Source organism: Anopheles nili, chromosome 2, assembly GCF_943737925.1.
Source record: "Anopheles nili chromosome 2, idAnoNiliSN_F5_01, whole genome shotgun sequence".
NCBI lineage: Eukaryota > Metazoa > Arthropoda > Insecta > Diptera > Culicidae > Anopheles > Anopheles nili.
This window is the reverse complement of record NC_071291.1, coordinates 68,611,562-68,728,851: the sequence shown is the minus strand read 5'-3', so window position 1 is coordinate 68,728,851 and position 117,290 is coordinate 68,611,562. Positions and strand designations below refer to the sequence as shown.

The 117,290-nt window shown below is 47.8% G+C and overlaps 4 protein-coding genes across 4 annotated transcripts in view; 2 read left to right on the top strand and 2 right to left on the bottom strand.

The window, feature by feature from the left end:
• Nucleotides 1-21,659: 21,659 nt before the first annotated feature.
• Nucleotides 21,660-23,151, bottom strand: LOC128729102 (pickpocket protein 28-like). The gene is made up of 2 exons (XM_053822755.1): nt 22,631-23,151; nt 21,660-22,563 (listed from the first exon to the last, which is right to left on the bottom strand). The coding sequence occupies exons 1-2, from the start codon at nt 23,149-23,151 to the stop codon at nt 21,660-21,662; spliced, it is 1,425 nt and encodes a 474-aa protein (XP_053678730.1).
• Nucleotides 23,152-26,640: 3,489 nt separating this feature from the next.
• On the bottom strand, nt 26,641-30,882 carry LOC128729091 (uncharacterized). The gene is made up of 8 exons (XM_053822746.1): nt 30,114-30,882; nt 29,846-30,045; nt 29,683-29,767; nt 29,447-29,617; nt 27,341-28,132; nt 27,068-27,267; nt 26,908-26,992; nt 26,641-26,834 (listed from the first exon to the last, which is right to left on the bottom strand). Exons 1-8 carry the CDS (start codon nt 30,880-30,882, stop codon nt 26,641-26,643), a joined length of 2,496 nt encoding a protein of 831 aa, XP_053678721.1.
• A 14,316-nt stretch (nt 30,883-45,198) lies between these two features.
• On the top strand, nt 45,199-91,739 carry LOC128720391 (transcription factor collier). The gene is made up of 13 exons (XM_053814059.1): nt 45,199-45,320; nt 52,273-52,426; nt 52,544-52,607; nt 54,606-54,661; nt 62,774-62,847; nt 64,556-64,624; nt 87,407-87,488; nt 88,796-88,973; nt 90,454-90,608; nt 90,683-90,809; nt 90,877-91,107; nt 91,188-91,364; nt 91,440-91,739. Exons 1-13 carry the CDS (start codon nt 45,199-45,201, stop codon nt 91,550-91,552), a joined length of 1,602 nt encoding a protein of 533 aa, XP_053670034.1. The 3' UTR covers nt 91,553-91,739.
• Nucleotides 91,740-96,094: 4,355 nt separating this feature from the next.
• LOC128720383 (patronin) overlaps nt 96,095-117,290 on the top strand; it is a 45,625-nt gene continuing 24,429 nt past the window's right edge. Inside the window, exons 1-3 of the mRNA XM_053814052.1 lie at nt 96,095-96,163; nt 116,363-116,674; nt 116,756-116,844. Coding sequence (XP_053670027.1) covers nt 96,095-96,163; nt 116,363-116,674; nt 116,756-116,844 — 470 coding nt within the window. The remainder of the gene's footprint in view (nt 96,164-116,362; nt 116,675-116,755; nt 116,845-117,290) is intronic.

Genomic DNA, 117,290 nt, shown 5'->3' with positions numbered 1-117,290 from the left:
CTTCGAGGGGAATTCCAGCACATGGTAAGGCTAGGAAACTTGCCTCTCTACTATATTTCCATTGTGCGAGATGCTCTAAATTTGTGACCTTGCAGGTTGCTATAGGATGGACGCGTAGTGCTACTAAAATCGATTATCTTTGTGGAGGTAGCTTGATCAGCAAAACGTTCGTGCTTACCGCTGCGCACTGTAACGCTGACTCTGAAAGGTACGGTATTATACGCAGAATCGTTGTTGATCAATTGTCATGCTTCTCTAAAACATGATCGAATTCTCAGCATTCGCCCCGACACGGTGCGTGTAGGAGATACTGATCTAGCGAGTCCTGAAGATGATGAGTTTGCACAGCAAATCGCGATCGCACGCATGATCGTCCATCCAAGCTTCCGGGGATCTCGTCGGTATTTTGACATAGCGCTGATCGTGCTACAAAAAGACGTAGTATATACCAACGCCGTGTGTCCAGCCTGTCTGTGGCTAGAGAAGGAACTACCATCGGAGCTAATGGACGCCATCGGATTCGGGGCAACCGGTTTTGGTGAAGATCTCAGTCCGACGCTGCAGCGCGTGGTGCTGGGCTCAATTGATTTGAAGGAATGTTCAAAGAGAATTACTGTCAAACGGGCAGAGATGCCAGAAGGGTTTCGAAGTGATCAGTTCTGTGCGGCCAGTGAAAATATGGACACCTGCGAGGGTGACTCCGGTGGTCCGATCGGCGTGAAGCGGCTGTATACGACTGGGCGTGAAATACCACTCGTAACCGGTGTGGTGTCGTTCGGAACTCCTTGTACGATGGGATCAACGGGAGTATACACGAAAATAAGCTCATATATTGATTGGATCGAGCGGGAAACTAAGGAAAAATTCAATTACACAGGTACAGGTTTGATTTATACAAGATCAGCAGTTGCAGTGTCCTTGGTAACATTTACTTATGTGCTTGATTTTCCTATGATTTATCCGTTGTGAACAGTGTGCTCGACGTCTACATATTGTCCTGGACGACCTAGCAAAAGCATTCCAGTGAATTTCAAACAAATTTATTCGAAAAGTAGATTCGGTCTAGTGTGGGACGAAGATGGCAGTTCTGTGTACGAATGTGGAGCAACGCTGATCGATTATCAGTTCTTCATGACCACGGCTTCCTGCGTATCATCCAGCAGAGGACACCCAAAATACGTCACCTTCGACAATGAACAACGGATTCCCGTCACGGACGTGTACGTGTCGCCCCAATACGTCCCGGGTCGTCCTGAGAATGACATCGCGCTCGTAAAAATGGCAAAGTACGTCAATCACATGGTCTTTCGTCCGGCATGTCTGTGGAATCGCCGGCTCGATGGAAAATGGAAAATGCAGCCATCTTTTAGTGCGTATGGGCCGGTGCTTCGAAACGAAAATGTTGAAAACAAGCCCATTTTGGTTTATACATACACAAGCTCGGAATGTGAAAACGAAAGCACGCGTGGCACAAACCTGCTTTGCTATACCAATAAGATTAACTTCATGCCAGGAATTTGTTCGGTACGTTGATCGTAATACAGCGCAGATTGATTCGAATACAGAGCATACAGGGAATGATGAGCTTCTGTTGTTGTTTTTCCAGATGGATCACGGCGGTCCAGTCACTGATGATGCTTTATGGGGTAAACCAGTTTTTGTATATGGCGTCGTCTCACCGTTAAGCAAGGATTGCGGATCCAATTTGTTCATGGTCGATGTGACACCTCACATTGATTGGATCGAAGGGATTGTTGTGGCCAGGCGTGATCAGTATTTGGTCTTTTCAGATTAAACACGCGTTAGGTTCTATTCGCACCCTATTGTGGTAGAATATGGCTGATCAAAAGTGTGAACGATATTGTATGAAATTAAACTATATATGTATTTTGAGTATGAGAGTTCGAGTTCGAAATATATTTCTTTCTAAATTTTTACCTTTAGGATAGGAGGAAGATAGTGATTGAAATGAGTCCATAAAATAAACATATATTAGCATAAGCGATGCATCAAAGCAAAGCGTTGAGTATTTAAACGTAATTTGAAATGCACCGTTTTATGTGAGTTGCTGGTTGCAATCAACTTCCATACATCGGTTATGAAAAACAAAGAATTAATGAGATTCGTGCAAAACTCGTTCCTAAGCGTGTAATAAAAACCTGTCGCGAGTTTGACCTTACGAGTAGTATCGCATGGAACTTTGGATCAGTTGTTCATGCACCGTCGACAGTGCATCGCCTGGGAGAGATTCGTTCATCGACAGCGATTGTGGCGTGGGAATATTTTGAGAAAAATGAAATGTGTGTGGATTTTGTGCGTTGTGTTACTGAAAGCCGTTGGGGCGTTTGGGCAAATGCAAATGTTTCTAGACACTCCACCACCAGATTACAACAACCGAGTTTCTATGAGAGGTATTAGATAACGGGTTAACACTGTACTGAGTTGTAAATGATACGATCGATCATTCGCAGATTGTCCGGATAGATTCTATGGTCATTTAAGTAAATATCCTAGTGGTAAGGGAGGATTTGGTGGTAAGCGTGCATTTCGGGGCGAGTTTCAGCATATGGTATAGTTAACAAGACCCGTCAAAATGGGAAAATTGCAAAAAAGTAAAACCCACAACCTTACAGGTAGCCATCGGTTGGACGCGTTCTGTGGACAGAATAGAATATCTGTGCGGTGGTACACTACTTAGCGAAAAATATGTACTAACCGCAGCGCATTGTGAAAAAGACCACGATGAGTAAGTAGAATCAAAGATATATCAACCTGTTTCAATCTCAAGTCAAAAGGCCACTCTACTTCACAGCATTGGACCAGACACCGTACGCCTTGGTGATACGGACTTGGGAAGCCCCGAAGATGACGAGTACGCACAGCAGATCGCGATCGCTCGCCTGATGATCCATACAAGCTTTCACGAATCTCGCAAGTACTTTGACATAGCACTCGTCGAGATGCAAAAAGAGGTTATATTTACGGCCGCAGTATGTCCAGCCTGTCTGTGGCAAGAGAAAGAACTGCCTGTAGAGCCGATGGAAGCTGTGGGCTTTGGGGCAACCGGTTTCGGTGAGGACCTCAGTCCGACACTACAGCGAGTGATTTTAAGCTCAATTGATCTGGATAAGTGCCCACAAAGAATCAGTGTCAGTCATCGAAGCATGCCACAAGGATTTCGAAATGATCAGTTCTGTGCGGCCAGTGAAACCATGGATACCTGCGAAGGCGACTCTGGTGGTCCGATCGGCGTGAAACGGTTGGATATAACAGGCGATGAAGTTTCGTTGGTAGCAGGTGTGGTGTCGTTTGGAACACCTTGCACGAACGGATCTACCGGGGTGTATACGAAAGTGAGCGAGTACATCGATTGGATCGAGCGGGAAACAAACAGATCGTTTAATTACGCAGGTATGAATCCAATTTTGTTGATAGTATGGCTTGGCACTTAAATCGCGTGAGTGATGTAATTACTGTCCATCTTCTCATTGTGCGGTAGCAATCAATGGACTTGTTAATGAATATGATTATTGTTTTTCCCTAATGATATACCAGAACGGTTCGATACTAAAAAGTGGAAGTGGTAACATATGCGATGCAAGTCTAATTGTTATATGATAAATGGAAAACCTGTTCTTCAACTTTTATGTATATATACTCGATGTTCTGGATTGAGAGCGCTTATGTTATAACACTAGCGGTCTTGGAAATGTGACTGATACTATATTCGCCTTTTTTCAGTATGTGCAAGGACAACGGAGTGTCCTGGGCGCCTGCACAAAAGTCTTCCACTGGATTTCGATAAAATATATGCCGGAAGTCGCTTCGGTATGGTGTGGGACGAAGAAAGCGACTCGATTTTCGAATGTGCGGCAACGCTGATCGATTATCAGTTCTTCATGACCACGGCTTCCTGCGTATCGTCCAGCAGAGGACACCCAAAATACGTCACCTTGGACAATGAACAACGGATTCCTGTTACGGACGTGTACGTATCACCCCGTTACGTACCAGGACGTCTTGAGAATGACATCGCGCTCATAAAAATATCAAAGTACATCAATCACGACCGCATCCAGCCAATGTGCCTGTGGAATCGCAGACTCGATGGAGATTGGAAAATCAACGCCATGTTTAGTGCCTATGGACCGCAGATCCAGGGGCAGATTGTTAAAAATGAAACTATTTTCTTATTTACGTTCAACATGAAGAATTGTGGAACAAATGACACGCGTACTACAGATTTGCGTTGCTATAGCAATACGATAAACTTCATGCCAAGCGTCTGCTCGGTAAGTAACACGTTGCCGGTGTACAATAGAAGAAACTTCAGTATGATGTGTCTTTTTTTTCAGATGGACTATGGTGCTCCTGTTTTCAATCAGAATAGCTATGGATATCCCATTTTCGCTTACGGGATCGTTGCGTCAGCAAGCCAAGGTTGCGGTTCAAACCTTTACGCAACGGATGTGACTCCTCACATTACATGGATTGAATCGATCGTTGTAGCCATGCGAGATCAGTTCCTGCAGTTTACCGACTGAGCTTAGGATTTGTAGCGATCGAAACTACCAGAGGTACCAAATTCTATCACGTACCGATTGATTCCATCGTATCGCACCCTCAGTGTTCACCAAAGGCGCAGTGGTGATGGTATAAAAGGATAACATATCTGCTCGATTTGAATTTAGGAAATATGTGATTTTTATTCGCTCCCTATTTCCATCCCCTGCTCGAAACGTACGAACATCTACATCGATTTCCACTTTCCGGCGGCATTTCGACGAAGCGAAACGGCTACAGAAACCCTCGCATATATCGGCTTGGATCCCGGTCGCCTGTGAAGCGTCGTCGTTGTTGAGTCAAAAGCAATACCCGTCCTGCGGGAAAATTTTATTGACTACCAAAAGCAGCATTATCTTTCATTCTCGCACCTACGATTGGGAAAGTGAATAGGCACGCTGTAAAGCAAGACAGGTCGAAGAAGGCATAAAGAACAACCTCCTTTGAGCCACCGTCGAAGACGAGTTATGTCCTGCCACATGCACACGAGCAGGAAGATGTGTCCTGCTAACTGTGGCGTGCTGGCCGGCGGGCCCACATATAAGGGTTTCCTTATAAAATTCACTTAAAATGCAACACAAATTTTGAAACTCCTCCGGGACGAGACGGGGATGCGATCGGGACTCGACCAGACGACGTTACTGAAAGGACCGAGTTATGGTCGAAATAAAATTTAATATGGTTACAAATTTGGTTGTACGTTCATTCGTATTCATAACCATTTCAAGGCGGGAGTAAAAGCTAGGCTTCGTGAGAACAGAGCAGAGGCAGACAGCCGGGAGCCTGCTGGTTTGAAATCCGGATAATGGAGTATCGAAAAGTAAATAAATCAAATATCAAACAGTATAATTGATTTGTTTGTCGAGGGGGGCTTTTTTGTCTCGGAAATGTTGAGTGGTTTACATATTTAGGGGTTTGGTCGTTGTACTTTCGATCCAGTGTGGAAATATGGCTATTCAAAAAATGCTTTATCACTGTTTCTATTATTTCGCTACCTATTTTTTGTGTTTTTTTGAGTGAATCGCTTCTACTTTCAATACTTTCTGTTGTGCTTTAAAACACATTTCTGAAACCGTTCCGTTAGTAGTGAAGTAAATTCAAAACGCTTTTGCACTCCAATCTCCACAGTCTGTCGTCTGTCCAAGGGTGCTTGTGTGTGTTGATTTTTCACAGCTATCGTCGCTTGGATCTGAGTTCAGATGAGAAAAGTTCGTATCTCCGGAGAGCAGCATCCATCCTCGTGCTTTGGTGGAGGGGTTTGTGAACGAACACGTAACAAGATAAATGAATAAATAAGGATTCATCGGTGGGGTGGCTTCCGAAGGCTCCTCCCATTTTTAACACTACCTACGGATCGTGAAACGGCGCAAGGATGCTTCCTTTTCGAGCGGAGTAGGTCTGTCTAGTTAGTTTTTTAATTCTTCGCTTCGAGAAATTCGCGATGTGAGATTAGTGTGAAATAAAATCGAATACTAAAAACATATTGAAAACAAATCAACTACAATGTGAGAATTGGTATTGTAAGTATTTGATATTTCATCCCGAACGATATTCCAACAGCATGTAAAAATGAAAGAATGATCGAGTCACACAAGCAATACTTCAACGCGCTCATCACGAGGACGCCGTCGACGTGAACAGCTTGATGCGGCACCTCTCAAATCTAGGGAACGATCGTCAACCATCGGGTGCTCATTCATTTGCATAATTAATAGACATTTAATTACAATAATAACAAAATTTACGCTGAATTAAACCCCATTTTCACACCCTGCTAAATGGCCCGGGGGCCATCGGCGATAACGAACCGAGTATCGCGACTCCACCGAGGGCATCTAACCCTCAACCACATGACCTCACGCGTGCACTGTTCCACTGCAGTTTGTCACAGAGTTCGCTCCGCGGGTGGTAATTTATTACCGGAGTTGAGTGACAGGGCCGGGCTGGAGCGTGAAGGCTCGTTGAATTTATGCTTCTCACTCTCGGCGGTCGAGGTTCGTGTCCTCTAATCATTTTCCAACCGGCCAAGTCTCCCGCCAAGGCAGGACCACAGGCAGGACATTATTTACACCTATTGTTTTGGGGCCTAATTTATGCGCACTGTCAGCGCAGGGTGACAGGGTGTTTTATGGTGACCACGAGCGCCGGTTGGCCGGCAAAATCGAAGGATTCGACGGATTCGGATCAGATGGTCGGCACATCAAATGGTAGCCTCATTTGCATTCGGTATCGCCACCGCAACGCCCAGTGCGAGTGGGTTTAATGGGTCGCATCGGGATGTCGCCGTAGGTCGTGCCGTTCTGCGTGGAAGGTGTGAAGGACTTAATTTAACTGAAACAAAAGTGCATGTTGCTTCGCGTGTCATGCGTGCTATCGTTTGCTTGCGTAGGCACCCTTTTACAGGTTGTATAATATACGTCATTTGAGGGGGTTTTACAGTGATGGAATGGCAATGAAAACCGTGTTCCTGGATTAGAAAAAGCTTGCTGTTATTATGGAATTATGAATAGAGTTTGAGGCGATTTTTGTGTTGTTTGATTTGTGTTTTATTTTTATTTGTTTGATTTTGTAGGCCACCCGTATTTACTAAAGATCAATTATTTCACCAATTGCACATTTCGTTATAGGTTTTCCACACTGTCCAATGTCCATGGTTGACGCAAAACAAGATTGATCGTCATCCAGCACTCATAGGCGCACCTTCGTGGACACTAAATGGTGAGCTGATTTTATCTATGTATGTTAATTTTATTACTCCCTCATTATCGCGCTCGTACATGCGATCTATGGATTAGAAAAAAATCTACCCCTCTACACACGGTGGTTTTCGGAAGTGGAAAATACAATTTGAGGAGATGGCCTTTTTTCCGGTCAACAAAAAGAAACCACATTTCAATTGGGAAGCAGAAAAGTGACCTATAATTGACAGCTGACGTTCCGTTTGGCTTGAAAAGGAAGCCCATTCCATGGAGGGGTCCTTTGGATTTAGATTATTTTTTCCCTTCGACTTGTTCGATGTTCTCACGGAAAGGGATGATGGAATGCGTTTAAAAATTGTAACGCGTCTTTAAGGCATTCGAAGAATTTTTCTCCATTGACCAGATATCATGTTTCAGGATTTTTCGTGCCATGCTTAAAAATTCTCCCCCATTGCTAGACAATTCCTGTCATCGTGTTAAATACGGGAAACACTTGAGGCCTGCGTGGCAGCGTTGAAAAATGGCTCAATTTTGTTACCCAATTTCACGTGTGCGAGTTTGATAAGGTTACGCTTATAATCATGGCCCACGTCTCTGGGGGACGTTCCATGGCTCCTGCCGGACGGCAGGATTCAATTTCCCGCCCGCGTTTGCCCACGTCCGCACCGATTCGTTTACTTTTAATCAACCGCACGAGAAAAGCGAACTGTCAGAGTTTAGAGCCCACCCGGGCATCCGACCAAAGTGGACGTCAAATCATAATTCTTCCACCAAGATGATGTGTACCACCGGGCGAACTGCCCGGGAGATATTAGCACATACGTCACACGAAAACACACCCCACATACCGTACGCTCGTTTTCGTTTCCTGCTAAGGAATCGCGCTTCTTTTTTTTTTTCTTATGATAAGTGAGTCCCCAGGGTGGCTTTGGACAACGTTTTTCTTTTCACCGGTGCGGAAGTGCTCGCACATAAAATGTTTGGCATAATTTTCATTACCATTTTGCATCCACTCGTCAGGTCCGGGGTATTCTTGCGGGTCCTTCAAGGTCCAGTAGAGTTTACGGCAGGGTAAAAATGCCTAAAAGTTCACGTACTCGCAGCTCCTGACAGCCAACACGCAGACGAAGATGAATCGATTAATCTCCGGCCAAGTCAAGGCAATTAGAGTAGGCAAACATAGATCCATAGCCATTTGCAAAAGACCAAGGAACACATGAAACGGAACATCCCTGCAAGGATGAAAGCAGTCACACGAGACATTTTTCGGAGGAAAATAAGCGTGCAGTGTATTTGTCCACTGCTTCTTCATTTGATGCTCCAATGGGATCAATTATGCGGTGCAATCCCTCACAATACGGATTCTGAAAATTTGCATGAGCTACGAGGGATGTTCGAACAAAAAATCGCAATCTTCATGAAGTGTCCAGAAATTGAACGAAAAGCCAGCCAGTTAAAAAAAGACCAATTTATTTTCCATTAAATAAAACCAATCAAGGAGCAAGGAAACTATTCCGGATAGAGTTTCCCAACAGCCAATGTGCGGATAAAGAAGCCTGAAACTATGAAACTAATCCCATATCTAAACGACCGTAAAAATGGAGCCCTCACCGGGAACAAGACCCGCCAGGATCCAAGTCCTGGTGCCTTTTACCGCATTCCACATATGATGTGCGCTTCTTCCAGACTGGCTAGAAGATGGTTTTCCGGGATCGGCCCGGAAGTGCCCAGAAGGAACCACCCAGAAGAAACACGCTTATTCAATTAAATTCGGCCCAAGTCTTAGCCGGTTCGGCTAGCCGAGCTAGTGGCGTTGGCCCGGTGGAAGACCACTCTAAGTTAATTATAAGTTTTTCATACAAATTTATGATTCAGAAGCATCAGAACATACACACACACGCGCGCGCCTTCATACGACAGGTACGTGTGCCTCTATCCCCGGACGGGGCAAAACTCGGTGAACAAACAAGGACGTTGGTGCTCCAGCGACACCGAGCCGGGTCCGGGGAAAATGCCACCGAGCCGTTGCGGTTGGATCCGAATTTGGTTAACATGCGCCCGGAATTTTTGTCAAGCACGGGAAAAACTTTTCTTCCCATCCAAGCAGCCAGCGAGCGAGTGAGAGAGAACGAGTTTCGCGAGTCCTGTACGATAACGTGGCTTGTACGCTAGAGCGAGAAAGGAAGTGCGAGTGTGTATATGTACGGTGTATGTATAATTTATTTCATAATTTATCATTACTCCACGGCCTCTACGCTAGGACGCGGCACTGGACGAGGTGGACGATAATGCACGGAAAAGCCACTCGGAGGGTGTACACGGGAACATGCCGTACGAGATTAATGAAAATGCTTCCGCAGGCCGGAGTCCGGGTGAAGTTCGCTGGTGTGTGAGTTTTGCGAGCAACGGACAAAGTTATGATTATGATTATGCGGTTCCGTGCGCTGCTCAGAAGAATTGCCTACCCCTCGGCACGGAGCTGGCATCCTGCAAGAAGTGAGCGTCCCGGGGATTAACGTACGGTGCCGGTTTCCACGGGAAAGATAAACACCGAGGCACTCGAGGGCGAAGTTTTCCTAGCAGGTGGAGCGATCTCTCTCTCTCTCTTTCGTTTTCTCCTAGTGCTCCATCCCACGAGTGCACACAAATCAGCATTCACTTAATTTGGGATTCATATCACTCGATTAATTATTTACAAGTTAAATCTGACGTGGCATTGACGATGGTGAACTCTTGCCTCTGACCTCTCTGGGACGTCGGTGGTTGCGAATTTACAGCACCACCCACTCGGTCGGGAAAACCGGTCGATAATGGCCGGTGGAGGTCAGTGAACGATGACGCACCAGGGTTCGATGGTTTAAGGAAACCGAATCGGCAAATTGAATGATTGATGGGAGAAATTTTCAACCCGAGGAGATCACGCCACGCAAGGGTCGGCTGGCGGTGCAAAATGAAACGTTAAATCTGGCATAATTTGTGCGCTTATCCTCGCCCTTGGGCACGGAAATCTGAGTCATTTGGAGTCCGTTTTTTTCGCTTCCTTCCTGGGAAGTCACTCTAGTTGGTCCAGCACTTGTACCGGAGCGCGATAAAAATCTTACCGAGGCTTAAAGGGGTTGATTACAATTTTGATGCCCAATTAACACCTCTCGTCCCTACGGGAGGTTTTTTTTTTCTTGAGCCTCCTCAAACGACCATATAATGCTGGCCACGATTGCTGAATGTTTGATAAGAGAGGAGAAAAAAAATTAGGCAATCTCCAGCCACCGGTGAGCCCAATCAGCGCCTCGCTCAACGCGTGCCATAATTCGGTGCATTTGTTGGCAGCACTTTTTTTTTCTCAACCCGTTCCGTTCCCTTGAGGCCGACTGGGACGCGGGACCAGGACAAAGGAAAAATTAAGAAAACACCCCCGGTGGGACATAAGTCCGGGTGGAAAACTTTGCGCCTTGTGCCTTCTCCTAGCCACGGGGTCCGATTCGGGGGCTTTGCTGTCAGCTTCAATTAGCACCGGGAATGACTTTTTGACGAGTGGTTCGTCTAATTAAATCGAGATTTCTTTACCGGCCCTCGGGGCACGTTGGGCCCCGGTCAGTCGAGATGGAAGGAGCATTTTTTTCTGTCTTCCCTGGTTCGCTTTTCTTTTGCTTAACTCTTTTTCCGATGTAAAAGTTGTTTGGAACGCCCCGACCATGGACTTAAACGCTTGTATCTGGAATGAAAGCGAAGAGGTTGTTTCTTAAGCTACACCAAGTTTTATGTCTTTTTAAAAGTTGTTCCGGCGTGGATTTCTCCTCCTTTGTGTGGTGAAATGGGTTTTGTGGGTAGAAAGAATACCGGAACGTCCTGGACCAAGTGAAAGCAGCCCTTACCAGCAACCAACTGCAAGATCACAAAGGTTCGCTTCTGAGACGAGAAATACGGTCCACGGAAGGTCCACGCTGTCTCGCTTTCGCACGATGGACAAACTTTTCCTGGCCACTGAAACGCGGAAATGTCTAAACAATGGGCGAGCGGAGACTCAAATGACAGTTAAAAAGGGGTTTTCCCGAGAAAGCATCAAGTCGTTTGGTGCGCCCGTGATGTTCCTTGTGGGAAATCGCGGCATCTTACGCTTTTTAGTTCGCTTCGACCACTGCGAAAGGACAGGTTTTTATCTTTATATTTGATGTTCACATGAGGCGAAAGGATTTTTATCTCCATTTTTTGAGGCGAGTGTCGTTTTTTTGTCATAATACGTTAATTGGAAAAAGGCAAAGCGGCAGCAGAATCGCTGTATGTTTTCCCTGGTTGATTTGATATAGTAAAAAAGGGTTGCTACGACGAAGAAATGTCTTGGAACTTCTTGCCATTTTAAGAAGTTATATCATTCATAGATATATCATTACGTATGAAAGAATTCTTATAACCCTTGTGAATATTATAGACGGCTGCTGATTTCTTCTGCTCCAAGGCTACATCAAAACACCACGAAAGAAAACCGACATTTATATGGAAAGTAGATAATGTTTTCACTCACTGAAGCAAACGTTCTCTCCTTTAAGATTCGTTTCCAATGTAAGACATTTTTCGAACATTTTCATTTACCCGTATCCCACTGAATCGATGCACCAAACTTCGTCGATACTTTCAACATCCTTTCGCCACCTAATATATCGCAAGGGTTTTCCGAAACCAGCCACGCACACGTCCACACTTCGCACCCCGTTAAAACGGGCGCCCTCGAGTCACAACGACCGCCTTCAAGGTGGCATTTGAATATCATCATCGAAAACCGATGCGAGGCAAGGATAATAATTTACTACACGCGTGTCTCCGCCGAGTGGCGTGGCTCCTTTTCCATGCGACCACACGTCCTGCGGCGTGGCCCGGACAGGCTACCGACGGAGGAGCCGCCCGACGATGGGATCGTTGTGGGAATTTCAAATCTCAACAGGTTCCTTCACTTAGCAGGGCATTTGCGCATCCAAACCCATCCAACCCGTTGTCTTCGGCTGGCGGACCGGAAGTTGGAACACCGGGAACGGATGCCACCCGGGCGAAGATGCGTCCTGGGCGCGTGCTGGACGGGTTTTCCCGACCGCGGCGTAAGACGCTCATCCGGCCCATTCCAACCGGTGTCTTGTTTTTGCGATCCTCCTTGTCAGGGGGCTCGTTTTGCGTCCGTGAATTCCCCCGAGGACGTTGCGAATTTTCGCATACATTTTCGCAAACGTTCGCATCGCGTTTCGTTGCGTCATCGATCCGTGGTCACAGGTCGAATCCTTGTCGGTTGCGCTTCCGGGAGAAAGCCCCCGAAAACGGCCGAGTAAGATGGCATACAAATGGATTGTCGTGTTTTTTTTTGCTTTTGCTTACCCATAGATTGCTAAGGATTGCGTTGCTTTCCAGGCATGAAGGAATTCGGCTTGACGATTATGGTTATGGCTGCTTATCGATGGGAAAGCCCGGCATACCTTTGCTATTTCGGCCGAGATCGATGGGCACTTTGAGGCCTATAATCGGCAAACTATTCCGAGGTCAGCAAACTATCCATCTGAGACCAATTTCACCAGTCGACGAGTGTGCGCGTGGCACAATGGATAATTTTATTTTCGAGGCTATATTCTTCGGGGCCTCCAACAGGCACAGATTCGGTCACATCCAGTTGACCGTTTCGGTAGGTTTATAAATCGAGTAAAAGCGAAATAAAAGTGCTTTAATTTGAAATCAATAAATGAAGCAAAAAAAACGACCGTACTGTGCCCGATCGTGGCAAGCAACTTCCAATCGACTGTCTGCGACCCCTTTTGCAACAAAAACCCCGACAAGTGCCAGTTGTTAGTGCCCCTGAATGGGTTGCCTGATTGTCTTCGGCCAACGACACCATCAACAGTTGCGATACTGCGTGAATCCCCGAAACGGCCGTGTGCGCCATTTAGAGGCGATTCTTCGTGGCAATAAAATTTTGCACGCTTCCATCTGTTAGGGTTTTCCGGGCGTAAATTCGCTCGCTCGTGGAAAGTGCACGCTCAGGCGTTTTTCCGGGGGGTGAAATCACCCACCATTGGTCGCATGCAGCAGCGTTGCAGTTCCGATCCGGCCGATGTTCCAATGCAACCCCGATGTCGAAGCACCCTGGTTTTCCGCCGTCGATTTTCCACCACCAACCAGTGAATGGTGCGAAATTTATATCAATAAATATTATTTATTCATTTGTTTGCCGTTCCGGGGCGACCCCAGTGCGGGAGCGATAATGTAACACTATTGTTCGAGCACGGTATGGCCTCGAGTGCGACCGAACAAAACGGTTCGCATTTGAATATTTATTCAATTAGATCGCTTCACCCACTCGTTATCGGTTTGAGCCACTCCCCTTTCCAAGCGGCCTGCTGGGCTCGGGATCGCTCCTTGGGATCGTTGTTTCGAGGCGGAGAACGATCTCTTGATTGCCGCCTTGTGACACGCAGGACCTTGGGTCGGTGCCGGTGATTATTAATTTACACTCGCAGGGCACGCATTCGGGGTTTTGTGCTTTCGGCAGCGTACGAATGGGCACTTTGGTGGAAAAAATCTAACCGAATTTTAAGCCTGTTTCTATTCGTTTGCTTGCTTTTAGGACACGGCTCAATAAGCAAATGTAATTATGCCGTTTATGACATGGTTTCGTTATGCCGTCGTTTGTATGTTTAGGTGGGCAGAATATAGGACAGCGTGTCAGTGGCAGGTTTTGGAGAATCGACTAAATAATGCTCCATTAATAACGTGATATAATGAGATGCTTGTGCTCTTCTCAAATCATTCAGCCATGAATCAATGCTGAATCAAAGAAGGTGTGTCTGTACTATTCAAAGTAAGCTGTAGTCAAAGTATGCCATGATGTTGCGCTGCTTCTCGTATATGTCGAATATTCTTTTTCTAAATTAAAAAAACATTCGCACCCTGCGAAGAATTAATGCGATCAGGTCCATAAATACAAGAGCGTAATTTATATAGCCTCCGATTACACACGAGATTCGCTCGCATACTCCCGCCCGACAAATGACCGTCTCTTCGTTAGATTGTTGTATTTTTTACCGTACTTTTTGTTTTGTTGTTCGCGTATTTTTTTGCCTGTTTCCTGCTCCTAACATTCCCTGCTCCGAGGCACTTCACCGGATGCGAACTGTCGTAATTCAACCCCGCGGCCGTGTCCCGGTGCCGGTGGCAAATTTTTCAACTCCCTCCACACCATGTGTTATTATTATCCTTCCCGGCAGTGTTTCTATGTTCTTTTTTTCCCGCTCGTTTCCCTCTACAGCCTGAAAGAGGGTGAGGAAAAAAATGCCCCGCGAGCCTTGCGGGAACCGTATCATTTCTGATCCTTCCGGAACGCGGTCCAGTGAGGAAGAGAAAGAGAAAGAGGACAGGAAAAAGCAGGAATAATGAAGACGTAACCTCAAACCCAGCCGGGCACGCGCACCCTTCGTAGGAGCGAGCGTTTTCCATCATCATCGGTTACAATTTCTCGCCATTTGTTCCGTGCTGCACCAGCCAGCGGAAGTTGGTGGATCGGTGGTCCGCGAGTACGCCGGATGGACGGAGTCAATGTTCCGGGTATCAGAGGGTTTCGAGTTTTTTTTTGTGTGGCCCTTCCATGGCCCTTCCAACAAGTGCCCAGCTAGCATGATCATATTTTATTGTTTTTTGTATCTCGTCTTCACGTCATTTCTCACCGCACGTGGTACGAAAGGGCGTAGGGCCGGATCATATTTTGATTGCCCACGCTCCGGCTTTGTGCTAGCGAATGCGAATGGTGGTTTCATTTTTCTCATCTGTAATCTAATTTAAAAATTATAAATCTTATATTTATATGCTAACTGTTCCGTGGCCGAGCGGAAACGAAGCACCATAGCACCGGAACCTGTCCATCTGTGGCGAGATTCGGTTCAGTTTGCCCTTTTTTTGTCTTTTCCCCATCCCCAGACGCCCTTCAGCGACCTTCAAACATATCGTACCGCGGGGCGCGTCGGTCGTGCAATAAAGAATAATTTTCCTTTGAGAGTTCACGGGACCGGAGCTAGTTCTTACCGTGCCCGGCCAGTCTTTGGTGGGACATTTTCCGCCGTTAAAAGACTCCCGCCGTACTTCGGTGATTATTTTAAATCGCATACACCAATATTGTCCGCTGTCCGCTTCAGGAAACACTCGCGAGGGTGGTGGAGTGACAGTTTTTAATGCATAGCTAATGATTATACGATCCGAAGTTCTCCCCCTCGAGGCACGCTGTAAAGTGGAGAAAATAAAACTGCCATCAAGCCGCTTCTTCCCAGGGCTGGGCGCCTCCATCGGAGGAAAACACGATAAATAGTGTATCTTTCCTATGAATACCTTCGCCGAAGGTTGGCGGTAAATTCAAAATCTAGGAGTAAAGTTTGTCCGAACGCCTCGCGATACCGAATTTTTATGCCCTTTCAAGACGTGCTGTCAGTTGGCGTCCGCAGGGCGACGGTGGCGTTGAAACGAATCTGTCTCCGGTGGCTAATTGTAATTAAAATTTTAATTTAACGACACTTTTGCTGATTAAAAGTTAATTAATATGCTGAGAAGATATCGCGTGGTGGGGCACAACCAGGGCCAGAAAGTGCGCGTGCCGAATGATCGATGAAATACCTTCGTTTGTTTTTACGTTGTTCAAAAAAGGACTTCAAATCACGGTAATAAAAAACTTGCTTATCTAAAGTAAAACGAGAAAATAAATTTTCTAGTTTAACAGATTAGGTCCTCAGTTCCTGAGCTGAGAAATATTTTTTGGAATTAATTTCTCTTCACGCAGAACTTCGAAACCATGGCAACTGGGGTAAGGTAATATATCTTCCGAATCAAGCAGGCGAATGGACAGAACCTTCTCGTGGGCAGACGGCGAAACCAATCTACTGGTCAAGATTAAACGTTTGGCTTTTGGAGAGAAAGCGAAAAAAAATGGCAGCGCTACCCTGGCAGGCCCATAACTCAACCGGATTTGGGTGGCGCGAAAAACAACACCAGCCAATGAAACAAACAAAAAAATACTTTCATTCGAAAAAAACACAACAGCAATCACCTTCCTGCATCCTGAGCAGCAGTGGGAAAGTTTCTTCTCAGTTTCATTTCGCAATGTGTTCTTTCGCACGCCAATTGGCTGCTCGTAAATCATCAGGAGCGAGCATCCCGATGTTTGGTGGAAGGAATTTCCCCCAACGGAGAGACAAATCGTCGGACGTGACGTATGAGAAACAATGGTGAGGAATTCGGGCTGCACCGGAAATCGTGTACTATGAATTTGAGGCTCATAAGACTATGGTATGTGTGTATTAAAAATTAGTTCAACAACTATTGCCAGGATAATTTAGATCAGTGGGTACTTAAACCCGTTTGATATTGATTTGGAATATATCGTTAACTTAAGAAAACCGTTTCGTAATACAACGGATGCAGGAAAACGACGTAATTATTGACGTCAACAAGTACATCCTTCTTGCATTGCATCCGGTCAAAAAGGGGTCAGATAATTAGGAGTGACGTTGCCATTTTGTAATGCATGATTGCCGAGGGTGGCCAGCTTACAACGCATTGATGCACTCTAAGCGGCAAGGGTTAAACCGTCACCGTGGGCCAACATAGCAAAAGTGCATCGAGCGCATCCGTTCGAGAACCCTCGCTCGTTTTATGGCATGCATTTCGATCGCACATTGACCAATAATGCACCTGACAGGCGTTTTGACAGTTGACGTGCTAATTGACAGGAACAAATGTTGTGATAATTGACCGGAACGAAGGAACATTTCCGGAATGGACGCGGGCTCGGTGTCGATAATTAGCCGATGGTTTCCGCTGGCACTGATTCACGCGTTTGCTCGTTGCTCTAATCGAGCCCTCCCCGAAAGGGCGGCCACGTGTCGTGCTTTTGTAATTATCTTTTGCCATTTCTGCACGGGGTTGGAGAAATCACGTCTTTCTCGTGAGGAGGCTTCACCGAGTCATAGCCACCCTCTACCACGGAGAAGGAGAGTGGATTTCCCCAAGACTTCCGAATGTGATTGCAGCCGGTGGCAGTGAGCAATCGTGTAAAATTTATTGTTTTATTGCACCACCATAAAGCAGTCAGTGAGCGGCTGTTCGTTGGAAGCGTAAACTCTCTGTTTGCACAAGGAATCCCTCCGTTACCCGCTGCAGCAAGGATCCAGGCTGCATCATTTCGTGGGTGCACGTGTGTGCGATGGCAGGTCCCGTTAAGTATGGGAAGGTGTTTCCGGTGGTGCGTTGAATAAACATAACCATACGATCGGTAGCAATCTGTTAACGGGCCAGCTCGTTGCAGCTTGGAAGACATTTTGGGCAGTTGTACTCTCGCTTTCAACCCCATAGGGTCCTATAACAAAGACGTCGCAAGATGGAGGCCCTAACTGGAACTCCATTTTCACGACCGTATTTATTTGCTGCCCAGTCCTGCTAGGACATTTGAGGCCCCTTTTTGCGCTTGGGCTGTGTCTGGCTGAGATTTAGACTGTACAAACAACGGTAAAGGCTCGTGTCGAAGCTGGCAAGCCGGTAGTAGTAATTAACACGTCACACTTCGGTTTCGCTTGATGAATAAATGTAGCAAATCGGCTAACCACACTGCCGGGGCTGGCGGGTGACTTCCGTTTCCGGTGGTAGATCTGTTAAATTTCATTAGTTCCAGCCCGGTGCCTACGGAAAGAAGCCACATTCTCGTGAGGCGGCTGAACCAATATTTGCGGGCTCGTCCTTCCTTCCCGAGCCCGCAAGAAGATGGAGGATAATTTTTATTTTCAATCTTACACCCGCGTGCGCCTTTGCAGGGGGCAACCACAGGCAGCCAAGGGCGCGCGTTAACAGTTTTAACCTCAAAAAGCACACCGAGCGCTGGGAACTTAGAAATTCATGAAAACACGGAAAAACTTCATGAATAATCAAGGAAATTTTAAATTGTCTTGCCACCGGTAAAAACGGTTCCCGCGGGACCGACCGGTCTGTGGGAGGGTGGATGTGGGACCGCAGGACTGCCAAAAAAAAATAGGTGTAGAAAAAAGGAGCACTCACAGGACACGCCATTCAGTGCTTGTTCGTCACTTGTTACTACGACACGAGAATTCGTGTCAGTTGGTAGAGCGTAGTAGGCATCGAGTTGGTTTCCAACGCTTGCTGTGTGTTGATTCAACCGCTCCATTCGAAACTGATACCCAGTGGTTTTTTTTTGTTTTTGGTCCAGAAAATACAAAAAAAAACTCATCCCCTAAAAACGAAAACCTAGAAAAAAAAGTAGACGCCAAAGGTAAATGAAACGAGAAAAAATGAAAACTCGCGCTTCGGGTTTAATAAATGAAGGGGAAAAACTGGGAAAGTCGGCCGGGCGTGCAGAAAAGAAAGAGAAACAAACCGAACAAGCGAACACACGCAATCGTGGGAGGATGCAAGAAAAAAAAATCGAGCAACCAATTCCAAACACCGAATTGTCGGCTTCTTCGGTCAAATATTTGCTTTCCACTGATTGAATTGCTTTTGTTTTTGCCTTTCCTGTGGTCAGGCTGGAGAAAGGTGTGCTGGTGGTGCCTAAAATTCTAACCTAAAACGCGCTCAGGCGGCGGGAAAATCTCCGCTCCTAGGACGAAGCTTGAAAGCGATCAACTCGCGCGGTTGGATGCGTCCGTCAAAGCTGTCAAGTCGTTTCTAGTTTGGGGAGCTAGAACGCTCCCTGGTTTCTCGTGGGAGAACCCAAAGACGGGTGGTGGAGTCAATTTTAACAAATTACGCCGCAGATTGACGTCGCGTGGTGCGGCAGTTTTCCATTCGTCCGTGACCGTCCAGAAGGAGTCCCTGGCAAGTTGAAACGTGCGATGGAATTAGGCTGGGATTTGGATGAATTCGCGGTCGTTGAACAAACCGCGTGCTCGCGAAAAAAGAAACCGTGGCACGGTACTCCTGACGGTTACGTTTATAGTCCCGTGCCCCAAGTGCTTAGGGAGCGAGCGCGCGAAGCTTAATTGAATCACACGCGCGAATTGAATTATTTCCAAGCGCTGCCCGGGCAAGAGATGCAGATGCGGCTCGTAGCGATGCAAAATTTGTCATTCTGCGGCATTCGCTCGTGGCCACCCTCGCGGGGTAATGGCGAAAAATGTCCCCAAACTATGCGAAAATCGTGCAGCGGCCTACAATTTGATGCAAACCAAACCAAGGTCCTTTGCTACCAGCGAGAAGGTTCGGGAGAATAATTCTTAATGAGCCGTTTAAGCTGGCACCGGTAAATCGGGACCTCGCGGCATCCGGAGAACCGAGAGTTGAGCAAATGGGATAAGTGGATTATCGAATCAATCGTACAATGAACCCACCACCGCCGCCGTGGCATAATCAAATTGTTGCGTTACACAACCCGTGCATAAATCTGGCCCGATTCGGTTTTCGCGCACTGCGACCTGGGTGGAAATTTGTTGAGCGTGCACAAATCCCTTTCCCGCCGGGAAAGTCGAACGCGAAAGATTTCGTGAATTGAGCGCACTTAGAGAGGAACGCGGCAGGCATTTCGGAACATTTAGGTGGTTAAATGAAGTAACGGTTGGAATTTATAATAGCTGGAAATAATTCAATTTTGACTCACGTTTAAAGTGGCAGCTGGCGGCGCCACAAGCTGCACGAAACTCGCATTTTCAACCCTTAAATCTCTCGTTCAAGCTGATTATTATTTGATGCCAATTTTAAACATACACCCACACATCCACCGATGTCGTGCTTTCTTGATTTGATGAGAAATCAAGTCCACTCGTTGGACCGGTTCGAGCGTTGCTTTCCTTCCCACCGGGATTCGACCGAGTTTGGAAGCAATTTTCCTCCTGACCAAACACCGACCAGCGACGAAATTGCCTTTGCGTTCGACCTCAGCTCTCCTGAGAAGCGCGCCATCGCACTACGTGCAGGCAATCCGGAGCGGCCACATGTAGCTCTATAATTGACTTCCACCGGGCCGTCGTCGGGTGGACCAAAAGTCCTGCCCAAAATCGCTCCACTTTATCCCGTGCGCGGCCCTCGAACGGCAAATAAATAGATCCTTCAAACGGAATCTTTAACTTAACTCTTCTCCGAAACCCGCCACCACTGACCCGAAGCGTCCCGGTGGGAATTTGCAAACCCGTAGCTCATCATGGACGCCGGCAAACTGCGCCATGACCTCGGTGGTCGGTTGGGCTAACTTTCGCAAATGCCGCCTCATTCGAAACGCCAGGACACGGCGTCCTTCCCGAGCGTCTTTGCGAGTGTCCACCGGCTTCCGGCTCGAACAAAAATGGTGGCCACTCGGGGAACGCGAAAGGCTGAATCCCCACGTACCCACGTGTACCGACCAGGGCCATAATCCAGTTCCGCATATTCGGGGTGAATCAGTAAATTGAGATTTATGGAGTGTGGCCGTTGGTTCGGTTCAGTGCGGGATACAAGCGACAGAGACGACACAATTTTCGGTCGTCGAGTGGCACTGGAAACATGGTCCAAAATCCATTCCTGCGGCGACCCAGCCCCGTCCGGCAGCCAATGATGCGAGGGGGAAAAAGGTTATAAAATTATTTATTATCCTTATTACTTTTATGTGCCCACGAAAATGAGGCTTCCAGGAGGCACTCGGCTGCTCGGACTGGCCAAAAAACCAGAAGGGGTTTTCCTTTGAAGACGTGCTGCACGAAACACGCGGTGCGAAAAACGGACGCACCATCAAAACCTCCCGGCCAAAAAAGGTCACAGTGTGGTGGTTTTATTTTAAAATAAATTTAATGTTAAAGGGTTTCGCCCGACATATCAGAGCCGGTCCAGCACATATGGCGGTGTCTGGTACGAGTGGCTGCTAACGAGGTGGGAGTGGGTGTCCGATTTTGTCCATCCTTTTGGCCCCGCGGGGTGAGAACCTGAACCTTAGAGTCGTGTTGCGCGAACGTCGGTTTTGCCGGGGGTGAGGACGAACGAATGAGACGTCCGTGAGGGAGTCCTGTTCACGCGTGGCATGAGGGTGAGGGTTTATTGATATGGGACGCGCTATCCATTAGGCTGATAACGAGTTTTGATGGGCGAATAAAAACTGTCCACGGCACGCGTGAAGGTGAAATGCGGTGTTTCGAGCAGGTTCGCCTTTTATGCGCTCGTATGGTATTCATTCTTGGGGTTAAAGTGCGCGTAATGACGTGAAAGTGGTCCCGCTTTGGTGGGTGACGAGTAACGGGGGAAAGAAGAGTATATTTATCAAATGGACGGATTTAGGTACGCTTGGTTGAAGCGTGCTTTATTTTCATCAGGACGAACCTTTCGTATGCAGAAATCAGTGTAAATTTTGGTCCATTTTTTTGCTAATGATAATTTTAAAGACTTTCTCTTTAAACGAGCCCCCGATCATGTTGTCTACCTCACAACGGCTGGTTTGAGAAAGCAGAAAAAGACCACCTCCAACAGCGACACGATGGAGACGCCTAAAAACAGTGCGATCAGTCCACCGGAATCGGCCAGAAAATCCAACACCCCATATCGAACGCTTCGCACTAGAGGGTAGAAATGATCCTCGGCGAACTCTACCTCAACTTGTGAGGCTAAAGACTCCGTTTCGTTCATCTCCATCTCGGGCCATGACTCCATCATCGCAACGGTGTGCGTGCTAGCTTCAGCTCGATACCGGAACTCCACACATGCCGGCAAGCAGTTACACAGTCGTCGGAAAAACTGCGACCTGGGAATGTTTTCTGCTCTCAGCTGCGCCATAACGTTCTTATCGAGTACGTCGTATGGTCGGTAGTTGGTACTTGCGTTGCAAAGACTCGTCTCGTGGCCACGTGGCATGTGCTCTAGTACACAACCACGCCGCTCGAGGAAGTACGTCGCATGGCATTCCAGCTCACAATTGCTCTGCGAGTACAGTGAGAAAAGTTTGAGTGGGTTCTGGACCTGCGATATACAACCCGTTGTTGAGGGACCGAAGTATCGCAGGTAGCGTTGTGATCGCACCATTTTGGGAAACACCCGCAACTGAACTATTGAGCTGCCGGGGATCGTTGTAGACTCGATGGGTTTGTACGGGAAGTCGATCGGTGAGTGCACGAAAACCTCTAGCGAACGAACTGCACACTCGGACGTGGTATCATTCCAGTGCTCGTTGGAGATGGTGATTCTGAGCCGATAGCGTCCTGAGATGTCTTGTGCCGCACGAGGATACTGTTTCACCAGCACGCTTGTGATGATTCTCAACCCTCTCAAGAAGTCCCAGTTCTCTGTCGGACGAGTAACGTTCGAGAGATCGCTCACGTTGACCAGGCTGTAAAGGAACACGAACGAATTGCTCAGTAAACAGGTCCTCAAACAGTCTCACCAGTCGATCGTACTTGTTTACATTGAAGATCTGCTCTCCAGCCACCGCGTTAAAGGTGTAGCAGATACCGCGTTCCGTTCGAACTGCGTCGAGCAGCGAATCACACTCGTTCGTGCACACGTCCTGCCAGCAGACTGTCTCACAAAACTGCTCCAAACGCAACGGTTGCTCACTAACGCACCGACTTTTCTGAGGGCACAACGTCACCGCGGGAAATGGAACACTCCAGATAGGCAGTGCCTTCTCGGCTTCCGCAATGTACACGTTTGAGGTGTCCTGGAGTCGTTCAAAATTCACAACCGCCGTGAAGCCGAACAAACCCACCAAACACACGAGCACGATGAGCCAGAACAGCTTCAGTGAGGCTCGCAAATCCGACCGCAACATATGCCGGGCGATCGGAAACGAACTGTGACGCACAAAGTCTTCCAGGATGCCTTGGTCATTCTTCACGCTCGTAGGCACGCTTGTGGGAGCCACCCTGACGTCTTGCTGTTCCGGATCCCGCAGGGTAATCTTCTCCATCATTTCCATTTCGGGATGGAAGCCGGAAAAAAACGCTAGGTCTTGGTCTTCCCAAGCTACGAGTATGAGTTCCGCGATACTACGAGCAACTGCCAGTGAAATGACACGATGATGGATGAACTCACAACCATTCCTGCCGACCTGTCAGGATGGCAAGGTGATGGTGGGTTTGCGAGTAAGGCACGTGTGCGTCATCAGCACACCCTGCTCGGGGGTTTCGCGATCTTATCAACTCACCGGGTGTGTTACCTAACCTGTCGGGAGTGTCCATGCTAATTAGCCTCGTAAAGGTGTCGCTTAGGCGAATGAAAAACGCTCACTTAGTGTAGCGATTCGCATGGAATGAAATATGGTTTGGGGAAAATTTCGAAGGACCTAGCCCACCTAATGCCACCACGGTAGCACAGCGGAACACGAACGCTATCGATCAATCCTTGCAAGTACACCAAATTCGAGTACGTACCCGAAACCGCATCATTCGAAGGGTTCGCGACCGAAAATTTCCCGTCTGGTGGTCACTGAATCATTAATAATTCGATCATCGATCCATTAATCAATGCTGACGTCGGGCTGATTACCAATTTCAGGTCGAATTCGCCACTCTTTTCTCGGTGTCTGAAGCAATATTACCTCGTAGTCTGTGGATGGAAGATAGAAGCTGGAATTCCTAGAGGCTAGGATAAGAAAAATTGAATAATTTGCAAAAACCCCAATATCTTTTTTTTTGAAGAAATTGTAAAACTCGTTTCTTGGCACGAAACGAAATAGCGAACCTCCTCAATAAATAATAATTACATTGCTATTTGCTGCCCTCCATCTTGTTGCAGAAATGTGCTCGTTCTCTATCGCAAAAAGCATCGAAGTAACCTTCGCTTCTCAACGCTGTTACCGGCAATGGTCTTTCTTTTTTTCGCCTTTGGACGAAAGATGCGAAGATGATGAGGTTGTTGATGAAGTTGATTATCCCATACTCTCGCTTTCCACGCTGCTAATGGTACGCCGGCACGGAAGACCTCGCATCCTTAGTCCTGTCGATTCTGGCCATGCTCAAATCTACCAGCTGTATTCATTTTTGACCCCGTGCCATGGACGAAAATGCAATTTCAGCTTCGACTACGGCAACCCCGTCCCTGTCTTGTTTCGCAGTCAGCCAGCCGTTCTGGGGGTGGGTTTTGTGCGTTTTTCCAACCCCCAACCACACACACCGATAATGAAACAAATTCCACTTCGTTCGGGCGAGCTTTTGGCGTCATAAGTCGGTGCGAGGATTTAATTTCTTTTGCCTCGGCTGGTTGCGGCTTCGGTTATTGCGCCACCATTCGCAATGTGTCGAACTAAGCAGCCGTCGTTTCATTTGCCATGATCCGGGTTTGCCACCCATTTTCCGTTCCCTTCCTGCGAGACGCCCGAACCGACAGCGAACCCATTTGGGGCGGTTAATCCGGTGGGAAATTTCTTTGCAATTTGTTTAACGCGCCACCGCGCGCGCTTCGTCCTGGGCAAGGCGCATGTGCGTGTGTGTGTGTGTGTGTGTTTTCATGCTTCTTGGTTCCGAGGCGTTTTGTGGCGTAGAAAGGACGCATGGGGTGCTCCTTCTTCATGGTTCAGTCTTTTCCCATTCGCCCCATCAACCTAACCATAATTAAAATGAGTCGCACATCGTATATGAACGCTCCATTTGCGCGATCTCATCTCATCGCTTCCTCACGCGGAAGGGTTTGCCAGGTTAGGGCAACACACGACCGCAAGAAGGTGCCCATTCATCACATCCCGAGGCTTGGTGGAAGGCAAAGGGTTGCGACTCAAGCTGTTGTGATTTTCGGTACACTTTAAACAAGCCTTTTGTCACCCACGATGGAAGGATCATGGCTTCCTTTCGCACGCTCCTTTGGGAGACGGAAGACACGAGACGGCCACGGGATGGGCCAGGGGTGTTACAATTCTCACTCGGATCATTTATATTAATGATGAGACCATCCATTTAAATTATTAACCAAGCCCAAACAACCATTTGCGCTGCATATATACTGCATGCTTAGGGTGCGGCACGGACCCCGGTATCGATTGGCACATGGCAGCCATTTTTTGGGCAAGGAATGCTGGCCATTAGAGCACCGAGCTGCGGAAGCTTCACCCGAGTGTAGGAAGTTGGCGAAATTTTAAGAACAAACACCCGGGATTGTAAAGGTCGCAACGAAGTGCCGTGACAGCTCCGATGGGAGATTATCGAACGTGTCGCAGGAATATGAATCCACAACTATTCACGTGAGAGAGACAGAGAGTGAGGGAAGCTGAGAACGTGCCACAAATGCGGCAGGAAATCGATGACCATCGGCATTCGGCTTTTAAAGGACTACGGGGGCTTTAAAAGTTAAACGAGTCTCTTTTAAATAGCTAAAACTAAACTAAAGCTTTTAAAGCCAGATGAAATACTTACGGTCAGGTGTCCTTATCGAATCATGAGCTCATTTTCTACGATTTTACATATGTTTTAATATATTGCTTTTGATAATGCTAAACGAAATCCCAAACTTATGATATAATCGAAAAATCTTGCTCTTTTATAACATACTTATTTAAATTGAAAATTGTTTTACTTTGGCAAGTTGATTGAAAACTTTTAATATTAGCTAGTTTGCCTGAATGCTATTATTTAAAGTAATCAAATATGTAATACTTTATAAAAAGTCAATTCAAGTTGCAAAATAAAGCTCCAACAAAAACAGCAACATCCATCCAAGCAAACCACCTAAACAGAGGGGCGTGTGCAAAAGTTGTACATACCAAAGCCCTCATGGGTGTACGTCCGCCTCCGGGTTACTACGATCTATGTATTGCATCACCCAAAACACACAAACAAAAAAAATGTAAGACCCACAGAATAAAACTCAAACTGCAAAAAAAAATGCCATAAGCAAGCGACAAAAAAGTCCATCGGAATTTTTAAGACTGCCCATCGCCGATCGATCCTGCTCCGGTCCGGGTTGGGTTTTGTGCTTTGTCTCGGCGCTGCTGCTGAGAAGCATAAAATATGCAACAGGGCGGAGATTGCCCGGGCCACCCGAGGTTGTACATAAGGCTTCTCGTCACATAGGCAGCGGCAGTAGATGGCGTTTCTTTCTCTCCCCGCTTCACAATCGTGGTGGAGATGTTGGGTGGCAATCGCGTTGCTCCCCTTCAAACCAGGACGTAGTACACATGCGCGGCGATAGCCAGTAAAAAGCTTTCACCTACTTCCGCAGCCTTTTGGGCGGTACGGGGGGAGGATGGCATTGGAGTGGAACACGTGGACAGGACCCGGAGTCGGAATTGGAGAACGTAACTGCGGCAGAAGTTATCAAGCACACCTAAATGTATTCCGTTTCGTAGAGCAAACAGTTTTTCATTCGACTATTCGGACATTTTTTTTTTTGCTCCACGAGTTGAACAAGTATAGTAATAATACTCCGGTAGTCCCCGGAGAAGGTGAGGCGTTTATTTGCAGCTGAGCGTTACTTTTTAGTGGTAGCCATAGTTGGCGCCTTCCTCCAAAATTACGATGATCGAGTCGAGGGTTTCTTCCGCCGTCGGGATGATCTGATCCGGTGGCAGGACGAATCCAAATCGACCAAGATCACGCAGCTCGTACGCGTATACTAGAGGAGTCCGAAGGACGCCCTTAACCCAATCGATACTGCCACCGGAGGCGACATCTGTGAAGAGTAATGCAGAAGGGGTCAAAACGTTACCCAATAACTTTGTGTTGGGAGTAAAGTCTTCACTTACAGATCGCTTCGGCAATGTTTCCGATCTGGTACGTGGTTCCGTAGCGTTCCCGCAGCTTGTTGATCGCCTTCGTGCCAATGGCAATCTGGGAAAGGAACAATGGTAAATGTTACACCTTCGAAGCTGTCTTATCTGCCCGCTGTACTGACTGATGACGTACCGTTTCGTCGTAGTTATCAAGCCGAGCCGTGGTGTGGCCATATGGGACGAGCAGCAGTTGAGAGTAGGAGTGGAACGCCAGATAGGTGCTCAGGTTGTCCAACGTCGCGATGAAGTCAGACAGTTGACGAGTTTCGATCTCAGAGAAGGCACTCGGTCCAGCGAAGGTGTCGGAACAGGGCACGCTGGAGGCTCCTCCTTCTGCAATGAAGAAAATCGAGAGCGTTTCAAGATGATCTTGTCTGTCCACTTCTCTGAAGGCAAGGCATCTTACGCATGAAGTTGAAACCCCAGTTGCGGTTCGGGTCGGCACCACGGCACAGTGCGCTTGCCTCCGATCGCGTTTTGCGCCACTGACGATCGGTCGTATGCGTATATTCGTACCCATCAGGGTTGGTCACAGGGAAGAAGTACCAGTCGTAGTTTTCCGCAATCTGACGCACCTTCGGATCGCTCGAGGTGAGCAGCTCGTTCAACACCCAAGTCACAGTGGCTCCACTGACCCACTCGCGGGCATGAATCAGTCCCTCCATGAAGACGGCCTTGTTACCAGCCTTGTACGATACCTTTACACCCTTAATAGGACGACCCTCGAAGGAGTTGCCAACGTTGAGCGGAGACACAACGCCCGGGTAACTTGCCACCAATCCATCCAGAAAGCCGTAGATAGCATCCACACGGTAGTACGCATCCCAACCAAACGTGTTCTTGCGCAGGGATGGACGTGACTCCTCATCGATGCGTTCCTGCAGGTTCTCGATGTGCAACTCCGCACGCAAACCGTACCGAGCCCGAATGTCCGAGAAGTGTCCACGCTGGTGCGGTGGGACTACGAGCAACACCTCGGTGCCTACCTTTACGGGGTCGCTCCAGAAACTGTAGCCATCGGGGTACTGTTCGATGGCTTGCAGGAGTTCCAAATGCTGGATGGTCTGAATGCGGACGCGATACACACGATAGTTATCGTAGCGTGCCTTTTCGGCCACTACCGCGCCGAGTAGGGCGAATGCAAGACACACCAGAAGGAACTTCATTGTTTGGAATGGAACACTGAGTCCGATGGACACTAACCACCGGCCAGCATGAGTGGACTGCTTTATAGCATCGCTATTCGGGATTATCTACGATGTGGTAGATTACACGGATGGAAAATCCGACTGTGTGTGATGCGAGCCGTAATCGTTGACGTAGGATAATCTGACCATCGTGAAGATACCGCTGATTGCCATTGCAAACGACCGCTTAATTGCTTTGTTTTTACGAGCTACTCCAATATAACGCCAGCATTGCAGCCTTTATAGGGCCGTTTTGTTTGGAAGCTAGGCTATTAGTTGAAAGAATCGTCGCCGCACGTGAGATAAACGATGGTGAGGAGGTGTTAGATTTTGAATGAATATGTCACCTCCAGTTAATGTGCGCCATTTTTATGTGCTTTGACAACTTGGTGACGTTTGATCCTTGCTGTGTAGTACTTGCTGCGACACTGTACTACGTAGAATTCACGTACAATTTGATTCGATTAAATTAAATACATGTTTGCTTAACGAAGAGAATTCAACAGAGCATTCACTCCCTATCTACCCGTTCGACTGTTGGAGTTGACACCGAGGGTATATGTCGACAGAATCGAAAAACCTTTCAATGAAGAAAAAAATATACTTACCCTGGCGAAGTCCTGGCGTCCATCCACACAATTATGCATAATTGTTGCTATAAATTATCCAAATGTACACAATTATCCTCACTCTAATCAGGTTTTTTTGGGCTGACTGCTCTCATTCACACTGCGCTAGATCCGGTTTCCGGGTAGTAAGCGTCATTTTTTCTCTCTACCGAAGAGATACTCGAAACTATGCCTGCCTGCCTGGCGTAGATAATCAGTCAACCAAAAAACCCTCGGCCAAATCAAACCCTCGGTTGCTCGGTGGTCGGGCAATGTAAACGAGAGCCCGCTTACGACAGCCCAGCTCAATTAACCCCTCGCGTTTGGGGTTGGATTTTCATTCCGCAGCGTTTTTTTTTTTGTGCTGCTGGTTCTCCCTCTCTACCGGCCACTTCGGATGGACCACCCGGAGTGGGTTCTTTCTTCACATATGTTGACTTCTGAAAGCGATACACAAGCCAGTGCCCCTTTTTTTCTGCTCTCCCTACAAAGCTGGAAGGCTGCGATGGGCGAATACATCCGGAAGAGGGGTTCATTAATCATAAAAATCGTAAAAAGAGGAAACCCAAATGGTGGAAATGAAGGAAAAGCATGGAAAACGAACGGGGAAGCTTGCAGTAAAGTAAAGCGACAGGGTACTTTGCAACGTTGGGAATTTATTCAACATCAGCATTCAACCCGACGCTCACTGAGCTCAATGATAACCCATCGCTTTGCCTTCCTGCAAGATCACGATGATCGAGTCGAGGGTTTCCTCAGCCGTGGATATGATCTGTTCCGGTGGTAGCAAGAATCCATACTCGCCAGTGTCACGAAGCTCGTAAGCAAACGTCAGCGGAGTCTTGAGAGTTCCCTTAACCCAATCCAAGCTGCTTCCGGATGCAATATCTGAAGGAAAGAAATTCGGTACATGCAGACACCTGTGACAAACTGCTACATCCGATGCTACTCACAGATAATCTCAGCTATATTGCCGACCCTGTAGACACTTCCGTGTCGCTCTTGCAGCTTCGCAATGGCCTTTGTTCCAATCTCCATCTGCGATAGGTACGTACATGATGACACAAATCAATCGTGGCAGTTTATTGTGGCGTTCTGCAGCGATAAGAAACTCACCAACTCATAGTAGTTATCTAGTGGTTCGCGCGTGTGTCCGTACGGTACCATGAGCAGCTGACCGGAAGAATGGAAATCGAGATAGGTCGATAGGTTCGGTATCGTGCTGATGTACTGCGATAGCGTAAGAGTCTCAATCTCCGAGAATGGCGACGGTCCCGAGTACGTATCCTGACACGGTATCGTTGAGGTTCCACCCTCTAACAAACGAAAACCATCGTGATTAGTATGTTGAAGATCTTTCAAATCTTATACTGATCGGACGTACGATTGAACTGATAATCCCAGTTGCGGTTCGGATCGACACCAAAGCACAGGACGTTCTGCTGCGATCGTGTCTTTCTCCAAAGCCTGGTCGTAGTGTGGGTGTACTCATACCCATCAGGGTTGGCCACCGGCACGATGTACCAATCGTAGTTCTCTGCTATCTCCCGGACGCTTGGATCTTGCGAGGTGAGCAGTTCGTTCAACACCCAAGTCACGGTTGCCGCACTGATCCATTCGCGAGCGTGGATCGATCCTTCAGTGAATACTGCCGGATTGCCCGCTTTGTATGACACTTTGACACCTCGAATTTGACGACCCTCGTATGTCTGACCGGCGACAATTGGACTCACAACTCCCGGAAACTGTTCGATCAGTGTATCCAACCACGCGTAGATGTCTGCCAGCGGGTAGTATGCGGTCCAACCGAATGTTTCCCGGCGACCTCTCAGCTGTCGATCGATCACTTGCTGCAAGTTATCGAAGGCCACCTCAGCACCTAACGCAAACCGTCCGTTAAGCTCCGAGAACTCCGCAGCTTTGTGAGGCGGAACTACCACCTTTACGGTAGTGTTCAGGTGTACCGGATCGCTCAAGAAAGTGTATCCATCGGGGGACTGTTCGATGAGCTGCAACAACTCAAGCTGCTCCACACGTTCGACGAATAGTTTATACACGCGGTAGTTATCGTACCGGGCTGGTTCGGCGTGAACCGCCACAGTCAACGCCACAAGGCAAACGACCAAAAGCCCCACTGCACTGATGGATGCCATGAGGACGACTGAAGCAGCACGATGTCGAACGTTTGTGAGGTAGGTCGGACTGGCCAGCCAACCAGCTCGACTTATCACGCGGGATGAGACGCACTTCAGCAGGCTCCATTGTGTAACGCCGGCGAGATAGCAGAAACAATCGAGCTGAACTATCGACATGTGGCACGCTCAAAAGAAGTGGGATTTTGCAGATAAGCGCCGTGCACTTGCATGAATGGAGTTAGAAACCCACATCCAGTTCCTAATTTATCCTCCCGTAGCGTTATCGGCATTGTCTATTGTAGCCTTCAAATCGAGTGCCTTTAAATGAGCACTTTCAGAAGCGCAGCGTCCTGTCCGAGAGACATCGCGGCGGCACCATGTGAGGAGTTCATTTTTAACCGGCGTTTTTTTTTTGTTTTGTTTCTGTAGAAAACCCACCCCGATAAGGCCAACTCTATTACACCTAACGACGTTAGTCCCTACGAGGCTCCTGCCAGCACTTGAGGATGATGATCGTCGAAGTCCTTTTTGGTCGAGGCTTTTTTCGACTCTCCCTTGCAGAGCCTTTCTTCCACTTAATCTTATCCATTTACAAAATGGATCCTAAAATTTTCATTCCCCCCCCGTCCCTCACTCACTTCTGCAACCCACTACTGCACCGGCCCAAGATGTGGTCGCTTACAAGACGTGCGCTTCATAAAGGCGCTCGATTGTTTTCCCCCTTGGGTGGGATGTAATAGCCGTGCGTGCATGTATTACACACGGAATCCTTGGTTCCTTTCGTTGGGATTTCTCCTTCACCGCTGTGGCGCTCGTAAGTGGAGTGTTACACTCCTTCCAAGCGCCCGCAATCGGGCTGGAAATGGCGTAGATAAGAGCCATGGGCGCGAAAGGAAAACCGTCTGCGGGAAAAAATCCCTTGCTACTCATTCAGTTAGACCGGGTGGGCTTCGTGCAAGTCCCACGTACGTACACACACACACACACACGCACGTACGTGCAGCTTCATCCTCGATGCGGGGTGGGAACTCGAGAAACAGAGAGAAAAAATATTACCTGCACAAGATTATTAATCTGATGAATATCGAATGTGAAAGGCCAAAGGCCGGATGTGGCGCCTACGAACGCAGGCGAGTCCTTGTTCCTGGTGGGCAATAAATTCTGGCGTACCGTTTTGTACTCGCGCATCATTACTCGCTCCGGAATGGGAGCAATCTCTTCCGCGAGCTAATAAATAAATAAAACCCCGGCCGAAAGACAGAAAAAAACACGAGAAAACGAAAAAGATGTGTGCTACATCCAATTTACATACGAAAGGAGGCTTGTACTTGGTGTATTCTTCCACTTCCGGGCACCGTTTCACACGCGTCCTCCAGGTAGGATCGTTGAGATGCCGACTAAAGGGAAGCAAAAATACGCCAACTTCGAGATGAGTTCTGGGACACCGTCCCAAAGGTCGGTGCGTTGCGTTTGGTCCTATTTCACGGGGGCCTGCTTGCGCCAAATACACACGCAGAGGGTGCCCTTTTAATGCCGCGCGTTATGTTATCAAGTGATTTTCTCGTTGTAAAACAACGCCAAGCGATGGAACGGGTGCAGCGGCTCACCTTAATCGGCTAAACGTCGGGCAGGGGCACAAGGACTTGAAGCCACCTCGAGTCAATGCGCGCGGCTGATGCTCTCTTTCGAGGGGCACAGGGTTTATATTGATCGCGGCCCATTACGAATTAGCATAAGAATGGCGGAATGGCACCGTTGGCTGGCAGAGTGAGTGAAGATGTTAGACGGTTTGAGCTGGAGCGTATGCAGAGGGGCCCATAAATCGTGCCCCGGGCGTTTGTTTATTGAGCGAGCTCAATTTAATGGCCCATTAACTGGTGTCGGTATTGATGGATGGGTGGTGCATGAAAATTTAAAATGGATGGCGTAACCATCGCGGGCTAATCGCGTTTGGTGCCGAGTAGTGCATTGAGCGAAACCGACAATTGATGATAAAGGAAGCGCGTAATGCTCGTGGAATGCAGTGAACAAATTCTCACGAGTTATTTTTACGGTTATTTTGAAATTGAGCTCTTAATAAGGACACCTAAATTAGTGCGCATCTATTGTCAACTGTTATACAACGTGTTATACATCATGATCTTTGACATAAGGATGGTGAAACGATAGTTATCACAGGTTTTAGGGGTTCAAAGTTTAACGATCAACGCGTAGTTGATCACATTTTATTATAAATGTTACTGCTACTCAGCAATAAATATAACAAATTCTGTGAGTAAAAAAAACTCCCCTCTCAGCGTGTAAAACGCCAAAGCTATCTACGAACTATTCCCCGAATTTCCCAAATCCACACCAATACTTCAAGGGTACATAAATTTTTCGTTTTCCCAGAAATGATTCCATCCATAACTCACATATTCCATAAATCATGCGCCACACAAGCCGCACGTCCTTGCGCCCAAAGACGGAACTTTGGAAAAACTAATATTTCAAAACTTAGAAGCACAACCGATCTGTCGAACGTTGCCTTCTTTTCCAATGTGTCGCCTCCTTCGGGGTTCTCTGCGGTGCAAATAAAAACTGTTGGTCACCACGCTCGACGTCAGGCATGTCTCGACAAGCGGCCATCGGGGTCTGGTACGGAAATCATTTTTCCGAACGGACGGCCAGACCAAGGACGATCTCTCTGGGGACTTTGGGCGGCGGTTCGACAGTGCCTTCGTTGGTTCGATCTCCGACCCCGAGTCTTGCAGTTTGTTTCAGGGCCTCCGAATTACAGGAGTTAAGTAACGGATGGTTGGACTACACAAATTCCGGGGCTCCGATGCAATCATCGGACCAAACGTCCTCCCTTTTTCGGCTTGTCCTGGCAGGATGATAAAGGATTTTATTGCAATCACGTAACTATTGTGATGGGAATAAATATATGTTTCTTTTCTTCTTTTTTTTGTCCCGGTCGCTCTATCGTTCCCTCCCCCGATAGTCAGGCGTTGGTAGCGCTGGCCAGGTCATGTTAATTTTTCATCTTCCAAAAACACCAACCCCGAGGGTCGGGTAAGGGACAATCACTCCTTTGGCAGGTCCTCGGTCAGAACCCGAGCCTTTAGTGTGCGGTTCCAACCGAGTGCCGCCAGCCCGCTGATGGGTGTTTTATTGTTTGTTGATCGGTTTGCGAACCGCACGACAATTGGCTCCGTGGGCGGAAGCCGGAAAACTCTCCCGGGACTCCGAGCGACACTGTCGGGAAGCGGCCAGGAATCCGTAAATCGTACGTCCATGCGTGTGCACCTGCGTCGGACGCTCGTAAAGTCTTAAAAATGGGTTTCGTTTCGACAAATGGATGCGTTGCCTCTTTGGCGCGTTGAATATATCCGCGACATCGGTAAGAAGTTGAGGCACCGGTGCTGTCAAAACGGATCCTTCCATTCGCTACGCCGCTCAATCGAGTGTCGTTAGCAAATTACCTAGCGGATTTGTTTTTCTTCTCGCCTTTTCCCAAACCTTTCCATTCATCCAATCATCCCCCTTGCACTATGGTAATCCCTTTTTTTTCAAGCAAACAAATGCGAATCAAACGAGATCGGTGTGCTGAAAATGGGCCCAACATCTAAATGGGGGAAACAAAAATACCTTCTGATGGGTTTGATTTCCACGCTCGGAGGGCAAAAAAACCCCGATCACCCTCTTTCCGAGGGGTGGGATATTTGAATATGAATGACAAATAAACGAATTGATCGGGAGGGAATCCGTTCGACAGGATCCGTGATGATTTAAAATCATCATCGAGTGGCATCGAAACTTCTGTTTCGTCCTTTTTGTTTTGTTTCCTTCGTTTTGTTTCGCGCTTTTGCCATCCGGTCCAAGACGTGGCCCAGCTCGCGGTCGTCCTCCCGCGGGCTTTGAAATGCGAGCAGCGGCGAACCGAAAATGCATTTTTTGTGTTTCATCGATGGAAGTGATAATTAATATCGGGGACCGATATTCTGCTTTCGAGCGCGGGTTTTCGGATTGATGGATCGGTGAATGGAACCTGGCGTGGCATTATCCGCGCTGAAATTGGATCTTTCGTGCCACGATGCGAGAGGCTAATTGAATGCGAAACGAGCCCACTCGCTGGCCACCTGGTGGGTTGTTCTTCGGTGCAAATGATACCCTCTCCAGGGGTGGTTGGGAAAATCGTCCTCCGTTTTTTTTGTAGGATTACTTTTGTTCGCTTTTTTCATTCCCATCGCCAGGTGGCTATTGTTTTATCGACAGTTGGATTCACCACCGAGATGACGATTGATAACGGCGTTTTTTTTTTGCGACAAATCGATGGGCTTTTTAAAGAAGGAGGATATAAAAGGCGTTCGTGATGGCTACCTAAATTATGCAGAAATATTGTGCTATCACGGTCGCAGTTTAATAAAGCACAATAAATATAATTCATTCAAATTACCACCTTGTAAAGGGAAATGGGCTCATTGGCGTTTAGTTAAAATTTAATCCAAACTGCCCAGGAACTCTTCCCCATTCGGTGCCAATCGGTTCGTCGAGTTGATCGAGCGAGCTCCGTTAAATTTCGTTAAAGAATTCATTTTTACGACGCGTCACCATTCAAAACGGCCCACCAATGATGTCATTTCCGAAGGGTCCCACCTTGTGTATGCGCTGGCCAACGCAAATAAACCCAACAATATGCTGCCGCTTGCATTTCTTCGCGCTCTGCAATGAACTGTGCGCAGAGAAAAAGTCGCCTTCGGTGCCGGGGATATTAAAAATTTATTACACCAAGCCCAACGCATTGCCGTTGGGCGAGGCTGCTCTGGGTATTTCTTTTTCTTGGTTTTGTTTTCCACGCGCGACTCACCCCCACCGGATGCTACGGCACATAAAAATATAACGAGATTGTCAACTTGGGAGCGACATTCGCCGGGACATTTGGCGTTTGTGACGCCGGTAGAGGCGGGCATTGCGAAACTTTTACGAAGTCAAAATTGTTTAAAGAGCCGTATAATAAATTTGTTATCCCTCTAAGGAGTGTTTTAATTTTTTGCTTCTGCTACTGTCGTTTCCCCCACGGTGCTGGAAGATGTGTAAAGACGCCAGCGAGCTCTCCCTCGTGCAGCGAAAATACAAAAAAAAAAACAAAATAAATAAACCACTCGCTTTCTTTTGATACCAGCGCGCTTGTTAAGATTACGATGTGCAGCGTGCAGGGCGCAAGGAAAAGTTGCGCTTTTTCGCGAGGGTTCGAGAGTCACCCAAAAAAAAAATGGCAACGCAAGTGAATTGATAAACAATAGCTTTATCAAATTTAAATCCAAGCAACCGGCGACTTGAGGTGGGTACGCTAAGAAATCGCGCACCAGAACACTACACATTATTACATACGCTCGTGCTCCAGGGACGAGATAAGCAGCTAAAATGCCTTCCGGGCGTGATTTTGGGCACACGTGGAAAAAAGGAGCGCCTTCCATCGGGCTTTTATCTCGAGGCATCGCTCGCATATTTTGCATAATTCTTAATGCACATGTTTTCTTTTTGCCTTTTTTTTTCTTCCTTCAAACGACTTCCAGCTCGCTCCCGATCCGTACAGGGACCATTAATTCCACGCCCTTGCACGATCAGCCCGTCGCGGATGATTTGCGTAATCGTTTTATTGGAAGTCACTGGCTTTCAGGGGGGTATTGGATTTGCCAATGGGTGCTTTTATTTCGGGGGATTTTTCCTTTGAGATGGATTCGCGTGGTTGAAACGTACCGATGTTTCGCGGTTCGCGGTAATGATGCTCGTCAATATTTCAGATTTGCACTCCATAACCATTACGGAACGGCACGAATGGGTGGGCGTTTTGTGGTTGGGGTATTATTTGGGAGGGATTAGAAAGTGCATAAATTTGAAACGCCTTGGTTGTATTTATTGTTGCAGAGGGAAATGAACGTAATTTAAATTGCATGAGCCTGTCACGGTGTAACTGTGGCGCTTGCGAGTAACGAATTGTGATGTGTGATGCGAAATTAAGTAATTTACACGTCAAAGTTGTATTAGACACTGGGTGTTTTGTATTACCGCTGGCGAACAAAATTGCCATTTTGAGAACAAAGATTAAAACTGCTACATTCTCAAGTTACAATCTTATTTTATTTCTCACTCAGATCTCTTGTATAATGTTACTCTTCAAAGATGCTGTTTGAGTTGATGAATATCTCTCAATATGGTAGACAGTAAGATAATGATGAAAATGTGTTTGATTTTGGCGTCGCACATAAGAAAATGGAAGCGACACGAGCGTTCAATATCGAACATGCAAAATGAAGAATAAGTAATCTATATAAAAGTCTATAATCGAAATCATGCTTTCATCGCTTTCCGCTGCACCAACGATTCCTTTTTCCATGTTTTCGCCCGATAACCGACCACCATCGTCGTCCCCCAAACACATCCGAGACACACTCCGGTCCACGTGACTCCCGCAACCTGACCAGGCATCCACATCGAAGGCAATACACTTTACGGTACCCGAGGGAAATAACAGATTAAAGAAATGCTCTAATGCCATTCACCACACATCGAACCGTCGCCTTCCAACGGTGCCACGGCCAGCGCGGCGATGCATTTAATCTCCCAGCGTTCGTTTGCAATTTCTTCCGAGTTTATTTAAATGCGTACCAGCAATTATCGGCGTGTGGAAAAATATCCCTTCCACACCGGAACTGGCGCACGCGGAACTGGGGGTGCCGAGATGTGAACAATGGAACACAAAAAATGGCCACCTTCCGACTTCATGTTTAATTTAAATACGACCAGCTCGACCAATAACAATTACCATATTACCGGTCGCTTATGTCGATTCGGTCAATTCGAGCGAATAAATTTAGCATAAACCATAGCCCTGGCCCGGATGTATCCCGGCTTTTCCCGGCGGAAGGATGTAAGGAAGCGTGTGGGTGAATGTTGTCCCTGTTTAAAATTAATCACTTGCCCAAAATCCCCCATCCCCGGCTCCAAATGCATCTCGGACCGGTAGGTGGCAGTAAATTTTCCCTTCCCCCACGGGGCCACTCACTCACTCGGGGCCCCTTCACGGTAATAGGTCGGTACGGATGTGGAATCGAATTGTTTTATTTTCGGGCTGGGAAAACACCCACACCACCCGTGCATCCATTTTGCAATTTTTGCGAATTTTTCCGAACTCCAAACGAACGGAGTGTGAATGGGAAAAAGCATCTCCAGAACGAGGTGAAAACATGCACTGGTGAAATGGCCAAAAACAATCGCGACAAAAGTGGAAACCCGAAAAGCCACCGACCGAAAATTGTGACCTCATCAAGCACACACACACACACACGCGCGTGAGCACGCACGTTCCAATAAAACAAATGCATCAATTGGAAAATTAATAAACAGTAATGTATGGGCCCAGTTCCAGCTCCCAATCGATTGTTGATTGTTCGGAAGGGTTTCATTTTCCCTGCATCTGTCCCTTTCACGTTCATTTTCACCGGGAAAAATTATGCACATTCTTGGCGGTGTATTTTTTTTTGGTTCAGTTTTCGTTTTTCGGAGCTGGGAATTGACATCCGGCGGTGCCGAAATACATTTCCGAGCGCTGGGAATTACGGCCAGCAGCGGGAAAATTCCGGGAAAAGTTGTCCCAAAAAAAAGCGGCGAAAAGAAAATAAACAAACGAGAGCACGGGGGAAAATCCCCACATCATTAAATTTGTTTTATTTATGATCGTAAAATTATTAATTATTATTTCAATTCATCCCAATTGCCAACTCACCAGGTGCGTGTGTTTTTCCATGAGTCAGTGTGGAGGCACAAACATATCGCACAATGTCCATCCAGGACGCATTATGCGCCTAAGGGATGGGGGTTGAAATATTTTTGCGCGAGCTTTTGTGAAATTTATGGAACCCGCCACCGATCGGTCGGTCGCAACCAGGAACAAGGTGGCATTACAATTTATTTTAATTAATGGCAATTGCTGCACTGCCACCGTAATTTGTAGCATCGGCCGTTGCATTTTATTGCCCGGTTTGGTCGCGGGGAAGACGAATTACTGACAGCCAAGGGCCGATGTTACGCCGACTGGCCATGTTTGTGGTAGCTGCGGAGAGGCGAATTAATTCCACTCAAAGTGTGAGATGCGATTTGGGGATGACGTATTTTTTATTCCTCACTTTCCTGCTAGACAATGTCCATTCAATTAAAGCAGTACGTTCGTGTTTAGTAAACAAGCGACCGGGAGACATCAAACAATCGCCATTATGCGGCACTCACACAATAGTGTAACGAACGAAATCCACTTAGAGTTATTAAATAATTATGTTGCGCTTAAAACCGGTAGCACAAAATTTGTTTTGTTTAAACAAATGAAATCCCCCGCACAATCGAACGACAATGAGGATCCTTTTGATTGAAGGTAGAATTTTACGCATTAATCTCTTCAGCATGCTCGCAGAATGTTGGTTTCTTTTCGAAAAGCCGTCACATGATCCGAACGGCTGCAATGGCAGCGCACCATAAATAACCTCTTTAGTTCCGGCTCATCCCACCAAATGGTGTCCTGAAGGCCGCCCGAAGATGCGGTTCGCTTTCCGTTGTTGATCCTAGCCGCTTGACTTTGCAATTGATCGCCCAACATTATTTCCATTGGCCCAGGATCTGGCCCTTCTCGGGTCTGGCTTTAGGCTAATCCTTTTTTCGCCCCAGCCGGTGTGTAAACGTGAGCGAGACAGAGCTACGCAACCGAAAGGGATTTACCACCTGGTGGTTTGATGGTAAGTTTTCGGTCACTCCTTGGAGACCTTATCGACCTTTGCCGACCTCCCGCCGGTACCTTGACACCTTGGTTAGGGCCAGTCACTTCGCAGGGTCGCTTCTGTGTACGCTTCTAATAATTTGTATTTATGTATGTTTAGTTGCGTGACGCGTTTCTCGGTGAGGTTTGTTTTTCCCGGTCCGCCCGAAAATGTTTGCCCGTTGAGTACGTTTTGCCTCTTTCTTTCTTTTCTCTTGTGTCTTGTTCATCAGGGTAGGCTCTGGATCGCTGGATTCCGCCATGTCACGCCAGCTCAGCGAATGGCATCGCCTACTTGATCGCCATTGAGACCCCGGGACCAAGATAGATTTACAGCTTCGCCGCAATCTATACGATATTTTTAACAATTTCCCATTCACTCCTATCGTGCCTTCTGGTTTTCGGAATTCGGCCACCCTCGTCCGCACGTCCACAGTCCTTGCTTTGTGGAAAAGCTCCGGGGACTTGAGCGTCCGGCCACCTGAATGGAATATTTACCAAACATTCATTTCGCGGCCGTCCAATCGCCGCATTGCCCACGAACCGGCAGTATGTGTGGGGCTCAGTTATTTTTTCTTGTTTTCGGTGTGTTTTATGTTGCCGTACGTATCCTTGCTCGTTGTGGCCATGGATCTCCGGTAGCGAATGGAAACGACGATGACCCGGTCGACGTTTGTCTAACAGCTAAATCCTTGTTATTTTTTCGCAGCTACTTTTAATCGAAAAAACAGAAAAACATGCGGGAGAAGTTTGGCGACGTGCTAAAACCATGACATGTGTGCGGAAAGTATGATTAATGATGCGACCACAGTGGAGTTTTCCGTTTCCAGCAGTTTGCCCATTGCAGCGATGTATTTTTTTTACTATATTTCTGAGAAATGTATGTGGTTTTCTCTGAAGTTTGTAAAGGTGAAGGTTTCATCCAAACGAGCTGTAAAGGTGTTCGACACAATTCATAAAATTGATTGTTATTTAAATGCTCAAAAATGGTAATGTTTCTAAAAAAGTGATAGATTAAGCCCACCCAATATTCACCGGAAAAAGTTATCGCTTCTGGCATCCTTCCGTAAGTCCCTGAGCGGCGTTAGAGGCAATCTCCAAACGTTTGGTCCTGCGAGATTTAAAGTCTCCCGAAGGCAGCCCGGAAAACCCTACCGACCAGAAGCGCCGCTCATCGGGCGATTATGACGCTTTAACCAAAAACCGGAACCACCCGAAACCGGCCCAAATCGGCCACACATCGAAGGCGAAGCTGATTGAATCCATGTGTTGCCGGTCGCTTCCGGTCCTGGTGGTGGAATCTGAATCTCCCGCATACACCCACACGTGTGCATCGGTTTGGACGCAGGACGCAGCAAATAAATTCCAGCCTCCTGTAGCGCTTTCCCAGGGACGCTAGCTCTGGCCAAACCAGGCAGCAGAAACCCGGACTGGTCAATTTAGAAATTGATGAATTTATGAGTCCCCAGCGGGGTGGACCGCTTTTTTGCGGTCAGCGCACTATCTAATGGGATTAATCAACCCCTTTCGGGTTCGGGCTGTGGGGGTGGTACTCGGTTCCCGGTTGGTATCCTTTTTTTTCACTCTCTCGCTCTATCTCACTCTGTTGTCCACTCGTACAAGCACTTCGACCGGACGGGGTGTCGTTCCCACAGAGACGGTCAAGGGGTGTCCGCTTTCGGAAGGGGTTGTAGGCGTTCGGTTTTGCCGGCTTTTTTTTTGTCCTGGCCCCGGAACCAGCCAGGGTGATAATCATCGGTAGCTTCAGGCGGCATTGACGGGTCGGTTCGGTTGCCTGCCTCGCAATGGATGGATCGGAAAATGCGCCCGGCATGTGTCACCACGGGATGTATTTACGACCGTACAGCAGAGCGGACCAGGCTTTTGACCCAGTGCGTCGAAAATCCGATGCTTCGGGGCTTGTAACGTGGGGGAAAAATAAAACAACGCAAAGATGGATACCGGTACCGTTTTCACCGGCCGGCCTGCGGGCTTTTTCCCAGGGAAATTGAGTGGGAAAACCAGGTGCCACACACACACACGCATTTTTTTCTGCCCCATTCCAGGCAAATCGAGGTATCGTACACATGGGATACAGGGTTTTTTTTTATCGAGAAAACGGGTTCGGTGAGCTGCTAGGCCGTTTATCTAATAGTTTTGGGTGCTTGGACCGACTGATGGGACGGCGAGATATCGATATCTATTTGTTGCACATTACAAATCATCTTCCGCTTGTCACAGGAAGAAGAGGGGCTTTTTTGATAAGGAGCTTATCCATTGTTTCTCCATTATAGCAGGGATCGAATGGCTCTGGAATATAATGAATATTTAAATTATGTATTTGTATATCAATCGCTTGAATGGCATCAGTTTTAGTTTGAATATATTCCGTCACAAAATTGAATGAAAATAATTTTAAATTGCTTTATCGCTTACAACAATACAGTTTGAATCCCTGTGGTACATGCTTCCAACCAATTCGCTGGTTGCACTAATGAACATAGCACTTACTGACCCGTTCAACACTTACCAGCGTGTTAAATTCCTATGTTTGTTCGTTTTTCCAGACTTTCTCAACCCTTCCAACATGAATTTTTGTATCCACTCCAAAACCAGCGTCATTCCCGGCATATTTGGACCCAAACCAAAGCAGCAGCCAACTCTACCCCAATACAAGGGCTTCAAACGAACCCTGAAACACAATCAAACCGATGTAATGGCGAAGAAAAATCATGCATCTCCGAGCACGTACGCTCTGGACCATGGAGGTGAGGATGGAACGTGCGATTCATTTTTCAAGGAAACACAAAACAAGGATCTTTTTAACAAACACGTTGCTCGGACGGGAACGACGTCTGCAGTGCAGCAGCGCCGGTGCAATCCAATCATTTCTTCATTAGCGAAAATGAACGGTACAGGCACAATGTGAGAGAGAATGTTCCACGGTTACATCTGCAACGGACGCAAACGGAAAGGAGGTCCTGAAAAGCCGGTACATCCCGTGGAGGAGCGGCAAAAGGCTTTTTTTCATCGTCTTCAAGCGCTACACAAGCAAAAAAAAAGCCCTCCAAAGGCAGGCGCCTATTTGTGGGGTGTGGAGAAGGATTCGAGGAATCCTTCACGAAAGAAGTAAGAACTGCGAGAAGACCCGTAAATAAAGGGACCCGCGAAACACGCCTCCTTTCGAGCATGGGCGCAATTTTGCGCAAAGATACGCACGGTGAAGGCTCGGCGCGTTTCAAGCGCAACAAGTTTATACTCTTCCCGTTCTTCCTGTTTGGTTTCGCATTTTTATTCGCTGCGGTTCGTTTGTTGCGCGTGCCTTTTTTCCCTCTAATTCCGGGTCGCACGTTTTTATGGCTACAGTCAGCGTAGGGTTGGAGGGAAAATTGGTGTATCTGCGCATCGGGGGTGTGAGTGGCTGGTTACAAAGTGGGAGGAGACTTAGGGGTGATTTTTGTAATGTGTGCAAGCGAGAGAGGGTGTGTGTGAAAGAGATGTCGGTTGGTACGGATGTTGTGCGGAAAAGTTACCCCCGATGAACACTTTGGCGAGCTTTATCCTGGTAGGGAATGAAGCTGCATCTACACGGACAGGTTTGATGTGGTGTTCATTTAAGAGTGCAGTTTAGAAGGAATGCATGCGTAATTGTTGGAGATATTTAAGAAATAATAAATTTTAGAAAAATCGTAGTTATTTTTTTGAAAACTAATAAATAAAACCAAGAGCCTTTTTACATTCTTAAGTATGATCACGTTTCAACATTTGTTATTTCAAATAATAACTCATCTTAAATAATTTAATAAATAAAGTAATAGAAATTATGTTCAGTGCTTTAGTTCAATAGATTTTTATTAAATCAGTTTCTTCAAATGTTGTAATAACTCCCGAATGATATCCTTCAAACAATTTTTCTTTTTTATTTCACATTTTTTGTATGTTTTTGTCATAATTTTTATCTAATATCTAACTCTAATGGAGGTAAAGGTAAAGGCTACACTGCTATGCTCATGATTCCTCAAAATTTCTCCCATCTAGTTAATCGTAAAACCTCCTAGATTCCAAGGTACAATTCCGCTGCAGAAACTGACCCAACATCAACCCGCAAGCCGATCACCGATTCTTGAAAGGTCTAATTTTCCCCACACGGTTGCTTCAAAGCCACCGTTTGGATGAACACCTGACTTTCCAACGAGCCCTTCGCTACAACCGACCGTCCGTTCGCGCCCAGGGACATTTTCCGTGACCTCACACGGTGGAAAGCTTCCGGTTCACGCACGCACCAAAGCGAGACGGGAAAAACGACCCTGCACAGCGCTCGCAAACCTCCGCCCTGGGACTAAGGCGGGGCCTACTGGGACCGATGAGATTTCACTCCGGAGATATCCCTTTCGTACTGCGGGGACCAGCGTCGCTTAACGGGCGCCCTGGGGCCCCGAAAAGGACGACCGGCCGGATGTGTCCGTACACGTGCGCCAGAACGAGACGAACCGAGCGTACACGTCGACGCGCACCTCGTGGAAAATGCCCTCGCGAGCCGGCAGGGAAAAACGTTGGGCGAATCGCGCGCGCCAACCCGAATCCCGTCAAAGGGACGAGATTGGCTGCTGTGTGCTCACACGCACGCACGCTTCCTTGCTCTTTCTACCGCTCTGCATCGTGCCTTCTCACTCACTTTCGTTCGATGTGCTTGCCATCTCGCTCACGACACAAGGACGGCACACACAGGGCTACAGCCGACTGGGCCGATCGTAACTTTGGTCCGTGCGGAAATTTTTCAGTTGGGGTTTCGCAGCCACACGGGACGAACGCTTACAATCTCTGGAGGGATCGCACACGGGGCCCACACCGAGCTGGCCATCCGCTTACGCCCAGTACGCATCGAATCCTTCGCCTTGACGGTCCGCACGCGAGCTCGCACGATAACGGAACGCGTGGGCACTTCCGGGCGCGGCCAGTCCACCAGGGACGTCTCTACCGAAGTCTCTAGAGTGCGCTCCACCGGCCAGACGGCCATCCCTCGAGTCCGATCGATGAGCAGCTGAACGGAATCCTTCGAAGCCTTGAGAAGCTTGTGCGCTTTTCCGGGCGCTCGAAGCTCGACGCTCGATAATCAGTGCGTGACTTTTCCGGGCGTTATCCCGAACGGTTAAAAACCCGCACCGTGTGTGTGTGTGTGCGTGCTATAGTGTGTTTCGGTGACTTAGTGCGTGTTTGTGTGCTTGTGTGCGCGAGTGTGTCATTACGCGAGTGTGTCCTTTCACCAGAGTGGTGAACCAGTGCGATTGTGGTGAATTTAGCGAACAAACGAAACGCTGTTTTTTATCCAAGCGCGGGAAATTTCCAAACCCACCCTCCCATCCCATTTCCACGGTCCGCGGCACGCGTAGGGCGGAAAATTGTGGTCCACGGTGTACGATAACGGTTTAAAGCTGCGTTCGGACGAGACCGTGCCGGGCTTTAGCTCGGCCTCGCCTTGGCCCACGCTCGAGCTCGAATGGGGCCGCAAATTGTACCCTTCATCGGTGCCGCGTGGGGCGGGTGGCATGATGTTCGGGTTGCCACCCACCGGGGCCGACATGAATCAACCCCGTGGTCCGATGACGTCACTCAAGGAGGAACCGCTGGGGGCGCGAGCCTGGATGCAGCCAGCCGTCGATCAGGCAAAGTAAGCCGACCAGCCTACTACTGTTCGTTGTTTTATTTGAGTGTCTTATTTGGTGTTTCCTTTTTTTGTGTTGGGGCGCTATTCTTCTCACAGTGGAGTACCTTTTTGGGTAGGGAGAATTTCCAGTGGCAATTATCCTTAAATATAAGTACGCCAAATTAAGCCACCAAACGGTTTAAATGCGGGTTTTGGACCGAGTTGGTGCAAATTTTGCGCGGTTCATAAATCATCACGCCATGACAGTTTCGTTGACACGATGGAGTCGCGGATTCTGAGCCTCACTTCAGCCTTCCCAGGACTCTCCAGCGATCTAGGCCGTGATGCGGCAATTAAGATCGCTCCGGGGCGATAAAAACGGTGGCGCCGATTTTCCGACCACCGCGGAAGCGCGCTATGAATTTATGATCGCGATTTTCCCGCATAATTTATGCGCCCAAGCGCAGGGATGGGGAGCATTTTAGTGGGCTTTCAGTGTCACCGCGTGCTGCGGATATCCCGCTGATGATGCGCGTCATCGCATTGTGTTGCGATGCTATCGTGCGCTCGCTAAAACTGTGCTTTCCGCTGATACTGCCGATTATGATGGTGCCTGAGAGTTGTTGAAAGAGGAAAGAAGAGAGAGAGAGAGAGAAGAAGTGGATGGGTGGGAAGGTAAAGCAACAAAAAAAGTGCACTCTGTAAAAGGACGCCACGCTCCAAGCGCGACTACGCGAAAACGAGCTCCAGCTTTTCCGCGCCTGAAAGGTAGGCAACACACGAACACAACTTCCCCCTCTTTCAATCGGAAAAGCGGTTCGCGTTCGTTGTGTTGGTGTGGCGGAGCAGATGCTTTTCAGGGCCAAGAAAGGATCCCAATTCGGTGTGGCCTCAGGGCGTCCCGAGCGAGGTGGGTGTTAAGTGACTAATACGAATGTTTGTTTTAACACCCGCTCGGCGGTTTTGCTGCTCCGTGATGCTCCCACAACTCCACCAAAAGGAAAGCCATTTCCCCACCCGGGAAATGGCACGGATGGGTGGGGAAGGGCCAAATTGAAACGACCGTCCGCCAGAGCGAACGAGCGAAGCGAAACCGTTTGATCTGGTTGCGTTTAGCTTCTGCAGTTCCCGGTTTTTCGTGCAGTTGTTGCGCGTCCGCTGCTGTTTTTGGGGTGGTGGCGATTGCGAGATACTGTTTTTGTTCGTTTCACGTCTTCGCGAGTGTTCGCGAAGCGAAAAGACCGACGGAGTTTCGCTCTGTGGCAGGATGGTAGCTGGGTAAAAATAAACCACGTCAGACAACTTTTACCTCAACGGCTATCAATGCCAAGATGATGAAGCAGATAAGCGATTGTGGGAGAAGATAAAGAAATCATTATTCGAAACAGATTGGGAGTAAATGCTCTGGTGTCGTTTCGTTTAGTTAGCACGATTTTATTGCACTTTTTGCGGCATTAAGAAGCTTCAAATATGTCAGTGCTAAGTTGCACGAATGATTTGAATGCTGCGTTTATCACCGTGATTTGGTGAACAAACAAGTTCTGCCAAACTTTCGACATCCATTTCACCATGAAAAAGTATTTAATTGAAGAAAATGGTTTTTAAAAAGAATTACAATAACTTAAGTGCATTGTTACAGCAAAGCTTTTGTGCTTTCCACGACCTCAAACGACTTCCCATCTCGATGCTTCGGCTAACAATTAGTGCATCCTGTTGGGCCACCTAATTAGAACCTCATTAAGGTTAGATAATAAATTGATAAAATCGTCAGCTAATCCCGTGTAATAGCGACCAATACATAATTGACCGGCACATCCGTCGGCAAGGAGTATGCTCCCATTCCGCATTGCTTCCATCTGCGAGAGCGCGCGTGTTAAGAGCTAATTTATTTTTACCTTCCACCCAACGAGACCTCTGGGGGTCCTTTCGCCGCGGTGGCTGCCTAATCTCACCTGCTCGGATGTTGCCAAAAATATCGCATTTATGTCGCGCGTGTCTATTTTCCCTGCCTGCTGGACAAACGTGGTGGGCCGATTGTGTGCGTGGGTGGTATAATGTGAGCTTAGGCGACGAACTTATTCTCGGTACGCAATTATTAACGCACGCGAAACAATACCCATTAATAGATTACTCGGAACGGGAATAAATGGCAGTATTTATATGCTTCTTGCCGAAATGGTAACCACGCAGTACTGAAATAGTGCGCGATCTATTGAAGGCTTTTGGTACTAAATTAGAATGGCAAAAAAACGAACATTAACCTTTATACGATTAGTTCCGAGTGGTAAAAATATCGGAGCTAAATTTGAATTGCCAAAAAAAGCATTTACCCACATCCCACCAGGGATATTTCCGTAGAATTGTCAAAAAATAACACCTCTGGAAATAGCTTCTCTACTTCCAACACACTTAGGCAAATGTCCCTATTCACACTACGATTCCAATCGAACCAACTGGCACGCCATTTTACGAGCCAATTCAAACACGTCATCACGACACAAACCACCAAACACGAACACGTCAAACGAGCATATCATCAACGCAATTTCGGCCCATAATTCGGCACATCACGACCAAACACAGTTGGGGGTGCTTTTTCGGGTGGTTTCTGTTTTATTTGCACTCCCCCTTCCCTGGTTGCTGAGGCTTTTCCACACGATGAAAGCCACCGTGGAAAGCTGATCTGATTCGACCACCGAGTGATGACGACACGCCAGGCGACATCGGGTTCAGCGATTAATGTCTGCTGGATGGTCGGTATCGTGTCGATGTCCTATCGATTTGGTCCTTGATGGGTTGCGCTGATGGCACCATCAACATCGTCCTCGAAGAGAGAGAGAGAAAGGGCGAGAGAGAGAGAGATCTGGCGTCACACCAGCATCCAGCAACGTGCTCAGTTTCCGGCCAAAACCCAACCGATGCCGGTGCGTAATGATGAGGTTAAACTCAAATTCAATTAATCCCGCAACCACGGGACTCGGGGACACGTTGGGTGGCAAATTTGTGGTTTGGCTCCAAACAGACAACCGGTACCGGGGCCTTATCGGTGTGGGTTTTGGTGTTTGGTCGAGAGTTTACGGTTTCATCGAGTGTCGGTTAATGATGCTTGACGGTTGGGTGGAGTGGATTGAGGGCCGGATTTTCCGGGGCTTAAAATGAGCGTCCGATTGACAACGATTGAACAGGGACTGATCGGTTTGGGAATGGTGAGAATTAATTACCGACTGATGTTTGAGTCCTTTTCGAAAGCTCATTCAAACGTTTTGCAAAGAATTTGAATTCAGAAAAGGACGCTCAATAGCGCTTTAATAAACGTGCTTTGGTGCCTCTCCAGAAGGCAATTGGGTCGGTTGGGTTTGAGATGTAATTAATTAAAACCACCCAACTAACCAACTAAACACGCACACACCCAAACAAACAACCGATAAACAGGCTTGTGGTGGGAAAAATGTGACCACAACCGCGGATAATTCACCTGCTAATTAAATTCCCGCACCGAGCAGATGCGTCAGCATAATCGAATTAAACACCTCGGAAGGACCCTCCAAAGGGCAAACGAAGGGAAATTGTATTTAATTTAGCACCGCGATCGATCCGCGGTACCAATTTGCCATAATTTGCTCCGATCGCAACGCAGGCCTCGCGGATAAATCAAATCACATTTCGGTCGCGGTGGTCGCGAGAGCCCAAAATGAAAATTATCACTTTATCGGCACCATCAGACTGCGACACGCCGGTTCGTGTGAACGTGGCCATCGTCGGTTTCGCGACAATGGTGTGGGATTAATTTCTCACCCTTCGCTTGGGGGATATTCCAGGGGTGAAAGAGTGGCCAGGGCAGCTGATCTGTTTGCTGATCTGTCAATTGGTGGCTCAATTAATGTCGCGAGTAATTAAAATTAAAACCGCGAGTGCGGGCACGCCATTTTGTCGCCTTTAAGCAAGGACCTCTAGTCGAGGGATGGTGGGAAAAGAGAGGGTGCTGGTAGGAAGGGGGTGGTTGAAGCTCGTCCACCTGGAATTGAATATTTTATGCCAATTTTCGATGGACACGTGGAAAAACGAGCACTCCAACTGAAACATCCAACGCGGTGCACGACGAAGATGTTCGACATCGGTTTAAGGGACATCAATTGAAAGGTGCCTCCTTCTTCTTCGTCCTTTCCAGTCGAATGAAAGGAACATCTATCAGGCTCGGGCAGTGTGTCACTTCGATCACACATCGCCATCGCCGGTGGATCCAATTCGGTGAATTATGGCATGGTACGTCTTTTTTTTCGGACGATTCCCCAGCGGATTTCAACTATCCCGGTTGCAGTTGTCTTCGATGTGGCCCGGGTTTTTGAGGACGTTTTCTTCGTCCTTTCGGCTCACGTGCCGTGTTCGGAGGGCCACTAGTGCGTTGTTCATTCTCACACCCACTCCACTCGGACAATTGGGCATCGTAATTCAATTATTCACCTACATCGAATCGAGTTCGGTTTAACTCCATCCCCAAAGCAATGAGGTCCTGTCGGCCGAAAGTCCGAAGTGTACCTCTTGCTAACCACCATCGAAAGGGGTTCCTTTTCTTTTTGCTCTTCTTCTTCTTCGGTTGCATTTCGAATTCGGATGCTGGATGTTTTATGACTTTTATTTTCGTTTGTGATTTTTCGCTCCGGAATCATAACCTATCTCCACTTCCACCGATCGGAGTGTTTCGATCCGAATGACTACGCTCCTTTTTAGTCCTTTCCAGGACCTTTTCACGTACTGCACCGTATGGAGCTTAGACAGCTTGGACAACCGACACGATCCGAATGAGAACACGATGCTAAAGCGGCCCCAAGCGATGGTGGTAGTGGCAATGGGCCAGTGTCACACAATTTATCAAAACCGATAAATTTGATTAGTAACCAATTTAAATTGGTGTTCTGCCGTGACCGGGGACGATGGTACGCTCGTTTTGGGCGAGGGATAACCGTCCAGGAGTCGTTTCCTTCCACGTGAAAGGACCGACCAACCGAACGAAGGGCTAATTTCGGGCTAATTCACAAACGATACTTCTGCGGCTGTAAGAACAGGCCCCGAGTTCGAACCGTTGTCGGCTGTGCGGCGTCATATTTTGTTTATTGCGTCGGTGCGTGCCGTTTGGGTTCAGCAACGGAGCAGATGTTTCTGGGAGGCGAAATCCTCATCGGAATTGAACGACACACATGCGTTTGGAATCGTGTGGGGTTGGCATTGGGTGACTGCAGCTTGTGCAACGTGTGCAACTTATCCTGGACTGCATAAGCCTGCGATGCATCCTTTTCTGGTCATTTTTGAACATGGCGTCTGTGTAGATAATTTCACAGGGATGCTGTGGACCCGCACCATCTCTAGGATTCCATTTTTATTTTCTCAAAGGGCTTTAAAAGCCTACTAAGAGCGCAACGTTATACGTTTGTAGTAGGCTGATTTGATGTTTTAGTATAACAACTTCAAAAGCCGGCTGTTATACGAGATAGTATAACTCACATCCCACCATAAAGATGGACATCGTTTGCAAATAAAGCATAAACGCCGGCAATTAGGCCTTTATCGTCTGCGCTTAATGGCACGAATTATTCGCATCCTGGCTGTGCATCCGTACGCCCTGCTCGTGTATGTGTGGCGGTTGCGTTAAACAAACAGCCTCAATCAACACCTCACGCTCGATTTGCGCTTGCTACATTTATGCATTTTTGCCATTCTCCACTACACTCACCGGCACACCGTACATCACACCCAGGTCCACACCGACATCGACGGGCCCCTCGGGGGCATGCCGAACATAATCCACCACGACCGCATCCTTTTCCGATAGGAATCCGGGCCGCCCGAGGTCCCGGGGATGTGCAATCCAAATCCGACTGCAACTACCGGCGCGAGTGGTAATAACTGTCCAACCGCACACAACTGGCCGTGTCCGTGCCGTGTGTTTGCTGGCCGCACAATTTATGCTCCGACACTTCTCACCGGACGCGGGTTCGATCGCGCCAACTCTGCCCGCAAGGGTATTATCAATATTTCGATGAAATTTTATTGGCTGTACGCTTTGGAATAAATTTGTACTGCTTTGCAATGCTAATGGCCGCGGATGCGGGGGATGGCCGCGTTAATGACGGGGAGGTAAGGAGGAGCATCGTACAATGTAGCAGGAAGTGTGTGTGTGTACGTGGCGAATCCGCGGTTTGGCACGCCATCGCGATTTTGTGAACCAGCGTGTAGAGCAGGAATCTGACACTTAGTGGGTTTGAACACTAACAGCAGGACAATGAATAAAAACTAACCAATACTCGTAGTGGAGACGATTTCGACTCCTCTCTTCTACTTCTATCGGGTGTTCCGGTGTGGCCAGTATAGACCTCTGTATGTTGAGTAGGCTTCCCCGGTTGCGATAAAGACATTTCAGTGCCTTGGGGCCGTTGACGGTGCGCTGTCGTTAGAATTCACGGTACGAAACCCACCCGGGAGTCCGATACAGCGTTCGCTACACGCGCGTTTCTTCATTGCCACATTCGATAGCTTGAACCCACCAAAAGCACGGAACCAGTTATCATAAATTTAATATCGCCCGGCGTCCGATTAGCCAAAGAGCGAACGATCCGTACGAAACAGGAACCGAATGGCCCTGCAGCAAGGTCTGATAAAACTGGCCAACCTAAGCTCTGTGGCACTGCAGAACGCATTGCATCGGTACCGTGTATGGCCGAAATTCCCGATCCGGCGGTTTCGCAACGTACGGTTCAATTAAATTTTACAGCTCTCCGATCTCGCTCCGTTTCTGATGCAGCTCGTGTTCGCGTGTTTCACGTGCTGCCTACCTTTCGGGCGTTGGGTCGCTCGAAAGTTGTCGTTTCGATTTAGCGGGCTCCAATGGCCACGAGGCTGCCGTCGTTCGTGCTATCGAGTGCTTTTAAATCTTACGCCTCTCTCTCTCTTCTTCTGCTTTCCGTTATCACCATCTCCACAGCCTGGGCATCGGACGGGCTCACTTCGAGAAGCAACCGCCCAGCAACCTGCGGAAGTCGAACTTCTTCCACTTCGTCGTCGCGCTGTACGATCGTGCCGGCCAGCCCATCGAAATCGAGCGGACCGCTTTCATCGGCTTCATCGAGAAGGATCAGGTAGGGGCCGTTTACTCCCTATCTCCATATGGTGGTCAAAACGAAGACGCGCAACAGCCGCGTGCCGTATCGTGCGCCAACACTTTCTGACTGCGCTTTCTCGTACCTTTTCCGCAGGAATCGGACGGCCAGAAGACGAACAACGGCATCCAGTACCGGTTGCAGCTGCTGTACGCTAATGGTAAGTACGCTAGAGGGTTTTCCCGCGGAGCAGAGGCTCCCCGGAGGCTCTCGAAGTAGGTAAAGTTTTAATTAGCCCCCAACGCTTCGTTAGCGATCCTCGGTTGCTCGGTGGCCGGTTACGCCACGTGCAAACAGGACGTGGCGCATAATTTATATGCAAATAGTGCAACCGTACCGTCGTCCTTCTGAGGCGGCGCAACAAATTAGCATATGTTTTAGCGTATACCAAGTGTAGGCGGAATCTGTTTATAATCATTTACCGCTAACATGAAAAAGAATGAAGAGGTTTTTGAGCGAAATTTAAAAAATATCAAAAAGGAGAAAATCGGGACATTTTTTTTTCGGAAAAATCATAAACCAGAGAATCAGGGAAAAGCGAAACAAAAATGTACTTCTTTGAGCAGATCCATCCAGGTGGATGATGCGCACGCCCCGTTTAGCATAACTGCATAATTCATGCTCGCCTCTTTCGGTTGTGTTTGCACATTGTTAGCGTGCTGCTGTTGGTACGAACGTAAAAAGAAATAGAACTCATGTAACGGGCAAGTTCGAGCTCGTGTTTATCATCGCGAGAGTCCTCTCCTGAGAGCATGATTCTTTTGGAGGTGTTTTAAAATGTGTCCCCAGGTAGGTGAAGATTTTCCATGAGGTTGTGGTTAAGTTTTATAACGAAAAAATTTTTCCTTCTCCCTTCTGCACTTGTTGAGTTTGGAAACGATGTTTATAGTCCTCTTCTCGAACGACTTCCTCCAACTTTATCGAGCAGTCTTTAATGCACTTTATTTTCGCTCGTTCTCGCGTAGCTTTAAATAAACCGTGGATTATTTAACCATTATTATCTCTACCCATTCGCTTAACGATACCGCGAATGCATCATCGCTTTGCGTGTCCTTCCATGCGCTTGCAAAAGCACAAAAGCGTTCGATTTTGGTTCATTTTTCATAACTATCCCCCGATCACCGGTCCCCCATTTCCCGATGGGACCCGCCGTGAGTCCCTGGGGCTATTGTTAGACCCAGGACGTGTTGGTAATCCTGTCCAGCACCGGTGGGACAATAATGACCACTGGCTGTTTTACGATGTCCGTCACGTTACAGATTACTGTTGCGTCCGTTCTCGAGCTCCCGTTTGTTTCTGTTTATAATAAATCATACAAACAATTACTCTTGCCCGCAGGAAGTAGTGTTGGAGAAAGTCACCGGACTGTGCTTGGGGAAAGTGACCGGAAACGGATCTTTCAAACTAGCCGCTGGGCATGAACCGCGTTGGTGTGATCGTTTGTTGTATCGCACGAAGGAACCAAATTAAATCACCCCCTCCTAGTCGTCCGTGGATGTGAGTCCTTGCCAGCCAGTAGGTGCCTTTCTTTTCCCCAAACCCATACCAACCGGACCTTCAGTGTCCGGGGCGTGTTATAAACAAATAAGATTTCGGACAACTCCCTACCAGTCCCTGAAGTTTCTACCCCATAAACAGGACATCCAGGAGGGGCTGGGCTAGGAATTTACCGAGAAAGGAGCAACTTTTTTATCTCCTTAATTTATCCAATTAAAATTAAGTGTTTTGATTCTTGAGCCCTGCTCGATCCGGCCCTGATTCACACGAAGGAGCGTTCCTTGGGGACAGAAGTGCATTTGAATAGCCGGACACAGCGCTATCGAATCCGGCGAATGGCCGTTTTATGGTGTTTTCAATTATTGAACACGGCACGACTAAATCTTATTACAACGAACCTTTATCCTGGCCATATGTGGTCGGGCAGTAGTAGTTTGTTCCAGTTGGTTGGGTCTCGGAAGAAGTATTATTAAATTTTGAACCACCGTCACTGTCCGTGGCCAACTTGGAAATGGCGGTAGCAGCTACACAACTGAACCGAAAACCGATTTTGATTATTTTCTTACCATCTTGTCTTGCACCAAACCGTTTGGTTGTACATTTTCTTCTAACCCTCGCACTCACACCATATCCTTTTATTTCTCTACTCTGTTGTGTGCAGGAGCCCGCCAGGAACAGGACATCTTCGTGCGGCTGATCGACTCGGTAACGAAACAGGTAAGAATGGTTTTTAAACCCGTTGGTGGTGTTTTATTCTAACGATGCAACGAAGCCCGTTCGAAACCTAAACGATTCTCGATACACCGAGAGGGCAGAATAGTGCCCAAGCCCCGTGCTATAAAACTGTCAACGGAAAGCGGATGGAGAACCCGAACCAACCGGAACCGGTCGAGAAGAAACGGCCGCGTTGAATAATTGAACCGGACAGCTCGAACTGGTCGATGCCACCGATGTGTGTCTGCTGCGAAAACGGATAAAATGCAACGTTGCACCGTGAGCACTGCACTTTCTCTGCTCGTTTCAATACTTAATGGACCCGCTCGGTACACGCGGCGCAGTTCCGGCGAGTTAATTATTTACACTTTTCTAAACAATTTACTTCCGCACACGGAATACCGCGAGCCTGTGCTCGGATCAGGCGGTGCAAGACTATCAATTTCCAGATTTTCAGTCTGGTAAAGGCCGGAATGATGGCTAGGTCTAACAACTTCATCCCGAAGCAGCATCCCGGGCTACGAACACACGACCATTCGACCCTTCAGTTTGCGTGCGTAAGGCCATCTATCATTCACTGCGACACCCCCTTTTTTCGGGCCTGTTAACGACCCCCGCGTGGAAGCGCGTGTTTGACATTTGCTCGCAAACCGAGGGTTAAGGAAAAACTCTCGATCTTCCTGCCAGCGAGCCATATGGCAGATCCGGGGGCTCGTTCGTGCTGGTCTCTAGCACCAGCGACAGTTGTCGTGGCCTCAGTCGGTAGCTGGAATAATAGCGAGTGAATCAAATCAAAAATTAACGCCTCATTTGATACATTTCGGACTGGCGGTTCGTCGGTAGGGCCAGGGTCGGTGCCAGCGGAGAAAAAGGGTCGACCCCGGGAGTGTCAAGTGCGTCGTTGCACTGTTGGGTTTGGTGCAACAATGGTTGTTTTGATTGGAATGCACTTTGCAGCCTACGCGGGGCGGGTGTCCCAACGAGTTCATTATATCCACCGTGCGCTTTCTTAATGAAGTCGACCGAAGGGCAATGATAAATGTCGCTGCTATGGACCGAGTCTGACAGTTGGCGTTTGTGCTCGTGCGGATGTGTCCATATGGTTTCAAATTGGGCAGGAAAAGGATCGTTGGCACGGGTCGCTAATTTCTCGTGGCTACCGGTGACAGATTTCGCTGGGACGTGCTCAGGATCATAAATCATTCGTGAGCATTGGACGAAGAGGTCCTGATGGCTGTTGTTTAAGGTTATGTAACAGACTTCATGGAGACACGCGCTGGTTCGGAGCACTTTGTGTCCTTTAAGCATGTCCTTACAGCAAATAATGGATTCTTTTCTAAACAAACTTTATGACCAGCGCTGCTCTTATCCTTGAGCAAACCCTTCGTAATTGTGCCATCTCATCCTGGGTTAATCCAGCGTAAACCAAAACAAACCATTCCCAAACGGGCCTAACTCGAAACCGGGTCCTTAAGCTCGGGAAAGCCCTGCCAAACCCACCGGCGCTCGATTTCTCCCATATGTGGGATGGTTGATGCGCAACAACACCCCCGAATCTGTCCAGGGTGCATAATCGAACATCTGTAAATCAATTAAACTCTACTTACCGAAACCCCGGTGTAATGCGACCGTACGGCGCAAGGACAATAGCTCCTTGTGTGGTAAATCCGTGGGGCTAAGGGGCTAAGAAAGGAAATAGCAGCCAAAAAAAAGGTGACACCGCTTTTTTACACTCCACCGAAGCTGTGCAAAGGACATGGTTCGATTACGGGCACGCTAGCAATCTGGCCATTTTTCCTCTGGGTTGCGAATATTTATGAAGCTCATCAACGGGACCTCACCGAGTGACCCTGAAGCGGGCCGTGGATTGCGGGGTATTTGGGCTGGTCTGGACAACAAATCCCTTCGTAGCTGGGTTGCGGTGTGGCAAAAATCTATTACTCCCGGCTTACAACTAACTGATCCGGGAGCTAATCCAGCCGGATAACCAGCCAGCAGGGCCTGGTGACCGGTTTTTAATGGGCCGCTCGACGGGTTGCCTACCTTTCAGGCGTGGCAAGGACCTTCGAAGGGTGGTGCAGTGCAACCCGACACCGGTTGCGGCAGGGATGAGCCGGAAATTATGACAGCTTTCGGAAATTTTTAGCCGAACAGCAGAAACACGGCGTGGAAATGGTAGTCGACGACGCGCTGTTAGGGGGAATAATAAATTGGGATCTAATCTTCACTGCAGCCTGGTCGGAAATGGCAAAGCAAGAGAGGGAATGAGAGAACGAGAGCCCGAGACAACAACGCGCGTCGAAATGGGGGAAAACGGACTCTCACCGATCGCCTGAAGGGTCGATAGATAAAGTGCTTTAGATAAATGGGAAGCTGGGGCACAGGTTCGCGTCTAGCCGGGCTAATTCCGAGGGACTTCCTCAAGGAACGGCGACCTTGAGGTTGGTCATCATTTCGATGGGTACATTTGTAATAGGAATTAATGATCCAACAGGCGAACAACCCACACTCCTACACAGCCATCCCACACGCCACTAACGAGCCCTCGAGTGCCCGTTTGGGTTTCGCGATTGTTTCCGATCACCGGTCTCGCACCGATAATAGCATTCAGGGGTGGAATGAAATAAAAACTCACCATTCTCTTTCATTCGTCGGCATGCACCCTCTCTTTCGAGGCTGCTCTCGATTCCAAATGAGCAACCGTCAGCGCTACGCCATCCGAACCCCTCGGTACGAACGCTTCAACCCTGCCAATCAAACAAGCCGGGAGGTGGCCAAGCCAATTCGCAGCACGCAACAGCGACCGGTTCGCTACAAAATGATATAATTTAATAGGATATTCGATACCACCGAACCCGCCGAACCACGCCACGGCCTATCGGTGCATCATCAAATGGCAAAATGGTAATTTGATTCACCCCTTCGTTCGGGTGCTGGCACACACGCACCCCTGAATAGGGGTGGCAAATTCGCCGCACTTGAATGCGCTAACGCGGAAAACAAACTCCCGAGGATCGTGTGTGCGACGGCGCAATGATAAAAAGTAAACTAAAACTCCAACTCACACACAGCCATACGGTGAGGGGTTTGGTGCTTATCGGCGTATTTGAATCACTACCGGCACGCTCGCAGGACATCTTATCGGCGGTACTTTATCGATGGGTGGCGTCCTGCTAGTCCTTTTTTATTCTACTTTTTTCCTTCTCGCTTCTTGCACCACGCTCAAAAGTGCCAGTTTTAATCCGACACTCGGAACACATGTAACGGTGCGTCCGGCACGTGGACGTTTTGTGCGTTCAAGTTTTGAAAAGAAAAAAAGCGCACACACAAACGGGTGAAAAAGAAACGGTTGGGCGTTTCCGTAAATCGCTTCGATTCGAGGGCCACACGGATAAGTGGATAAACGTTGGCTAGGCTGGCTCTCACGATGATTATGTGACGTGTTTCGTGCCCGAACCTGAACCTGAATCCTCGAGGACAAGTGTGTGCCCGTGCACGGGTGCGCGTTTGTGGAGGTCCTGCGTCCAGGAGCGTGCCTGGCATTTCGCTCAAGGTGTCCGATAGCGCTATTGAATGCAAATTACGACTTTGGGTGAGCCACTTCTGCCCGTGATGAATGCAATCATCAGCTTTTGACGCCGGAACTGTTGAAGGATGGTTTCAGACGAAGCGTGTGCCCAAATTCGATTTGGGAGCAGATTTGGAGAACGACAAAAACGCGGTCACTCGGTAAACGAGCCTTCCGTGCAACGGTTGAGCTTTTTTTTCTCAAATACACGACGATGAAATTCTGAAAGAGCGAGCGAGAGAGCGTCCAAAACAATGCACAAAAAACATGCCTCGAAAGATAAACTGTAACAAAGTGGACGACGATTCCAGGTCGAAGCTTGGGGAGCCTTCAGGAAGGGCCTATCCTGTAGGGCTGCTTCATAATGCATGCCGTATGGTCCGTATCGGTTCGGTCGCCCATTCCAACAGTTCACTTCACATCCCGGTCATCGAAATCCGCACTCGTCGGTGTACCGTTTTTGATCCTCCGCCTGTCGCGTTTTTCATCATTCCATAACGGCATTTTCCCGGCCCATCCTGGACATGGAGAGGGAATGCCCGAAATGTTCCCGGCGAAAACTCAGCGTGTACCCGCATGTGAGTGTGTGTGGGCATTTTTTTCGTGAGATTTCGCTTTCCAGTTGGAACGGATCCACGGGAACGGTTTTTTCCTTGCGTTTCGGTATTTTTTTTTCGACTGTGCCATTTTCTGGTTTGGATCTTGCTCGAACACAACCAGCTCGTCTACTTGATGGCCCGTGCCCGAAAGGAAGCCGCCACCACCGTAGATGGTCTCTGGAAGGTCATCATTCAATCGTCCCGAATGCGCGCGTTAAATAAAATAAAGTCCGGCAGCGGACGAACAAACAAAAAAAAACGACGTCTCTTCTCCAGGCGGTCCAAAAATGACGCACGGTCCCGTACCGAATGATTGAACCATGGTCAGGGCACGATCGCTGCCGGTAGCATTTTTCCGCCAAACGGGACACACAGAAAAAAAGAGAGCGGATAAACAAAACGGATTAAATCACTGCCGGCACGAGTGCCAGGAGAGGCGGAAGTGTTTCACGGTAAATAAAAGCGCGGGCTCGATTATGGTTGAAATATTTATCATGTTGTAAAGTGCCGGACATGCGCTTGTTTGTTTTCGCGTTTTGTGTTTCGAAGGTAGAGAAGTCCGGGGCTCAGGACGAGCGTGGCAGGGACTCGGAATGGGATGGGTTACATCATATTGTAAAATGTTGAATCATATACAATGTAGTACCTTTCATCATTCAGGATAATTTTGTACACAAAAGATTTGGTTAGGGGTTTTTTTTCGAGCAATTTGTAGGCAATACAATTTGAATGATTGATGATTCATTTATTCTACAATGATTCATATGTTGAAATAGAATTTATCTTATTTTCGATAAAATAAGTCTCTACAATTGGCAATATTACAGAGTTAAATACTTTATAAATAATAATACACCTCTTTATAATGCTAAAGACAAATTGATTTATGATGAAGTTTGATTTGATAAATTAAAGTATTCACTGTTAATAAATAATAAAATAAATATTGAAGTTTGTTTTATGTTCAAATCCATAACCTTTTTGTTCAAGCAATCCTTTACCACACCATCAGCATCCATAGTTTGGGCCAGGCGAGTGCATTCTAATCGCATTCCAAACCCAAAAATAAACAACGGACCACCTAAACGGTTACAAATTAACACATTGTTCACAAATCACCGTCGTTTCACCTGTTAATTTCACCGAACGACTGGCGAGAACCGCAACCAAACCGAACTACCGCGGTTTACTAAAGATGCCCCAAAGGATAACTAAAATCGCAAAAAAAAAAAACAAACGCCCAAAAAGCACTCCGCCCGTAACCGACCGAATAAAGTTGTTGTCCATGCACACATACACACACCCATCCCAATTGCAATGCCGAATTCGGGGAGGGAATTTTGGCTGGGCCGTTTTTTTGTGTGTTCATCGATGAAATTTCGCTGCACCGCCGCCAGTGGAGCGAAATGCAAAGGGACAAAAAGTGCTGCCATGGCAGGTTTTTCCAGCACACTCGTGAATGGGAACGCGCATTGGGAGGTTTATTTCGTTCGTCCTGCCCGTGGAACGTCATCGTTATCGGGGCACGGAATCGAGGGATCCACGCAAGGGGGTTTTGGTCCGACCTGGCCTGGCTTCCTGTTAAAAATTTCAGTTAAAGCCGATGGTGGGGTTTACTCGAACGTGTGTTTTTTGTTGTTGTTGTTGTTTCGTTTGCGTTGGGGTTTCGTTTTATCACTCGACCACGCGATCTGTTGTTGTTTACAATTCAAATCATTCTCTCGGGAGCACCGTTTATCCGTTCGCTTTGGTAGTGTGCCTCCACCCGGGTGCAAAACGTGTCCTTTTTCCTGTTGGTTGGTTGGTGCTTTTTTCTTCTGCTTTCGCGCGATGTAACACACAAAAAAGCGTCGAAAATAAAACTGCCATCATCCGCGCGCACTGATTACACTGATGGTGCTTTATTTCGAGTTGTCGTTGGCCGAGGCGGATTGCGCAATTAGATAAATGGAATGCAACGTAAAATCCCGCCGAATTAGCCTTCGGGAGGCTGGTTGAAATTGGAAAAAAAGAGGAATAAAAATGCTCCCAAAGTAGGCTACGCCACGCTAAATCCACGCCTGCTGTTTCATCAGCAAAGTGCCCCGGCATAATCACACTCATCCGAGGGTTGGCTTTGACCATCGGTCAGCCTATCGATTTCATTACATCGGTGGAAAACCTTATGGAAAAACCGGTCCCACGACCGTTCGCCTTCGTTGAGTGCTGCTTCCGCAAACAAACGCTTACGCAAAAACGGGGGCGCGCAATTCGATACGGTATTTAAATGTGGTCTCTCGGTTTCCCTCCCAGCTGGCACGCATGAAAATGAAGAAATCAAAAAAGGAAAACTTAATTGTATTTGTTTTCCCCGCCTGTGTGCCTTTCATATTTTCTCTCTTGCGCGTTCGCTCCCGCTGCATCCACGTGCCAACACGTGGTTAGACCGGGGTTTGGGTTTGCCGCTAATAAGCTAGACATATGCGACGCCAGCCAACAGACGGCCACGTGGCATGGACTCTCCACTCCCCCCTGAAGCCGGAGTCGCGTGCCATCGATAATCGGAATACCGGCGGAAGCACGCCGAGTAATAAGGAGGCCTGCCGATGGGCTAATGTGGGAGTTCTCCCTCTTTCTCTCGGCTGGCAAGTGATTAAAATTTACACAATCACTTCCCGCTTCCGTTTCCGGCGCGCAGGGCATGAGCCACGTGGCGTACAGGGGGTTTTTCCATGTTTTTTTCTCATGTTTTCTCAAGCCTCCCTCCTTCGATAGGCTCCTTCGTACGTTACCGAAATAACGTCCTTAAAAGACGACCCACACGTAAGCGCATAATTGATGGTTGCGCGATGCGTTGCGTGGTGCACTTTGCTGGCAATCAATCGAATGGATCTCGTATTGATAGTTTTCCTCCTCCACTCCGGTCGAACCGTATCGTGCGAGAAGATTATCGATTAAAGAATGGAGATGTGAATTGCGCTCAATTGGAACTGATGTTCGGGAAGCGATATCAACGATGCCGGACCGCAAAGAGCATAAATTGCTTCCTTTAGCTGTAGTTACTGGTCTACTGGTCAGAGAGTGAGAGAGAGAGAGACACAAAAACCTACACCACATTGTTCTATTCAAAAAGGCAAGAAAAAAAAAGCAAATAAGCGGTCTCAAACAGAAGCCAGCGAGTCGGCTAGCGTGCCAATGGTGAGTTTATTTCGCATTGTTTATCAGCTGAATTTTTCATGCCCACCCAAACGCAAATAGTGCCGCTAGAATTTTTCGTCCGTCTCCTGGTGGCCGGAGCTGTTTACCTTAGATATTATTGTGCTCGGACAGACGACCGGCCCGACGAAACCGTCGTCGAGCCACGTGTCTGTTTGTCTTCAAACAGACCATGGAGCGAGTGAGCGAGAAATCCATCCTCCATGTTGATGTAATTTCTCTCTCCATTACACTTCGTCCTGACCATGTTGGGCCGTGATATGCTGCCTGTTCGTATCTCTGACCCGCGTTCGGTCGGGTAAGCTGTAATAAATGCCCCAGTTGACAGTATTATTAATGGTCGGCAAACAGAAAGCCACACCGGTGCTGGCACGGCACTGGACACGATGTTGATAGCGGGAAGCATAAAGAGAGAGAGAAAAAAAATACAACACCCCCCCAAACACACAAACACGCGCGCGTGTGGTCATTCTCCAAAAAGCACAAGGACACGGGTGCCCCAGTCGGAAGCTCCTCTTTCGAGAAGGGGTTTTCTGTGGTCAGATCCGGCAGACGGTCGGGCCGAACAAGTGCCACATAAACACCCCGACAGCTGAGCCACCGGGGAAAGCCAGCCACGGAGTCGTGCAACAGTGCGCCGTACATAAAGAAGCCGTTTATTTGGCCATTTAGTATCGATTCTAATCGGCATGCAGTTCGTACGTACACCCGTTTTATTGACCAACCAACTCTTTCTTTCTCTCTCTCTCACAGGCGATCGTGTACGAGGGACAGGACAAGAATCCGGAGATGTGCCGAGTACTGCTGACGCACGAGGTCATGTGCAGGTGAGTAAGGGTTGGGTTTTTTTTTTAACCAACTGCAGTTCGACTTGCACGACAGCCCAGCTGGAGCCACGGTGTAAGCCGATTGCCTTTCAGCAGGATCTGCTCCATCAACTGTCAAAAGGTCGAAAGGTCACTTCCCACCGAGCTGTCAGTGGTGCGAGCGGGAGCTTAATCGTGTGAAAGGGGGATACTAAAATCCTGACACGCCTGATGGAGGACACTTCAGCTTTAACGCGGCTTCTTAAGCTCGTGGAGAATGAATCGCGCGATGCGTTACGACCGGCGTTACGTGTGGCGTTACGCGCGTCCCAATCGACGGTGCGTGGTCAGGACGACGTGTGCCTATTTTTATGGCTTCCTTTCGCTTACGGAGGAGTCGAAGGACATCGTCTTCGAAGGACGAGGGCGACGACGCGCCGGTCACTGTTTACCCGACGTCCGCAAAAACCTACAGCTTCCGGGGAGGGCATCCGGTCCCTTGGGATGGCGGAGCGAAAAATCGAACTTCCTTCGCCGGATGGATGTCCTGCGGAGCGAAACATTCATTTCCCATCCCGCATCCACACACCGGAAGCTGGTGGAAGCGTGTTCACGCCATTTTGTGTCCCAAGTCTATACCCCGGCCTATTGAGCACGCGGCCCGGGGAACGGTTAGCCGATGAATGGTCGTGTGTTTGTTTGCTCAGCGACACCGCTCGGTCGCTTTAAGTGTCGCCAACGTCGCCCAAAATCAGCCCAGATGGTGGACTTTTCGTTTCACCAAACTAGCAACGGCGCACGCACACGAGCAGGGGATGCGCATCCTTGCCAATCAATATTTGGGGCCGAGCGATAAAACTGCTGAAGAAAGACACTTTTCGGCACTCGGGGAAAGAAAAACCAACCCCCGGCTGAGGGTGGAAGTTTATTTTTATGTCAGATTAAACTTCGGAAACTAGTTCAAATATTTTGCTACAGGTGATGAGGATGGGCTCGCTGAGTAGTAGGGTAGGGAAGCGAACGGTTAGGTAATATTGTTTATGGGTTGGTACAAATCAATGTTCCATTTCGAAGATTCGACCACTTTCCGGTGGGCCGGGTTTTACATAAGCTAGCAGCTTTATGGAGCAGAGGATTTCGAGCCGAAATTGGAGTACGCAACCGTGGTGGTATTGATTATCACTTTGCGATGTTTGCTTTTGGGCAAAGTTGTTTTTTAGCTCAGCAATCGCTGGAAGAAGAAGGCTTAGGGCCTTTAATATTACGTTGATTCTCGTAATCAAAGTAATGCAGGGTTTTAGTTGATCAATATTAACATAATGGCAGCTTCTTAGAAAGGACTTTGCTATTTTTCAAAAGAAAGGATTATTAATAGATGTGTAATTTCGTTGATTAATCATGGAAAATTAACGATGAATTATCTAAATACATTCTTTGAGAAGGACTCTAATCGTTAGCTATTTTTCATACGTTCAAGGATAATAGTGGAACATAATATGAACAGAACAATGTCTCCAAAACAGGACTAGAAAGGGGATTTTCTTGCACGGAGATGTCTGGATTTGGGGACACAATATGCACAATTTTCGGCGTCTGTCTGTCTTGAGTATGTTAGGTCATTGTTACGATGTAACCATGGTATCCATCAGAAGTAAATGGATTAAATTAAGCATATCTTCCCCTTGTACTAACGCACATTCTTCATCTCTTTCTCACTCACTCTCTCCAGTCGATGCTGTGACAAGAAGAGCTGCGGCAATCGCAACGAAACCCCGTCAGATCCTGTGATTATCGATCGGTAAGTGAACGCCAAACCTCCCTCAGAACGTCGGCAAGCGATTCCGAAACCCTCGAGACACGCCACACCGGATTGACTCGCATGCCAAAATACGCGCTCGCGAACGCTAATTACATTTCAAAACTAGTCCCTTTCCTCGTGCGTGTACGACTCGGTCATTAGCTTTCTAACCTCGTTTTCTCAGTACTCGACGGTCGGCGTGGGTGTTCCGCTGAAATTATTTCCCCAAAATGACGCCGTCTGACGGTACGACTCGGTTCGTCCTGGGCGTTCGTCCTGGCCAGAGGGGGCTGAATAATTAATACAAATTAAAAACCACTCTGCCAACCGCTGCGGTTGCTCCTGCCGAATGGTACGACCGGCTTTTCGGGATCGATTGGGGAGAAATTTGTAGAATTCTCGAAATACGTTCGCCGGCTCCCTCTTCCGAGCTGAGTGTTTTGTCGCGGTCGTCTTTCTTTTTCGCCCGCCGCGCATTAATTTCGCTCCCCCTGTTCGTTCGCGATCGTGGAAGGGTTCGCCGTGTGGTTGATCATTGAAATTCCACGCGCATGTTTTGCGCCTTTTGCTCCTTCTCGTGGTCGTACCCTTCTGGTAGATCATCCAACGCACCAACGATCGTCCAGTCCAGCCTTCGCAAACACCACGACCACGGGGACACACACGGCGCTGCACGCCTCTTCGACCACAGCGACGCGTTTTTTTTTTGTTTGTGTGTTCGCCCTCACTGGCCGCTTTATTTATTTCGCTCCAATCACGGTGCGGAAAAATATGGGAAGGACAGGTATTTTTCTGATTGACTGCGACCACACACGAGCGCTATTTCGTGCCACTGTTGATGGTGCTGTCGATGCTTCTCGATCGGCGGTGGATGGAGCGGAAAATTGTGACGAAAGGAAGCAACAGCAACTGCAACTGCAGCAACAAAAAATAAGATAAATAAAAAAGGCAAGAAACGGCCATCAACGCGAAAGTGCATCCGCGCGACCGATCGCAGCCGGCTTGATCGGTTCGTGCAATAAACCAGCGATATGACAGCCGATCAAGATTGTGACGCTCATTAGCGTCATATATTTCATCTATTTGACACTTGGCTCGCGGTTGACGGCGGATCGTGCGCCTGGCTTTAAAAGGCGCGTCAGGTTCTCGATCGTGCCGATCCTCGCTGAAGGGATAAAACCGAGATACGATGGCTAGAAAATGGTGCGATAAGCCGTTGCGTTGGAAGCTAAAACCACACACGATCCTCCACAAAGTAGCTTGCCGTTTCGATTTCACGTCTCACGTCTGAATGGCGATCTCGCTCATTATGGCGATCTCTCGATCGTGCACCTGACAGGCATACCCAATCCCAAAACCTGCGGCCTGCGAACAAATATTTCCACCTGCCACCACGCATCCGGGCGGGTTCGCATTCCAACCCGGCACTCAATCCACCGAAGATGGTCGCTCCGAAAACGGTAGATCACACCGCCCTTTTTTGCACCGAGGGCAGTAGGTAGGTCATCGAGGTAGGGTGAGAGGGCACCAAGCATGCAGCAACCCCCGGAATGTGATCGTTCCGGTGACCGGCCACATCGCGGCACGTCTGATCGCACCGCCTTAACGATCTGCGTGTTTTCCTTTTCCCTGAGCGCGAGCACGCGCGTGGAAAGCGCAAGAACATTCGCGCAACTAACGAACGCGGGCTTTCACCCGGGTCGCAGGGACAAAGGGCTCATAACAATAATGATAATGGCAGCAATCAATCAATCTAAAATCGAATGCTAAAAAGAGCGAGCACGCACGCGAGCTGGATTAAATGGCCGCCTACGGTGGTTCATGCGTCTTAACGCGTTCGACGCGTCAGAAGTGGACGTGTGCCGACGCGAGGACGACGTGTGGCTCGTGGGGCTTCATCTAGGCTCTAGCCGTGGACCGGTTCGGCCGGTTTTGCGTCATAAATGCTATATTTGTAACGAGGCTCGTGGGTTGATTTATTTCTCTCACAACCCGCCGAAGAACGCATTATTAATTTCTTCCTGATTTTGTCATGAGGAAAATTGGTACCATTTTTTTATTCCAGGAAAAGCGTCCTGTTGGATTGTGGAACGATTTTTTAAATACAAAATATCCCAACGCATCTCGCACCACCTTTTGCGTTTATTTGCGGCTTAACGACGCCCAGCTTTTTGAAGCCGATTTTCGCTCGGATTCCGTCGCCCCTTTTTCGTACGCCGCACTAAATCCAGCCCGTTTGTCAACAACTATATCGTCAATAAAGAGCAAACAGACAGCAAACAGAACCCGCCGCACGCCTGCACGATCGCGTTTTCCATCCCCGCTGGTTGGAGTCACAAAAAAAAATGGAATAAAATCGCGACCGCGAAAAGCGATACGTGAGCGCATGCGCACACGCAGTTTCGGAAGCGGGATTGTGGCTTAGCCGTCTTTGGCCGGTGTGGCAGCAACGCACGCGGCTTAACGGCCCAGAACGGTTCAGGACGAAGAAAGGCACACACGATACATAATTCATCTTCATCAGCTTGTTTTCCGTAACGTGGCTTTTTTCGCTCCCTGCGATCACGGTTTTTATGCCGCTACTGCTCGGTTCAGCTCGGTTCGGCCAGGATTGTGCTCCTTTTTTGCTCCTTTCGCCTGCGGGATGTATCGCGGCAGTGCCTTCCCTACCCGCGGAGGCGAAACCTTCAATATCCATATCACGTGCCATTTTTGACTTTAACAATAAACATTACAAAATTGGCATCACAATCATCGGCCGTCTTTATTTTTATTCAATTAGAAACCGTCCGGCAACGCGACCGTCCCGGTGATGGCAAACGAGCAAGGTACGCGGGAGGTCCCTCGGAATGGGGACTCGCTTTTCGGAGGGATGGTTGAGGGCAAACGGAACTGGAGCGAACGCGTCAACGCGTCACGAAGTCGGTGAAGGCGAAGAAAAAATAAGACGAGCACGCTTCGAAATGGCACGGGAGCTCGGGAAAAAGACCGGCTTTTCTCTGATCCTATTTCATCCGCAAGGGGGTGGTTGACTGGGGTGGGGTGAAAGGAGAACGTGCGGGAAGGAATTGAAGTTTGCCGTGTCTGTCGGCATCGCAGGCAGAAGTCTCGTTGAAAGTTTTCTCCTCCCACAAGGACTTGGCGACGTTTCGTCGGATCGGTGTTCGAACCGTTGTCAAATCGCGTTCCTTTCGACCGTTATCGATGGGTGATAGGAAAATTGTTCCCAAAACTGCCAGGACACTTGTAAGCCGATATCCTTTGGGCTTGGAATGGGGGCTGTGGCTGCGGTTAATACCACTTTATTGATCGCGTTTGCGCTGAGTAATAATTCGATTTGTAGTTAAGAGCTTCGAACTTAAAGGAGCTCAAATATGACTGAGAAGAAGTTGTCGGAGGTAGTTATACAAAAATGTAATTAAAACATACACAAAATGAATCGTAAACCTAATTTATTTGATGAAATTATATGATTTAATTTTCTGAAGCAAGAACAAAAAAGTGTGTGTAGTTTATGTACGTTTTTTGTCTGTTGTATTGATGATTTTTTCTCCCGAAAACAATCGTTTGTAGTATAACCGGGAGAGGTATAATGCCACATGTCAAAAAGAACACCCCTAATGACTGCTAGAACAACATCATTAAAAGGGCAACGCGCCACATTGATCCCATCCAAGCAGGCCACATAACCGAATGAAAAATCCGTGCGTGAACATTGCCCTTAAGCAAACTGTTTCGTTAACGCACCCACAAACACACACACACACTGACGCACAAACACCGGCAGCTGGAAAAGGAAGCGGCGGAAAAACAAACAACAAATATGCCGATGAATATTTACATGCCTTCGACCTGGAATCTGGCGCAACGCAACGCCAACCGGACGCGTGTCCTAGACGTTTCGATGGGCCAGGACTCGAAGCGCGAAGGATTACCGCAACCATACGCACGTGGCGTTTCGATTGTCAAACATCGAACATCGCGCGCCGCCTCCAATCAACCGGGAACATTGGCCAACGCAAAACCCCAGGAGTCCGCCCATTAAAATGCCTTCCAAACCTGCGCACCCGGTGGGCCGCTCGACAAACGACGAATTAATTGAATCTTTCAAAAATGTCGACAATGCAAATGCGATGCCCGCCCGCGTGTTGAGTTGTCTTGTTGCGTGGCGCGTGCGTGTGCGTCCTGGCTGTTGCCCGTCGACAGGGTACACGCATTCGCGACACGCGGCCGCGCAAGTTGACATTAGCATAAAATGGAGCCATTCCGGTGCGTTGCGTTTCCATTTGCGGACGTACGGATCGCTCTGGCTTCTGCGCGGTGATCCTGCGCGAACCGCATGTCGTCGATCCATGATCTACGACAACGTCGTTGTGCCGTTTGGTGAAGGTGGACACGACTCCGGAGGTCTGGTCGCTGGAAACACTCACGAAAAACGGGAGCCACCTTTCCGGATTCGTCTCCAGGTTCGTTCCTTGACGACGGACAATAAATAAAGCGCAATGGAAAAACGCGCGCGTGAGCAAAAAAAAAACGGGGCGAACGACGACCTGCTCGTGTGGTTTTGCCGCTCACTTAATTTGTAGCCAGAATCGGCACACACAAACGTACGTTCGGTGCGTCTTCGACTTCGTGGAGGTCGAGGAAAACTGCGCCCTTCCATCCCCTGCGGGGTTGACGGCTCACCCCGGCATTCGATTGTATTTTAATGGCTGTTTTTCGTTGCGTTCACTACCGCGGCTCCTATGTGGCTTCAAACGCACCCAAACCGGCCACCCTAACGAGTGTACCATTTTAGACAAATTCATCTCGCAGTTGCCATAGAGCGCGTTTGGCTTTCGCGAGCCAACTAGGTTCACATGCCGCGTGAGCTAGGTGCCGGACAAAGCACCACTTACGCGAGGCACGAAAAGCTTCCTTTTACGATACGGCAACTCATAAATATTGCATTTTCCGTCTCGGTTGCGTTGGGTGGCTTTGGTTGGGCCTAGAAGCGGAAGCGAAACCTCCCCACGAGTTGAAGGCCAAACCGTATCCACCTAGCGGGGTTCGAACGGTTGTGGACATTTTCAGGCCGATAAGATGCCATCTCGAGTCGTCCTATCGCGTAGCTTTATCGTGGACCGATGAGCATTTGGAGATTTCTGAGGGTTCTGAGAATGAGCAGCTCTGGGGCGCAATATCGTGTACGCAAAGACCTCACACCGAAGAACGATGATGTACGGTGAGCAGAAACAATCAAATAAACTTTAATAAGATTGATTCCATCGAACTCGAACCCGGGCGACTCGAGCCCGGGCGACTGTGGAAGGAAAACGAGGAAAAAATAAACAAAGCACCACAGAAATTGTCTTTTATGTCAGACTATGTTGTCATAACCGTGATGATTCCACGGTTCTTCGACGTCGCCGGTTGTGGTGGTCTTCCGGACCAAACCGGACAATGCCGGACGATTCTTCCGCGCAGCCATAAATGGTGGAGTGTTGTGAAAGCTGGTCCCGGGGACGAGGTCCATGATTTATGACCGTGACCGTGTCATACTGCGGGGAAGCGCCAAAAAGATCGAACTCAAATCAAGTTCGTCAGATGGTGGAATAAAAATTCATAAACTCCTGCACCCGGGGATGCGCGTTCGTCCCCTCTTACAGGACTGGAATTCAACCCAGTACCTTCTAATGCTCGACGCACACACAAGCGCGCGTTGGTGCCTCCGGCGAAGACGCAATTAAATTAACCATTATTTAATCAAGCAATTAAAATTGATCGATATCAGCCGTGCGTAGAAGCCGTAAGGGCTTGAGCGTGAGTCAACCAAATCCGAAGCGGTTTCGTCCGGGGTAATATATACCCGTAGGCCATGCCGTCTTCAGGACACGTAGGTGTAAGCAGCGCTTGGGTTGTGGCAGTTCGTCGAACCACCGGTAAACTGCGCGCCCGCGACGACAGTTGGCATGCACGGATCCGTTTCGTAAAGGCGAGTCCCGTTGCCCTTTTTTGGACGAGCCTTTCGCCACCGTGGAACGTGAGCGGGCTCCTTATTGGCAACCGGTGGTGGCCGGGCACCTTTGCACATGCGTCCGATGCGAAAAGGGTTGGATTAATTGGGGCGAACCTACATGGCGGTGTCGGCGGTTGCGATTTATGACACGCCAAAGGGCTACCCTTGGTGGGAACTGAAAGGATTTTTGACATTTTCACACCTCACCCAATGTGGCCAGTGGAGTCCAGCGGAGATTTGACGCCTAGTTTGACGTGCTAAGGAATTTTCTGCAAGCCTTTTTCTTTTCTTGAGCCGCTGGTGTCTTAATTAATGCCAGCGTACTTTAGAGCGATAACTCACTTGACATCTGTCAAGTGGACTGATTAGAGCGATGACGTAAGGCGTTTTTTTTAATTGCCTCCATTTGCGATCTCTTCCCAAAAAGGAGCTGCACGCCGAGAACACATGCAAGATTCAAGCTCCTAATCAGACGCCGGAGTTAGGTGGTGTTTGTGACGTTAGAGCACGAATTCTGGAAGCATGAAGTCTCGGCGTTTCGTGACGTAACTCGCTATGGAAAGAGCTCCACGTGTGCCTGGAAGCCATTAACCATCGTAAAATGTACTTCCAATCGTGCAGGCTGCCCCAAATTTTCACCTCATCTACCTAATAGTACACACGCGCGGCTATTTACCGACGCTTCCGCTCAGTTCCGCTTCAGTGGTAGGTGAATCGTACCAACTCCTGGGCCGTCCAATTATCGGCTATGTGTCGTAAGCGAGGGAGTGAGTTCTCCAGACAAAACCGGACAAGGAAAAAATAAAAGAACAACGACAACATCCTCCTGATGGCGATCAATCAGCGGAAAAGCCCCCCCTCAAACGCAAATGCGTATACGCAACCGATACGATGGCACGCGACCGCAATTAGCGCTTGTGTGCGACACGGACACGCATGTTGTTCGCATGTTTTAGAGCTCATCACACACATGTGTGTCTGACCCCGTGTGTTTCACCTCAATTTCTTTGCGCTCCGTATCGTGTTGTGTCGATTTATTACCTCGTATGGTTACGCTGCCTTTTCTAGCCGGGGGTTAACGAGCGAAGATCAGTGGGTCAAAAATGGGACGGACAAAAAAATCCCTTATAACGCCACCAAAAAGGGGGATGGTAATTAGAAGGCGAGGAACGAGACAGGAACTGGAGCGAAAGTTAATAGCTTCCAGGAAACCATCGCTGGCCTTCTTCAGAGTGGATGAGCAGCGCGTTCATGTGTTTCCCGGTCGTCTCTTGAACTCTCCAAAACAGGACCCATTTCCGTTGACCACACCCGACTGCAGCTCGATGGCCGGGTGGATCGATTTTTTACCCGCCCCGGGGGCTCCAGGATAACGAAGGACAAATGGGCCGATGCAATTGGCCACGCAATCGCACTTCCACTCGGAGGGTGATAACGCAATTCCGGGCTGCATTCGTCCGTTGCATGGCTCGCTTTAGCTGGTGCGTTTGCATCCGAGCTCGGAAAATAGCTGGGCATTTTCCAGGAAGCGGACATTTTCCACCCAACACGCCAGCACGGATGCGGGAAAAGCCGAAGCCGTACGAAAACGGACACCGCCTCAAGTCAATTTCGGAAAATATGTAAATTCGATACTATTAAATTTTTGCCATTGCGATAAATTTGCCTACGGCCGGATCCGGCACTGGTCGCTCTAGACGGGAGATTCCGGATTCTGAGACCGTACACCGGAGAAGCGGTCGAGCGGGAAAGCGAGAGCGATGGAGCGTGTGAGCAGGCGAGAAGATCGTATGATGGATGACAGCTGTCCTCTGGCTGGTTGTGGTGTGTCCTATCCTGGTGAGCCATCTCTCCCACACCGAAAGGACCCTTGCGGGTGCAGACAATAAAATTCCATCCCTCGCACGTTTGGTGGGGCTGAATTTAAGCTGTCACAACGGCGTTCACGGGCTGGGTGGGCGTGAGCGTGTCGTCGGCAAAATATTTTGTAATAAAGATGCAAATGGACATCGTGTTCCGTGAGTGTGGCGTGGTTTTGGGAGGGTTGAATTTTCGGGAGGATGCAAAAAGAAATATGTACGAATCCGTCTCAATTGTCACATCCGATTGGTTGTGTCACGGATCCATCAGATCCAACGATTGTGGATGGCTTTAAAAAGGACCTCAGATATGATGGAGAGAAAAAGTATATTAAAGGTGCTTTTTTTGTGCCGCGTAACGCGTGTAACGTGCTCCTCAAGAAGGATAAAAAGCCCACCCTTAAGTGACCAGCAAGTTCTGTAACAACCTAACCTCACATACGGCGTTCATCATCGCTTTAATATGCTGCCGCTGCTCGAACGTAACCAGCGTGGTTTCTTTTCGTGATCCGAAGCTTCTTGTCCTCCTGGTCTGGGGGCTTTTCCCATTTTAATTTTCCTAATGCACACACCCACTGTCGCTCGATGACCGCCTCGTGTGTGTATGTGTATGTGTGGGAGTGGAGGAGTTTTTCGACTATTTTCTTTTTCTCTCGTATGTAAATGGACAATATCCTGCCATGTGTCCTTCGAGTCGACGTGGCCTTCCGGCGCCGGAGAGGTGGCGTGACCCGTGAACCACCGCCAACGGTAAAAGGCACGACCGTGTGCATGTGTTACATAATCGGTCCGGCTTCGGTATGAATAATTTAATCGTAACGTTTAACTAACTCGCACGCTCGGGTGCTTCGGCTGCTCATCCTTGACACGAACGTCGCCCACGCCGCGTGATCGCGTGTGTGATACCCAACCATCTACCGCTAGGATCGTTGTTTATGTGCCGTGTTTGGTTGTACGACTTCGATCGGAAAGTGAAGAAATTGAAAATTAAACTACTATCCGGACGATGGTTGACTTTGAATCGATGTTACGTTTGAACACGAAAGACATTAGCCTCGTTTCTCGCTTCAGATTGTAGGACGATTGTAGGAATTTTTAATCACGTTTTTTCTCAAAAGGACCAAAGTTTAACCGTTAAAGCGAGAACTTTCTTCGGGAATGGTGAAGCAAACACAACAAAAATAGAACGATCTCGAAACGCAACGATTCGTAACGATAAGCGTACCATAAAATCACAAACAGCAAACACGACAGGCCCGACAATTTTCGTCCATAAAGAAACGAACGACGCGAAGATGGATGGCCCTGGGTGGAAAAAGGGATGATGGTTGTCCTGTCTCGGGTGCCTTGTGATTTTTTCTTTTCTTTCCCCCTTTTGTACCCACCATGAATGGTGGAAAAATCTTATCAAAATGAAACAAAACAACATAAAAAAACGAGGGCACCGAAATCAACAGAAATCTCCATTCCGGCTTCAAATCGGGCGAAGGACGCGACTAGAATCGATTGGTTATGGATGCACCCTTCCAGTGGGGTGCTTTTTGTGTTCTTTTGCAAACGCTCATAGTTTTATTGGATGCGGAGAATCCGGAGCCAAAATCGGCGCCGTAAACGGCTCGTCGCGTATCCCTTGACCGGTAAGGAGTCTGCTGGAAACCTTTTCGCCTGGCTAGACGATACTATCCGGTTATAGGGCTGGGTTTGCCTACTATATTTCTCGCCCCATAACGCTTCCGTTGCCATGGCAACGATGGGATCGACGAAAACGATGCGAATTTTGACAGCGCAATAAAAACGGTCTACCAAACATCACCACACCCGGCTGAACTCGAAACTATCGCCAATACATGCATGAATGTTTCCTTCCGTCGATGTGTCGGTGCGAAAAACCGATACGTGTTGAGTTCGATTTCCTTTCCCGTCCCCGGTGGTGGCTTTTCAATATCCTGTTTCGTTCGGATCGGCTGAAAATTGCACGCATTTTGGACATCAAACGCAATCCTCCAGCCGAAGGGTGCGAAAAACGCGCACCCCCGCTGTTGGATGAATCTTATCTCCTGCCATAAGTGTGTGCGTGCGTGTGAGAGTGAAAGCGAGAGCGAACGAGATACTGTAGATTGGCGAAACGCACAAAAGGGTGGCAGGATACGAGCGAGAGATGCATCCTAGAGCGTCCGAGGGTGATTCAAAATGGCCTACAAAAAACCCCACACAGAATGCAGCATGGGTTGTGTAAAAATGGCGATGTATATGCTGGTCAAAATGGTGGTTATAGCGAGTGCTATTTCAAATTATTTTTACATCCAAAAACAAGGGATAAATATGTTGAAAAAGTAATAATTTTAATTAATTTGTAAATAACCATATTTTCACATAAAACTATCTGTACGTTATGCCAATACAATAGTGTCAATCGTTTATGTATGAGTTAAGGTATCCCTTTGTGGAGTAGATTTTTCTTTTTGTGAGTCAAGTCACATAAAACTCTTCAAACTAAAAAGAAAACCAAAGCCAAAGAGAGCGATTATATGCACTGGCCCTGTAATTTGTCGTCATTTTTTCCACACATACGTGGGTTTGTTTGCACTTCTCTCGAACGTTACCATAATCGAGTGGAAACTCGCACCGTCCAGAGTGCAGCTCCCGAGTGGATTGCAGCGAGCAAGATTAATCGCCATGCAACGGGTGCATTTTTTCGGCTGCTTGGCGTTCCCAGAACCAGCGAACGATGCAGCGTGCAAAAGCGCTCATGCCACCGGAAGGCACCCTCGGAGGTGATCCACCGGAAAAGCGGATAACGGACTCGCAGGATTTTTTCTACCCTCCACCGGCGTTCGATGCTTCCGTTTCCGTCCAATTGGTGGATCCTTGGGGACCATTTTGTCAGTAAATCACGACTAATTAATTCCGGGTAGTTTCGCCCATCCGGCGGTCGATTGTGCCGTGCTGAGATGTGTTTGTGTGGTTGGTATGGGTGTGTGGTTGTTATTTTTTCTTTTCTCGTGCCGTTGTCGTTCAGCACTCCTTCCGGCAGATGACAAACGCTCCGATGGTGCGTCCTACTGTCTGCGCCGGGCTCCCGAGGGAGTCCGAACATAAGGATGCAAACGTCACCCGCGTCCTGTTCGATCGTACCATGAACAAGCGCAAGAAGTGCCGTTTCCGAGCGACGTTGACAGCGGACACAAAGAGCGCGTCGAGAAACAAAGACAACCGTTACCATGGCAGCGAACGCATCTGGAAACGAACAACACAAAGCAGGCTAACCGTTGCCCAATCGAATATACCGGATTGTCAGGATTTGATTTCTACCATCTTATGACGAATTGTGGGGAAAAAATTGTTACATCAAATTCACCGAAATCCTTCGCGCTGTTAATACAGCACCCTCTGAAACTAACACCCTCACGAATTAGAACTGTATTCGTGTCTCACGGTCGAGATGGCCACCTCTCAGGATACTAGGCAGGATGGAAGTAGAAAAAATACGATGCATGACAACACATAATAAACTCAGGCCCAGTTCTGTCGGTTCGCCCGGGTGCGTGGTGGCTTTTTTATCCGCTCGGTTCCTTCAACCGTCGTTTCCTTGAAGAAGGACGATGGGATAAAAATACGGTTGCCATGGTCACCACCACTGGCAAGCCCTTAGGAAAATGGTTCCTCCTTCAAGCGATTAAAGCAAGGGATGCTGCTTGAAAAGGAGGAAGTAAAGTATGTGGCTTTAAAATCACCTCGTAGATTTCGCATTTTATATAGAATAGTAGAGTTCAACTCTTTACCTAACAAAATTCAATACAAACTCTTACAACGTTTCACTGTGAGACACTAGTGTTATTGCTACAACTTCGTCCACAACTGTGTATGCTTATGTTTTGTGGGTGAGTGTAAACGAATCCCCCTAGCAAAGGCATGACCTCGGAATCTGCCGAATGGTGCTCTCGACATTTCATTTACGGGGTGACCAACGCATCCACTCATCCATCCCGTCCGTTCATTACATCCCAACGCCGCACGCAATTTGCCAGCCTACGCCGGCATGGGCACGGTTCGGTGTAAACAAACAACGATGACGACAAACACCGTGGCAAAGGACAACGGCGCGAAGACGTCCCCTTCCCACCAGACAGACACCGAGCGTCTTGGAGCCGACGTAGCGAGAAATAAAATAAATCGCCTATAAGGCGATTTACTTTATGATTTCATGATTCCGTGCAGCCCTTCTCGCGCCATGGCGAAGAACCTCGCTTGTAATACGCCCTTCCAGGACGAGTGGGTGGGGGTGGAAGCAATAATAAGGGAAGCGAAACACGCGTATCATGTCCCTGTCCTGTTCGGTTTACGCTTGCCATCCATCCCGGCTGGGTTGGGCTTAAACGAAGAGAGATGGAGGCGCCTGGTGGTTCACTCAAACTCGCACACTTTCAGTCTCTTGCTCGGGTTCTCGCTCTCTCTCTCCCTCACACGATTCTTTCTTTCGACTTTGGGTTCCACTCCGTGGTTTCGTATACCGTGTTCCTTCCGAAACCTTGCCCCTATCGTTGGCAAATCGGATAAGCCAGGATCCTTCGCCGGGCAGGTAACGGTGCGTAAGTAAGACGATGAAATAAATTTAATTTCATTTAATTTATCCCATCCACCCTGTGTGGGGGTAGGAAGGAAACGGCCGGATAGCGTTGTTATGGAGCCGAAACTGATTCTCCGATAGCCGGCTTATGATTGTTCCCGTGCTTATCATGGTTAGGCGGATAATAAGCGAAAGAGAGATTTAGTAAAGAAAAAAAAATGGGTAGGAATGCGGTTTGTTGTCGTTAAAATTATGAGCAAACGTTCACTAGAATAAAACCATGTATTAGTATTTTCTTGCTGAAAACTTGTACATGCCTTAGTGTTCCTACCTGGCGTGACACGTATGTTCCGATTTGAGGTGATAAAAATTTGTGAACAACCCCCAAACGAAAACGTACACTTTAAGCTTGGTTCGCAACAAAATCGGCCACGTTTCATTGCAAACGGTCCCGAATGATGGCGATGCTGATGATAATGATCCCGATGACGATAACACAACCCGGAACCAGCGTGGAGGAGTGGACGCTCGCAATCATATTGATTTGTTCCCAGCTCCATCCAAAACCCCCTTCTGCGTTTTTTTATGTTTTTCGATTGTTAAAGTTGAATGTTTTACCGGGATCGGGAAGGACCAGGAAGTGGGCTTGAAATTTCCAAGCTGACCGGAAAAGGCGTGGTATCCCGTGCGGGTGGACTGAGGAAATGGTGGTGGTGGCGCTAAAAAAAAGGTCAAGATTTAAAGCCATAAAATTGGAGGAAACAAAAGATTTCCGGACCGTTTGCCGGGCTCGGTTTGGTCGCCGTTGGTGTTAGTGTACCGTTGTTTGATTTTATTTGCTGATTCTTGTATTATTTTTCCTGTCCTTTTTTTCTCTTTCCACCCCTCTTTCGTTCACCACCCGTCAGTGGAGGTCCTTGTGCGTGTATTGGCAAAAATGTGCGTTTTACTGCCCACCGGCCGACCGATTCGCGTTCTTCCATTTTATGGCCAGTTTGTTCGGGTGATGGTTGTTTTCTTCTTGCGTGTCGTTTTCTTCACTTTTCGCTTCCTCCTCCGAGAGCAGGGGTTGGATACATGCATGTATTTGTAGCTTTTGTGTTTCCCCCGGCAAAAGGGCGCTAAATGATGGGTTGCCGGTGGGTGAGTGGGTGAGTGTGGAAGCGAAGCAAAAAAAAACCGGGGCCGTTTTGCAAACACCACGACATTGACGATAACGACTAGGGGCGGAAAAAAAGGGAAAACACCATCCGAGAAAAAAAAAACTAACAACAACATGCAAACAAACACACAAGACGCCGTAGAAAAGCGTGTAAGAAAACACGAACCAAAAACCCATCGCTATCACCATCACCATCATCATCTTTGGCGGACAACGGCCAGGAAAAGCCATTTCCTTTCCCGGCAGGCCCAGCCCGGGAAAGTGTGTGCGACAGTGCGTGACTTTTCCACCCTTTTTTTTTGCTCATCGAATGCGTCCAAAAAGGAGCTGCGTGCCCGCGGCACGTTAGTCCTTTGGCCTTCGATCGTCGTCCCTCAGTTTCCTCACGTTTTGGCCCACCAGCAAAGACAATCAGACGAGTGCACGTCGTTCACGGGCCAAACAGTGTGTGTTGTGCTTCATTGAACGACTTTCGGACGACGGGATGGCTTTAATTCTATTTGTTCGGGTTCATAGAATCAAATGTGGCGCTCGGAAATTGAATGTGCCGTTTGAAGTGGCAAAAAAGCACGACAGGAAAATGGAATGGCGACTCAACGGCAAGGTGCTGAGGTATCCATAATAATTGTTTTATTTAATGGAGTGTGTATCCGGTGATTCGATTAGAAGGATCGAGAAATTATGATATGGCATTGATTATGTATTGAAGATGAGACATCAACCTTTTGTTTCGATTGAAATGCTTTCTAATCATCATTCCTGTACCATTAAAATGACATTTATTTGTTGGCTTAGGGTACCATTGAAATATATTATACTAGAGCTAACAGAGAATGCTAAAGGTGTATTAAAAAACAGCAATTCTACGGAATTGTTGCAACTACAAGCGAACTGTTTCAATGGTTTGCTTGATTATTGTGTTCAAATTAACACCCTTTTTATCCTATTTTACTGGGTTCAAAATTCACTTCACCAGCAAAACGAGAACCTTCTCACGTGTGAGGTGCAAATGGAACGCAACATTTCCAACGTGAAAATAACAATCTTCCCCGTGCTTTAATCCACTTTACTGTCGAGGACCCACAGCCACTGCCGTTGGTGTGAATCAGATACGTCTGCACAGCTTCCGGAGGAAACTCGGAGAGGACAGAGCAAAAGGATGCTAATAAACACTTAACCAACCGGTACTCGGTACAACAACCGGCCGGCTTGACGGCAGCAACCGGAATTACGCCTACGCCCCATAAAAACTAACTACAAGCCCGCTCCGCGTGTTGCCTGCAGATTTTCCACCCCCAGCGTGGTTGGAAAAACCGAAGAACAAAAGTTGTACGTCTTGCGAAAGAACCTAAAAGTCTCTCCAAAAAAAAATAAAAAAGAACTGAACACACCTTCGCACGCACGCAAGGACTCCACCATGAGCGTCATTTGCCGGTAATGGAGCTTCAGAATCGCCCAACATGACCGAAATCAAGTGAGACATGTAACGAAAGGTAAATTTACCCGGAAGACGACGCCTTTCGGTGTCGCAATGTCGGTACACGAAAGAACTGCATCCGCTCGCAAGGACATGTACACGATTTTACGCGTCCGGTCGTATCATGTCCCGGAAACGGTGCCTCCTTCCGGTGATGACAAACAACGCTCATCGGCATCCTTCCCATTCTCCCGAGAACAGCAGCTGTTCCGGTGAGCTTCTCGGCCTCCGCGTGTTGAAGGAAAACGTTGTCTTTACGCGTTTGCTGTTTGCGTGTGGTGCGTGAAGGACGCGCGCGCGCGTAATACGCGTGTGTAGTAGTGTCCCACCCCGGTTCCCGTTCGGTTGGTACACGTGAAAAATCCACCCTCACACCGGCCTCCCGTCGAGAAACGCCGACGGGAACCGATAAAAACAAACCATTTTGCTTGGGACGAACTCCCAGCAGCATGGCGTTCGAAAATCCCAAAAGCCCGTCTGCCCGTCTGCCCTAGCGTCGATGTTTCTTCGTCCTTGCGAGACACCCTTCATCGAGAGAGGGTGAATTGGGAGCTAGCCTGGAAGGGCAATGTTGTATCCTTGCGAAGACGCGCGCGCGCCCCAGAAGCCCGTGTCGATGGGTGCGAAGAAAATGCCGGCAATCGGATACAAAGAAGCAGGACGGAGTGTTTGTGTCGTTGTATGGGTTTTTTTGAAAAACGGCCTACGGTGGCAAAACAAACAACGGCGAACGGAGGAAGAATGAGAGCGAAAGCAACAACAAAAAAAGAACAAGAAACGAAGCCGTAAGGAAAAAGTCAAGAACCATAACAAAGAATCTGCCGCCCTCCCGCACACCGTGGCCTCTTTCGACACCTCCAAGGCCGGCCGTTGGGTGGGGGTTTGGGGAGAGAATGGAAATCTCAACAGCTTCCACCCCTTGGTGCGTGCCTTGAGGGTGGCTCCCTTTAATGGGGTGTCCGTGGATGATGACGACGGCGTGGCGACGGGGACTATTGTTCGAAAGGGGATGCTGTGTGGGGTTGTAGTGGTGCGAGTTTGGGTCGAAGATTTTTGGAACTCATTTTTCATTGGCTTTACACTCACCCTTCGGTGATTGCTTCAGGATGTTGAGCCGAAACTCTGGGAAGGACTTTATGCACACTGCGCAATAGGTGGGAAATGGTCAAGAATCGCAATTAGACTTTTTGCCGTTCAGAAATCAATATTTTTGAGCTCGTCCTCAATGAGGAATCTGGAATAGTATTTATAATTATCAAATTAATTTGCATTTACAGGACAGTTATTAAAATTTCCCAACACCCAATTAAACGTAATTCGATCCTAATTTTAATCAGCATTCTGGTTTGTTTCCTTAAATCCCTCAATTAGCTGCGAGCGTTCGCAAGCTACTCGACGAAAATATAGCTCACATAAAACTAATGCTGCCAGTGAACGAATTTCAATTGAACCGTCTAATTTAGCGCCAACATTTACCGTTCTACTGTTGCGCTGCCGCAGCCATCACAGTATGCATTGGAAAAACATAGCAACAGGAGTCAATGGAGCCATTTCCGAGCCAAGCTTCTTTTCTTTTTCCACCCACAAGTTTGGGAGCTTGCCGCGGTGATAAGCGGATTACGGGTGGGACCTATTCAGCTCATGGGTACGAAAAAGAATGGTGTCTCAACAGAACGAGCCGACGAGAACCCGCAAAAAAAAAGGAACAGAAAAGATTACATCCCCCCGGTTCTCTAAGCGTGTGGTCGACTGGTGGCGTCGAAACAAACGGACCGAAAGTAAATTAGATTCATTGATAAGATTATGCGGCCAGTGAAACATACCGAGTGGGGCGTTCCAGGCACGTGCAATGATTTGGTCGCGCACTGGCGGTTTAGAGAGGATTTTGCCATATTTTCTGTCTCTTCCGAGCCCCCTGCCATTTTATCGAACTTCCTGCTGGCTATTATTAGCAGTGCGTTGCACAGTTGCGGCCGTTGCTATCGTGGATTATGTGCGTGAGGAAAATCACGACAGTGCGTAATGGGGCCATCGGAAAGCTGCTGGGCGTTTGCACGGAACTGTGAACAATTATTTTGTGCTCCGTAAATAGATTGATACTTCTGCAACGTATCAGAAGCTAGTCAGCACTTAGCGAGTGGTTTTAATTAATTACATGACTCTCCTCAGAGGATCCGCAAACACAATCTTCGCCTTGCGACAATCGCACCGTATTCAAATTGAACCACGGGAAAAAGAATATCCTTCTTTCCATCCTTCATTCAAACGAATCATCCCATCAATTACGAGCGCACCGTCCGATCGGTTTCACGACATATGTTGTGACTTGCTCGAGTGGCATGTTGCTCTCATCAGTCACGCCACCGGTCCAGTATCGACTCGCGGAACAGGACGAACAAAAAATCACACAACGATCACTCAATTAATCAAAGGCAAACACGCGCTGCATGGAAAACCTAAAAACACGCGGCGGCTTGACACTTTACAATCTGTCGCGCTGTGCAGGGCTGCTCGGCATGAGAAGCAAGCTCGGAAATCGGAGGGTAAAGGATGCTCTCAAACGGATCCTTTTTCGGCGTGCGCACGCCTGCGACGTATGCAACAATTGTAACGATTATCCGCGCGTTTAGTACGCTTAATTGAAGTGGCCTCTTAAGCGCTCGAGTGGATGCGATGATTGAAACCACTTCAAGCGATCGCCTTACCCGTGGGTTCTGTGGTTAGGGACACTTTACAAACGAGGCTAGCGGCTTTTGGGATTGGAAAGCGAAGAGAAGCAGAAGAAACCCTGGAATCCGGAGAAGAAACACCGCAGGAAGCCGTAAGTCTGTCGCCATGGTAACACCAATTGTGCGCGAGGTGTCGCTGAAAGTGTCAAAACGGTTGCCCTCGGGGGTCGGTGTTGACGTGTTCTCTGTGGCGTGGAAACCCACAAACTCCGAAAAGGAACCCCGGTGAAACATCTGGCGGTAGCGGTCGGGAGCGGTGAGCTCATTCCGGCGACATTCGTGTACTGTAAAAGGACACCGCAATTTGTGCGCGAAGAATAGCCCCCGTGGGATGGGAAGCTGGAGCGTTTTTCTTGTGAAAAGCGCACCGTTTCCACAGCTCGTCGCGTCCCGCAAGGATCACTACTGGGCTGGATATTTTCCGGGAAATTTCAATCTCAAAACACGCAAAAGAACAACGGCCTCGGGAAGGACTCCTGGTACGACGATTTTCCGGTACATTGACGCGAGTGGCGCTAGTGAAATTCAAGCCTGATCCTTGTCGATATCCCTTCGACAAACGCAAACAAAACTGCCCAACCGAACGTAACGCATCCGGACTAATGTACTGGCCGCAGTAGGCTGATGTGAACAACAGAACGCAATCTGTGGATCACCTCCGTGTGTGACCTCAAGCCTGACCGGGAGTGATATATGACACTGGTTTTTTCTTCCTTTTTTTGCCGGGTGTAAACCAATCACGGGTTCACTTCATGATTTTCGTCCTTCCGGCTCATCTGGTCATCTGCTCTCAAATGTAATGGCAGGAGAGAGAAAAAAAACACACAGAAACAGATCACTAAAATAGGAAATATCACATAAAGCGAAGCATAATCATCGCTCTCGCACCAAGCGACACATTAACGTCAGCGGGCGAACAAAAAAGGCACCAAATAAAGCGTGTACAGGCTTGAGCATAAAACAACAAACACACATTTCAAGCACCCTTCTCCGTCACCAGCGTGTTTTTCCCGCCCCTTTCCATATTGGTTGGAAGGCTTTTTTTCCCCTCGCGCCCTCGATAAAGAAACGTTCTCGCGCGGGAAAGGGAAACAGTGAACCTCCCGAACGCCGGCCGGCTGACGCACTCCCGAAGGACATCGGTTCTCAATTATCCGTTTGGAAGGGAATGGGGACGCGATAAGGGAGAGCGAGAGAGTGAGAGAGCTACGTAGACTCAAAAAACCAAAAGCCCAAAAACCGAGCCAAATCGGATCGCAAAACAAACGACAGGAAGCAAAGTTGGACACAAAATAAATATGTTAATTTTCACTTCCCTCCTGTAGCTCGTCAGCAGGATACAGCTACGGTTTGAGTGTGACATTTTTTTCCCATTCGCTCAACAGCACCTTTCACACCGGCAATCTAGCTGATGCTGGTGCTTTGTTTTATTTATTGCCGATCTGTTTGACGGGGTGTTTCTTTTTTATTCACTTCCACAAACGACCGGAAACGGTTCACTTTTCCGCAAAACGCACGCCTGCTTTGACACGCTTCAGGGCCATGTCCTGGTGGGCTAACGTTTTCGCAATCCTGGGAAAACGTATCGCGGGTCTGGGTGGGCTTTGATTTGTAAACCCGTTCAAGTGGCCAACGTTGGGCTAACGTTTGATGTAGCACCCGTAACGCACGTTGTTTGACATTTAAATTGGAAGAAAGGATTAGGACCCGCCGCTGCCATTGAAGGTAGCTCACGCGTTTGGTTTTTCCGGCGAAGGACGAAGATGCGATTATGGTGGATTTGTGTCACAGTTGACCGGTGGAAATGTTTGTATGTCCGGTGAATATGGGATTGGATTATTCGTCAATAAAAACATAGTCGTAGAAACAATGCGTTTGAAATTTGACATTTCAATGATCAAAGGTCATCAGTTAGTCGCTACAGTTGTCCAAGTGACACTCCAATGGTTGCTGTGATGCTGTATAATTTAGTTTAATTTACAATGATGCAATCTGGTTTGGGTGATAAACAAACACAGCATCGTTCAGCCTCCCGATCTATGTTGAGATAAAACCGCTTTAGTCAAATATAAAATTTAAAAAAAAACTCCTTATCCTTTAAACCTCTAGTACCATTAAAAAACACCCTTCAAAAATTTGCACTTGTGGCTAGCAGCACACATGCTACCCCTAGTTCCACCCTTGTTCTGGATTTTCCATCCCATTTCCCTCCCCAATTCGCCTCTGCCACTCGTTAGGCTCAGTTACAACTTCTACTGCTACACAAACGCGATCTCGAACGCCTCCTTTCGCTGCCGCAAGCAAAACAAAACCCGTCCGCAGCCCGCGGGCACGCAAAATCGTAACAGATTTTCCGACCGTACAAGTGTCAGTAATTGATTAGCCGAACCCGCTACCGACTGCAAACCGGCAGCTCTTCCTTTACGAGGTCCTTGCAATCGGAGCCCGCGTGCTCGCTAAGGACGATCGCGAAGATGATGGATGGCTTGGCTTCGAAGCCATCGCCAGCAACCGTGGCTCTGGCCTTTAAAACTGGACCTAGGGATTTTCATACTCCTTCTACACATTCGTTCTCACTCTTTCTTTCTCTCCTGCTCCCTTTCTCTCATTCACGTTGCCGGACATTTATCACCCGGCGTCGGTGCCGGCGTCCTACTGTAAATAACCAACTCAATTACAGCTCCTTTGTAAATATTTTATTATTTCTGTACTGTTTTCCTTTATTAATAACCTCCGGTCGAAGCGCAGGAGGGAGATGGCACGCTGGGGTGGACCCAACATTTCGGAAGCTGCTGCATTCGTCGAGTGGTGCAGTTTTGTAGGTCGTTAGCCGAAGGGCTCGTTCCCTGCCGAAAAGGCCGATCGCCCCGTGGCTACCCGCTGAGTGTCTATTTAATATGTGATTTGCCCATTGGCAAACATCTGTTCGACTTTTTGCGTCCAAACGCCCTATGCTCGAGTTTTCGACCTACCTCGGATCGGTGTGCCTTTCGCTTGCTGTGCTAGTTTTTGTTTCTCTCCCTGCAGTTTTGTGCGCTACTGAAACTGTATATCCTTTGGCGCACCCCTAACCACAGGACCCGCTACCGAGGGATCGATTCGCGATTAGTTCCTCGCTCTATGATGTGCCCTCACGCTCGCCCCAGGAGGGCCAACAGGATGTTCCGGGTGTCCTTTCGTAGTGCACTACGCGCTACCAATAAGTGTGCACTTGTTTAGCGAAAGGACCTCGACCTACTCCCCGTCGATTTGTTGTGCGCTGACGTAACGGTGGGATGCTAATTTCTACTTCCCCGAAACCACGGCCAAGGTATCGGATATCTAACAGGCTGCATCTTCAGGCCAGACTCATCCGTCCGGTACGGCAGATGAGCTGAAGTGGCCTCACGATGAGCTACATGGAACCGATACTCGGACTCATCTGCCGCTGGATTTGGTTCGGTGACTCCGTGTGGATTAGATTACCACCCAAAAGCCCACTCGATGGGTTTGCGCAAGGCAACAAATGTTGGGTGAGAGCATGTTCTGGGCGGGAAAATTAATTTACGAAAGCATTTAGCTCCCGTGGAGTGTATTCTTTTTCTTTTTGCTGAAATTATCTCGCATAAATTAAGCGTACCTGCTAACGTATGAAGTTATGAAAATGGTTCCAGGGTGATCACAACAAAAAAAACCTGAACCACTTCGTTTAAAAAGAGCACGGATGCGTGCGAATGTTTGTGTATAATTAGGTAAACCATAGCTTATCCCGATGCCTTCTCACGTATGCAAATTGAGCGCACAAATAATTGTTGACACCAGCATCCGTAAGGGCAGAGAAGTGACTCCGAGCGAAGATTTATCGCTCGCTTCGGTGTGACAAATTGCAGCGAAACAATTGTAATGGCTTCCAGCCGTTGCCGGCAAACGGGATTTGCGACCAGTAAAGGTTGTTTTTGTTGTTGAAGTTGCTGTTGCTTTTAAACTCCCCAATCTCAAGGGCCCCGAGCGCGCCTAACAGCACCTTCTTGACTTGCTTTACGAACCCAACAAAAAAAAAGGTTATGTTAATTACGACCCGCTGGGTAGCGGCGTGCGGCAATAAATAAATCGGCCCCCGGCAATTATCAAACATCGCCTTTGGAACCCGGGAACGGTTTTATCGGCCAATCGGTCTAGCACAGCGCTTCATAAATTAAGGACCCCACGAACTCGCGCCGCTTTCCGAGCGGTGTGATTTGTGAAGAGCACGCGAGTACCACGACACGTTTCCTAGTTTCGGGAACTACAAACATCGGAGGTCCCTTGTGCCTGTAGGGGCCCGTCAGTGACGATGAAGACGTTCCAGGGACGGTTCGCCTATTTCGAAGGGACGGTTCGGGTAGTGTGAACACACGAGCAAAACCCGTACTTATCGCGTCTCGAAACGCGTCCCAAGGCGCTGGTAAAAGTCCCGCCAGCAACTCCCGAAACAGCATTCCTGAAACGGTTGCTGCGGCGTTGTTCGAACAAGTTGTCAACGGATGTTAGTCGGCTCAGAAGTGGCGTAATTTAAAGATTCAAGGGACGCTTTCCCGTGAGGCGGTTCGTGGCAATTCGTTGCTGCTTTATGTCCCCTTTCCAAAAACCTTAACTTCAACGGGCACTCCCAAGAGAGAGAGAGAGAGAGAGAGAGAGAGAGAGAAACTGAGGAGTTAAACACTTCATTTGATCTTATGCCGGAGAGAGATCCACCTACCCGATCTGTCGTCCATTTTGGGGAATTAGTTGGGTTGATCGGTTTGCGTTAGCACCCGTTCTCGAGGATCGCATTTATTGCCCATTGCTGTTTGGAGTTCGTCCACCCCGCCTAATGAGAATCCGTCCCATGGGGAGTTTTAAAAATGCCGCAATTTAACCAACCAAACACCGAGCGAGTCACGGAATTGCTCGCTTAACAGCCCAACATCAAACGGATTCTAACGCACCCAGCATCCTAACGATTCTTTTCCTTCTTGTTTTTTTTTTGCAGATTTTTCCTAAAGTTTTTCCTCAAGTGCAACCAAAACTGTCTGAAGAATGCGGGCAACCCACGGGACATGCGACGATTTCAAGTGAGTATTAATCACCAACCTGTAGAATTTGTTTTGATTTGCGTGCTCTTCGCTCACGCTGGAACCGGCCTGGCTGGGGGGAAAAAATAGGAAGCATCAGGAAGCAGGATTAGGATCACGTCAGCGAATATCAAAACAGAACGCTCGAGGTTGCAAGTGGCATCCGTTCGCTCGTGTGCAAAACAAAACGAGACAAGACAAACGAGACGTCGGCAAGCTCGAAGTGCATTTGAAAGCATCCATTTTGGTTTCGACCGCGATCGTGCGGTTCCCGAGGGACATTTTCCCAGCTCGGCTGCTCTCCGTTGGGTGGGTGGGTGGTTGGGTGATAAATTTCCCGCAAGACGAATGACGGGTGGCGATGGAGAAATTAGTGTCGACGAGCACCGTCCGCTAAGAATACCGCCCCGAAATGCACTCATTGGCTCTCGGAAAATTCCCAGCAACCGCAGGGAGAAAGTCCTTCACCTGAGGGCGCATGGTACGGGCGGTGGTGGTGGCGAACGATATAATTAAGCTGATGAGCGGGAATTGGTCGCTATAGCAACACCGCGCGGTTGAATGCAAACGTCACCGCCTACTTATGGAGCTGGGTGACGTGAAGAAGGGAAAAAGAAAGAGTGAAAACGATGTAAAAATGGACAACATTTAACCTATCCAAACGAACGGTGATAAATTGTGCCTGCCGTCTTCGTTTCTGTTCTCCAACCCCGAGTGGTTGTGGACTTCTTTTTTTGTTTGAGGTTAAGATTTAAGATTTCGGACCGTTTCTTCTTTCGTTTTCTTCCATTTCGCTTTTCCGCTGTGACGTCTTATTCAACGAGGACCATCATGGCGGATTTGTTTGCTCTAACAGCTCGTTCTAGAGCGTGTGATAAAATGTGCACGAAAATTAGGCAGTTTATTAGCGAAGTCATTTGTTAAGGGTGTGATTAGAAAAGAACATGTCAAGAACAATCCAGAAGGCCAGTAACTCATAACCAAACGCTCTACAAAATTCAAGGTATGAAAGGAGTCTCTTAAATAGAGTCTCAAAAGGAGCGAGTAGAAGTTTCCCTGGGTTACTCGAAAGTGGATGCATAAAAATTCCCCCCAGAAAGCCAGCAGCCGCACTAATCTTTTAATGCAATTAATTATATTCTTTTTGTTTCTTCCCGTCCCCTCGTCCTAATGCCCCCCCGTGCACCGGAACACCCGCCGCATCCGGAACCACTCATTTCAACCCCTTTTCCACACCCTTTCCGAAACGAACCATCCAATAAAAAAACACACCCCCATGGCACCCTCCAATTACCCATATATTGCAGGTAGTGATAGCGACCCAGGTGGCCGTGGACGGGCCGCTGCTGGCCATCTCGGACAACATGTTCGTCCACAACAACAGCAAGCACGGGCGCCGGGCGAAGCGGCTCGATCCCGAAGGTACAGCCAATTCTCCGTTGGCAATGTCGGGCCACCATCTGGCCCCGGACAGTACGTACGACGGTCGGTTTCAAAATTTATTTCTCAAAATCACAACCCCTATTTCCACGGCCTATTCCTCGTTGTTCAATTAGTCTTCTTTTCCGTGTTAACTATTATTTGATCCTGTTTGAGTATGTCTAGACATTCTAGTCACTCTTTTTGTCACCTTACGTAATAGCTCATTTTAATTTCTTTCCCGCGTGTTTAGTAGACGTATTAAGCTTCTTTTCTCTCCTCGAATCCTTTTCCCACCCTTTCACACATTAACCCAATCAATTGGCCTCAAAACTTCTTTCCGGCGATAAATTGCATGCGCCCACTGGAAGCAATTGGAACCCACACGAGCTCCAATCGCTTTCAACAGGCTGAAACACCGTGCAATCCACACGCTCTTGCGGGCGCGTCGTTCGTACTACGGAAGCGAAGGAACCCAACCTGACGGTGCCTCAAGTTCTCCAGCTCGATAACCGGAACCAGATAAGGAACCGGAAGCCGCCCCAACCGAGCGGCAATTCATTACGGCTAATCGTTATCGTAAATTGTGCCCCGTTGAAGCAATGCACTGGTGTCATAAATCATATCTAAAACTCTGCTCCTCTGGCCACTGCAGCGCGATCGGAAGTGCATTCTCTGTTTGCTGGAGGGTCCTTTTAAAAAGATGCACTCACCCGGAAAAGAGTTATGCCTCCAACGGCACCAACGGAAGGAAGTGGCGCGTGGGATGCGTCGTGCATCATTCGATTTTTTAAAAGTTCCTACAGCTCTTTGGCTCCCTTTTGGAGGACCTTGAATTGCAAGCTAGAACAGATCCACTGCTCCAGGTTTTGATTGGGTTGATTGCGTCCGGGAATCCCGGTGAACTGGGGGGTGTTTTTGCGGGTTAATAAATTCATTGCTATTTCTGGTTGGCTACCGTGCTGGTGCCATTTGTGCCGGGATTCTAATTTCGCCTCGAAACGCGCGAATGGAAGACACGTATCGGTGTCGCTAATGAACTTCTGGCGCTTCCGTCGAACCGGTTGGCCACGTGTGTGAGCTCTGTTTCCGGGCGCAAATTGCATTTTCCCACTTATCCCACCCACCCAATCGGACCGGTCCGTGTGTGTGACTCGTCTCGAGTGGATTTCGACATTGTTCGTTCAGGTGCGAGCTCGATTAAAATTCCATTCCATTCGTTGTGTCGCTGTGTTGTTGGACCTACAGTGATCGAGGCGTGATACTTTCGCACCACCTGACAATACGCGCTCAACATGTGGTTGTATTTTTAATCCATCCAGTCGTTCTGGCGGATGTAAATTAGTTTCCCGTGCTTGCGGGGAAGAATCTTCATTCCATTCGTTCGCTGTGGAGTTAATTTTGAGTCACGAGTGTGAGCTTGAGCGTCAGTTCCGTTCCAATCGCTTCCAAACACGGCCGCATGGAAAAAGTGCCTTCGCCGATGGCGTTGATCGAACTTCCTAATGGTAGGTGTATTAATGTGGAGCTCTGATATCTATTGCAGGCATCTATCCACCGCTTCCGATGGCCACACCCTGCATAAAGGCCATCTCACCGAGTGAAGGCTGGACGACGGGTGGAGCACAGGTTATCATCGTCGGGGACAACTTCTTCGATGGGTTGCAGGTTGTCTTCGGTACCATGTTGGTTTGGAGTGAGGTAAGACATTTCTGGAGGAGGGTTTGATGTAGGAACAAGTCGCTTTAATCATTGTCATTTGTTTTCTCACACAGTTGATTACATCACATGCGATTCGAGTCCAAACACCACCCCGTCACATACCCGGAGTCGTCGAGGTGACCCTCTCGTACAAGAGCAAACAGTTCTGCAAGGGATCACCGGGAAGATTCGTCTACGTCTGTAAGTATTCGCTGGAATGAGACCCTCGTGTGCTATATTAACGCTTAAAAAACTCATCTTCAAACAGCGCTCAGCGAACCGACGATCGATTACGGATTCCAGCGGCTCCAGAAGCTGATCCCGCGCCATCCAGGTGATCCAGAGAAACTCCCAAAGGAGATCATCCTGAAGAGGGCAGCTGACCTGGCGGAGGCGCTCTACTCGATGCCTCGTTCACCGAATGGGACGTCCGGATTCAACTCGTACAGTGGACAGCTTGCGGTTAGCGTGCAGGATGGAACTGGCCAGTGGACGGAAGGTAAGCGATCCTTGAAACTGACGCTCTAAAAGAGCCCCATTATTAATTGTTTCACTCTGTTGTCCCGGTATTCCTTACAGATGAATACACACGAGCTCAGAGTAGTAGCGTGAGCCCACGTGGAGGATACTGCAGTAGTGCTTCAACGCCTCATTCATCCGGTGGTGGATCGTATGGCAGTAGCAACGGGTACGCGACAGCTCCCAACATGACTGGGTTGTCTTCGTCTCCTGCGAGCGTTTTCAACTCATCGACAAGTATGTCCTTCATCGCTGCCCATCTCATTTCCGGTCACTAAACAACCCACTTCGAACCGTCTTCTTTTTCCACAGGAATCAACGGACTTATGAGTGGAAGCAGCGGTTTCAGCCCGTATTCGATGACGACTTGCGGCTCGCAAGGATACACACCGAGTCCGCTGGCAGCTACGACTACGTCCAAATGAGCTCCAACACCGGCGGTCACTAACGGAGGCGGCGGTGATCTTCCGAGCGCATCCTGTTAATAGTGCTGCAGGGTCTCTTTCTTTTTGTATAAAGCGAGCCAAGCCGATACGAGGGTCTAGCGGTGGGTGGACTTATTTTATTATTATTTCCACGTGTCCCCAGAGCACCCACCGACAAACGCTCGCAGAGCCATGTAGGTGGGTGCGCGCGGGGTGGGTGCCAGCTGTTTATAACCTATTGCACCACTACTTCACGTATGTGTCATTTTCGTTTCAAGTGCAATAAAACCATTCAACCAAAACGAAAGCAAAGCAAGCCATCGCAGTAGGCAAGGGCGGGTTGTCGCAGCAACCGCAGAAGTAGCAGCGAATGATGGAGTTGAAGGCGATGCTCTCGCACTCTCACTCTCACTCTCTCATTGCGTTTCTCTCTTGTACAGTTGTGTAAAGTATGTTCATCCTGCGGTCACGTTTTGTACCACTAGCCATTACGCGCCATTTACACCGAGATCATGGTGCAGAGAGAGCGAAGCGTGCGATTAATACACTTAAAGTAGTTAATTTTTTGCCAAAAAAAAACAAAATAAAAAAAACGAGACTAAACCTTCCCATTTTGCGGACACTATCCTTATAAACAGACACACACAAACACACTTAACTAACCCGAACTCGTGAGTCAACGAAGGCGCAAGCTTTTTGTATTTTATCACAACGGTAGCGAAAGCAACGACAAATAGTAAAACGTAAAATGTAAAGTGGAAGGAAAACGCCCTAAGAAAGGGAATTGTAATCGAATGGCACGTGGGGCGTGTAGGATCAAACCAATCAAACCAATCGAGTACATATCGCCAAACGAAATTGTAGCAGGACACCCGGGGGTGGGTCGTGTTTCCCGATCGGAAATGGGTGCTGGGGAAAGTCAGTGAGGCGGGGAGCCGCCTCACAGCAATCATATCTTTATGAAATAATCAAATTACACACAAATTTTAATGCAGCCAAAATTAAACGGATACCAGTCCGCATAACAGTCATTGAAATCTAAATGTTTGTACACGAGACTACACGACACGCAAACACACGCGTACTCTTAATTAGAATAAAAAATACACACTAGCAAGCAAGCTAATTGGTAATCATCGGGAACGGAAGCTGAAGATTGAACTTGTTCGTTTGAAGGGCGATCGTATGACGTCCGTTTTAAAAGGACTTGTTTGCTGATAGGTCAAGGACTCGAGTTGACGAGCGCCACCCGCAGCGCAAGGATTGTATACGAGCTCGGTACTCGGTTCTGAACGGCAAAGGACTCCGTCACAGCCCTCCTTTGTCCGGTGTCTGTGAAGTCGAGAGGCGTTCGAAGTCAAACGAATCATTTTAATCTTCATGAAGCGAAATCGTTTCCCGAGATGGCGCGTTCTTGAATCTAGTAAAGGCCCAAAATGCAGCAATGCTGCTTATGGTTGAGTAACGAACGAAGGGGGTTGCGGGTGGGGCATGAAGAAACATTTCACATGTAGGTAATTTATCAATTATGGAGGCAATTTTCTTTACAGGAAGAAGTTATATCATAAATAAATCTAGAAAACCTTCAACCACACTGTACATCGCTATGTGCATATGTTATTTGGAAAGAAATATGAAAAGTTGAGAAAATTAAGCGTTGTTCCTAAGCAAATCTTCTGTCATAGCTATAATCTACCCTTATGTTCACATACGTTGTATGACAACTTTTTAAAGTAAGTATAAAAAATATTATAAGAAAAAAATGGGCCTGAAAAATTCTCCTCTAATGACACTAATGCGCACGTCGGTAAACTCAATTGTTCTTTTTGAAGGTAAATATGTAGCATTTATCGGATAAGTGAAAACTCTTCTATTTTGCTAAAATTTCATCAGTATAGATAGTCGCAATATAATATAATATATTTGTGAAGGAAAACATATCGAATAGGAAATGGAAACATTTTTCTGAACATAGCATAACTTTGCTGAATTGCGGTTGTTGAAACGTGGTTGAATGCATTTAGCAATCAGAGCGCCACCTGTTGGAGAATAGCGTCGTCTTCGAAAGTGCATGTATGCTCAATTTATGCTGCTATGTCGACTGGTGCATATAGAGCATATTGTGTCGTGGTTCTAAAAAAACATAAACCTAATAAAAGGTAAATTATTGCGGTAAAAACTCAAAATACTCTACAGCGTGTAAGCTTTGCGCAGCAATTAGAGGCGAATGCAGCTTTACACCTCAAAGTCTCTTATAAAAATCATCAAACAACAACACCACAACGTGTGCTGGGCAACAAATAGCTTACTTTAGATCTATAAGCAAAGAATAACATTTAGCTTACAGACGTAAAAAGCCAAAGCAACTTATTTTATATCACTCTCAGTGTCATAACCACTGTATACGAATATTTGGTAATATTCAAATACGCAGTCAAGCTCTTTTTTCTGTTGCAGCATGCAGAAGAATGCATCGTGCAAATATGTCCCTGCTTCTTGTAGTTTTGTTTAAAAACCGAGGGTGCAGCTGGTCATATTCGGATGCAAACAAATCAATCCATATTTAGCCTTTAATTTTAGATATTTTTTGAACCGCAGTTGAAAAAGTTTTAAATGTTTAATATCCATAACTGATGCAAAGCCTATGAGTGTCAAAGGCGTAAATCTATTGTCAAAGGTCCTCGAACAACAGTCAAACAGTGAAAATGTGGACTGTTATACGACCAAGCAAATGTCAGCAATCGTCGAAGGGTGGGATTCGCTTTCGTGTGACATGGGCGAAGAAGAAGAAACAAAAATGTCTAAAATTTTGAACAGGGAGGACGTGCTTGTAGACACCGTGAAAAGTGCGTGCTAGGAAACTAAAACACAAACACGCCCTGAACTGCGGATCTGTCTCGGACTAGAGTACGTTAAGCTGTGTGTTTCGGAGAAGAATATTCCGGAAACAATCCCATTCTCCCGTTCGTAGAGTTTGCCTTTCGTCTTGCTGGTTGGATTTCGACTCCAACCGGGAGGATTGTTCGCGTGTGTGTTGTGTGAAGTGTGATTGTGCGTTACTTTGATTGTTTAACAACTCGTACCCGCTACGTTGCGAGTTTTCCAAGATTGTTCCAGCAACGTGATGATGAATGGTCCATCATCTTTGCCGTTGTTCGTCGTCATCGCTTTTTCCACTTTGGTCGATTGTCAAAAGTGAGGAAAAGAAAAAAGAAAGCTAGTACGAAGAAGAGCAAAGGGCGGTGGACGGGGCAGGAAGCAAAAGCTGCGGATGAGCGAGTGTGATGAGAGAAGTATGGTCACGGTTTGTTTTGCTGGTCCGGAGTGAATTGTGCGCGTGAGTGAGTGAGAAAGAGAGCGAGAATAGCAGCAGGAAGAAACGCGAGCTCTTGTCGCTTCGCAAAGGTGCGAAAGAAAGAGAAAGAGCTTGCGGTGAGGAAGAAGTGAATCGTGAAGCGCTGTAGTGAGCAAGCTAGTCGTGAGCTGTGCGACGGTTTTCTGCTGAGAGTGAGAAGGTGAAAATATTTGGCATCTGCTTGTGTGTGCGCTCGCTCGCATAGTGCGTTTATGGTTGGTTGCGGTCACGATTTTGTCGAAATTTTCGAGCTGCATTCCTTCAGGCCGAACGTCTCCGTCCTTCCAGCTCGCGAAATCACGCACAATCGCGATCCCAGCGACGTGCGTTCTTGTCCGTAAGAGTGAGACACAATGGTGAGTCGTGAGTCTTGTAGAGTATGAGAAGAATAATGCTGTGAGGTCGGCTAGAAACTGAGTGAGCAGCAAGAAGTCGAAAAAGAAGCAAGTTCGTCTAGTGTCCGCTCGCGTGTGTATGTGCATTGTGTGCCCGTGTGAAGCTATGTGCGTGTGACCGTATGTGTGTGTGCTCTTGCGTGTTTCAACGACATCCGAGCGCGAGAAGAAAATAGCAAAAAAAAAACAACAAGCGGAAAGAAATGATGTCAAAACCCGGAGCCCAACCGTGAGGCTCGCTGGAAAAGGCTGCTTTTCCACCCATCAGGAAGTGAACCGAAGGCAATTCAGGAAGCGAACGGTTCAGGTGGTCGTGAATTCGGGATCAGTTGTGCCAGCTGCGAAAATTCCACACCCCGGGCACAGGAGGAGGATTACTCATCTCGCGTGAATCGAATCGGTTTGCGTAGAGGCGTGTTTGGCGTTGGTTGCGCGATTTCGTCATCGTGTGGTTTCGATTTGTGTTGCGAGGTTGCTGACACCACGCCTCACCTTACCAATCCGCCTGCGTGCGCCCGTGAAGTGCGTGCTTTACATCGCAATCGCATCGAATTTTACCGTGGACCGAGTGGTGTTCGTCGTATGCCACCTGTGTTCTTAAACTGCGACCCTTGAGTAGTCCCTTGTGGCCCTAGCCAACCCCAAACGAGCCCTGGCGAGGCAGCGCTTTGGTGATGCAGTTTCCGTCTTCTGCACCGAACCAGTGAATAAGCTTGTATCGTGCACGGAGGCAGAAAAGTGTGCAGGGAGAGTGCATCAACGGCGAACAGTGCAGGTGTGAGAGCCAGCAAGATGGAGAACCAACAGCATCAATCATCAACACGGTCAGCCTACGACATGGAGACCCAGGAATCCAGATTTGTAAGTAAAAACACTCTCAAGGGTGACGACGTGTCAAATAAAGGACATTCAGACAAGGCCACGGTCACGGAATGTGCGAAATAATCGAAAAGAACGCCTCCTGCGTTGCATTGTCAGATGACGTCTCCAGGTGATTTAGCTACGAATGCGTTCCACTTGTCAGTTAGCCATCGCTATGGGAAGCAGCTCTTGGAGGCGAGTTTGCGCAACAGTTTGGGGCGAAATGTGGAGCATCACAATGCTGGGTCTAATGCTTGGTTCGTGATGTGCGTTTCTGTGTGTGCGCGGGCGCGTACGTTGTTACGCTTTTTTTTCTTTTAGCTGATGGCGCTCCGAGATGTGAATTCGCCAACGATTGATTGTTCTTGGGTGCGAAAAACCAGATCAACCGATGATTGCAATGTATCGGTTTTATAGAGTGCGAATTTTTCATGGAAAATTCTGATGTTACTTCCTACTCCTAGCTCTGGCGTCATTTCCGCCACAGATGAACTCGCCAAAAAGTCAAGGCGCTGTCGGAACCACACAAAGGGCAGCTGTGGATGTGTGAATTAGAGAACACTTTTCGCCCTCTAATATACACTGACCATTAGCATAACAAACAGACGTTACAGGGTTTGGTATAAAACATTCACCTACGGTTAACCCCGTGTTCTTCCGGGTGGAGTTGGTCGTGAATAATTGAGCTAATTATTCTAAATCATGGAAGCACACGCATGCAAGGCACCTTTCAAACAAATTCACTTTTATTTTTCTGTTAGTGTCATCTTTATTTTTCGTTTCAATTTCGCCATGAGTTTGATGACTCATTATGCGAAATTCCTACGCCCGGTGCAGCTTGAAATAAAAAGGGCTTTCCTTATCTGAGGAGCTGCAATTTACTGAAAATGCAAGGCTCCCTGTTCGGTGAGTGAAACATATGTCCGAAAGCGAAATAATCTTATCATATGTTGCAAAATTAAGCCAAACATAAATGACAATACACTGATAAGACCCGTACGTGATATCTTCACTCGGGGTTGTTATCATTCTTGCTCGCTTTATCACCTCGGGATGGGAAGTACCCGTTTCCAACTTGCCTCGCAGGGTCGTTTGTTGAGCGATCTGTCAAACTTCGCATCGAGAAAACTGACATACTGTTTTTGTTGTTGTTCGTTGACATCTCTCGTATCAGCTGCCTTCTTTTGTGCCTAGCGTTGAGTCTACCAAGCGTCGAGAGCCACGATATAAATCGATATATCTTTCTGCATCAAGTGTGCCGTGAAATGTTTTTTCCCCGGCGAGCATTACCTTGCGTTGTGAAGGTATTTTTGTTTCGTGCCGATGAAGTAACCGATATCGCAAACTATCAAACCGATGCAATAAAAAACGCGATGAAGAAATGCTTATCAAATTTCACGATCAAACCATACGCTCGTTCTCGCATACCTCGAAAAATGTATTGTACATTTGGTTTACGTTTCGTAGATACGCGCGCCTTCGAGGTATTCGAACAGGGCGTAGTTTGTTTACAGAGTTTATACGCCGCAGGTTTCGCTTTTTTTTTGTTCGCGACATTACTGCTGGTTTGATGTGTGCCCGTAGAGTCTCCATAGGGAGACTTGTTTAGTACAAATATCTTGAGCAAACACCGGCTAATATGGGCAATCCTATTTTTTATTGGTTTTCCTGCCTTTCAGTGAAAAGTCGATAGCGTTTTAAATGGTTTAAAATGGGTTACAATGGGTTTCGAGCGTGCGTGCAGAATAACTTTGAAATTAGCTACGAAGAATATCACCCCCGGCATAAATCAAATCGTTGATGAGAAACATTTGCAACAGCTGGATGGGTAGGAAAATTGAATGGGCAAAAAGAAGCAGAAATCTGCTTTTCGCCGACCATCGACGGAACCACTTTCCCTCTCGAAAAAGTTTCCTTTTCACGCGTGTGCTGTTGTCACCTTTCGCTTGGCCTTTCGCCGATTTCCATTGACAGATTATGTATGTATTTTCTTTTCCACCCGGTCCTCCCCTCGCCGTTTCATCTCGCCGGCACCATGGGAACTTGCTTTAGCTCATCAACCTACCGGCCTCCTTCAGAGTGCCGTCTACAAATCAACGATTCAGCTGTTCCGCGTGACACATCTCGCTCGCGTATGAATTCCAGTTGAGTAAGACGGTTGGGGTGTGTTCGCATACACTGACGAAGGTGTTGTGGACTTTTTTCATGCTAGGAGGGTGTTTGGCTTATCATCCACCCAACCCCTAGCTCGTGCCGAGCACCGGTGTTTGCAGTTTTCAATCTTTTCCACCTCAAGCTCGCAGTTTGCAACCAGTTTTAATGACTACCGGCGAGGGTTAGCAGCCCGCGTGTGGGCTTTCGTGTGCACTTTCACGTTTCCGGCACACGGGGAGGGCTGTGTATGCAATTTTCAGCTCGCTGGGTTGGGCTACTCCGAGCAGCGGCCAAGCAGCACCACTGTCGAATTGTTGATTTATGCGAATTGCTGCCCACCGATCGCGTCCCATTTGTGCACGTGTGGTCGATTTAGGGAGGCGGAGGAGAGTTTGGTATCGAAAACGATTAGCAAAGAAGCGAAGGAAGAAATCAAGGGGGACGCCTTTGAGGAACTGGACCATCCGGGGTGAAAGCGGGCGATCTCACGATGGTCGAGCCCTCGGTCGGCGAATTTTGCTCCCTCTCTTTTTACCCCCACACACACACAAATCAACGTAGCCGGCCATTCACACGGGAGGGGAGCCCACAACTAAATTAAATTAAGAGGCAGAATTTTAATTTATTGGCCATTGAAAAGAAACCGAATCGTGGGCACGCGGGGATGCCCAACTGGCAGGAAGCAAGGAAAAAGATCCGAAGCAAACGATGATGACGGCGATGATGAAGGGAAAATGCAACCGGCGAACGTCGTGGCACTTGTGGGAATGTGGCGAAGATTTTGAGCGTGCCGATTGGGCTCGGTCCGTTGGTCAGTTTGAAGGGAGATGAGAAGTTCCTGGGGAAAAGCTGGAGCCGTGTCGAGTCTCTGTGCCGTTTGTTTCGCTCTGGACGGTGGGTTTCTTATCGTTCGTTAACTCCGAATAACTAGAAGGGAGCTCGGGGAGTGAGGAAATGCCTTTACTTTTCGCAAAGTTCATTTTGAAACAGTTTTTAAGCTGACTGAAATGTAATCTGTACGCTAATGCTATTGATTGTTAATAAACTTTTTTATTTTGTATCCATTCACTGGAAAAGATCAACACGATCACAATTAAATGATATATTTATGTTGGATTTGTTTCCAATTTCAAAAATGTTAAGGACAAACCATTAAAACAACTTAAAACAATTATCATTTTTGTTCGTGTGTACAAAAACACAATTGTGCGTTCACTTCCTTCAAAATAGGCTGCGTAAAAGGCGTCAGATTGACCGGACTCCGGTAGTTCGATGGTTCCGCCACTCGAAAAGACACGGAACATGTGTTTGACGGCGCCACAGGAAACGAACGGTGGTTGTGAACGCCTCTAACATAGATGATCAGTCGAGCTTGCTTAATGCAATTCATTGCATCTCAACGGCGGCTCGCTTCGTGTGAAGCAGAAGCAGGAGGCTCTCTGATGGCGATCATTAAACACGTGATGTAGTTTCCAAAGAGGGGCACACAACGTCTTCGGTACTCTTACACGTGGCCGATTTTGAGCTCCAAAAATCCAACATCACCTGATCGAATGCTTTAGTGGGGGGAAATGTTTCACCCAATACCATACCGAGCTGCCTTTCATACTGAAGCATTCCTTGAAGTTCGCATATCATACCCTCGCATTATCACTTTCACACGGATATCAATGCAGAACGGGGGTAAATGCGGTCTCTTTGAGTTTATCATTCCACAAAATCGGCCCGACGCTAAGCACGGGGCGAAAATTCGGATCAAAACAAAGGGAAAGTGAACAGCGCTATCATTTTCCGCAATCGCCTCCGATCGCTGGCTCTGCCTCATTTTCTGCCGGTCGATCAAATCCGTAACCGAAAACCCCTTCTCGTACATGTTGTTGCTTCCCGCTTCCGATCGATTACGTGAGAGAGGCTTTGGTGTGCGGAGAAAAGCTTTGATTGTGTGTTATGCTCTCAAACCACCCCCGGGTGGTGTTATGCCAAAGCGAAAAGCACACCCCCATCAACGTATGCTGCGTGGCATTGTGTTGGAGACGAAGATCCGACACTCCATGGCTGATGAGGCTCCAGTAGACAGGCTTTTGTTTTTTGACACGCCATCCTCAGGGGGTCCTCCTGCACTACAGGTGAAACGCACTCACCAACAATGTCAGTGACCTTCAGCTGCACATTTGATCACCGTGTGAGTGTCGTTTCGAATTGAAACACCCTCTCTTTATGCTTCTCTTCCATCAGACTGAGCCTGAAAAATGATCTCACTATGGGGCACTATAAACCCTCGATAGTGAGAAGCAAGTGAGAAGTGAGACGTAAGTTCCAGCTCATCGCGTTTTGACGTTCACGCGTTTTATTGTTATATTATTTGCACCTTTTTTGTGTGGCTCGTTTCTGGGCTCCCGTGGAAAACGTTGCGTGTTTATGCATCCCTCGATGATCTCTGGAATTTGACCGAACCTGTTTTTCAACAGGTGCAAATGCAAATTTACCTGTTTGTGAGAGGTAGGTGTGATACGCTCAGTGTTGGAAACACGCACCGTTTGTTGGTGCAGGGTAGCGCATAACAGAGATATGTTTCGTGCATAGAGGGACAGTTTTATAAACTAAAAATAGCAGGTATATTTCCATGGCAAGTTTTACCTACATCTTTACAGCTTTCCGTCAGTACGATACGAGAAACAACGCGTTCGTATAAGTTTGCCGTTGGTTTCAAATGCATTCGTTCACCAGTACCCAGTGTTTTGAAGTGTAAATCGCATAATTATCACATTTACGCACATTAGATCTAATCGATCGTTTGCTGAACCGTATGAATATCTATTACCGACTCCTTTACGCGATTGATACCTTGGTTAACTGTGACGAACGAGGTCACGAGGCACTAGGTTTACTCGTTTATATATTTTTTTGCATACACCCAGGAAGAGAGGGCTTTTGATTTATCACCACCCACCGATCTACCGAAATGAAGAACAGCAGTAGCCGCGGCAAAAACTACCGTTGCTGCCAAAGAGGCCATCACCACATGCGAAACGCCCGTTTGACTCGACTTGACCTCGATCGTTTTGCGCCGGCGATCATCGACATGCCGCTCACGTTTAGTGGGTTAGAGGATTTCACGAAAAAGCAAGCAAAAAGCCAGCCACAACATTGCAAAAATAAATAAGACAAGTGCGTGGCACACCCCCGCGAACATGGCGATGGGTTGAGGCGTGTCCTAGAGGCGCGAGGCGGAGCTGAAACGAAACGAAATTTAAATGTGTTACTTTACGCCCACCGCGATGTCTAGAAAGTGCATCCCGTATCGGGTGGTGGTGAATCCGAGCCACCAAACATTGAAATGAAATAAAACAAAACCGCTCGATTGAATGGGGAGCAAAAATGGATGAAAAAAAGCTCCCCCAAAAAAGGAGCGTGAATCAAGTGAGAAGGCTTCTCTCTAATGGACCGGGGGATCAAACCGGCCTCTCCCTTCCTTGCCGGGGCGGAAAGAAGCATCGGAGGTACAAAAAAATGAAATCCATTTTCGGAGCACGTTTCTATTTCCGTTCCGTGAAACACCGCCACGGTGAAAGGTGCAACAGCAGCTCCTTCGCATCGAACATCGGCGGAAGGAGGCGGTCCTGAGTTAGTGCGGAAAGGGGGATGGTCCGCACCGACAGGGTGGAAGCAAGGGGCGCATGATGTCACTTCGATATCGTCTCTCTCTCTCGCCACACAACGACACTCGGTGGGCATTGATTTTTGCTGCACGAGAGGCAGCCATCATTAATTCGCAGAGAGACGTCGCTTGCGTCACACTAAATTTAGCCGACCGTGCAAGAAGCTGTAGTTGTCGGGTTTGTCCTTTTTAATTTCGTTTCGTGTGTTTTATTCCTCCTATTGACACTCTGGGACGCCGCTGGCGCCTCCGAGGAATGCTGGAGCTGCTCTAATGCACGGGATTTAAATTTAACCCTAGACTGGTTAAAGGTTTATTTCATGCGCTTGCTCACCATGTCGTATAAATAATCGCGCTCCAAAATACCGATCCGGTGATATCACCGGAAAATTGTCAGACTTATCTGTTCCGATCGGACTCCTGCTCTGCTGCAGTCTCGCGAGAGAAAACGCACAGAATCGAGTGATCAGTGAAACGAACCAGATTGTACGTTTTCAACCCACAGAGTATTAAAGCACCCCCGAGATCGATGTTCCGAGACGGGATGGGCGCTGTTAAAGTAGGTGTTAATGGAAATCGGTTCAAAGATCGTTTGAAATGCCGCCACTGGATGTGGCGCAGGCATATGTCTCTAGCAGTCGCATGCCGGCAATATTTAGGGAATGGATGTTTATCCGATGTTTTTATTAATTTTAAACAGAGCCCGAACTCAGCTGCAATCTCTACAATGTCGGAAGTGCTGGAAAATTCACGGGTTTTGCGTAGAAATTGTGACCGAAGAAGTATGATACCTTTTCCCGCTGGTTTGTTCCAATCAACGTCTTCCGTGTTCGGTTTGTCGGTATCGATTTAACAGAGTACCCGAACAAATACAGATTCCTTGTATGGTTAGCATATAACCTCTGTATCTGTAATGAAAATATCACGCTCAAACCCCAGTCTATGCCCGTATGGAAAGTGATTTATATGTTTAATGTGTTTTGTTCTTTAAAGATTTAATTCTTACAAGCAACTTTGTGCTTAAAATTTTGGTAATTTTTGTTATTTTCTGTGACGAAGGGTTTTCTTTTCAACGTTCATTTCATTTGTGCGATCGAGCGCTGCTTCTCCCTCTTCTCGGCAATAAACGGATGCGGTGACGGTAGAAAATAAGGGCGTATCAGCATAATCACCCCATAGCATGCAACTGCAGAAGGCAAACCGCCCCGAATGAGACCGATGGTAAAAAGAGATACGATGTGCCGGCAAATCTTCATCAGTCTGCTTATCCGCGTACCGTTAGTGTTGGTAATAGTTCTAGTTTTTCATGCGCTGTTCATCAGGAATTAATATCAGTCTAACGCTCGCAACACACCTGTGAAGGTTACATGTAAGCCACCGCGTTCTCGTGCGTATAGTTTGATTTAGTACCGTCTCGTTCGTGCTACACACGAGAAGTCATTTTGTTTTAATACACACACAATGACTGTCCACAAAGCTAGGCGCCTCTTAGGGCATGCTTGAGTTGCTTCGCCAAACACACATTCGGCCAGTCATGGTTTAGATGGACTCTTATATAATTAATATAATGAATCATGTTGCGTCAAGGTGTTTGTTTTGTTTCGTTTTGTCTCGCTAGCTCTCGTAGGAGGCATTTTGCTAAAAAGGTTTATTATCGTTCTAATTTGTCTGATTGGGTGTGATTAGTTTTAAGGTGGAAAATATTTTTTGACGTGGGTTTACGCGAGAGTTAACCATCGATCAAGCGGTCTTAGCACTTTCAAATCAATCAAATTTTATATGCTTCCTGTTGTACAGATATTCATCGAAAAGTATTATCTCCGAGGTCATCAACTTTCCTTCTAAAACTACCCCTTTTATCGTCGTCATCTTGAAACGTCAAAATGGCGTCATATTTGCGTGCATTGTCCTTTATCTGGCTTGGAACTTGTTTTTTTTTCTTCCAATCTCACCGCCAACCAGAAATGACTTCATTCATTGATAAATATTTAACACCACTACCCCGTCTCGTTCGGAAAGGCAATGCAGCGGTGCAAGGACAGGACAGGAGGCCCCAATTTGCCCGTAAACCCCCAGTTTCTCGCTACTCCACCCACCCCACTACTGCACGGATTGCGTTGCTTGCGAGCTTTGACATTCTTGGAGCTTGGAGTTGCCGTATGTCATCTGTCATCGGCCGTGGTTACGCATGTGTGTGGCTATGAAATCGAGGGCTAGGTCACACCAGGGAGAGTGGTGGAGGGTCTCTGTTCGCGTCACCCACGCACTTTGATGTCATGGCGTTTGCGCTGTTGGGGTGTAATGGGATTTTGGGTTATTTACCTGGCTGGGAGGAACAACACTACCGTCGGGGCTACTACAATCATGGCCTCCACCACCTACAGCAACCGTGTGTGTGTGTGTGTGTGTGTGTGTGTGATGATAGAGGGTTTCAACAAGAAAAAAGCCACCCCAAAGGCGCCTTTTGCGTGGTATTCCGATGGCGATCGTTCGTGGGAGTTCGATCGAGGTTGCTCTTGGCTGGCTGGTGGAATGGCTGCTGTCTGAAGCGGTTGCTAGAAGAGGCGGGATTGGAGAGTGAAACAACACAAATCGGCCATTAAAAATCCCCAGCAAACCTGCGGCACGAAACCGGCAAGTGTAGGCCGGAAAGTTTTGGAGCGTACCTCCCAAACCTGTCGATACAAAACGCAACTCAACGTTGGTTTTGAAAGCCGCTCAACCGCGGCAAGCATCTGTTTCAATTTTAGGTGTAACTTCCATTATTTTTCAAGTGAAATATTGTTGGAAGCTTGCTGCAAGCACACGACCATCGTCAATGGCTATATTTGTGCAGCGTGCTGCGAATTGCTCGTCCTCGTTCGCAGAAATAACTTGCAAATGATGTAAACTGTTATCAAATTACGACGCACCATTAGAGCCTGGCTTCCAAGCGATCCGCAAGTGCATGTGCTCTTTATGATAGTACGTGCCTCACGTCGGATTAACATTTGTAAATGCTAGTTGCCGGCGATATGTTCTCCTGCGAATTTTATACCCTCTGGATCCTCTGCACCCCCAGGCTTCCATGCTTGCCCTCTGCTCAGGCATGTTGTAATTTATCTTGCGCCTTCTTGTGCTTCTTAGACATTCGCGTGCTTAATTACCTGATTGGCTGCTGCTCAGCCACGACGCTCAGCTCAGAACGCCGCTGCGGACAAATTCCAACCCCGCACACACAAGTCATTAGCTATGTGGAAGCGGAAAGAAAACACACAACACCGCCTCTGGCCACACCATAACTGTAACATATTCGTCTCCCTCGAGGTCCGAATTGTGAGGGGGAGGGGGACCTCCTTTTTGGGAAGGGGTGGGGATGATGAGGGTGCAGGGAAAAGCCGCCTGTGGGAGGGAGGTGGGTTTTGAGTCGGCAAGATCCGGTTGCCGCGACTGAGCTGCATTTCCTAGCATAAACAAAACGAAGCAAGCTGGCTGGAACCGCTGAATTGTGCTTGCGTCTGTGTGTTTGTGTGAGAAAGGGGGTGAAAAATAGACACATCAATGCACTGATGAATGGTGGAAACCGCCGATCTCCTCGCTACGGGTTCTCTCTTTCTTTCGTCCCCGTTGATTATGCTGGTGTAGGCAATTATTTTCCACTGCACTGGCATGAGTAGGGCCTCGTGGCAAACTCCAAAGATTGTTCGTCATCTTTTTCACCCTTTCGATCGCCGTTGGAATGCGTTCAAAGTCGGCCAAGAAGAAGAGATGAGACGATCACACGGACTATGCTACCAGTGTGCGCCTCGTCAGCACAATCCACAGCAATTCGATCGGATCCAATGGTGTATGTGTGTGTGCGTCTTCAGCTGGGTGGGGTGTGGGGGCGAACATGAGCCCCATCCCTTATGCCACGCGAGCTTCAACTGCACCAGATATTGGCCTATTATGTAGAACAAAAATAATAATCTGCTATAAAACAATCGGATCCGTCTGCCAAAGCACCCCCGGCCCTGTTTTTTCCTCGATAAAGCCCATCCGCGGTCTGGCCGAATGATCGCACTGCGTGGAAACAGTAGTGAATGCATTTTCCATGAAATTAACCTCCCGGTTCGGTGCGACCGTTGCCACCATATCACGTTAGGGGTTAGTTTTTCTTCCCGTTTAATCGCACCCTCCAGCAAATCCGCCTCTAGAGCCTTTGCTCTTTGTCATGCTGCATTCGATTGAGTAATAACGATCGGCTTTGGCCCTTTCGATAGCGCTGCGGGAAAGAAATCTGTCACCCAAGACATTCTGTCTGCTCCGTTCGGTTCCGTAACCGTGACGGGTTGAACCGACTTGGAGGGAGCTGAACCGAAGAGGAAATAACGCTCTCCTAACATCATCCACCGCGACGGGAAAACGCAACGGTTACGGTTGATCTTGTTTCAAACGATCGCGCGCGGTACCGTTTCGGTCGTTTTCCTTCCACCGCGTGTCAATCAGCGGGTCGCGATCGGAAGACCGCGGTAAAATACCATAATTATTGTATATCAATGTTTGTGTTTTTCCCTCTTCTCTCTTTTTTTTCTATCTTCGCATTTTCCACCGCCGGACCTGGGGTCCAATCTGGGGCTAACGGAATGCGTATTTTTAATTCCATACCGGGCGGCTTTTATTTCGCTGCGACGTGGAGAAATATCGCCCAGATCGATCTGGAATTTGAATCATTTTGATGAGCGTGATGATGCAATCTCCTGCCAATGGGTGTCGTTTTTTTTTGTCAAATGCCGCCGCTTTGGTCAGTTTGATCGGGAAGCGAACACAAATAAAACATCGTAGTATATCGCTAATTTATTTGTTTAGCTACATTTGGACTGGGTTGGAGCCAAAAGGCGTCTTTGGATCGTTGTCGTTACGTTGAATGTGTCCTCCTATTTTGTTGAAAACTTAAGACTTACGTCACTTTTATCGAGAGAGGCATCTTTGTCACCCAATAAGAGACTTATTTGCTTCATTCGATCTTATCGTTTTATTATTTGTCTGCAATAAAAAAGCTGTAGAATAAAATATCGCGCTTTCTAGGAAACGGGACCGATAAATATTTATACAACCACACACTAATCTATTCCCTGATGGGTTGCTCGTTTGTTTTATCTTTGCTTTCGTTTCGCGCGTTTGAGTTCTTTCTAGGGTGAAATTTGAATTTTTAATCTCCCGGAAGCTTCTCCCAGCAAAACACGCTCGATTGCGGTCCGTTTGCTTGAACCGCTTTGCTCGATTAGCTAACATCGTTCATTTTTCGTCAGATGCCGTCACGTTGTGCAGAAAATGCATAACGAATGCAGGCAAGAAAGTACGTAACCATTCTTCGTATGCAATTATGCTAGAAAGAGAGAGAGAGAGAGAGAGAGAGAGAGAGAGAGAGGGAGAAAGAAAAAAACAGAACAGTGAACAAACGAGAGCAAAACGTTTGCCCAATACCTTCCACAACAGCGAACCACAGGGTGCCGGTTAAAATCGACGTATGTATGGCACAATGTGATAATGAGCTCAGAAATGATGACCGAAATCCATACGCCTTGCCGACATGTTCATCGAGAAGCCGATAAACGAGAGCAGATGATGTGTGTAAGCAGAGGAAAACAGAAAAGTGTCTGCTTTCTAGTGATTTCTTGAGTGTTTCGTTATCTGTTGAAACAAAGTTTCCCAGCTCACCAGCTGGCCATAATTAAAAAGTGTCATTTCAAAGCATTAACGGTTGGCTCACTGGTACTTAAAAACTAAAATTTTCCACGTCTTTCAACCCAATGTGGTCCAGCAAAGGGTTGCCTGTTTCATGCTTTATTTTCTGCTAGCATTCTTCCGTCTAGCCACAGCAGAATAGGGCGCATTACAGAAGCGTGTGGTTTATGTTTGCGGTTCAGAAGACCACGACGGCTGACACATGGCCCTTTAGTTGTGGAAACTCCGCTCCTTTGCACGGCTTCTCCACCGGCTAGAAGAAGATGTTGCCAAAGCGTGCAAAGTTCGAGCTGGAAGTCGTAACGACGGGCATAAAAATGGCGATACGCATAGCCTGTAGACAAACCGCATTACAGCGCATCATTGCGGTGACCCATGGGCTGATCTTTGATCTGGGGACGGAATGAAACTGTTGCTCTTTTTTCAACCACCAGCTGAACAAAGCCGGACAAGCTGTAGCACGTGCTAAAGCACACTAATTTACTTGTTGATTGTACTCCTAAATGGGATTTCTGGGATGTTTAAGACCTCTGTTTCTGAAGAAGCGACACTTCTAGCCCTGAATATGAACTGTCAACTCGTGTTTGTTGTGACATTCAACCCATTTGCGTGTTGACGCTTGTTTATGCTAAACGTTGCGCGTCGAATTATTTAACCGAACGCACACTGCCCAAAGAGTGCATTACATTTTCCTTTTAACGTCACGTACCGCGCGTTCGGTTGATTGCTGGACGTTTCGTTAAAAAGTTAACCATCTGCACGTTCCTGGGCTCCTCCGAGGCTGTGTTTATTTTTCCCGTCTAGCCTCCTGTGGTGCGAGACAGCGTGCTACAACTCCTCTAAAGAGCTCCACCGGGAAGAAGTTATAAAACTCCTAAACTCCTCCTCTCGTCGATCGACAACACGGCTGTAAGAAAGTCGTTTGTTTGCACACGCTCGCACACACACTGGGTTTGTTGGCTCGTCTCTGACGTTCAGATTGCGCAGAGTTACGCGCTTGCCTTCACTTTCTCCGGTGCGCGATTTTCCCTGCTCCGGGGATCCGCAGCTGATTTGCCTATCTACCACTGTCACCTTGATCGGTGATCGGTGGGGTGAAGGAAAATAAACCTCCGGAGCTCGATCGCAGCTCCAACCACTGCACGACAGTGTGAGAAAGTAGCCACCAAGAATGCAGCTTCGTTGGGACTTTCTCTTTGGATCTTGGACCACGCCATCGAGAGGTTACGTCGGGGTGGTGTAAAAGGGCGACCCAATAAGCGATGCTCTGCGTGCGCACGAGTTGGCCACGGTTGAGCAGACGTCAGGTGTCGTAACGGTGTGTCAGTCCACGCTCGTCACGACTCTATTAACCCTGGAGAGGGCGCTATGAACGTGCAGGACCGATTGACTGCAGGAAGAACTCGCGTTCGATTACAACCGTGTCTGTAACTTCCCGCGGATACTTGAGGAATTTCTTTGGGGACTTTGTGCGCTCGTATCGTGCAAGAAACCTTTGCCCAACGTGTGCCATATCCCAGCGAGGCCTGCGTGATCACTAATTGTGGTTGCCTACTCGTGAGTCACGGCTGAGCACGGTAGTTTGCACCTTCCCGGGCACCTGTGAATTATCTCCGGAGTCCGTCGTTGGAGGTCCTCTGGTGTTGCCGATGCAATTCCATGCGACTGCCATCAAACCCCCCGTGATAAAGCCTAACAGGTTTAGAGGGTGCGGAATATACAGAGTGGTTCGTAATCGGTATAGGCTCGATCGTGATCAAACCTACGCACTTGTGGCTTGCAGGCTAGGGTCTTAAATAAGCGATATGGACGTTTTAAAACCCTGCCGTGCAGCTGCTGATTGAGATATGGTCGGAACTATGATTGTGGGCTTTCTTGGCTTGTAGCTTTCCTGTGGTTGGGAGAATCGAAGTTGGTTGGGAAAGAAATCGCTCGATGTTTTGCTCAAAAGTACTGATGCTTGTTGGGCAACCATTCGATGGGATTAAATATTTATGTCCGTACACTCCGTGGCCGTTTGAATTGAATTGCCCGGCTGAGAGATTGCACCGCACGGAATTTAATTCACAATTTGAGCGCCGCACCGAGCAATGTGAAGCAATGCTGGGAAGGAGGAAAGTTCAAGCACTACCCTCGAGACCATTGCGTCATGTTTTGTCGCATTTGTCGTGGTTTATATGTGAATAAATTACGAATGGTAGTTCCCCCAGCGGGATTGTGACTGTGTGTGGACAATATGCAGCTTCCCAGTCCCAAGGTGTATGTGAAACTTACCAACATTAGGCGGGGTGAGCAAGGCAAAAAGGTGTCACATTTCTTGTAGGTGGAAACTGCTGGATATAGAATCACCGCTCTGACGGTGTAGGAGTTGCTACAACATTTTCGAACATCAGACGACTGCGGCCCGTCGTTTTGGGTCTGTGTTTTTTGTTTCATCTTTTATATTTACCCACGTTTTGGAAGAGCGAGTTTGCTTGAAATATGCTAAGACCCATCGTTATATAACGGCTGTCCACGTGCTTTAGAGCATTGCGAATAGCCTCTCGCCCATTTATGACTGCACTTCGAATCATGAAAGTTATGTCGACTTTGTCGTCAGGATGAAAGCTGGCGTTTATTGGCAATGAACACAATAAATACTTTTCAGACCAGACGGATGCCGCGTAAGGCAGTAAACGTGCGGTCGGAAATAGCCTTTGAAATCGATCCACCATCGTCTGGCTGTGAGAGCGCCCTCCGAAGGGATCGGCGGGTGTGGCCAAAGCGTCATTTATGCAACCACGCAAGAATGAAGTAGTTGCGCGTTTCGTGCATGCAAAATGGCACGGCGCGCTCCGGAACCGACCGGAAGCGGGGTGAAACATGGATCGATCGACTCGTGGAGGGCGTTGGTATCCACCAACACCGGAACTCACGATCGACGTCCGGTGGAGCGCGAGAATTCCTTTTGCTCGTGCGCCTACGAGTGTGCTGCAACATTCGTCGGGGTGTAAGGGTTGAACGATTGGCCGGTTTGTGTGAGGGAGCAAGAGAAAGCGGTTGGGTGGGTGGATTGCAAAAATGCAACGGAATGGAAATTATCATACCAGACACGGCACGATGGGGCTGTTGTTTCTTTTTTTTTGCATTTTATGTAGAAGCGATGGCGGGCCGAAATGGAAGAGCTTGACGTAGCGGAGTACCGTCTTGAACTTGGAGTCGTTATCCGGTCCACGAAGGCAGGAAGGTTGAGCGCGTTTTAATGCCTCCTCCAGTCTCCTTTTCCTTGCAATTGATCGATCGCGAGTCCCGGCTTGATCGAACAAATACGTGTAGGATTTCTTTGATGAGGTGTGTTGAAATGGCGCCCCATTAAATGCGAGCGAAATGGATTTTGCACGACCGCGAGACGAGGAGGGTAATAAAAGTGCAATTTTGCTATTAATTAATATCGACAAATCGACCCATTAAGGTACGATTCCGTTTGTCGGTGCGTCTGCGCGCAGACACGAAGGTCTCAAGTTTTCTGCGCCGAAGAAGAGACTCGCCTTGACAGCTGTCAATTTGCGTGGCAAATGATATTATAGCGCTCAGCCTGCTGCGAAGGCTGCCACTTGCCTTAGGAATTGTTTGCGTTGGTTGGAGAGAATTGTAAAAAAAGCAGTCGAACGTTTAAGTCTGTCATAGTTTTGTTTATTTTCCAACAAGACTACGGTAGGCGTACCGTTGAAAGAGGCCTCCTCAGATTTAACGATTTGAGAGTGTCTGGTTAAGGAGAATCAGTAGGTGGGTCGTGAAAAGTTGAGATATCAGAATGACGTCGTTTAGCAAGAATTAGTACTGTAAACTTCTGTTTGTTGCTTGGGTTTTGTTCTACCGTATATTCGTAGAAAAGAAAAGTTGCTTTGTTTAAAGAAGTTGCTGGCTCGTTTGTAAGTTGTTAGCAACCTGTCAAAGTGTCACATTTCGCGCTAATGTGCTGGTTCTCCATTTATACCTCAAAAGCCCGAATAGACTTAGTAAGCATGTCCAAAACTCACGCTCACCTCTTTTTTGTTGATGTGCGGTTTTCCGTGCATGCCAAGGTTCGATGCCAACGGAAAAAAATGAAAATGGAACCCAGTTAGAAGCTAATATGCTTTTCACAAAAGAGAAGGGTAACCTGAGCGGACGTGCGTCGGTGCTCTTGGCATTGTCTCACTGCTCGTGACTGCTATTGACACCTGATGCGATGGAGGTTAAGGTTTTTGCAGTTTACAGTAGACCGTCAACTCTCGGAAGGTGGTACGCCATCATGCGAGCAAACTCGCCGGGTGTTATTGCTAAATGGTATATGGCTGCAAGTTGTCGGAAGTTTCATGCTTTACGTTCTAAACTGATCACCGGTTGTAAACGGAAAAGGTGTCGTTTTATGTGACGCATTTCATGAACGTGCCAAATTACGAAGTTGAAGGAAATTCTATTTAGCTCAGCATACTACCGGAATGTTATCGAATATTTATTCCTAATCCGTGCAGAAGTCTTACGTTAGAAACATTTTGAAACAGCTGATTTGTTGGTGGGATCATTGGAAAGCTGGTTTCTTGTTTGTTTATTTTTCACCTCATATCCCCAGTGCCGTGATTCATGTCGAATTGGGAACAAAATGTAGATAACCTAATCCAACCGGTGGATAGATTTTAACGCCCTTTCCTGACTCACGCGGCGACTGAGATATGATTGTCAGCGGAAATTTAGTCTCATCCAACGGAATCACCCCTAATCCATTCGAAAAACAACCCCAAGCGGAAGTCTTTTCCCTTCTTTTCGACAACGAACACCACAAATAGAGCAACAGCAGCAACGGATCGGTTTCGTTGGCAGTTTTCCGGTTCTGCTTTCCAAACAAGAAAGTCCCGAAAAAAGACCATTCCCATATACGAACCGGCATAACCGTCGTGAATATAAATGATGATGCCGTGCTGGTTGTATGCTGCTCTCTGTAATGCGTTGTAGCGACGATGAAAAGTGATGGACGATTGCGATGAAACGCATAAATACTTTCCCGTGTCGTCGTCCTCATGTCTCGGGAGATTTGAGGCTCTATAACGATCTTATTGTTGGCAGGATGGGATTTAGATATCGTGTGCCAGTATTCCACGCACAGAGTGATGCACAAACAATGGAACAGAAGACGTTACAACCCCTGCTAGTGGGGGAGTAATTAGCGTGTACGTTTCACGTTACATCCACGCGAATCTTTTCGGATGCCGTTGATCAACTTGAGCGCAATCTCGATCACCTTACGTAGCAAGAGATCAGAAGGTAGATGGGCACTTATGCTGCACTTGTATTGCACGTTGCTTGTCTGCCGCATCTGGTGCCGCTTTGGGGTATTTTTCGGAACACCCTGAGCTGCTGATGCAAGGGCACCTGAAATCCCGTCCCAGATGACGTTGCCCTTTCGGGCTCGCTCACGGTGCCGATGATAATATTAATCAGAAAGCAGACTCGCTCGTGTACGTGCGTTTGCCCCATGGCCCGTTAATGAGCTGTGGATCGGTTTCGTTCCAAACATAAACTATGCTCCCTACATTCCCCCCCCTCAGGTACACCCCACGGCGGGACCTTTTGCCTCCACCGAGTACAGTTATTCCCGGGTGCATGATGCTGGCTTTCACTGTTCCTTCTGCGTGGAGCGCTTCTCTTCGAGCAGCTATCGCTGCCGGGATTCGGGAGGGCAGGGTTTATTTTTAAAACCGTTCCAACCCTCAACCTACCTCCTGTTCCCGGTTCCAGCTACGAGAAGAAGGCCGTCTGGGTGTTGGTTAGTCATGGCAACCTCAAGATTGACATCTCGCACGCTGCAAAGTCATAGATGCATCGAACTCGTCGGCTCGGGATGCACAATTTATGCGTGTGGACGAACGCATTAGATGCCTTTTTTATTTTTATTTTCGCACCCCATGAGCTGTGCTATTCTGAGGCAGTCCCGCCGTCGACGGTCGTTGCGTGGTGCCGTTGGGAGGATTTTAGTGGAGGGTTTTACACTGCATAAAATTCGGTTTAAAATGCAATTAGAGTCGCTCAGTGGCAAGGTTCCATCGATTACATCACTGCATTAAGCGGACTGAGGCTTTAGTAATTAGCTCGAACTTTAGTTTGGTTATGCTATTAGACAGTTAATTGCGAGAATTGAATTCAAATAAACAATTTAGCTATTGTTTTAGTTCCTGTAAAAGTAGCTGTTAAAGAAATGTTTGATCATATGCAATTTTCATTTGCCACGCTCATATATAAATCAGCTATGGAGAAATATCACTATTTCCGTAGTTATAATATATTTTCTATGAAACTATGAAAGATGATGTACTCAGAATTTTGTGAACATGAAATATTCCGAAAAGGAGATGAGCACATCCTCAACTGTGAAGAATACACGATATGGAGCAGCAACATGCCTCGCTAACATATGTATACACATTGAGTGTTAACGTTTGTTTTGGTTTTGTAGCTGTCCACAGAAACTGAAACATAATGATGTAGACAAAAATTGAAAACTTGATGTTGCTTTTCCCGTAAACCAACCTAAGAGCTTTATTGAAGAACTCCGCATAAAATGAATCTTCATGCTTTACTGATGGGAATTTGATCTGCGAACCGTTACGTATATTTGGCTCGTTTTCGGTGCCAAGAGACATTTAATTTTGCTGCAGTTTGCTTTCGGTGGCGAGCATCGTGGAATATATTTTCCCAGACATATGGAGCTGGTTGGTGGTGGCGAGAAGATTCGGGGTTTAAAATCGTTTCTCTGACACCCGTTTATGCTTCTTTAATGATCTCACACATGTTTCGGCTTTACGCCTTCCGAAAATGCATGTGTGTGAGTTATATTGTCCGCGGAATGCACCACGGATGGTGGAAAAATGGAGCTATCGCTGCATCGAGATATCGATTTATTTCGACCGACTAAACGACCTCAAAAATTGTTCAACGAGGCCTTGCTGCAAGGCACTCGCTGTTTGGTGTCCGGTGGTGGCGAAATGGCATCAGCTGGTTGGCAAAATTGGGTAGAAACTTTTACAAATGAGCGGCACTACTGGGCACTAGGCTGGGAAAGGATGGTGGGCAACGTTCTTCAGCTCTGCGTGGTAGTCCAACGTCCGCTGCGGATTAAATCCCATTTAATCTCACGCCTATCTGCGTCTGCGAGAGAGTAAGATATGCGGATTGCAGCGAGTATAAATTGGAAAACTTTTCTCTCACCAAGAAGATTTCTTATGGCAGAGCTGAGGCTCTATTTCGGGGAGACGGATGTGTACTATCAACTCATTTCCGCAGGGATTTCGCGAGTTTAACTAAATGAGCCACGACGGAAAGCATTGCGGCGGAAATAGCCGACGTGCTCATTAACTCTGATTTTTGCTAATAGACATTGATAACATTTCAATTTGCGATTGCAAAGCTGATTTGATTGGGTTTATTTCTTCTACTGAAGTAGAACATATCACCGCGTAAATTCCTCTCTTCTTTAGTCGTAAAGCTGTAGTATGCGATGGTGTTATATTTTAGGACCGTGCTATGATTAATGTTACATATTCATGCGGCCCTAACGAGCACACGATCTTACACGAAAGGTAAACAAACTCTTTCATTCACGTCGCGCGCGAAACGAACAAATCCGGTCCCTGACGGGAGCTTTTTATTCGGTCAGATCGGTGTAGGCGTCAGCCCTTTGGAAACGGGGAAACGTTCACCTTTAACCCGGCCACACTTGACTTTGGCATGGGAAAGGTGTGAGTCATTCGAGGTCGATGCTATTTAGTACGATTTAATGCCGTTTCCTTAGCCGAAGCGTGCCGCGTAATTATGCCAATGAAGAGGGCAACACGACGTCACGCACGCGAATTTGTTTTTAGGTTTCCTCGCTTATCTTGACACAGAGCCGTGGAAACTGACGCCATCCACAAGCGAACCGGGATATGATAAGTGTTCGGTACCAAGTGAAATGATAATCATATCCATCATGCGTGTTCCGGTGGTGTTCTTCAAGGACTCTTGACTCCACAGATGTCGTACCTATAACGCACGAGTTGGCATTTAAATCTGTCCGCCCATCGTACGTTGAAGGAAAACAATAAAATTAAGCGCTTTATGACCTTGCGTTCGCGAGTTGACACACATAAAAGAGTTGATGGGCGTCGTCTTGGGGTGCCTTGCGAAGGGATCTCAGCACCGCGATTCGGGCAAGGGCTCACTCAACCATGGTTAGGCTCCCACCGTCTAGCCTTGTCACACTTTTTCCTACGGTTCCGCGATTTCGTTCCGCGGTCCGTCGCCCATGCTCGTTGACAGATGTTGACAATATTGTCTTGAAAACGTTGCAATTGTTGCAGCATTATTTCGCCGTGCTTTCGGCGAGGGAGAGCTGCACGCTAGCCTCGGCAAATCCGTGCACAACAATGGAGAGCTTAATTCGAGTTTTAGCATAAGGTGCCACCGCGGTTTGGTCTCAGTTGCGATACGCAATGAAGTAACATCGCCAATTTGGTTATGTCACCGTGAGAAATGATTCATCATTACACGCCACGCGGCGTTAAGCGTTTTTTAGCCAGCCACTGGCCACCGGTGGGGTGGGAAAATTAGCAACACCGTTTTGTTGGAGCTTGATTAAGTCTTTCACTAATGCGTTTTTCGCGTTTCCATGTTCGCTTTCCTTACAGGCCAAACAGAGAGCATCGGTCAGGTGGCTGCTCTCGAAAGCGTACAACAATCGTGTGCCAGAGATTCTGAAGGATCCGTTCTACCGCGACCACGAAGGCCAGGATCATCTGAAGCCGCAGATCGTGGTCGGGCTGGGCAACGCGTCGATCTACTGTCAGGTGCTGAGCAACATCTACTCGGACCCAAACTATCAGAGCCTGAATCACTGGTCGATCCTGCAGACGCTGTCCCGCAAGGGCGTCCCACTGAACGAGTCGCCCGATCAACCGCTCACCGAGACGGTTCTCATACAGACGAATCCTCTTAGAATTGTGAGTATCCTGAGCATCCTGAGCATCCTGAGTATTGAGAGCATTCCATCTATAACGAGGCTTTTATTTCTTGCCCCACAGAATGCACATATGACTGTGATAGAAGCGCTAATGGTGTTATACGCTAAAGAAGTGGCTTCCAGTGGACGAATTTCCAGTGCTTTAGAAAGGTAAGTAACGAATGGAGACCATCTTTCACGTCACTACGGAGTGTGCCTTGTAGAGGCCGCCTGTGTGGGAATTTCGAACATTCTTCCTAGAACGGAAACGATGATGCAACGGTGCAGCAACGAAACCCCCTTGAACCAATGGGCTTTCCTCGCTCAACTTACCTGTAATGCAATACCAACCGCCACACGCTTTTCCTCGCCACTTGTTGATCCTCAAGGAACGAATCCTCAAGGATAGCTGCCCTGTCTCGTCAACATGTTGCGGTGAGCGACCCGGTCACTGCTGATGTATGCCGAAAGCTCGGATTATCGATTCCACAGTAGCCCGGGGTGGTTTTTCGCTGTCCATAGTTACGGGAACGAATCATGTCAAGCCCATCCAGGGCTACCTCGCGTATGCTTGGCTTTTTTCTTGGGGAAGAAAAACCGACTGTGGTATTAGTGGC

What these genes read in the sequence shown, in the direction of transcription:
- LOC128729102 (XM_053822755.1), bottom strand. Translation starts at nt 23,151, where the DNA reads ATGGAAATGATGGAGAAGATTACCCTGCGGGATCCGGAACAGCAAGAC. An exon ending in CAGATCTTCAATGTAAACAA is followed by an intron (nt 22,564 to 22,630) that starts GTACGATCGACT and finishes GTTCCTTTACAG; the next exon opens with CCTGGTCAACGTGAGCGATC.
- LOC128729091 (XM_053822746.1), bottom strand. Translation starts at nt 30,882, where the DNA reads ATGGCATCCATCAGTGCAGTGGGGCTTTTGGTCGTTTGCCTTGTGGCG. An exon ending in CAATATAGCTGAGATTATCT is followed by an intron (nt 29,618 to 29,682) that starts GTGAGTAGCATC and finishes TCTTTCCTTCAG; the next exon opens with ATATTGCATCCGGAAGCAGC. An exon ending in CATCGTGATCTTGCAGGAAG is followed by an intron (nt 28,133 to 29,446) that starts GCAAAGCGATGG and finishes GCCGGTGGTTAG; the next exon opens with TGTCCATCGGACTCAGTGTT.
- LOC128720391 (XM_053814059.1), top strand. Translation starts at nt 45,199, where the DNA reads ATGATGTTCGGGTTGCCACCCACCGGGGCCGACATGAATCAACCCCGT. An exon ending in GCAGCTGCTGTACGCTAATG is followed by an intron (nt 52,608 to 54,605) that starts GTAAGTACGCTA and finishes TGTTGTGTGCAG; the next exon opens with GAGCCCGCCAGGAACAGGAC. An exon ending in CCCGGACAGTACGTACGACG is followed by an intron (nt 88,974 to 90,453) that starts GTCGGTTTCAAA and finishes TATCTATTGCAG; the next exon opens with GCATCTATCCACCGCTTCCG.